This window comes from Dipodomys merriami, unplaced genomic scaffold (assembly GCF_024711535.1).
Source record: "Dipodomys merriami isolate MVZ:Mamm:240054 unplaced genomic scaffold, mDipMer1.0.p SCAF_36, whole genome shotgun sequence".
NCBI lineage: Eukaryota > Metazoa > Chordata > Mammalia > Rodentia > Heteromyidae > Dipodomys > Dipodomys merriami.
Genome location: NW_027205159.1, coordinates 4332501 through 4434823, shown reverse-complemented (window position 1 = coordinate 4434823; position 102323 = coordinate 4332501). Strand labels below are relative to the sequence as shown.

The 102323-nt window shown below is 39.1% G+C and overlaps 2 protein-coding genes across 2 annotated transcripts in view; both read right to left on the bottom strand.

The window, feature by feature from the left end:
* Positions 1 to 7456: 7456 nt before the first annotated feature.
* Slc9a4 (solute carrier family 9 member A4) lies at positions 7457 to 68231 on the bottom strand. The gene is made up of 12 exons (XM_069988610.1): positions 67408 to 68231; positions 60768 to 61231; positions 43842 to 44101; positions 42475 to 42692; positions 39711 to 39913; positions 38933 to 39019; positions 35288 to 35358; positions 32973 to 33134; positions 25640 to 25736; positions 19643 to 19774; positions 18890 to 18977; positions 7457 to 14735 (listed from the first exon to the last, which is right to left on the bottom strand). The coding sequence occupies exons 1-12, from the start codon at positions 67661 to 67663 to the stop codon at positions 14377 to 14379; spliced, it is 2397 nt and encodes a 798-aa protein (XP_069844711.1). The 5' UTR covers positions 67664 to 68231; the 3' UTR covers positions 7457 to 14376.
* Positions 68232 to 84962: 16731 nt separating this feature from the next.
* Il18rap (interleukin 18 receptor accessory protein) overlaps positions 84963 to 102323 on the bottom strand; it is a 24721-nt gene continuing 7360 nt past the window's right edge. The window contains exons 4-10 of the mRNA XM_069988433.1: positions 97282 to 97432; positions 95853 to 95918; positions 94179 to 94302; positions 91992 to 92143; positions 91137 to 91274; positions 86511 to 86684; positions 84963 to 85656 (exon numbers count right to left, since the gene is read on the bottom strand). Coding sequence (XP_069844534.1) covers positions 85208 to 85656; positions 86511 to 86684; positions 91137 to 91274; positions 91992 to 92143; positions 94179 to 94302; positions 95853 to 95918; positions 97282 to 97432 — 1254 coding nt within the window. The 3' untranslated portion in view covers positions 84963 to 85207. The remainder of the gene's footprint in view (positions 85657 to 86510; positions 86685 to 91136; positions 91275 to 91991; positions 92144 to 94178; positions 94303 to 95852; positions 95919 to 97281; positions 97433 to 102323) is intronic.

The following is a 102323-nucleotide window of genomic DNA, read 5'->3' as shown; positions in this document are numbered from 1 at the left end:
GTCTCATGGGGACTTTTCTGCCCAGGCTGGCTTTGAACAACGATCCTCAGATCTCAGCCTCCTGAGTAGCTAGGATTTCAGGCGTGAGCTACTGGTACCTGTCTTGAACATAATTTTATTTGATAACTTTGAGAAATTTACCATAAACCATGCCATTTAGCTTCTTATCATTCTATCTTACAAAATCAACATTAATATATTGTAAGAACCCATGTCTTGGAAGCAGATGACCATGGGTTGATGAATTAAAATATAACTTGATAAGAAACATAACTCTCTAATTTTAAATTAGAATTGAGAGGATGTGAATATGTGACTTTTTACATATTTAATGATCAGGCCTAAAATGATGGGGAGATTTTTGTCTATACAGTAACTACAGCTTGTCACATGAGAACTCTGAGATTCACAGAGAAAATTAGCCTTTTGTTGACCAAACTATAGCCATTCTACTCTCTGTATCACAAGATAAATTCCCTCCAAAAGATGGATAATTTAGAATAAAGAATAGGATTGCAATCTACAACACACAGAGCAGACCAGGGTAGCTTCTGGTTTGGCCTGGAAACAAGGGAAAATTGGAGGTGGGGGATTTTGTTAGGACAAAGAAATCCACACAAGCTGTTTGAGGGTGTTAGGAAGCTCTGATGGCCAGAGGCAATAGGTACTAGTTGGTCATAGTTGGCTGTTTCTTCAATAATTGCTAAGAATAAAAATGTCTAGGTTGTCTTCTTAGAACAAACAAGTGCCACTTGAGCATTTTCTTCCCATAGACTCTTGAAACAATTTTAGATGGTTATACGATAGGAAAAAAATATTTTGTTTGCATATTCATTATCCATATTACCTAGCTTAATGATTTATATATGGTCACTTGTTATTTTTAAGCATCAAGTAATGCCAAACACAAATTGTTTATTATTTCAACCTTCAAACTTCAAAAGAAATTTCTGGTCAAATTCTGGTCAGCTTTTATGTAAAATGATAACAAATTTTTACTTCAGTTTGGTCTTAAAAGTACCGTTGTTACTATTTCTTAGTGAAAATACTGAAATATTTATAGATAAATTAGTGTGATACATCAACATAATCTAAGAATGTGGCAAGTGTGGATACAAATGAAATAAAGACTGGGTGTGAGTCACTATTTATTGAAACTCATGTTAGTATATGAATGTATATCTCTCTGTTATTTTTGTACAAATTAAAATTTTCCCTAGAAGTATGTATTTTCTTGTCATCTCGATAATCACATGATAAACTTAACTAATCACAGAAAAACGATAGAGTAATTAAAACTTAGCAAGGCCAAGCTAGAAGTTTGTATGACCAAGACAGGAAAATATGTACAAGGGGCAGCTGACTGATAAACACAGCTCCATATATGCTCAGACAATGACCAATGCTTACCCTCTTAGGTGTGGTATTGAGTTTGAGTCCCTTGTGGGCTCAGCTAGAACATAGAGCCTAGGGCTTGGACTCTCTAGCTCTCTCTCTCTCTCTCTCTCTCTTCCTCTCTCTCTCTCTCACACACACACATGCACACACACACACACTCAAGCTTTTTAGAGAAATAAGAGCATTTACCTTTTAATTTAACTGTGTTCCAGTCTAATAGTGTTTTATATGTCTATATTATCTCATTTTCATCAGAGGTAATATTATTATACTTTATAGGTATACAAAATAAAGATCAATAAAGGTTCAACAGTTGTAGTAACTTTTCAAAGTTCCCATACCTTGTATATTATGAAGTTATAACTTGATATCATTCCAATAACCTCCCCAAGTCTATCCTAATTCTAAAGTATGAGAATGAATAAGGAAAATAATGAAAGAAACGGTATGTAAGATGATTTTAGTTCAACTTTGCCAATATTGGGAGTAGCTTACAAGTAAATATAAAAAAGCAATTCAGGGGATAAGAAAAGTATTTAAACAGACAGATGAAGTGAGTTCTATCACAAGACACTTACTGACAACATTAGTTACCATTACGTGACGGTCACACGTAAGTTTCACGTGGTTTAGTATACTTCAATGTGGATTCTTTAATGTCAAATCTATTGAAAGCACAAGACAAAGGAGACAAATTGAAATGAGAAGCTCCTATGAGTACCAGGATTGATGTGGTAGTGATTTAATTGGTTCTTTGTAAGAAAAAGTGGAGTGGAAGTATTTCCTATTAATTTTAGTAAAGATGAAATTTAAGTTCATAACAATTATTCACCTTGCTCAGTTTCTATATCAATTTTACTTTGCTCCAACTCCAGATTTTTAAGGTTGTCTTTGAGTTACTCATTGTCTTTAAGTTAGTTATAACTGTGGAAACTCATAAAAATAACTGAGAGAATTGCAAATAATATTTATCTAGAGAATTACAAATAGATTCTTTTCGGTAGAGAGTCAACTGTTTTTTCCTCCCACTAGGCAGGAAGCTTATTTTTCAATCTATTTTAAAGTTTATACGTATTCCTGTCTGCCTAAAAATGTATGATATTTTGACTTTTTTCTTCAAACTGGTTGAAATGTCAAATTAGTTTCCTTATTCATTTATGAGTTGGATGTGAACAAGTATTCATTTATATTTATGATTTTTATTTTTATCTTTGGGTATCATTTCACAAGGTCTAGGCAGCTTGGATTCCAAAGCCCACACAAAGAATCATTGCTTGACTAAACATGAGTCAGGCTACTGAAACTTCTCCTAGCCCATCTGTACACTTCCTTGTAAAATCTGTTTTAGCCAAGCCCTGCTAAGTGGGTTTAGCAGGAATCTCCCCCCACCCTGCCCCTGATAGCTAAGCGCCTTTCATATCTCATTGGGTTCTTCAGCCTCCATTATGAGATATCCAGTCACCCTTCAGCAAGGATCTTGTACAGTGAATTTAACCCTTGACTTCTGAAATTTCCTCTCAGTAATTTCCTATCCACTGACACTACCCCACTTCTTCCTCAGCTACAAAACTTGACTAGCTTATGATATACTCAGAGTGAAGCCAACCTCTCTTCCTTATTGTAACATTCCACTGAAGCCTATGATTGTGGTCCTGCATAAAAGTCGTCCTTATTATACTGTGATAGGTGTCATCGGATAACTTTATTCTTGAGCTCATCTTTAATCACAAAACTGTCTAAGACCATCACTATGGTAACAGTTCATGTTGACTGAGCAAGGAACCATATGCCAAGCTTTATTCTAACAGCTTGGAAAGGATGAACAAATTGCTTGAGTAAGTGTTTACAAAGCCACAGAACTAGGAGTCAAATTCAGGCCTATTTTACACTTGTTCTCTACCTCTGGGACCCTTGCAATGACTGTATACTTAAAAGGCTTGACTTGAGCTGAGTGCCAGAAGCTCACACCTGTAATCTAACTACTCAGGAGGCTGAGATCTGAGGATTTCTGTTCAAAGTCAACCTGAGGAAGGAAAGTCTGTAAGACTTTTATTTCCAATTAACCACCAAAAAGCCAGAAATGTAGCTGTGCTCAACTGGTAGAGTGCTAACCTTGAGCACAAAAACTCAGGACAGTGCTTAGGCCCTGAGTTCAAGTCTCAGGTCTGACACAAAAGATAAAAATAAAAAAAAATTTTTGGTTTGGATAGAATCCACAATTCCTTTTTGAGACAGGTAAAGTAGATGTTACTACCCCAGTAACTATAGGAGAGATCAATACCATACAGCTAGAAAATGATGAAGTTTGTATTGCCACCTATACCTTCTAATTCTCAAGTCATAAATCACTTTGTTAGAGGAGGAGATTATAGTATCTCTGCAGAAGGCTTGTTAACACCTAGAGGAAGGTATCTCCTGCAAGGTATACTACATTGTCTTCAATCTTGGACAGTTCAGAACTGACCCTGTATTGCTAAACCTAGACACATGTACTGCTCTAAGATACTGACATCTTAGGACACAATGCAGGAGCATTCTTTCTGAATGGCAGTCAAAGAGTTCACAGTCTAAATAAGAACATTGGTCTATATGCTGAACCTCAAATAACTTATTAAATGTAAATCTATCTTCCAATGTTTCAACGTCTCCTGAGCCTATCCTAAACACCAGGAAGAGCTTAGTTATGGATTTGTCCCAATGGTACCTTTTCTCCTCTAACATTTTTACCTTTCTCCTAAAAGTCCCTATGAAATTGGTCCTCTTAGGAAGTTCCCGCTTCCTGAATACCTTGTCTCTCTCATTTTCCTGGAAGAATTAACCACCTATAGTAGCTGGCTTTTCAGTTTTCTTGTAACAGTGTCCTTTATTTTTATTTTCTTCTTTTTCTTTTCTCTTCCTTTCTCCTCCCTTCCTTACTCTTTCTTCCTTTCTTTCTCTTTTTTCTGTCTCTCTCTTTCTCTCTCCTTCTTTCCTTCCTTCCTTTATTTTTTCCTTCCTCCCTTCCTTTTTCTCCTCCTTCCTTCCTTTTTTCCCTCCCTCCCTCCCTTCCTTCCCTCCTTCTTTTCTTTCTTTCTTTCTTTTTTCCTTTCTTTCTTCCTTCTTCCACAGAGAACCTGAAATTCCACAGGCTCTGGCATGAAACTACAGAAATATCAGTTGTGCTGTTTGCATTCAGAACTTGAACTTCAGCTCCAGGGCCATGGGTGGGTACAGCAAGCATTGTTTGCTAAACCCCAGGCTCTTAAGACTGCTGGTTTGTGCTGTTTGTTGCTGCGGCTCAGTGTGATCCTCCTATGAGTGTTTCTGTTGAGGATCTGTCCTTCTGCCTGTTCCCTATCCAAGAAGGCCTGTTTTGGAGGGCAGCATGTTTTACTCCTTTCCTCTTTCTGAATGGTTAACTTGTGCATTTAGTATTTTGCCTGCTGACACCCTCCTTCCCCTCTGCCACACAACTCCTTCAGAGATGGCATAGTTAGATAATGGAGCTGCCCCTTGAACCAGATCCAAGAGAAGCCCAAATTCAAAACAAGGGAGCCTTCCTGGTGAAACAGTACACCCATGAAACCCAGTCAGTTTCACTTGCTCTCTGTTATTCTGGAAGATTCCTGTAAGGAAACATGGTAAATGAAACACCAAGGGGCCTTCCTTCCCTCTTTGCTGTTCCAGGGCTGTGGTGCTTAATGACCTCTAACTTTAAAAGTTTCTAACTGGTTCTGTTTCTAGTATCTCCACTAGCTCTAATATAAAAGAGAAATAAGAATATTTACATTTAAAAAATAAATGAAATGATAACACATTCTTACTACTCTCTCCTTAAAAATGAATTATTTTGCCAGGCATCAGGGGCTCATACCTGTAATCCTAGCAACTCAGGAGGCTGAGATACAAGAATTACAGTTTGATGCTAACTAGGGAAGAGAAGTTCTAGACACTCCATTTCCAGTTAACCAGCAAAAAAGCTGGATATGGAGATGTAGCCTAAGTGGTAGAGGAACAGCCTTGAGCCAAAAGCCAAATTAAAATGTAATATATTGAGGTCCTGAATTCAAGCTCCAGAACTGGCACGCACGCACGCGCGCGCGCGCACACACACACACACACACACACACACACACACACAAAGATTTAGCTCTTATAAGTTTTAATATTATGTGCAAGGATAAAGGCTTTCGAGCACTGGCATCAATGGCTAACCTTGCCTTAAAATATCAATTTGCTAAAGTGATCTTTAGAACTTAATTGATGATGACCAAGTTCATGTGTTTTTTGTGAAATCTCAAAGTATTCTTAAAATTGCTGTACTAATAACTTCCATTGTAATAATAAATTTAATATAGGAACAGCTTTACTGTTTAAAAATAAGTACTTATAATGGGCGCCAGTAGCTCACATCTGTAATCCTAGCTACTCAGGAGGCTGAAATCTGAGGATGGGCCTTCAAAGCCAGCCTGAGCAAGAAAGTCTGTGAGTCTCTTATTTCCAATTAACCACCAAAAAGCCAGAAATAGAGCTATGGCTCCAGTGGTAGAGCATTAGCCTTGAGCAAAAAAGCCAAGGGACAGCACCAAGTAAGTAGTTTGAAATTGCATTGGCTAAAATTATAACACTGATCCTCACGTCCAAGAGAATTTGAAAGCAGAATACAAGTGTGGCATCTCTGGCTCCATTTTGCATCTGTACCCTTGACTCTGAGTCTCTCCCCACTCCTCTAACCATCTAAGATTCTAGGAAGGATAGAACTGGTCGGTAACATATTTACAAAGAAAACTGCTCTCCAAGAAAAGGAATAGCAGAGCTATCAGGATAGACCACAAACCTGGCAAGAATCAATTGTTTATTTAATAAGTCCCTGCCTGACCAACTCTGAGATAATAAACAACTGGGCTACCTCTCACCACTGGATGACACAGTTTAATAATTACACATATCTGTCCTTTGCCCCCAGTTATTTTTCTATTTAAACGTAAAGTTCGTGTTAGTTACCCTTAACAAAGTAGACGGAAGTGTTTGCTTTGCCTTTTCCCTTAGATGCCTGTGCCACGTAATAAATCTTCTTTCTCTTCCCTTCACTACTCTTTGTCTCTTTATTTGGTATCTTGTGGTAAGTGGCCAGACCTGACATATGGGATCCTGGAGAGTTGGGCCTGTTGCCTAGGAACTCTGGTTACAGCTTTGAGGGTATTATTATCTAGTGGATAGAGTTAGTGGCTTTCCAATCAAAGACCTCTAAATGACACTGCTACTGTACTTACTGTTTGATCCTGATGAAAACATTCCAATGACTCATCTGTAAAATGGACATAAAAATAATAATGCCACCGGAAGTGGTGCTGTAGCTCAAGTGGTAGAGTGCTCGCCTTGAGCTGAAGAGCTGAAGGACAACACCCAAGCCCAGAGTTCAAACCCCATGACCGACAAAATAATAATAATAATAATAATACCTACTTCATGAGAAATGTGTGTGTGTGTGTGTGTGTGTGTGTGTGTGTGTGTGTATTGTTAGTACTGGGGCTTGAACTCTAGGTCTGGATACAATCTCTTAGCTTTTTGTTGAAGGCTGATAATCTACTTGAACCACACTTATTTTTCCCCTTTGTTGGTGATTAATGGGAGACTTTCCTGGCTAGGCTAGAATTGAATCACAATCCTCAGATCTCAGCCTTCTGAATAGCTAGAATTACAGTGTGAATCACCAACACCCAGCAAGTATTTTATATATTAATATATATATATATATACATATATATGTATATATAAGAATAGATATAGATATAGATATAGATACATACATATGCTGTTGGTCATGGGACCTGAACTCTGGGCCTGAGCACTGTCCCTCAGCACTTCAGCTCAAGGCTAGCACTCTACCACTTGAGCCACAGTGCTACTTCTAGTTTTTTCTGCTTATGTGGTACTGAGGAGTCAAACCCAGGGCCTCATGTATGCAAGGCAAGCACTCTACCACTGAGTCACCTTCCCAGCCCCAAGAATTATATGTATATATATATATATATATATATATATATATATATATATATATATATAGTTGAATGGTAACTCCTTTATACAACTACTTAAAGATAATTTTTAAAAATGTAATTTTTATTATAATGGTTATATATAGAGGGGGGTTACAGTTATATAAGTCAGGTAAAGAGTACATTTCTTGTTGGGCAATGTCACCCCTTCCCTTGTACTCTCCCAGTTAAAGATAATTTTTTTAGGTGTAATTTTTTTCTTTTTTTTATTGTAAAGATACTATACAGGGGGTTACAGTTACCTGAGTAAGGTGATAAATACACTTCCTATTGAGCATTGTTACCCCCTCCATTGTTTTCCCCCTACCATCCCTTCCCTCCCTACCTTCCCGAAGGTTTTTGGTTTTTTTTTTTTATTGTGATTAAGTGATGACATAATTTCCCGAATTTCACAGTATTGTGGAATAATGATGCTCATTTAAAGTCACAAGTTCATTCTAACTTTCCTGGAGCAAATTGTCTATCACGGTCTATAACATCTAACGGTGTACACATATACACCATACATGTGATCAGCAGTATGGGGATATTTAGTAGTGGTTCCACCAGATGAGTGGAAGTTCTTTGTTTCTTGAGTCCTGTTAGTTTTGTCGTATCACCTAACATTTTGGATTTAGCATCCACCATGAAGAATTATATTTTTTAAAAGTATGTACTCCTGGATATTGTTGGCTTATGCTTAAAATTTTAACTATCTAGGAGGCTAAGACCTGGGAGGGTTGAGATTCAAAGCCAGCCCAGGCAAAAATGTCTGTGTAACTCCATCTTTAAAATAACCAACAAAAATCTGGGCTGGGGATATGACTAAAGTAGTAAAGTACCAGTCATAAGTTGAGAAAGCATGAGTCCCTGAGTTCAAATCCCAGTAACAGAAAAAGAAAAATAGAGAGAGCTTTTAAGTAAAATGCGGGGTGCATAGTATTGTTAAATAAGCTTACAGGAGTTCAGTGGTTTGGACTAAGCTCCCCAAATAGGACTAATGAACTAAACTACAAATGAGGTTCTGGTCCTAAAGTTCTACGCCCAAAACTAAGCTGTTTTGTGATTCAAAGACAGAAATAATAGCCAAGCTCCTAAAGAATCCAGTGTTATCTGGCAAGATAAGTGTTGAAAGCCAGGAGCCTGGTTGAGTTGCTTGAAAACAGCCCACGCTTATGGAGATGTCCTAGCCACAGATGCATGAGGAAACCAAGTAAAAGGTTATTTGAAAACATTATTAGTACAATTCAAAAGGAAACTCAATTTAAAATCAGACTCAAAAACACTTGAGTTACCCCTGAAAACGTAATGACTCTTGGACATGTAATTTTTAGGTTGAAAACTATATGGATTAAAGCACCCTTTCAAACTAACAGCATGTTTCATTGCATTTCTTTGCCTACATGTGGCAAAGTTCTTTGACGCAGGGTGGAGCTTCTCTATTTCTTCTGTGGATCTGTGGCACTTTCTCAATTCCCAGTTATATTCCAGAAAGAGCTTCCGCCTGCTGAGTATTCACCAAGACAGACACTGTATTGAAAGTTTTGTTCTTTTTTTTTCTGGGATTGAGGAAACCCTCGAGCCATTGCTTATATCCTCTCAGTCTTCTCTATCAGATATGACAGCAATCCTGGAACTTATGCACTGATTAAAAAACAATGTCTGGCCTTAGAAAGCCTCTACAAACATGTCAGCTATTACTATTCTATTCAAGATTGATCTCAGAGTACAGAGTGAATATCTTATCTTGATTTTAGGACCACTTTTTACTTGTGATCTAGATGACCGTGGCTGTCAATGTTGTGGTTGCTGTTTTGATTCAGTCCATACATGGTTTTAGTTACTTTGTTGAACACAGCCTTCCTTCAAGAAAGCTGGGAAATGAAAAGTTTGGTTTCTGATTTCTCATTCTTACTCATGCCTTTCCTTATATTCTCAGAAGGAAAATGAATTTATTAAATTACTTATTGGGCATAGATGAAAGGACATATCAATGGCTAATCCCCAGAGCAAGTTGCACTTTGCAGGCATCTTTTATTCCCCTTGGTTTATTATCTTATTAACAATTAGTAGTGACTGCTGGCCTAAGAGGAAGCTTTCTATCTGTATTGCTGGATTTTCTCAGAAGTTAGAGATAAGACAATTGACAGAGTTTACTCAGGGAAAAATATTAGTAATGACAAGAAACCACCTGTTATTTGAGAATAAAATATAGTCATAAAAACTTTAATCAATGCCTAGCATTCACCAACTTTACTTTTTTCTAATTTTTGCTTAATTTTAAAACATTATGAAGCTTATTTGAAAATATGTCTATGCTGAAATGCTTAACTACTTATCTCTACAGTTAATATTCATAAGTCAAGAGTAATTTCTGGGCATTAGTGACTGTGGCTTATAATCTTAGTTATTCAAGAGGCTGAGATCTGAGGATTGAGATCCAAAGCCAGTCTGGGCAGAAAAGTTCATAAGACAGTTGTCTCCAGTTAAACACTAAGAAACCAGAAGTAGAGATATGGCTCAAGTAGTAAAGCAACAAACCCAGTCAAAGTGCTCAGTAACAGCACCTAGGCTCTAAGTTCAAGACCTGGGACTGGCCTAATTTTTTTTGTAGGTCTTGGAGCCTGAACTCTGGGCCTAGATGCTGTCCCTCAGCTCTTCAGCTCAAGTTTAGCACTCTACCACTTGAGCCACAGTGCCACTTCCAGCTTTTTTTGCTTATGTGGTACTGAGGTGTCAAACACAGGGCCTCATGCATACAAGGCAAGTACTCTACCACTGAGCCACCTTCCCAGTGTTATGCACAATTTTTTTAAAAAGAAAAAGAATCACACTTTTGGAAGGATGATCTCTTCTAGAAATCCAAACTGGGGAATTAAATCCTATTGACTTTTTATTCCCAATAAAGTGAAACTTCATCTTTTATTTAATGGCTGTTCATCATGACATGCAGAAGTAGGACTATAAAATCATGGTCTTTTAAAAATGAAATTAGGATCATATTATACTAAAACTGCTGTCCCCAAAGCAAAAAGTGTAGTCATTTCAAGGAAGTGAAATGATAGGAAGCTATATAAGGTTGTGGCTTTGACTGTTTCTATCTGATTTTGTTCCTGATTCACGGGCTTCAACTTTATCCAAGTAGAGCTGTGAGTATGTTGCTCAGTGTTCTTAACTTCTGCCACATCCTTTCCCTAGGCTCCTCAAGAATCTTTTACCACTCAGAAAATATAGAAAGCTACTATTTATAATTTTTCATGTCATTAAATCAATGAGTATCTCTTCTCATAAGTACATATACTTTACCCTAAATAATGTGAGGCAATCTGATCAGGTCTTACTAGAAAAGCAAACACTAATCTATAAATCACATTTAATCTCTTTTAATCCTCAAGATCATTTTATAAGTTAGACAGAATTATTACCTTATTTTATTAATGGGTCAATTCCAGCTTAGAGACAGTAATTTCTTCAAGGTCCCAGGACTACAGTTTGAGCTCTGAATTCACTATACTGATTGACAGTGTAAATGGTCAATGTGGTGGAGGTCTAAGAAAGTAAATTTTCAGGGAATTTCCCTGTAGGCTAAAACCAGGATCTGGCTAAAGACTTGAGTTCTGCCTACATAGTTACCTCACTAAGCCACCTCTTATAAGAGATGGTAATTCTATGAATGGATTCAGGTGGTATCTTTACCCCTATTTCGTGATCTTTAACCTTTTTCCAAGAAGGGAATGTGAAAGTGAGTATACAGCCTTTGAAGGAAAAAAAAAAAAGAATGACAGAAGCCCAGCAAAGTAGAATTCAGAATCTTATTCTCCCTGTGTCATAGCAGACCTTCTATGCCAGTGTATCTTAATAGGTAAAGCCAGGAGAGGTAAGCAGGACATTTCATCAGCTTTGAAGAGGATTTACTGAATCCTTAACATCAGAAAATGTATGGAAAACCTTTCAGGTAATACTATTTAAGCACAGGATTTTAAAATAAAGGAAATAATAGTCTGGTCAACTTTAGAATTCATTGAAACCTAGACTCATTCATTCAGTCTGACAATAGGCATATTTTTCAGAAAGTTCAAAAAAAGATGTTCCTAGAGGAAAATTAGGGTTTTGTACATGGTGAGTCTCATTTTTTGACAAAATGTGGATTGTTCAAGGGACCTGAAGTGAGGCTTTGGATAGGACTTTAGATAATTTCCCTCCTTGGGGAGTTTCTTTCCCTCCCTTAGGAGGGAATAAGATCCAAGCCTTCCTCAACTCCACACCAGGAAGAAACTCTCCAATGATGTTCTTCCTGGAACCTGTGGACAAACCATTCCAATGAAACCTCTACCCATGTACACTTCTCAGATACTTGTTGCTAATCCTCAGCCAACCTACAGCATGGTCTGTCACAAAGGAGAACCTAGAGGGTGATTCAGTTGCTGTGTTTTGAAACAGTACTGGAAGTCCAAAGAGGCCATTTCACAACTGAACTCTCCATACCAGAGTCACCAGTACCACAGAGGGCATCAACCTGCCACACATTTAGGCTAGAGCTTTGGGATCATTTCTCAGGCCAGCCAGGGCCTAGAAGAACAATGGCTTCAGATAGACAGATAATTATGACTCCTGTTGTTAAAATGCAGTCTGGTGCAAGATTACTGAGTTAGAGGATGTGATGCCCATAAGGTCAAAGTCACTGCTACTGCCCCAAATGTCTTTCCTCTTGATGTGCTGGCCAGTTTTCAAGAACTGAACAATCCCCTAAGTGGGAAGTCAATTGTAAGCAGAGAATGTGTCATCTCAATGCTAACAGAGACTTTCCTTCCCACTTCCCTTTGCAGTTCACAGGACATTGGTCTTCTCTTATCCTCAATTCAACTGTTTCAAGTAGATACACCTGCAGTAGATCACTGTCCAAACTTATTAAATGGAAAATTACCAAAATAAATAATTCAGGTCTTAATGTTTTCACAGTTAGTATTCTCTTCTATTTATAATTATTGTCAATCTCTTACTTGAAAGTTAATCAGAGCTATGTATCTATAGGAGAAAACAAAGTATAGATAAGAGTTAGTATTATCTGCAGGACCAGGCACCTCCCAGGGTCTTGAAATGTGTCCTCCCTAGGTAATGGGGACAATAATCACTATACAAAACAGAAGATTACACATTCACACATTACAAATGCAGACTTCTACCTTGTCTTGCTGTCTTCAACTCTATTTCCTATGGAACTGTCCCCTGAATGCTTGCTACTTTCTTTGGTCTGAGTTTGTCTCTGCCTGCAGAGGCAGTTTTTTTATTTGAGCTGGAAGTTCTTCCAGCAGCTTCTACCAGTTAAATCGATCTCTAAGTACCACCACCCTTCTTCTGACTTCTGAGAGAAAACCAGGACACTTTCATTCATACCTTGCTTGCCACTTGAGGAAGGGAACCCTGAAATTTGGATTTCTGTTGCTCCTTGGATATAATTCACTAAAACATGCAAACTCTGTTCACCTTAGTTCAGTTTTATACGTAACTTTTCAATAGTAAATTCTAGTGAACCCCACCAGCCTCTACCAGAAGAGAGACGAGAAAGAGAGAGGAAGTATGGAAAAAAGATAAAGATAAAAGTTGAAGGGTTACGCTTTCACTATATTTGATGTCAGTATAACATGTGGAGGAGATGGGGACAAACAAGTCGTTTAAGGATTCAGGTGGACCTGTTGCAACAATGAGACGTACAAAATGTCATGTCAAAACCAGCTTTACAATGTCGGTGTGGGGGGGGAGGGGGGTATAATTGGGTGGGGGGAGGGGGGAGGCTGGGAAGGGAGGTGAAGGGTAAACAAAGGAGGAGGCTGCAATGCTTGGTAAGAAATGTATGCATTATCCTGCCCATGTAATTGTAGCCCCTCTGTACAGCATGTTCTCAAATAAAATAAAATTAAATTAAAAAAAAAAGTTGAAGGGTTAAACTGTGAGTTTCAGGATTAAGTCTGGGGATGATGAAGATAAATATTTAAATTGAAGAATATTCTTCCAACTCAAAGGAAAAATATCACATGAACACTTAATTAATATCTGTTATTTATAATAGCTATTAAACTGATGTGGTTGTTGTGTCTCCAATAGAATTGTTTTTCTAATTTTTTTTGGTCAGTTTTGGGGCCTGGACTCTAGGCCTGGGCCCTGTCTCTCAACTCTTAAGCTCAAGGCTAGCGCTCTACCACTTGAGCCACAGCGCCACTTCAGGCTTTTTCTGCTTATGGTGCTGAGGAATCAAACCAACACCTCATGCATGCAAGGCAAGCATTCTACCACTAGGCCACCTTTCCAGCCCTAGAATTGTTCTTAAAATCAATATTCTAATTATAAAATTGTTGAAAAAAATCATATAGCACATACCTCATGGTTATCATTATTACTTATTAAGTATAGTAATGTTATGAGAAATGTTACCTCTCCTTTGAGGTATGTTTGAGATTGAATATTATAAAAACCTAGGCCAAATATATTCACTTTAAAGGGAGGACAACTCACCTTAAGACCTTGGTCAAAGTGTCCTTTTCTTTGGACAGCTGAGCATCTCTAACTGAATGAAGCCTTCCTAGTTTTAATTTGATTATATTATACATGAAGTTACACATGAAGTCAATGTAGAAATTATTAACCAATCACACTTATATATCAGAACATAACATGGATCTAGTTTTGAACAGTTCTTAGGAATTCCTGGTGACTAATTCCAGAGGTGGTTAACTTCTCTCACTCACCAGGAATTCATCTGCCAAAGGGCCACCAGTTAAGAATAGAGCTCAGTCTTCAAGTTTGCTCCCAGTCCTATGAAAAATATCTTTCTTGATTCTTATATACACATGTCCAATAGCTTCATGAAACAAACTCAATAGCTCTTATTTTGAACTCTAGAAATTCTTCTAACCCAATAATAGAAAGACTCTTGAAAGATACAGAAGCAATCTAATGGACAGAATTATTTTCTTTGGAGCAAAGGACTGTGGGACTTGTGGTGTTGCCTGACGTGCCGGTACTCAGTTGTCCATCTGGAATGAATGGCTGAGGCCTCCTCCTCTCTGTCCCCTGCAGATTCATACTCTTCATCCACTGCATAGAACAGGGGCTTAGGCCTCAAAAACAGCCTCCTGCTTCTGCCATCATGCACTTCGTGGCTGCTGTTGCTTTGGTAGCCAAAATTATATGCCTTTCCTCCTCTGTGTAAGCTCTTCATTGGGATCATTTCTTGTGTCAGTCGTCTTTCCTGAAGGGATCCTGTTCGGGAGTGTGAACTAAACATAATGGATGGGTATCCTGGATCGCTGCCGTCATCATCATCTAGGAAAAGCATTGGAAGAAGAAGGGGGAACGAACAACATTTGAAATCAGGGTTAGGGATTTGAATACATATGGCAAACACTGAAGGGAAGCAAACCCTTCTGAGGTTCCAGTCATTACTCTAGAGGTTCAGGGGACATATTCTATATGCATATATACAGTGCTATACCTGCATGAAATGCTTGCACTCTGGGCATCAAAAGCCAGTCTCTGCAATGTGCGTAAGGTAGTATCCACTTACAAGATCAGGTTACTTGGCCAAGGACATAACTCATAAGACATAGCAAGCTAGTCTGTTGGGCACTAATGGTTCATGCCTATAATTCTAATGTCTCTGGAAGCTGATATCTGAGAATCGCAGTTCAAAGACAGCACAGGCAAGAAAGTCCATGAGACTCTTGTCTCTAATTAACCAACAAAAAGCCAGAATCAGAGCTATGGCTCAAGTGGTAGAACACCAACCTTGAACTTTTATATAAAAGTGAAGGGACACTTAGGCCCTAAGTTCTAACCTCAGTACAGTCATAGAACAAAATAAAATATAAAACTGCTACTTTGTCTTCTGAAAGGCCAACTGAAACTCAATGCTACCTGGGACTTCTATTTCTTTTTCTTTATTTTGTACTGATCCTAGGGCTTAAACTTGGTCATGGGTGCTGTCCATGAGCTTTTTAGCTTGTTAGCACTCCACAGTTTTTTTTGGGGGGGCGTTGATCATTAATTGGAGATAAAAGTCTCACAGAGTTTCCTGCCTGCTGGCTTTGAACCACCATCCTCAGATCTCAGCCTCCTGAGAAGCTATGGTGACAACTACCAGTGCCTGGCTTGCTTTCCTCCAGTGCCCCCCTTCCCCTCTTCTTCTTCCTCTTCTTCCTCCTTGCTGGAAAGTAGAGGGTAACTTGATCCTGCCTACATGTGAATTAAGAAGTCCAGGGCAGGAGCAGCAGATGTCTCTATCAACACTCCCTCCCCAGTGTCTGTTCTACACATTCTGGATGATTGACAGCCTTGACTTCTGAACCCGTGCACTGGGGGCTAAATCAAGACAGAGCTTCTACTCAGAGCAAGGCAGGGCTCCACCAGAGGAAAGTGACAACACACAGCATTCAGAGACTCAGATCTGAACAGCAGCACTTTCCTGTTACTCTTCACATTTAAAAATGTTGTGAAATATATGATAAATGTAATACCTTATCCATTAAAAAAATTGATCATTTAAGCCAGGCACCACTGGCTCAGGCTTGTAATCCTAGCTACTCAGGAGGCTGAGATCTGAGGACTGCAGTTTTAAACTAACCTGGGCAGGAAAGACCATGAGATTCTTATCTCCAGTTAACAATTCAAGCCCAGGAATAGGTCATGAGTATGAACATGCACACATGTGCTCTCTCTCTCTCTCTCTCTCTCTCTCTCTCTCTCTCTCTCTCTCTCTCTCTCTCTCTCCTTTCTGTCTGTCTCTCTCTCTCTATCTGTCTCTCTCTCTCTCTGTGTCTCTCCCACACACACACATACACACACACACTCACACACACACACACACACACATTTTAAAGGTACAATTCAATGGCACTAAAAGCATTTATACTTGTTAAATTGCCACCACTCATTTCTCCAGAGCTTTTTCTTTTTTTCATTTTTTATGTTTTTTTATCGTAAAAATAGTGGACAGAGGGGTTACAGTTACATGAGCAAGGTAATGAGTACATTTCTTATCCATCATTGTTACCTCCTCCTTTGTTTTTCCCCTACCATAGACCTCAGGCTGCATGGGTTTTTAGCCATCTCAGGACTTGCAAAGGGTTAAAAGATGCAGTCTTGCTAAGTACAACACAAGTGAGTCCCAAAGGCAAATAATGTTTTGGAAGATATGTGTGGGTCCTCCCAAAGCCATCATGGAGACCCTCCAGACATTCAGAGCAAAGCATGTCCTGAAACTGGAGAGCAAGGGAGTTGTTTCCTGAATCTCAGCCTAGATAACCAGCCACCGCCTGCTACAAGTGGAATCCTGTTCTGAAGTCTCCCCTCCAACTCCTTGGCTGTTTCCTGCCCTTCTCCTGGTGTAGAAAGACCTTAGTAGTGGGGAGAAGGTGGATCCCACTAACCAATTGTGTTGATTTGTGGTATATCAGCTTCACTACGCCAAAGGACTATCTCTGTCACCTACTGATCACTATTATAATTCCTTATTACTGGTAATGTAATTCTCTTAACCTAAATCCATTTCATTACTTTTTGTACTCAAGAGGATAATCTAACCACTCTTATCTATATGACATTTAGAATCAGTTGAACACATCTAAGTGAGTACAAAATTTAAAATGAATATGAAATCTGAAAAAGCTGGAAGTGGCACTGTGGCTCAATTGGTAGAGTACTAGCCTTGAGCTGAAGAGCTGAGGGACAGTGCCCCAGCCCAGAGTTCAGACCCCATAACTGCCAAAATAATATATCTATTAATATGAAACTTATACATGATCCTGTTGAAAGAATTAGGAAATTAATAAAAATTACAAAACAATGACTAACAATTTTTATTTATAATGCAATGCAGTGTTTTTGTGTTTTGCTTTTGTGTCAGGTGTGGGAAAGATAGGAATCAGAGTAGTACAGAGAGTTATAGGAGGGTACTAATCAAACTGGTCTATAGTGATATAACTGAATGTTGGGGGTCTCATATGGTTTTAACTTCCTTTATTATGTTTTCCTCCTACTCATTGATTTGTGTTGGGGAGGGCAGTCCTGGGGCTTAAACTTAGTGACTAGTTCAGTCTTTGAATTTTTTTGCTCATGATTAGTGTTCCACACTTGAGCCCCAGTTCCACTTTCAGCTTTTTTGGTGGTTATTCAGAGATAAAAGTCACACAGAACTTCTTTCCTGGGTTGGCTTCAAACCATGACCTTTAGATCTCAGCCTCCCAAGTAACTAGGATTACAGGCATGAGTCAGTGGGACCCAGTGCTCTTACTCATTGCTTTTACGGGAAACATGCTTTTAAACCAGAAGAACAATCACTTGAAAGAATAATTATATTTATTTTTAAATCCAGGTGCTGTGGCTTACACCGATATTCAGGAGCCTGAGCTCTGAGGATCAAGTTTCAAAGATAGACCAAGAAAAAAGTCCATGAGGATCATCTCCAGTTAACCAGCAAAAAGGCAGAAATGGAGATGTGGATCAAGAGGTACAGTGCAAGCCTTGAGTGAAAAAGCCATGAGGGAATACAAAGTCCTGAGTTCAAGTCCTAAGACTAGCATACATACATACTTACATACATACATACAATGTAATTCTAAATTTCTGCATGTATAGTTTTCTTGAATTTTCAATGTGATTTGAAAAAGGCTTAAAAATTCTCAATATTGAGAATATGTGATATTCTATATATTATATGCCATCTTTTGACAAAAATCAAACTTATTTTTACACACATTTAAAACATGGTAACTTTGCTTTTTATTAACAATAAGATGGGGGCTCGGAAGGTGGCTCAGTGGTAGAGTGCTTGCCTTGCATGCATGAGGGCCTGGGTTCAATTCCCCAGCACCATATAAGCAAAAAGAAAAAAAAAGCCGGAAGTGGCGCTATGGCTCATGTGGTAGAGCGCTAGCCTTGAGCTAAAGAGCTGAGGGACAGCGCCCAGGCCCAGAGTTCAGGCCCCACGACTGGACCCCCCCTCCCCCAAAAAGACACAAAAAACACAATAAGATGTTTCAGATATTTTAAGAATCTCACCTAAGTGTTAAATGGAACAGCTTTGAATAGGAAATTTATGAAGTCATTTCAGTGAAAGTTAACTAGCTCTACCTTTTATGTATCTTTCAAATACAGATCAACAAACTATGCCCCTGGGCTCTCTTTAACCTGATGCTTCTATTTGTATGAACTGGGAGCTATGAACCATTGTTACTTTTTAAAATGGCTGAAATAATTAAAAGAAGACAATAGGTCATGTGCAATGACAGTTGTATAAAATTTGAATTTGGGTGTCTATAAATAAAATTCTGAATTGCATCCCTAAAAGAAATTCTTTTCTTCTCGTTACTATTATAAGCCCCTATACCATATTCTTGTTCTTGCCTCTTGGCTAACAATCCCCCAAATGCTTACCCTCTGCCTCTATCAGGAAGAAACAGAACAGGTATATGTCAGCTTACCTGTGGATTCCTCTACCCTGGCTTCTCTCCTTGCTGGATGAGGATGGCTGTAGGGGAAGGAGAGGTAGCGAATGTTTTTGGTGCCAGCCTATGGGTAGAAATATAAAACAGAATGAGATACTACAATTAGAACCCTTAACATGGCAAATAAAGAACACAGACACATGCCATGGCATCTTGCTTGGATTACTGGTTTCTAGTTACTTTGATTGAAAGATAGCAGAATGCTTCAGACATTTGTGTATATTTCTCTTCCCTCTCATGTGAACCTTTCTCAGTTTCTCCCTAGTCCCTCTGAATGAGGATCAATATTAGGGTTCACTCTAGACCCAACCTCCATCCGGAAATCCCAGCATGATTGGTATGATATATCCTCCTTAAGAAGGAAGAGTTCAGGTGTATTTCAAATCACAGTAGGTGATCTGAAGACGAGGCCCATAAGTCCTGTCACAACCCTCTAAGAGGGCCAGAGGCTCTAATCCAAAAGAAATCTCAGGGCCACCATTAGGTCTGGCTCAGGACTCAACCTACACAAGAGGGCAGTACACTGCCATTTATTTCCTAGGCAGATGCCCAGAAGACCTGGACCCAGGGAGGGGAGATGGCCTTTGTGTCCTCTCTTGCCCAATCTTGCCTTTACAAATCTTTGGCAATAGACGGTAGCTGGTGACGGTTCACCCCACAAAGCCCAAGGTATCAGATGATAAACATCTGTAGATTGAAGAATGTTCCATGCCCACGGTATCCACATACCGGCTTTTCCCAAGGCAAGCTGTGGCCTTTCCTCATGCTCTCTCTCAAGGTGTTCTGGCGGCGGATCAGAATCTCTTTAGCCTGCTTGTCACTTGATTGGGGTTTGAGGTTGTATTTGTTGTAAGACAGGGTCTACAGAGAGAATGGATTGACAGGTAAGAAGAACGCTTGTAGTGTGGCATTCAACCCCAGGAGGTGTTGATACAGGGTGCACCTGAGATGGCCAGCACCTTTGCCGAGCAATGTTTGGAACACAGCTGCCTCTAACGCCCACCTGAGAAAAGGCTGTGAGCTGAATCAAAGTCTCCATGGCCTCATACACACTAAGGTACTTAGAGCTTGCTTGTGTCCCACCCTTCTTTCCCACACGGAGTTTTAATATCAGGCCAGTAGCTCTTAGGCATTTTGATTTGATGGATAAGAAGGATATAAAAACCACTCTGGAAATTTCCACAGGATTTCTATTTTTTTTTAAATTTTACTAATGAAGTAAACACATACATCCCTCACCCCCTAAAAAATCAACCCAATTTCTGAAAGGAAGAAACCTTGTATCAAACCAGTAGGATAAAGCAGAGATAAAAAATACTTTATCAAATTGAATGGATGATCAGCTTATGATGAATTTCTTCCTAGCCCTTATCATGGACCATGGGCTGACATGGATATTTTAACTAACCTGTAAGATTCTTAACTAGTGCTTCCTCCCTTGTGTATCACCCCAGGTTCATCAGCGAATGCCAAGCTTTCTTGGGGCTAGTGGGTAACATTATGTTAAACTACATAGTCCCATTGGATAAGAGGATTGAGACTGCAGGTGTTAATTTTATTCCAATTGCAATAGAATGAATAGTCTGTAGTGTGACAAGTGACAAAGCCAAAACACATGTTTTTTTTTTCAAACAAGTGAATCAGAATTCTCACCCCCAAAAATCTTTACAGTCTTCTGGAGTAGTCAGTGTGTAGGGACACAATATGTGCTCAGTGAGGATTAAATAGGCACTGTAGAGTAAAGGCCTTGGATGGGATGGGTTTATTTCACTGAAGTTAGTCTTGAAAGATCAGTGGATGTTATCCTGGGGATAAGTTACAGAAAGAAGCATAGAAGCAAAGAGTTGTTAACTTGCTTGAAGGGAAAGCAGAAGGAACACTGGGAAACACGCAGGAATGGTTTTGTTATCGTGAGAATGAAGTATATCACCTAAAGTGTAGTAAGAGATGGGAATGGAGGGACAAAGAACAATAAGAATGGGCCATGGACAACCCTCCCTGGAATGGAGAGTCTATCCTTAAAAGCCAGGTGTCCTCAGATATAGAGCATTCATTCCAAGATGCTATGGTATGAGCCTCGGGGTGAGAAAAGAAAATGTTGACTCTTAAGATGTTAAGCATCATTACTATGTGGATTTGTATTTGGCTCTCAGTTGGTCTGGGATGATATGAGCAAGTTTCTGGCTGCACAGATGGTATTCTTGAGAGAGATTAGGGGGCAGCCAGAGCCTTGAGGGTTTCATTGGGTTTTAGCTTATTGTTTAGTGAATGTGCATCCAATCAAGTAGATTTTTATGATTTTCATTATCCTACTGAATGCATTCTCATAAAACCAACAATTGCTTCAAAGTCATTCTACAAAGAAGGAATAAATTGAATGCGAAGAGAACATGGAGGAAGAAGCAAAGTTGCCTTTCCTAATAGAAACGTTTTTTTGAGGGTCTTGTGGCTGGAACTCTAGGCCTGGGCACTATCCCTCAGCCTTTTGACTCAAAGCTAGTGCTCTACCACTTGAGACACTGCATCACCCTGGGTTTTCTGATGGTGAACTGAAGATAAGAGTCTCCCAGATTTTCTCGAACAGGCTGGTTTGGAACTGTGATCCTAAGATCTCAGCCTCCTGAGTAGCTAGGATTATAGGCATGAGCCAGCACCTCCTGGCTAAAGAATGTCTTTTTTTGCCAGTCTTAGAGCTTGAACTCAGGGGATGGGCACTGTCACTGAGCTTCTTTCACCCAAGGCTAGCACTCTACCACTTGAGCCACAGCACCACTTCTGGCTTTTTCCGTTTATGTTGTACTGAGGAATCAAACTCAGGGCTTCATACATGCTAGGCAAGCACTCTACCATTCTATCACTCTACCACATTCCCAGCCCCTAATAGGAACTCTTTATCATCCCCCTTTTTGGTTTGTGTGGAAGTACTAGCAGAACAGAATTTGCTAGACAGGTGTCCCTCAGCTCTTCAGCTCAAGGCTAGCACTCTACCACTTAAGCCACAGCGCCACTTCTGGCTTTTTTCTTTTTGCTTATGTAGTGCTGAGGAATCGAACCCAGGGCCTCAGGCATGCAAGGCAAGCGCTCTACCACTGAGCCAGCTTCCCAGCCCCTGTACTGGAATATTTTAAAATAATATGACACTACCATTGAAATAGTTCATAAATAGATGGGTGCTGGTGCTGGTGGCTCACACTTCTCATCCTAACTACCCAGGAGCCTGAGATCTGACAATGGAGGTTCAAAGTCTACCCAGGAAGAGAAATATGTGAGACCATTATTTCCAATTATCCAGCAAAAAGTGGAAGTGGAGGTATGGTTGAAAGGCAGAGTGTCAATGTTGAGGAAAAAAAAGCCAAATGAGAACAAGATGCCCTTCGTATTGGCACAAAAATTAGTATTGAGTCAGAATATATAAACAAATTTTATAATTTTTCATCATTGCTAAAGTTATGTAAATCTGAATTTAGTGTGTGGGCATGCTTGTGTATGCGTATATGTGTGCAAGTGTATATGCATTTATTGCTAGAAGCTATTTCTTATTCCTAGATTTGGAAGGAGGATATATTTTAAGTAATATTTTGATACTTTGAGTTGTATTGTGCCTCAACAAATGATTGTTCTTTGCTATTTTGAACATTAGAAGAGAGCCTAAAATTTTCTATGCATGTAATATGTATGCTTGTTTTTTCCATCCCCTCCTCCAATTTTGGTCTCCGATAAAAGACCTGATGATTAGTTGAAGTCTATTTTTCCCCCATCAGAACCTTGAGTTCAATGGTAGAAAATGCTTTGCATTGCATTGTGCAGTGTTCCTAAAGCCTAGTGCAATCTTTGCTGAGGAGAACAAAAATTGAGCAAAATGAAATAAGTTGAATACATTGCTTTCTTTCTCTGGAAGTATATAGAAATTCTGGAAGCAATCTGATCATGTAACCTACTCCAGTAACTGTGTATAGTGTATGACTCTCCTTAGGCTTAGACTGAGAATGATTTGTTTTGTTGTGAGTGTAGTCTGTCCCACAGAACTTGCCCTACTGTTATCCCACTGACAATCTCCAGATATTAATCTTTCTCTACCTCTCACCCCCATGTATTCCATCTTGGACTGAGGGGAGGGGTTTCCCACAGTAATGGCTGGAAATCCAGTAGTACTGTTTGGTTTCATATTAACTGTGTCTTAGCATCTCCCAGAGTCAAACTCTGAAATAATCTTGGCTCTTCCCTGAAGTGGCTCCTGTCTCCAAAGTAAGATTCTTCCAAAGCATGGACAGTGACAAATGCCTAACTACCAGGCCTGTGCCCATTGCCTGGGCTTAAAGACTTCAGATGGCAATTTACCCATTCTTGTATCAAGTCTTAAAAATTTTAAGCCGGGCGCCAGTGGCTCCTGCCTGTAATCCTAGCTTCTCAGGGGGCTGAGATCTGAGGATCACAGTTCAAAGCCAGCCTGGGAAGGAAAGTCCATGAGACTCTTATCTCCAATAAACCACTAGAAAACCAGAAGTGGTACTGTAGCTCAAGCAGTAAAGCACTAGCCTTGAGCTGAAGAGCTGAGGAACAATGCCAGAGCCCAGAGTTCAAGCCCCACGACTGACAAAAAAAAAAAATTGATTGTCCTCTAAGAAAAGCAGATATACAGTTGTCTGGGGTTACATTTTCAGGATGGTTTTTCCTTCAAGAAAACAAAAGGACAGAACAGAAGAGAAGATTCTCATGGTCCTTAGAAAGCTGGAAACAAGAAAAAGAGCCAGTGAGTAGCAATATCAAAGTGCTGACAGTAGAAGCAAAAGGCCTCTCATGGGTTTTTGTTTTTTGTTTTGTTTTTGTTGGTTGTGGGGCTTGAACTCTGGGCTTGGGCGCTGTTCCTGTGCTCTTCAGCTCAAGGCTAGCCCCCTACCACGTGAGCCATAGCACCATTTCTGATTTTTTGGTGATTTATTGGAGATAAGAGTCTCACAGACTTTCCTGCCTTGGGCTGCCTTTGAACCGTGATCCTCAGATCTCACCCTCTTGAGTAGCTAGGATTATAGGTGTGAGCCACCAGTGCCCAGCTGCCTCTCATGTTTTATAACTTGAGTTCTATCCATTATCCACCTTCTCTTCATTTGACACCCCAGGGTGCTAAGTAGATAAATACATGAGGTTAGCAAATTCAAATTTGGGGACAACACAAAAGGGAAGTAATGGATAGCTTAGAAAGGAAAATTCTGGAGGATGGATAGAGGAGGAAATTCACCAAGGAAGGAGGGATTATTTGGGAATCCAAATTAGGGAAGAAGAAGAATGTGGGTGATGGACCATTTCAAACAGGATTAGAGTTTCAAGATCTCTGCCTCCATTGCAGACCCTTTCCCTTCATTCATCAAACTAGTGGAAAAGCTGAATATAGGAAACTTTGTGGTCCCTGACCCTATTAAACTGTCTACATTCTTGAAACCAGGAAGTACTGATCTATTTACTGAGGGCTGAATGTGATCCACTTACTGAAACAGTTTCACTTGGAATGATTTGAAGGCTGTGGAATTTACTCTACATATCATTGAACCTGACCTACATTCCTTCAGCTAGTGTCTTGAGTCTTTCTCTGACTCTGAACCCTTAGTCATTGAACTTTCTGAAAAAGGACACCACTGAACGCTTACTTACTTTCACTGGATTATGTAAGTCTGGAGTCATGGAAAGAATGGGTACATCTGTGTTTTGGACTGGGATTTATTGTGTGACGACCTTGAACAAGTTGAAACATCAGCTACACTAATCCCGGTATCTGCTACTTAAAAATGAAGAGTTTGATTAGTGTTTTAATCATTAATCACCATTAAAATGATGATCATAGTCACAATGAACATCTTATTAGAATGAATCCCAAGGATTAGGATTCACAACTGAGTCCTCAAAACTTGGAAAATGTATACACAAATGGCATCTAACTGCTCTTTGGTCAAAGTTTCTGAAGGTTGTACCCACTGTCCCCTAAGATATCTAATCTCTCTGTCTCTCTGTCTCTGTGTCTCTCTCCATCTCTCTCTGTCTCTCTCTTTCTCTTTCACTGTCTCTCTCTTTTTCTAGCAGTCCTGGGACTTAAACTCTGGGCTTGGGTGCTATCCCTGAGCTCTTCAGCTAATGGAAGCACCCTACCACTTGAGTCACAGCACCACTTCCAGTTTTCAGGTAGTTAATTGGAGGTAAAGTCTCACAGACTTTCCTGCCCAGGCTGGCTTTGAACTGTAATCCTCAGATCTCAGCCTCCTGAGTAGCTAAGATTACAGGCATGAGCCACTGGCGCCCAGCTATCTTTCTCTCTTATTCTGGCTTTCTTGATTGTAAAATCAGTATTCGCCCTTAAATGAACTCAACTTTCATCTTTTATTCCATTCATTAAATTGCACACCATTGAGGCAACTCAGAGGTCATTAGTGTCTTTGTGCCATCTTTTATTCTGAGCTGACTGTGTTCCTGACCCACAGGTTCTGGAAAGGGCCAAGCCCCAGGATTGGGGCAGGCTGACCCCTACAGACAGCAACTGGATTTGCATCTCTCCTTATGCCGCAGGTGCCAGGTTTTGAGGAGAAACCTAACAATTGCCTTTCTGTTCTCTAAAACCAAGCAGAGAGAACTGGTTCAGCAGAAAGCTGCTTTAGTGAGGACACTGTGAACAGGAACAGATTCCTGAAGGAACTGGTTCCAAGAACAGGTGCAGGGGCAAGGCGGAGAGCCCACACATACCCTTTGTCGAACTTGGTACATGTTGTGTGTCAGAATGTCTCTCATGGACTCCACATCTTCAGGGGAAAGACGCTTGATTCTCTGTATTCTCCGGGTCCTGGAAAGATCATTGGAGGAAAGCTGAGTGTTTTTCTTTCATATTGGCCAGAGGCACCAGAAACATGAACTGCTTTGGCCTTTTGTGACAAGAACTCTTAAGTGGAAGAACTGTATTTTTACATAACCATTTCTAATATTTTAGCAAACTCATTTGAGATGTCACAACCTGAGTTTTGACTTAAATTTTCAAAAAATGTTATTCCTTTATAGTATTTTTGTGGTAACTACTCTGACCTTTGTTTTAAACAAAGGGATTCATGATAATAATGGCTACTTTTTTACTCTAAAATGTCACAAATTGGAATATTTGCAGAATATATTAAAAATCAATTACCAGAAAATTTTATGAAAAAATGAAATCCCAATATTTTACAGTTACATTAAACAGAAATAAATTACTCAAAGATTAATTCTTTATTAATTATGTGCTTGATCTCATTGTGGTTAGGTGATTAACAGACCAATACCATCAACATAACATGCTTTCATTTATGAATAACACCTGTAGGGATTTTAATTTGTTTAAGACGATTTCAAAACTGGAAATCACATTTTATAAAGAGAATTAACAACTTAATCTATTAGAATTGGCCCAGCTCTGAAGGACTGGTACCATGCACCCCCAGAGAAGTTTAAAACTGAGGTCAGGCTTAGGTTAGCAATCAATGCACAATTGTCCTGAGAGGATTTTAAAGTCAGAGCATGGATACTGGAAGAATTTCCATGTGACAACTGTATTTGATTACAATCTAATGGCAGTACTTTTTTGTCAGTACTAGTATCTAAACTCATTGCGTCCAACTTGCTTGGCTTACTTGCTCAACTAGTGTGCTACCATTTAAGCCATGCCTTTATACCAGCTTTTGCTGATTATTTTGAACATAGAATCTTACAAGCTTTTCTGCCAAGGCTGGCTTCAAGCCATGATCTTCTAGATCTCAGACTCCTGAGCAATGAGTACTCAACTAATATATTGAAAACATTTTTATTACACTAGAACATGTAGAACATGAGAACAAAAAGAGAAAGCTATTCTCACCCTAGGGATAACTCATTCTATCAGATTGGATGAATTCCTTTGTGAATAAAATTTTCTAACATTTTCACAAAAAAGCAAGAAGAACTAAGGAAAATTAAGTCTTTCTTTTAATACCTTAATATCTTGAAGCATCTTGCACATGGCCTCATGGAGGGTTGTGTGTGTGTGTGTGTGTGTGTGTGTGTGTGTGTGTGTGTGTTCTTGCTTGTTTCCTCTAGCTGCAGTGATCTTGAGAGTTCTTATGACCTCAGCATCTGCTTAATACATGTTCTAAGGATAATGATCATATTTCAACAAGCAATTTCAACACAGGCCACCTTCAAGTATTTTTTCCCAAAACGTAGTAGCAATATGGCCAGAAACCTTTGAAAGTAATGAACAACTGATAATATATGTTTAAAGAGTTGGATACTGGATATCATAGTATGCTATGATTTTATTTAGAAATGCTATCTGTAGATTGTTCATCATACAAACTCAATGAAATCAGAGTTTCTCTATCTTACAGCTGCAAATGTCACCTGTATGGGTACTCAGTTACCTTCCTTGGTGATATAAACATTATTATCAGAGCATTTCAACCTAACTATATAAATGTCCTCCAAATAAAATTTATTCTGATTTAGGTGCTGTCACACGCTGTCACAATCTGAACACATTCTTTTGTTATAGAAGGTGTAATGTACTGCTAAACAGAAACACCAGCTAGTCAAACAGTTCCATTTTCTGTGTTCATAGTAAAACAAATAAGAAAAACCCACTGATAAAGGGAACCGCAGAGTGAAACTTGATATAGCAGTGGATCAAACTTGGCACTATTTCCAGCTTATAATTGACCACTTGGGGAAAGCCCAGACTAATTAAGTCTATGCAGGCTGCTGACTAGAATGAGTAATAGGGTGTCTCAAAGGCATCCCCTCATCCCGATCGACGTGATGGTACAATTACACAGAGACATGGTGAACTCGAGGGAGTCCATACATGGAGCTTTCTTCATGTCACTCATCCCGACATCCTCCAAATGCTTACATCACCAGCATGGGAAAACACAGTCCACAGAAAACTAAATGGGTGATGATGTTAAGATCAAACGATGCGAACAATAATCTTAAGCACTAGTCCCTGGAGCATTTATGTATTACCCACAAAGGAAATATTAGTCACCTTATAAAAAGGTCTATGGTTCTTTCATGGTAACTAAAATTAAACTAGGAAAATATGAATTTAAATGTATTTGAATACAAGTCCGTATTTCTATAACTTCCTCCTTTCCTCCTTCATTATTCCTTCCTTCCTTCCTCATTTCCTCCCTCTCCCTCTTTCTTTCTTTCTTTCTCTCTTTCTTCTTTCTTTCTCTCTTTCTTCTTTCTTTCTCTTTTTTCTCTCTTTCTTTCTCTTCTTTTTCTTCTTTCTCTCTCTCTCTTTCTCTCTTTCTCTCTCTCTCTCTTTCTTTCTTTCTTTCTTTTTTTCTGAGGTACTGTACAAATTTGAGAAGCTCTATAGCCAGGTACCAGTGGCTTATGGCTGTAATCTTAGCTCTCTGGAGGCTGAGATCTGAGGATCACAGTTTAAAGCCAACCCAGGCAGGAAGGAGGCTCTACTCTCACATGAGTTGTAGCTCAAGTAGTAGAATACTAGCCTTGAAAACAAAAAGCTCATGGACAGCACTCAGACTCTGAGTTCAAGCCCAGTGACTGACAAAACTAAATCTTAATTCAATGTTATGTTCATGCATAGTATAATTGCCAAAGATCAAATCACATAACCTGAGTCACTCAGAAGACTGCATGTTGGCATAGCTTAGCTATGAAGTCTGTGGATAGAACATGTGCAGATGACTGGAAATCTGCTAGCCCTCACCTGCAATGTTGCCTACCAGATACTCTGTGCATGTGTCTGCTTTGTGTCCTTTATAGAGGCCACCAGGATGACCTTAAATGAGTGCCATGGCTGAGAAAATGCACAATATTCAGCATCAGAAGATACATCTTAAAGTCAGCCTTGTAAGAACACAGAAATTTGAACTTATACCTATTGATTTATACATGATCAAGTAAAGAGCTTAAAAATTTTCAATAAATTATACTTAAATAAATTATATAGTAAAGTTATTTATGACTTTCAAAATATAATACATTGAAGATATATAAATTATAGTTTGTTATGCCTTTATATTTATAAATACTTTACTATATCTATACTATCAGCCAACATAATTTTTCAGATTGACTATTTTCAATTGTTTTAAGTTCCTGTCTTCTAATACTTTGTTGTATTTATTTTATTTTATTTTGTGTGACAGTACTGGGTCTTGAACTCAGATCCTGGGCACTGTCCTTAGCATTTTTGCTCAAGCTGTCACTCTATCACTTGAAAAACACCTCTACTTCCAACTTTGGTGGTGGCTAACTGGAGATGTAAGTCTCATAGCCTTTTCTGCCATTCATTCTGGCTTCAAACCACAATCTTCAGATGTCAGCCTCCTGGGTAGCTAGGATTACAGGCATGAACCACCAGCACCTTAGTATGCTCTAATAATTTCAACTAGCTTACCATTGTAGATGAGATGAGATGAGCAGATTTATATTTAAATAATATAATATATATGTATACTACATGTTCCAGAGGGTGAGACTGAATCGAAAATAACTTTAATTTATTTAAAATAATTGAAAATAATAATTATAAATAGTATGTTTAAAGTAACAGAGTTCCACAGGATCAACATGGTCCAACCCATGCCACAGACAACCCTGACAGTAGCTTTCTCTTGAAGGTCAAAGAATTTGGAAAGCTAAACCTTTGGTAGAACAATTGCTTAAACTTCTAAAGAAAAGAAATATCTGTGCATTTTACTGTTATCATCTCATGCAGAATAATGAAAAGCGAGCTGAGTACACACTTCATTTTCCTATTATTGTATGAAAGTTTGTTTTTTTTTCAGAATTTAGTCACTTTGATCTCAGGAGAGGAATTCCTTTCTCTTGACGTTACTGCAAGGTTTCTGATGAGATCAAATAAAAGAAATTTAAATATAATAAAGTTGTATTAAACATAAACTTTAAAATATCTCACCCAGTTAACTACCTAGATTGAGGTATAGGAAGTGCATAAAGTAAAATAAGAAAATATCTTATCCTTAATATCTTGAATCAAGCTCTGAAGCAATAATTAACTTGAAGGGAAAGGGAGGGACTCTTGGTTAGAAATTGAAGCAGTTGCTTATGGCCAATGCAATATAATACAAAGATTTCATACCCTGGTTTAGCATGATCCTCATTTGAGATAAGCACCTTTGCATTCCTAGACCAAGTGCTCACATAACTAGAGAGCAAACCCAACCAGGAAGTTCTTGAGCTGTCCAGCTCTCCAAGACCACTGCGTTAACTCTTCATCCTCCAGTGAACAGGTCACAGACCAGATGACCACAGAGGACATACCTCTCACACAGTTGCGCAACTTCCTATTTGTTAGGCTTTACATCATGCACCCCCCCCCTCTTTTACTTATCACCAATGTCCTGACCCTGCTGGAGTATGGTGTCATCTAGTGATCAGGACTGGAGCTAAAGTGCAAAGTTATAGGAGGAAATAAAAAGGCTCAATCATTAAGCAAGACTTTGACTATTTGAATACAGTATTTTAGAATGGAAAAATACAAAATATACAAAAAATACAAAAAGATCTTTGATGAATAAAATAGCAACACTCTGAATGTAAACAAGATTAACATTCCTGATTTTTTCCTGTTGCCCCTGGCTCCACTTATGGCTCAAGGTAGCTTGCCAATAAATATTTGTTAGCAACTTTCCCATTTTAGTACCAGAAGTTCCCTTCAAGCCATGTGATGAGCTGCACAACACAAACAAGCCACAGAAACAGGCTCACTGAAAAATAAGGCAGAAAGTGGCTTTTTATAAAACTGAGATAACCTTGGAGACACAAGTTTAGATTTCTTCCCAAAGCCCTATAAGAAAACAATGATGTTTCTGATTCATCAACAGGTAAGGGAGGAAAGTGTAATCTGAAATATAACACCCAGCAGTTTGTGACGATTTTATTGCTGCCTATTCTTAGCTCTGCTCTCAACTTGCTTTTCTAATGTGAGGACATCATTGAAGCTTGTGATCAAGAATCATTACTTGCTGAAGATGACAGCATGGAAGGGTGTTGGTGTTCCTTTCCCTAAATATATGTTCTGATTAATTTCCCCAATTTATAAACCATTCCTTGGAAGGCTATGGGGCATTTAGAGGAGTGAATTGATTCTTGTAATGTTGAAACAAGTCTTTAAGGAAATAATAACAACGTTAAGAAAATAATCTGGCCAGTTTTGAGGACAACTGATTAGCAGATAGTTGAAGAGACAGGCCATAGTTTAAAGAAAATGTCATGTAATGATGGAGTTCTATGCATGTCTTTCTATGCATCCTGTCTCCACCTCAACCCTCTCTTCTCACCAGGAAGTCAGTTAAATCTCTACTCCTAAGCTGGCCTCACGTAGACTCAAGGCAAATCTCACAATCTTAGACGGACTTTGCCCCTATATACAACTACAAATTCATTTTTAATCTTTAAACAACTCACCAGCTACCACACCTCTTACTACCAACACTTATCCCTTACTATGATTATGATGAGTGTCACTCAAAGGCTCATGTGTCATAGCTTCATCACCAGGGTGGCAGTGTTGGGAGGTCTAGTGGACCTTTAAGGGGTGGGGCCACTTGAGAGAATTTTAGATCACAGGTATAACTTAAGGGAATTGTGGAGCCCCAGTTTCTTTATTTCTCTTTCCGATTTCTAGCGTAAGGTGTGAATATTGGCTCCAACATGGATCCCTGATATCATGTACAACCAAAACCAGAGGCCTAAACAACTGGAACCATCTGATCTTGGATTTGAATCTCCCTGACTGCAAGCCAAGATAAACCATTCTACTTTATAAATATTCTGTGTCAGGCATTTTGTTATCATGATACACAGTTGACGGATACATCCCCAAATCCAACTTGGCATCTCAGAAATCAAACTTGTCAATATAAGAGAGGAAGAAAATTACTTATGGGAAAAATATTCTGAGTTAAATGAACAAGGTGAGAGGGTGGAGATTTCTCTTCAAGAGAATAAAGAAAATCTTATAAAATATGCCTCCACTAAGCTCATGCCTGTAATCCTAGCTACTCAGGAGGCTTAGAATCATGATTCAAGTCTGTGAAGCCAAGTCTATGAGACTCTTATCTCAATTAATCATCAAAAAAAGTCGGAAGTGGAAGTGTAGCTCAAGTGGTAGAAACCCAGGGATAGCACCCAGGCCCTGAATTCAAGCATGTGCTTGAACACAAATGCTTCCATTCTGTAAATACACACTCTCTCTTAAAGGAAGATGTTATATACTGCAAGAAGGCAAGTTTTGCCAAAAAAAATGTCCTATGAAACTCGATAAAACATTCTAATCAAATCACAAAAGGCCAGCATTTGGTTTTTAGTCGTTTTTTCTTTATGATTCCTTCCTCATTGTTATGGTTTGGATAAGTGTCAAATTCCTATCCATTCCAAGCTAGAATTTCTATTGGGAAATCATGGAACCTTTCAAGAGATGGTGCCTTACAGAGGGGAACCCTGTCAATTCACTAGAGATGGACTGTTGGGGGGCATATTGGGACCCCAAACCCTACTTCTTATTTTTTTTGGGGGGGTCCAGTCATGGGGCCTGAACTCTGGGCCTGGACACTGTCCCTCAGCTCTTGAGCTCAAGGCTAGCGCTCTACCACTTGAGCCACAGTGCCACTTCTGGCTTTTTTCTTTTTGCTTATGTGTTGCTGAGGAATTGAACCTAGGGCCTCATGTATGCAAGGCAAGTGCTCTACCACTGAGCCACCTTCCCAGCCCCAAAGACCCTACTTCTTCTATGTGAACAGTTTTGTCATGGATTGCTGCTAAAATGTGCCACCCCTCCACCAGTCCAAATGCAATTTGACCAACCAATTGTGACTGAAACCTCCAAAACTCTTAGCTAAAATAAATCTTTTCTCTTCCTAAAGCTATCATTTTGGATATCAGTTGTAGTAATAGGATGCTGATTAAAATACTCTATTTTTCTCTCCTCCCTGGTCCAACCCTTAAATGGAACCATGGTTAGTCCTCCTTGGAATTTTGACATTGAAAGTCAAGACCAAGAGCCGATAGGACTTACTGATGGGGTATGGAAAAAGCTGTTGAAGTTAGTATCCCAGTTTCTACCATCTCAATAGCTTGCTTCATTTCCAGCTTCTTATACAGAGAAACAATGCTTGATTTGGGCTGGTTCGTTCGAATTAGGATTTTCCGTAGATACCTATGATCAAATTTCTTAAACCTAAAATTGAAAACAACATTTTGGAAATCTTTAATCTCTTTATATATCATGTAAACATATTTTTTTCCCTTAAAAACAAGCTACGAGTGAACTTTACTCTGAAAAACATCAACATTGTAGTGGCCTGGAATTCTTAGCATTTGAATAGTCTCCAAAAAATGTATAGTACTTACACATTTATTTTAAAAAAGAAAGAAATAATGGCCTGCTTGCCTGAATACATTGAAAAATGAGTAACAGAAAAAAGGGACAAACTGCAATTAGGACCAAAAGTGTGCCTCAGTGTGAAGCAAGGGAGACTGAGGCTTGCTCAGAGCCAATTGTAAGAGAAGAAATGAAGGGGGCTTTTGAACAAGTGTTCCATTCTAATAGCTCATAACAACAGTGGTTGTACTTACAGTAATGTTGCCTATTCAAGCAGAACCCAGTAAGTTTAAATAGGCTGGTAGTTACAGTAGTTTTACTCCATTATGTTCAGATCACTTTGAATCTTGCCAATTAAGGAGTGAAAGAAAGCCCACATACATCCCAAAAGTCTGAATGATGGAAACTCTGAATAGGCTAAACACTGAAGGCCACTAACTATTGTAGCAAACTTCTGGTGAGCCCCTTAGTAGGAGCTGTGTGCATGCATGTGTCACCTGTTCAGAGTTGGACATTTGTTTGGAGTTGGAATTTTCAACATTTCTAATCATGTCGTATGGAAAGAGTAGTTTGTTTCCTGCATTATTTCCTGGAAAGAAACATGGCTTGCTGGGCTGTTGGTATTCTTATCTGGTATTTGGCTTCTTGGACTGTTAGGTGAACAGATTCTGTCTATTATGTCTTCTACAAGTGTGGCAGGCAGACCTCCTGACCTCCGTGATCTGTTGGGCTCAGATCATACCTAATACTTTTTTCAATTAGTAACCCCCCCCTTGGCCCTGGTGTTCCTCAGTCCACTCTGATCATCTCCCTCTTCTTCATAATATGTTAAACATTCTTCCTGCTGAGCATACTTTACCTTGTGCTGTTCAAGCCCAATGTCTGTCATTATCTGACCCTACACTCAATCTGTTATCCCTAAGTGCCTTCCACCTCTCCTCACTCCTGCTTCCCCCCCCCCAGCCTTCCTGACCCCCTTCTCTTGTCTTCTCTGCCCTCCCTCTGCCTGATCTATATGATTCAAAGCTTCTCAGAGTTCTGTATTTAGTCAGCATCTTCTCTTCAGATCCTTGTCATAATCTCACACATGCCCATGACAGTTGCTACCAACCACTTAGTAAGGACATGTCCTTTGTCACTAGATACCTCTTTCTCCATGAGTCTAAGTCCAGGAAAAAAACATTAGTTTAGAAATCTGAGATGTGGCAAAGAAGAGGGATTTGGATGTTTTAAAAAATGGTATCAGGGTTTGAACTCAGAGCTTTGTACTGAGTAGGCAGGCACTCTACCACCTGAATCACTCCTTCAGGTAGTTTTTACATTATTTATTTTATAGGCAGGATCTTACTTTATGTGCAGTCTGAGTTGTGATCCTCTTACTGTGTTTTCCTTTGTCTTTGGGGATGACATATATGAGCGGCTCTGCCCAGCCATTGTAGATCCTCTGTAGCTGGGATAACAGCTCACAGCTATTGGTTGATATAAGTCTTGTGGAGTTTATGCCCAGATTATCCTCAATCCCCTGATCTTTGCCTCCCCAAAAGTTAGGATTACAGGATTCATCCCCTGAACTAGGTGGATTTGAGGATTTTTGAAGAATACTGATATGAGAAGACCCTTACATCTTTCAAGGGTGTCCTCCACAGTAATGGAATTCCCACCCCAGTAATTCTGCATGAGTTACTGAACTCCCTTTGCAATCTCACAGAGCTATTCATCCCATGGTTGGTCTGCTTTTATGATGGAGAAACTAGTCCTGGTTTTAAACTTAAGTATGACTCTTCTATTTCCCTTCTATCCATCTTACTACTTTTCTCCAATGCAACTTTAACCATGACTATAAGCCTTCTCTGCCTGACAACTCTTGTTTTTCAGGTTAGGCATGTCTAAGACTAACTGCTTACTATATGGCATGGTTTAGGGGGCATTTTTTTCCTGACCTCCTTGGAAAGTTCACTATGCCACAAATATCCCTCAAAGGGGTAGTCATGAATCCCTGGTCCCCTTACTTGTCTCTCACTTGGTAGTGGCTCCATTGTCCACACACATCTTCAATTCCAGCCTTCAAATGATCCATCAACTGCCAAAATAAACATAAACAAATGGTTCCTGGTAAAATGCAAGCTCTAAAAACACAGAAGGAAAGTTAATATACTTTGGAAGCTAAAAAAAAGTCTCATTTACTTAAGCATATCTTCATTTCTATCTAGTCACATAACTAAAATATTGTATGCTTTTTAGAGTAATTCAACCTAGTTTCATTATTGATTCTTTAGATAATCCTCTTGATAGATCACATAGGGTGTAGTGAAGGCAGGGTATCTGGAAATGCTTTGAACAATACTTTTCTAGAATGGTCAAGAAAATTTCTCACTACAGATACTGTTGAATAGAAAGTCTAATCATTAACTGTTAATTTTAATTTCAGTTCCCAAACATACATGCCAGCAATCCAATTTTTACAGTTTCTTAAAATATAGTTCTGCAGATATTTTATTATAATAACATACAATAAGAAATTTTATTCTATTGCCAAAATTATTTGGTCTTGGTACTTAGAATTCAAGATTCAAGCCAATTATACTACAAATTTTATTCAAAATTGTTTCTAATATATAGGTTATATTAATATAGTATAATTATAATGTTAAATATAAGATTTCACATAATCTTAAAATAATTACAAATTATACTATAAACAACTTATATGAGAAATAATTGAAGTTTATATTGGCTTGTAAAATTTTTTGCAACTAGATTAAGACACAAAATTATTCTTTAAGTACTTAATTCATTGACTGTCTTCTACTTATGGTGTAACTTTTTAAGGAAAAGTTAAAGATAAAACATAATGGAGTGAAAAATTGAAGATGAACAGATTTTTCAAAATAATACAATTTTCAGAATAATTAACCTGAAGAGATATAGGCAATAATAGAGACAATAATCTACAACCAAATTGTTATATCTTTCAAAACAACTTATTCCTCATTCTAATCTGTTAAACATTTTCAAGTGACATTACATTAGAAAGGTGGCTTAGATCTTTTGGAATTTGAATTATTTTTTTACTCAGAATATTAGGGCTGAGTTAGGAAAATTCCATCAATTTCTTCAAGATTAGAATTATAAACCCCTAGGGACAGAAGAAACCTAAAAAATTACCTGGCTCAGTTACCCCCTCAGAAGTTGCATGGCAAAAATGCCAAGTGTTTGAGTCATTATTTGATGCATTCATTTCATCTTTGGGTGTGCCAATCAAGAAATAATGGAGAGAAAACATATGTTCTCTCTCTCTCTCTCTCTCATTCTCTCTCTCTCTCTCTCTCTCTCTCTCTCTCTCTCTCTCTCTCTCTCTCTCTCTCTCTCTCTCTCTCTCTCTCTCTCTCTCTCTCTCTCTCTCAAAAATTAATTCTATTCCTGGAAGCCATACAGATTGTCAATATTGTGTTCAAATCAGAAAAACAAGTAGAACCCATGCTCAATTTCATATTCAACTTTAGTTTTTCTTTTTGTTGTTGTTGTCTATATAAAAAACTGTCAGTAGGCCAGATCTATCGAAGTAATAACAGCTGTACACATTCTCTGTTAGAAACTCAGAAAGAAGCCAGGCACTGGTGGTTCACATCTGTAGTACTAGTTACTCAAGAAACTGAAGATCACAGTTTGAAGACAGTCCAGGTAGGAAAGACAATGACACTCATATTTCCAATTAACTACCAAAAGAAGCCAGAAGTAGAGCTCAAGTGGTAGAATATTAGCCTTGAGCACAAAAGCTCAAAAACAGTGCCCAGACCCTGAGTTCAAGTCCCAGGACTGGCACAAGACAAAAAAAGTTTGGAAAGAGCAAAGGACACCATATTCCCATAGAAAAATAATTTTAGAAGCTTAGAAAGTGGTTACTGTGACTTATTCTGAGCTATTCAGCCTAACTACAAATTTCCCCATTATTCAAACAAAAATCTAGAATATATGTGAATAGATAGAAATATATAACTATAGATCTAAATGAGTAGAGTCCATAATCATTATCTAAAATAAGGGAGCTTATCTGTATAAATGAGTGGCCCTTATTTGGTCACTTGAAAGTCTTTTCAGAACAGAGCCATGGTTTTGAGGGAAGCTTGTTTTAGCATACACCAGACAGGTCTAGCCCACCCTCCTTGCTAGTTTGTCCTAAAGATTTTAGACTTGCCAGCTTGCTTCCACAGGAGTCTAAAATCCCTCACACAAAACTCTTCATATATTTTCTATTGATTCTGCTTCCCTATTGAACCATTAGTGAAACACCACTATGTTGAAGTGAAAAGAGTCAGGGAATGACAGGATGAAATAAGACTGTTGGACCCCAATATTTTTAAAGCAAGAAAATGGCTAACATATAAGATATTGGGATATAGTGAATGTATTCTGCATATGTTACAGATATGAATCTCTGAGGAATAGAGGGAAAGACATGAAAGGAAGAATAAAGACTTCCCAAATATATTTACATTGAAATTTGAAGACCTGTAAACATACTGTGAGTATATGCCAACCAACATGAAGGTAACCAATGTACTTACAGTTGTTAATCAGCTAATTTTAAGAAAGAGAAAATATCCAGATTTACCTACGTGGACCCAAGTGCAATCACAAAGGCCATTGATGTAGAAGAAGAAGGCAGAAGAGCCTTTGTCATAGTGATACAGTGTTAGGGAGACCTGATCTATTATTATTTGCTTTGAGATGAAAAGGGACATAGGCTAAAGAATACAGAAACTGTAGAAGCTGGAAAGTGCAAAAGAAAGCAAGAAAGCAAGAAGGAAGGAGGGAAGGAAGGAAGGAAGGAAGGAAAGAAAGAAAGAAGGAAGAAAGAAAGAAAGAAAGAAAGAAAGATAGAAAGAAAGAAAGAAAGAAAGAAAGAAAGAAAGAAAGAAAGAAAGAAAGAAAGAAAGAAAGAAAGAAAGAAAGAAAGAAAAAGAAAGAAAGAAAGAAAGAATAGATACTTCCCTAAAGCCTCCAGGTAGGAATGCAGCCCTGCAAAATCTTGATTGAGCCAGGTGTTGGTGGCTCATGCCTGTAATCATAGCTACTCAGGAGGCTGAGATCTGAAGATCGAGGTTCAAAGCCAGCCTGGGCAGGAAAGTTCATGAAACTCTTATCTCCAATAAACCACCAGAAAACCGGAAGTGGTGTTATAGCTCAAGTGGTAGAGTGCTATCCTTAAGCTGAAGAGCTGAGGGACAGTACCCAGGCCAGAGTTCAAGCCCCACCACCAACAAAAAAAAAAAAAACTTGATTGATATCCATTTCAAACAGCTACTTTAAGAATATGAGATTATGGGAAGCAGTGCTGTAGCTCAAGTGGTAGAGCACTAGCCTTGAGCTGAAGAGCTGAGGGACAGTGCCCAGGCCCAGAGTTCAGGCCCCACGACTGACAAAAACAAACAAAAAAAAACAAAAACAAAAAAAGAATATGAGATTATGTATCTGTGCTGTTTGAAGCCACAATCATATGTTCATTCCCTCCATCAGCAATAGAAGACTAGTTCAGTAACTTAGTAGAGTCAAGGAATACCTATTTACCAGTCCTGTGACGTATACACAAGTTTTTTCAAGGCTCCGGAAGGTAACCAGAAACATGAATTCATTAATTATGATAAAGATCTTACCCGGATATGAAGTTCCTCATTGATGGATTCTTTTTTATTGGTCTTTCTGACATCCAGGTACCTGACCAGAGGGCCAATTGTGATTCCCTAGGCCATGAATGACAACAACAATAGTGATACTGAGGACAGGATAACACTATGGGGAGAGTATCTAGTATCAAACCCATTAGACCATCCAATTTGTATGTCATTGTTGCTACTGGCATAGTAACTCCTACTCCAAAATACTTCAATATTTACCTTAGTAATTATTTTTAATGCTACAATGATATATAGATCATGGTATATATAGTATATTTATATATTATATATATTTATGTATAATATATTTGTGTATCATCATATCTTATATATCATTAATATGTAATATATTCATGTATTATGATATATACATATATACCATGTTCTATATGTTCTATATATTAATAGAGAAACTTCTTTTCATCCATTAAAATAATCTTTTATTAGTTCACTAACAACTAACTCAAGCTAAAACAAAAAAATTGCTATCAGGTACCAAATAGCATCTTGTTTTCAAAGACAGACAGTAGCAATTACCTATCACCCAGAAATACTTTGATAAATATGCATTAGGAAAGATAACAACTTAGAAGTTAAACATTGACCATGAATATGACATACAAATATCTGAGAATTTTGTTTAAATATTCAACACAGTTCTAAAAACCAGATCAATAGATTCTAATTATATTCCCCTAATTTAATCCATCTTCCTGAAAGAACCTACTTATTATTAATATGAAACAAATCTACCAACCTGAAAAAACACAGTAAAGTAGATAACTACTAAAGTGGCAGTGACAAACAGTTTCTTCCTAGGGAAAAGAGGCAGAGGAAGCAAAAATGCAAGAGAAAAACTCCCAGCTCCTCGCACACCACTGTAGAAAATTATGAACTGGTCCTTCATGGAGAAGGGGAATGTCCGAAACTGGTTACTGACATAGAAGAGAGCAAATACACCTAGAAAGGGGAAATATGTATTAGAGCTGGGGGCAATAGATAGAGATTTTGTGCTAGTGAACCTCAGTCAAGAATACCTGCCAGACTAGACCATCTGACCAACCCAAGTTGACTCATCCCAGTAGGGAGTCTTTCTAGGCTCTTCATTTTGGCTGGTTGTGAGACAATAGTATCTCAATTTGGAAGTCATCTCTAGTAGTCTCCCAGAACATGCTTGTGTGTGTGTGTGTGTGTGTGTGTGTGTGTGTGTGTGTGTGTTTAAAGTTATACAATCTTTACTTTTTACAGAGATTTATATTTCTTATCTATATTCACGAAAACCACTTAAAGTGAAAATGTTTAGGGGGTATAAACATTCATATCCCTCAGCTACAGGATTATGGAATTAGGATTGGATAGTCACTTAAGTCAATGAAGTTGAAGAGTACATTGATTCCCTCCTAGACAATTTATTTTCTTGTTGGCTGGGATGAAGGTCTTTAATGTTACTTCTGTGTCTGTGTCTCTGTGTGTGTGCGCACACACACCTCTTTACTGTCTCTGAGATTTTTTGCTTAAGGCTAGCACTCTACCACTTGAACTACAGCTTCACTTCTGCCTTTTTGGTGTTTAATTGGAAATAAGAGCCTGTCAGACTTTCTTGCCTAGCTGGTTTTGTATTACAATACTCAGATCTCGACCTTGTGAGTGGGTAGGACTTCAGGTATGAACTACCATGCCTGACTGTTACTTCTTTTATTATATATTAACCTTATTTTCCTACAGGTATATAGAATTATATAATCAAAAAAATGTCTAAGTCTATTAGTTTTGGGTTGAGAAAGATGTCTCTGTGTGTGTGTGTGTGTGTGTGTGTGTGTGTGTGTGTGTGTGTGTGTGTGTGTGTGTGTGTGTATGTATGTGTTGTCATGGGGCTTGAACTCTGGGCCTGGGTGTGCTGTCCCTCAGCTCTTCAGATCAAGGCTAGTGCTCTGCCACTTGAGCCATAGTGCCACTACCAGTTTTCTGGTGGTTTACTGAAGAGTCTCACAGAGTTTCCTGCCTGGGCTGGCTTTGAGCCACTATCCTTAGATCTCAGCCTCCTGAGTAGCTAGGATTATAGGAGTGAGAAAGATTTTGAACAGATAAATTTTGAACAGATAAATTTTTGTCCAGGTTCACATAGCTAGCTCTCAGTAAGCATTGCCAGGATTTGATTTGATATTTTAAATTTATACCAGTGTCCTTAATTTTCTTTCCATAAGAGACAGTTATGTTTATGAGTATTTAAAAGTTGTTTTATATTCTATTTTTTCAACCTTAAAAGCCATTCCAAATTAATTTGGAGTTGATAGAGTCCACCTGAGTTCTCAGTCACTTCTAACTTCTTTTTGAGTAACTGGTTTAAAATTATTGGTCAAAGTCATTTAAAAACATTATGTCAGAGGTTCATTCCAGGAATCTTAGCTACACAGAGGCTGAGTCCAGGGGATCAAGGTTTGAAGTCAGCCTGGGCAGAAAAGTCTTCAAGATTCTAGCTCCAAAATAACCAGCAAATGTTGGGCTAGAGGTATGACCCAAGTTAGAGTTCCAGCCAAGCAAGCAAACTGAACAAGTCAGTATGCTGAACAAGTAAGAAGGCCTGATTTCAAACTCCATTATGGAAATAATAATATTAAAGAAGATTAACAAGAATAAATAATAGCTACCCATCAAAAGACAATATGTGCATTGTACTTCAATGCTTTTCTAGCTACTGAAACATAAATGTACAGGATAAAACAACAGCCTCATTTTAAAAAATTAAGCACAGATCTCACTTAAACATTAAGCATATTTTCCAAGACTGAGGTCAGTTACATTACATTTGCTTTTACCAACTAATATGATTATTAAGAGCAAAATATTTTAAAGATAATGATTCAATGCTTGGTCCTTTGTTTGATATATATATATATATATATGTATATACATATATACATACATATATATACATATGTATATGTATGTATATATGTATATACATGTATATGTATATGTATATATGTATACATATATATGTACATATATATATATGTACATATATATATATATATATATATATATATATATATATATACATCATGCATTTAGCCCTAAACCAGCTATGCTATTTAAGGAAATATATTCCAGCATGTGTGAGATCTCACTTATCTCTAATAAAAGTGTAAGTGCCCATGGTTTATAGTCTAAATCTGATTTAAGGTGTAAGAGGCTACAAATTGACAAGGAAGTGAAGAGCTAGGGATATGTTTACTGAGTTATATTTAGATGTGTAGATGTGAAAGTTCTCTCCTCAATTAAAGTAGTCAATACTCCTGTCCCAGCCCACATCAGACTAGCCAGCCACTGATCACTTTGAGTTGCCTGAGGATACAAATAGAGAACTGTTCCATTTTCTGATCACTACCTAGTACTAGAATTCCCTTATCTGTTAAACAATTTAGCATGAATCCCTCCTGAAGTTTTTCTGATGCCCTAGTGAATAAGCTACTGAAAAGAAGCCAAGCAAGTGAAGAGTCTAGGGGCACTGTGGCTCTTACTGATAGCTCTCCATATCTGGCAGAAGACCAGTGTGAAGCAGATGAAGGCCCAGTTCCACTCATGGTTCTTCCCAATGGTGGACACACCCATGAAGATGAAGATCAAGGTCTCGCTGACACTGCTCAGCATCTTCATGAAGTACTTGATGGTCGTGTAGGATGTTTGGGATACATTCTCTTCTACATACTTTTTCATTGTTACTGCACAGGCTGTGATCCTACAAAAGGAGGAGAGTATAAGTCTTCCCCAATGGCAGTGCCACAAATATATGATGAACGACTTTGTACGGTATCCGTGTCTCCTCCAGACTCCTTCTCTGACTTTGGTTTCCCATAGATTGTCTTTCTCTTTTTTTTATCCCCTAAGATCTCTACAAAGGAAAGTGAGTGTGGGAGGGAAAGAGGGTGTGGTATTCCTGTCACAGAATGAAACAAAACAAAAGCCAACCTGGACAAGAAGCATAAAGCTATCTACCTTTCCTCCTTTATAGAGGGCTTCCTCAGCCCCAAACCTCACTCTCTGCTTCACTCTGCCTTAAGCTAAATGAAACCCACTTCAGTTGGATACACAACATAATCCAGGCCTTTGCTTTCTCCAACCAAATAGTACTTCTTTCAACAAGCTTATGACATTTTTTTAAAAACTTCAAGCAAATATGGGATCAAGGAAATCTTTGTCTGGTCTTAGCAGTTTGGGTCTTTTTAAGGTTGGAAATAATAGATATTTATACTCCAAATTATTATATTTTAGTTGACATAAATAATCCTATACAATAAAATTAAACATTTGGCTCAGATAGCTAGAAATAAGGAAAGTGTCATAAAGAAACAATATAATCAGATATGATCAGCTAAACTGAGAAGCTTTGTTCTAAAAAAATAAAATCTCAACCATGCAAGGATAAAATCTAAATGAATACCTTCTTTAGAACAGAGAAACTTAGATTTATAGTCTTATCCCATCCACCTAGCTTTACTCTACATTGAAGACTCATGGACTGCATCTTCTCCCTTCTACTTGAAAATTAATTTTTTCCCCACAAATGTATTAAGATGGGTTCTGACCTTGATCTTCTCCTAGATTCTCTGAACCAGCTTTTCTGAGCAGTCTAAATTGACAGTATAATTGCTATGCATTTCTCCAGCACATCACACAAAAACAGCCAGCCCAAGTGTTGGAGAGAACATTTGTTTGGCAATAGGCCTGAATCAGATTTCACAAAAATTAAAAAGAGAAAAAAAATCCTAAATCCTTGCCAAGCCTCTGGTGATCAGCATCAGAAACCAGGCCCTTTCTAGAATCCTAGTTCACCTGATGTGTCCTACATTGTCCTTATCTTACTGTGTGTCTTGATTCTTGTACTCACGCCAGGATGCCAGAGAGATAGAGCGTTTCAGCTGCTAAGTAAGATAGATAGCTGAACATGAAGACGATGAGTGGTTCGATTGCAGAGATGTTCTGAGTGAAACGTGTGATAAATGCAGAAATAAATCCAAAAATGATGCCAAAAAATACTCCCCCACACCCCACGATGATGAATCGAGCACATCCAGCCAAAATGTCGACAGGTTCAATGTCTTCAAATTTATGCATCTTTGTGAAGGCGATTAAGATATTGTATAAGACCTATATATGCACAGAAAAAGAAGGAAATAAACTTAGAAATTTAAAATATTTTTCACACTCATTCTCAACTTTGGATCTGGTTAAATTTTACACAATTATAAATTACATGACAAATATCCATGTGGTAACTGAACTTTTCAATGCATGCCAAATAGTTTAGATATATTCAGATTCACTGAATAAAAAGAATAGTCAAAGCCTCCCAAAACTGAGCACATGATAAATGTTTAAGATAGAAACACAAATAACTCTGCTTTGATTATTACTATTATACATGTGTTCTGCATTGCCTTTGTACCTCATACATATTAGTGAAAATATTAATGATATAAATATGCTAGTATCTTTGCATAATTCCCTGTATCAGCTCACTGATTGCCTTGACAGTTCCAATGGACCCTTTCTTGTGTGCTGTATAATAAATATCGCACTTCCTTCAAGTATTTTTTCCTTTAGAGTGAATGCTGTGCTATGTTCTCTTAAGTAGAATGGACAGAAGGAACACTGAAATAGAAAGTGATTTCTTGGACTTTTCTAGGTCAGCCATGTGGGATGTGAGGATTCTGGTAGTAGGCTGCTACAAAGCCACAGACCCTTGAGACCAATTCCTTTGGAAACTTACAGCTTTGACTTAGTAATAATCTGCCCACTGATATGTAGCATGTCTGTGGCTTTGGGGTACATCTCAGTAGTGTTCTCTCTGCAAGCCATCATCTCCTCCCCTGCATGAAGATCTCTCCTCTGAAGACCCTCTGCCTCTCTGGAGCCCAGGATCCCACTGAACCAGGAATTGCTGATGTCCAGCCCCACCTGCCTTCCAGAAGGTAGTCTTTCATTTGTCCAGTAACTCCAGACCAGCTCTCATCTGGCTAACCTGGCCCCCTTCTCTGCCAGCCAGAGGTGATCACCTTCCTCAGTGGTATCTGTACCAATATAAGCCTATTTCTTTAAGGCCCTAAGAATCACAGAAATATCTCCATGTCTATTAATTGCTACCTTATTATAGTGAATAAATTGTATATTGGTTTTTCTCTCTAAATTATGATATTGTTTTTTCTTTCCGAATTAAACAACCTTGTTATAATCTCCACATATGGACAGTCCCTTGGGTGTGCATGTAGCTTAGTAGTAGTAGAGCAACTTGACCCTCAGTTCAATCCCTAGCCCTTCAGGAAAAAATTTTAAATTAATTAATCAATGTAATTTAATTCAAATTTTTAAAAGTCTATGTATTGGATTGTTATTTCATACTCTGTGCATGTGCATTTATGCTTTGGCTTTACCAAAACTAAAGATGATGTGGAAGATATCTACACTTTGTAGAGGCCATACTTTCATTTCTAATCCAAATCTTTTCCTGGGATAGTGATGTGCAAATTTTACAGTTCTGATCAGAGGTAGTGCCTAGGAATCCATGTAACATGAGGAAAAGCAGGTGACACCCCAGTGCCCTGTGGTATTGGGTTAGGATGGTCCGGGGTGATGTATAGTCACAGCCAATGATAGGCTTATCAGGAGGTCACATCACTGTAAGTCTAGGAACATCTCTGCATCAGCTCATTAAATGCATAACCCTAGTCCATGTAATAGACACAATTAATTTTCCTATTTCCATACTACTTTCAACATGCATATTGAAATTACAGAGATCTGTCTGTCATTGTTTTATGTCACTCTGTGGCCTGAAACTCAGTTCTAGCTTCTGGAAAGTAGAAGCAAACACAGATGACAAAACATGAAAAAGGGGCCAGGAATAGTAGCTCGTGTCTATAACCCTACCTGTTTTGGAAACATGGGAAGATTTCTAGTCCAGGGATGGTGGTAGGAAGATAATGAGACCCTTTCTCAAAATCTGAACATAGAAGTACCCTATGATCTAGCATTTCCACTCCTGGGAATTTATCCAAAAGATTACAAACCAGGATATAGTGAAGCCAACAGCACACCCATGTTCATTACAGTACTATTCATTATAACTAAGGTATAGAATCAGACTAGATGCCCCTCAATGAACAAATGAAAAAAAAATATGCTATATATACACAATGGATTTTTACTCACTCGTTAGAAAGAATAATATTGTATTATTTGTAAAAAAAAAAGTGGAATGTCTTGGAGAAAATTATATTAAGTGAAGTGAGTCGGGCTGAGAGAGACAAAAGTTGCATGCTTTCTCTCATATGTGGAAGCTAGATTTAGCCTATAAACTTATAAGTAAATTAGTTGGGTGATAGACAAGTATATACAAATGTATTAACTGAAATCTGGTAGATTCAAGGAAGAACTTTAATAGTATAATACAACAAAATTCAGAATTTAACAAAACTAAAAACTAGGAAGCAGGTACTTGAAAGGGTGAGGTCAGAACAAAAGGGATAGGAAAAATGCAGTCAAGAATTCAATTTATATATATCCTACAATTAATTTTGTGTGAAAGAGAGGATAAGATGGAAAGAATGTTGAAAGGAGTGACACTGATCAAGATATGTTCTATTCATAAACTGCTTTGTTAAATGGCAACTCCTTGATGAAACTATTTATAGATCATGAAATAAATTCATTAATAAAAAGAAAGCCAAACATGGTGGTACATACCTGTGATGTTAGTTACTGAAAGCTCAGAAGATTACATACTGAGCTAGTCTAGGCATTGCTGTGACATCCTATCTGAAAAATAAAACTGAAGTCAAGAGGGATGGGAGCCTGGCTCAAGTGGTAGTTCACTTACCTGGCAACTTCAAGGCCCTAAATTCAAGCCCCAGAAAACAAATCACAACAATATAACCAGATGAACCAAGACATCTACAGGAAAGAAAGTCTTTTGAGAATACCAGACCCTTAAGAATCCTGAAAAACCACCACATGTATGTGTTGGTCTTTGTTTACCCAGGAAAACTAAAAACATTAGAACAGAGGGCAAAAGATACAGAAAACAGTCAATTTGAGTGTGTTTTGAGTGTTACAAAGCTACAGGAAGACTACTGTGGACCCTCTGTGAGAGAATGGGTAGAGACCCCTCATTCCTTCACTGACTCCTGCTGTAGCAGCATGCCTCATCTGGCTCACAGTTCTAGAAGCTGAGAAATTCACTAGCATGGCATTTGCATCTGGTGAGGGCTCCATGCTGTGTAATAACACTACAGGAAGGGCAAGTGAGGGCATGAGACAGAGAGAGAGGGGAGGAGGTTCTCAAACTTACTACAACCCATTCCAGATAACTAACCCCGTCTTGTGATAATTGTGTTAGTCCACCTATGAGGTCAGATCCAGTCACTTCTTAAAGGTGATGGTATGTCTTAATATCATTAAATAATACTTAATGTTGTTAAATTTCTACATGAATTTTAAGGGGACATTCCAACCATAACACCCAACTTCAGATTTCAGTTAATACATTTGTATATACTTGCCTACCACCCAGCTTATTTACTTATACGTTTATAGGCTAAATCTAGCTTCTACATATGAGAAAAAGCATGTAACTTCTCTCTGTGTCTCTCTGTCTCTGTCTCTGTCTGTCTCTGTCTCTCTGTCTCCTTCTGTCTCTCTGTCTCTGTCTCTCTGTGTCTCTCTGTCTCTGTCTCTGTCTCTCTTTCTCTCTGTCTCTCTCTCTCCTCCTCCTCTCTTTCTCTCTCTCCCTGTCCATCTCCCTCTTCCTCTCTCTTTCTGCCCCCTGGATTCCCCAGGCCAGAGCCTTCTTCTCTACTCTTTATTCCTATTCTTCCTATGGTAATAGGAATTACTCAGGGCCACCTCTGTTCTTCCTTGTGGCTTGATAGCTTACGAGTTCTGCTTCAGCTTCACCTACATGGCTTTCCAGAAGTGCTTGCTATTTGTGCAGTACTCACTCTCTGACCATGGTCTACAGCCTGCAGACTGCCATGGCTATTTCTTCCCAGCTCTTTCCTGGTCCTAGCCCTTTATATCACCTTTTTGACAGAAGTGTTGATTTCTCACAGAGTGAGATTGACAACAATGATCTATCATCTGCAAGAGCCATGCCTAGACTGCTGTCTGAAGTACATTAAAATCACAGCTCCTTTCCATCTCATTTTTCCTTATTCTAGGGACGTCTCATATTTGTTTGAGAGCTGTTTTCTGTACTGACAGAAGCAGAAGAAGTAGATGGTCTAATGGAATAGGTCTCCTGCTGTAGAGGGCCCCTAGGTCACCATGCATAGTGTTTGTGGGTTTTGTTTTTGTCTATCCACATGCATCTACAACGTGAGTCCTGGCTTTATAATGTGAGTTGAGAGAGAGAGAGAAAGAGAGAGAGAGGAGAGAGAGAAGAGAGAAGAGAGAGAGGGAGGGAGGGAAAGAAATAGGAGAGAGAGTTATTCCTTAAGTAACTCAAGTGTCACCTGCCCTGATCTAATATATTTCACAGCTAAGGGACTCTGCTAGTAGAGAAGGGAGGACACAAATGGGTGCGTGTGGCACAGACTTTTGGGCCACAGGTGCCTCTGTGCTACAGCTTTGCCATCTTGACTGTTGTGCTTATTTTCTAGGGCTGTTGTAACAAAGTGCCACAAGCTTCATGGCTGCTATGATCAGAACTTCTTTCTCTCACTGTTCTGGAGACCAGAAGTCTAGAGTCAGCATGTTGTCAGGACTGCACTGCGCTCCTTCTGATGGTATAAGACAGAAGTCATCTTTCCCTCTTCCTACTTTCTGGTGGTTGTTGGTGTCTAGCCATGATGGATTACAGGTCTGAAGGCTTCTTTCTCTGCCCTTTCTGACCTGGCCTAGCTTTGCTGTTAAGGTAAAGTTGACTTTATGAAAGATTTGAAAGGTGATCCTACCTCTATAATCTAATATATAATATAATATAATAATATACTTGAAAGATGAGAAATAATCATAATTTCTTCCTTAAGATACATGATTTAGAATTGTTGTTATTCTTATTTACTATCATCCTTGCTATTGCCTTCCTTTTACATCCTTTGGCTAATTTACCTTGTTGTCTCAGCCAAAGATGTAGATCATTACTTTTAGTTTTTACAGATGTTTTAATGAAAGTATTTTAAAGCTATAAAATTTCCTCCAAGCTTATGTTTAACTGCATTCCTCCCCAAATTTAAATTTTGTATTTCTACCATTTTATTTAAAATAACATCTAAATTATCTTGTAATATATTTTGAATCATAAAATATTTAGAAATGTATTATGCCCAATATTGGCATTTTCCTAGATGTTTTACAGTCTAAACTACTTTTAATTTTATTCTGTTGAAGACAAAGAACATGCTCCAAATGGTTTCAAAGTTTCTAAATGTAATGAGTTTCTATTTATGGTTAAAGATTTGATCATGTTTGTAAGCATGCACATGCACTCAAGGGAATGTTTACTTTTTTGTAGTTGGGAATGGAGATTAAGACAAGGTCCCCGACAAGGTCCAAGCTCTCCACATTGCTTATTCTTTCATTCTTTAAGACAAAGATTAGAATAGACTACTCCGATAATACCATTATCATTTTCTCCCTTTAAAGCTGTCCATTTTTATTTCATGAATTTAGTCACATAAACATTAGGCACACACACACATACACACATGTATAATTTTGAGGTATCCTTGTAAATTAATGTCTCCATTATTATGAAGTATCTCTCTTCACCTTTAAAATCATTTTTGTTTGATTTCCATCTCAGCTAACAATAATGCAGTGCAACAGCATTCTTATGCTTTGGGGCTGAGAGGTCTTATTCATTCATTTGTTTTCATCTTAGCTATGTCTTTATAATTAAATTGTACCTCTTATAAGTAGGATTTATTTAGGTGTTGATTTATAAGAAGTTCTGGCAATCACTGGCTTTTAACTGGTGTATGTAGGCCATTAAGATTTAATAACGTTGTTATAGTAAGATTTAGATCTAGCATAGTATTACTTTTCTTTTTTTATTTTGTACTGCATTCATTTAACTCAAGAAATATAATTTTTACAATCCTCTATTATCTACTGTCCACACCACCTTGTCTATCTCTGCAATGTTCTAAAATAATGTTCTATAATAACTCTTCATAGAATACTTTGAATTATTTCACATGAAATAAAAAAATCGTATAATTATTTAAGCCATAATATGTGCATTTAGCCATTTTTTGTTTTATTATTTTTATTTGAAAATTCTAAAATCAGAGGAGTTACAGTTACATTTAGCCATTCTTAAGAACCAAAGTGAGAAATAATTTTTGCCATATCATATATTCTTTGGATTTGTTAACTGAAGCCTGAATTATATTTCGTGTGTGTGTGTGTGTGTGTGTGTGTGTGTGCGCGCGCGCGCGCACGCATGCTTATCAAATTTCTAGTCAGTATAGTTTTGTCCCTCACTATGTTCACAGATTCTTGTAAGTGTAACTTCTATGACATAGTATCTGAGGAATCAATATACCTAATAGGTATATTAATAATAAACACACTCTATTTAGACACTGGGAACTGTGAGGTAGACTGACGTCAAAGTGTCTCGGTGGTGGTGGGCTGTGGCAATTACCTTTTCTGAGAAGTTCAGAGACAATTGATCAGGAATAGATAAATAGAGATGAGATCAATTAAAGTATAAGTGGGGGCTATAAAGAACAATGCATTGTGATAATAAGGGAAACCATGGGACCTGTTTCTTTGGGCCTGGCTTACTTCACTTAATATAATTATTTCCAAGTCTTTCCATTTCCTAACAAATGGGGCAATGTCATTCTTTCTGATGGAGGCATAGAATTCCATTGTGTATATATACCACATTTTCTTGATCCATTCATCTACTGAGGGGCATCTGGGTTGGTTCCATATCTTAGCTATGGTAAATAGTGCTGCAATAAACATAGTTATGCTGGTAGCTTTAGTATGGCCTTGTTTGTGATCGTGTGGGTAAATGCCCAAAAGTGGGATTGCTGGGTCATAGGGGAGCATTATGTGGAGTCTTTTGAAGAACCTCCATACTGCTTTCCAAACTGGTTGAACAAGTTTACACTCCCAACAACAATGCAGTAGAGTTCCCTTCACATCCCCTCCAGCATCTGCTGTTATTAAGAGTTCTTGATTATAGCCATTCTAACTGGGGTGAAGTGGAATCTGTGTTGTTTTGCTTTGCATTTCTTTAATGGATAGATAGAGAAGTTGAGCATTTCTTGGGACAAACAGAAAAGGTCAGATAAGATGATGTTTAGCAAAATGAATCCCAAGATAGAGACACAAGTGATTTTTTTCTTTCTTGTTATTGTTTCTAACGAATTTGTAAGGTACCATATGATTTTTTTTTTGTTGCTCTACCACTGAACCACCTTCCCAGCCCAGTTTGTGAGATTCTTATCCCCAGTTAAGCACCAAAAAGCTAGAAATGGAGCTGTGGTTCAACTGATAGAGCACTAGCCATGAGGGGGGAAAAAATCTGAAAGATAGCTCCTAGGCTCTGAGTTCAAGCCCCAGGACTGGCATGCATTCATGCGCTTGTATATATATATACACACACACACACACACACACACACACACACACACACATACATGCCTAATGACTGACTTATATTCTATAGAAAGCATTGAATGTTCAAAGTCACAACAGCACTGTACAAATGATGACTAGTATATGTCAGCTACTAGAACGGTACAAAAGAATAGCATAAAGAAATACTCAACAACCTTACACAATAAATAAATTTTATCAAGTTTGTTTTTCAATATGTATAAAAGGGGCAATGAAAGATTATACTTTTATCAGGTGGTTTCTTGACACGCTGACTCCTATAAGAAGCTTACGAAGGCCAGGAATGACCTCCCAAGCACAGAGTAATGATATAAAAGACAGAAATAGGATGTGTTTATAAACCTTGCTCCTACAGAAAGAAAAATTAGATTTGCAGCCCAGGACAGAGAGCTCACAAACCACAATGGGTTGATATTCAGAAGTGTTTGTTGCTTATAAATTCAGAGAATAGAAGCCAACTTGATGAACTGAATAGATGTCAAAGAACTTAATAAAAAATTGTAAGTGATAAGATTTTGTCAACTTAGAACACAGTAAAGGAATTGTTTGTAATTAAAAACAAAGCTTTAAATTAAGTCAAGGGAAAATAGGGCAAGGATTGTCATACATCAGCTGCTGTTACCAAAGACCCAAATATGCACCTCTCTCCTAAATCTAGAGTCTTATTTCCAAACCTATTTCAGGGACTACAAGTATCTCAAAACTAAACTAACACTCAAACCTAAACTAACATTATCTCAACACTTGTTGCTCACCCCTGTTGCTGCCCAAGGAAAAGAATCTAACATCTCCCCTTCTATCTATACAAATCTTTCTCCTCCTTTGTTTCTACATCAACTTGGAGAAAACACCCATAGCACTGACTTTTGCTACCTAATATTAGTATACCTAAATGATACAAAAAGCAATTTAAGTTAACTTCAAAATTCAACTATGAAAGTAAGCATAAGTTGTAACCAGTAAATCTGTGATTTGCTTTTTCTTCAAAAGAGATTGCTTTGACATCACGAAAGGAGTATCATGGAAGGAGATAAAGAACTTCTCAGTAAAGGTTTTAGATGGGTGGGCACATTGGAAGAAAGGAAGGAAAGAAGGAAGGAAGAAGGAAGGAGGAAGGAAGAAAGGAAGGAAGGAAGAAGGAAGGAAGGAAGGAAGGAAGGAAGGAAGGAAGGAAGGAAGGAAGGAAGGAAGGAAGGAAGGAAGGAAGGGAAGGAGGAAGGAAGGAGGAAGGAAGGATTAGACCTAGAACATTTCTGGCTTTCCAAAACATGACAACTTTATTATAAAAACAAAAGGTTTCATGGTATCTCAGTTCTTTCCCATAGTAGTGAGTCTATTATTCACTGCTGTGTTTGGGGTATGGATTTTTCCCCCACAGTTTGAGTTGCTGGAGGCTTGATGCCCAGTGAAATGTGGGTGAAAGGTAGTATAATCTTTAAGAGCTGGGGCTAAGCAGAAGATGATAAGGTCCTAGGGTGCTACCATCAGAAGGGACCTGTGCTATTCTAGCAGGAGTGTTTGCTTATTTTCACTGGAAGTATTTCAAAATAAGGTTGTTGCAAGAAGTCCTGCATATAATAACCAGACTCAAGCATTTTGTTATACTAAGACAAGAAACAAAGATACCTGTCATTAACCAAAGATGATCCTGAGTGGTAAGAAGTAAGATGTGTCTTACCACAGCTTAGAGGCAGAATCAAGGGCTTCCTCTCCCACCATGGCCCGGATCTAAAGTTATAGAGCAGGCTATACAACAGTTTTTTCTAGATAGAGGCCATTTACATAATCATTGAGGAAGCTAGACAGAAACTGTTTGTTAACAAGTACCACACAAAAGCCAAATCATGGGATTTTTTTATTATGAGACTGAGCTTATTTTTTTTTTCATACTGCAGTCCAACATACTCTTGAGAACATATGCACAATGCTGCTGGTGGTGAGGCACCCACTGAAAACAACCAAAAACAAGGAAAGCCTCCAGGCTGTTTTGAGGACTAGGCTGTCCTCCATCATGCATTTCCATGAATGTGTTATATAGTTTTGTAGAAAAGCAAATCCTAAGCACAAGTGACTTGCTCATGGCTTACACTAGTCGAAGACCATTTTGTACAACTCCAATACATGCCTGGGACTCTGCCTTCTCCCAGCTCTGTCATCTTACCCCCTGCCTTAAGCTTCATATTCATGCCAGTTTGTCCTGCTACACACACACACACACACACACACACACACACACACACACACACACACACACACACACACACACACACACACACACACACACACACACACACAAACACACACTCTAACCTATCTTGTCAATGGTAGCTAGGGTCAAGGAAGAAGGAACTCACCAAGCAAATTTTCAAATATTTTGGCTGAGAGCAGATATGTGAAGGCAAGCACAGAGTCCCTGTGGGAGCCAGAAATCCTCCTCGCCATGGGTCAGAAGGATCCTGTGAAGAGATCTCCTTCCTCCCACACTTGGTGAGAATTTGCAGGGTGGTGATGTTCATTCCCCAGGATCGTGATGCTGATCAACCAAGATTTGTGGGTGCTCTTTGTCTTGTTTCTAAGCCTGACAGAAACCAAGCAGGTTGCTTTTCTTTCTTCTCTAGTATATAATAAGGGTAGAAGGATTTTTATTCATCATCTCCCATCTACCATACAGTTCTACTTGTGTGTGTGTGTGTGTGTGCGTGCGTGTGTGTGTGTGCGCGCGCTTGCTCACGCCAGAACTGGAATTTGAACTCATGGCTCTGTGTTCTTACTTAGCTTTACATTCAAGGTTGGCTCTCATTTGAGCCATACTTCTTCTTTTAGCTTTTTTCTGGTTAAATGGAGATAAAAAAAAAAAGTCTCTCAGATTTGTCTGCCTGGACTGGCTTCCAACTTCAATCCTCAAATCTTAGTCTTCTGAATAGCTAGGAGTATAGATGTGAGCCACTGTTATTCAGCCTGGGAATCCTATTTTATGGTCGCTTCTCAGTTATGAAATGGCTCCCATTTCAAACATGAGAAAACTTAAATGTTAAAGCTTAACTTAAACGCTTAAATGTTATAGTTTGTAAACATATATCCCCCTAGGCACCAAGCTCCCCAGATCTGTAGCCGGAGGAAACTATCCATGCATGCTCCTTGGCTTACGATGCTTCACATCATAAGAAATGCTTCATAAGCTGAAAAGACTGTGAGTTAAAGATGCATTGAGTCCCTCTAACCTACCTGACACCCCAGCTCAGTAGCCTAGCACACTACAAAACACCAGTCACTTCCTGGAGATAATAGCATCTTAAGAGGGGATCATCCTGAATATCTTAGTTCCAGAAGGCTCCAAATTCAAAATATCAGGTAGGTTCCTACCAGATGGGGATTGCTATCATACCATGGGAAAGCTGAAACAGAATCAAAATATCAGAGACCCTGTGGACTTGTAAAGTTTTCTCCTCTTCCCTCCTATCCTTAGAACCTGAATCAAATTAAAGGAAATAAGAAAATAAAAGGAAAGGCTGCCTACTCTGTCCTCAAGATTCTGTCCCAAGCTTGGGAACAGCTCTTTTCTAGGAATTGTTGAATCTGCAAAATCCAGAAAGAGAGACAAGATCGTGTACCATCATTCTGGGTGTGAGTCCTCTATGCTAAGAAGACCTCTGGTAAGTGTGCTTCCATTAACACCAAAAACACAAGGTTCACTTAGTGCATGCCGGGTGCTATTTGAAATGCTGTACGTATGCTGGTTCGTTTTAGCCTTCACATAACTTGATCTCTACTTTCCAGAAAGGAAAACTGAGGCTCTGAGGGATTGGGGCTTATGGCCATCTGCCAGGTATGGTCTTGACTGTAATTTATGCCTTTAGAATGGACAGCAATGAAGTCAGGATCCATTCTGAAGCAGAAAATATAAGCCCAGAAAGATTCATGTAGGAAAATCTAGCCTCCAATTCCCGTGAATACACGGTTATCTTAGAGGGCTCTGTGTTCCAAACAGCACAGGCGCAAGACACACACACCAGAGATATGAGAAATGAGGAGCTCAATGCTGACTCTTCACTCAGCCCCAGTTGCCCCAGTGTCCTCCGACCACTCATAGTTAGGCTCTGGAATAGATGCTGAAGCTTGGTGGCATCCATTTGTCTTAAGGAAAATATTGCCATTTACACACAACTTCCCAGACACATTCAAATTCAAAGGAAACCCTGCATTTAGAAAGCATGGATGGAGGCATCCAGTCACTGGAAAACACTCCCACTGTGTGCAGATGCTTCTCAGATGCATGTCCTCTCCCTTATTCATACAATCATTTTTTCCCCTATGTCATTTATTCCTGCAATGCAGTCATGCATTTTCTTGGAGCTATGGTAGAAGATACTAGGTGCTAAGGTACAGATGCTGGGAGTGATCAGCTAGGAGAGAAACAAAGAGAACTAGAAGGCAGCCTATCAGTAATGCTGATGTATGAATGGAAAAGAACCAAGTGATTCTAGCATGAGCAGAATTTAGGATCTAATACTGGCAACAAGAACCCATACAAAATTGAAGGGCCAACTGAAACTTGAGTGAGAAGATCTCGATTACAAATGCCACCAATGGCCCCAGCTGAAGGGATTTTGGCTAAACACTGCAAGAGGATTGACTGCTTTTCACTCTGTCCATTGGGTATTAGGCTATGTGAACTAAATTCCACACATATAACCCATAAATCATTTCACTTGGAGGCTAAGTCTTTGAAATAAAAATCATACTAAAGAAATTTAAGTACATAGAGCTCTCTGACAACTCATTCTAAGAAAGGACAGTCCAGAGATAAAAGCCTACACAGGTGGGCCAGGGGATCTGACCTTTATAACATACTTTCCCTTCACAAATTAGGGACAAGAATCCTTGCCTCATTAAGTCTCACGAGGCTTGAACAAGGAAAACAACATAAAGCACCCATCAACATAATTGCATCAAATTGAGATCAGAAGGTCACTTCCTTCACTCACAGCATTCTTAGAGTATTGAATAGAGAGGCCACTTATGAGAAATGAGTGACAAACAAGAGAAAAAAGGAAGAAGAGATGGAAAGAATGTGAAAGGATAGCATGGAAAGGCACTCAAAAGCAAAGATGTTCCGTGAGCAGGTATCCTGGGCTTCAGCCACAGCCCTGCTCTGCCTGGTCCTTCAAGCCTCTCAGATAAGACAGAGGAAGTAAAAGACAGGGCAACATGGGGCAGGCCAGAAACCTGGGTGCTATTAGATTGTTGTTCATCCAGAGAGACGAGGGAGGTCTCCCTGGTCTAAACACAATCTGCCCACAATCAATGTGGTGATTCCATTTTTAAAATCAGATGCCCACTGTGGACATCCTTCCACCAATCAGCGGCTATGAGCTGACACCAAATTTAACAACCAGCGTTCACTGAGTAACCATCCAGACCCGGCATTTGCTTCACTAAAATCGAATATGAACCTTTCAGCAACCTGCAGGAATATTGCCATCCTGATTTTCCAGCAAGAGGAGACACAAATCGACTAGAGTCTTGCCTAGAGTCACTCATACCAGCCACTTCTATATACTGCTGTCACTAGCCAGACCTGGGCCCACTCTTCTCAATAACAGTGGATTCTCTTGTGTCTCTATCAACTCAAAAGTTAAGAAGGACTTAAACTCAAAAGTTAAGAAGAAAAGACCAAAGGATTAGGAGTGAGCAGAGCCACCTACTCAGGTCTACCCTCATTTTGGCCAAGTGCTGTGTCTATGTTTAGTTTATTTTAACATGTTTTGCTTATTTTATTTCATCTTTAAGATGGTGGCTTCCATTCATGTTTCATAATACAGTCTACAATTAATAAAATACTAAATACAAAGGGACATAGACATGAGAGCTGCACCTCTCTCTGTTTTGTGTTGACAGAGATGATCTTTATATTGTAGCAATCTTCAAAGCATTTTTTATTTCTAAAATAAAATATTTTAAATATATACATAGTATATATAATACTACATACATGCATACATAAACAAATGTATATATGTATATGTAATATATAACTAAAAGGTAGTAATATATTTAAATTTATTTGTCTTAAAGCACTCTCTTTCAATGTATATGTCCTCATGACATGATTTCTATAGTCTAGGATACCTCTGTCTCTGCCTCTCTCTCTCTCCCTCTCTTTCTGTAAGAACAACTGAAATCTTTCAGCAACTTTGCTAGAATATATTTGGGGGATTTTTATCTCTGTTGCCTCTGCCTAAATCTCAGCAAGGGGGAGAAATCCATGAAGTAAGAACCATGGCGCTGGATGCATTGATATTTCAGTAATTCTGAGCCAAGCAGCTCCTTCTGATTGGTGAGGAAGAAGCACTTCATGGATAAAGATCTGCGAGTTGTCAGCATGTACCCACAACCACAGGCCCCCTTCTGGATGACTCAAACCTTCTGCTGAACAGGCAGGACCGGACTGCTGCTCCCTGCTCAATGAGAGGGTGAGTTCAAAGCCCTGAGCTCAAAATATCATTGGATGGCAGAAAGTAGGGGTTGCTTTCAAGCTGCTTTCTAAATCTGGTCTCTGGGTTTCTCTGGTTTCACTTAGAGACCCAACAGAGCCCTGGCACACACTTAATACTCACTGTGCTGTGTGTGACCCGATGACCACAGAGTGGCATGTGGGCAATCTCACTGGAGCAACAGCCGTGACCCCCTCCAGGGTCACAGAAGTGCCTCCAGAAGATAACTCTTTTCATTGGAGAATGGTAACTTTATTTTGGAAATGATCATTCTTTAGAAATATCTATGCGGAAGCAATTAAGCTTTGAGAAAGGCAAGCAAATGTCGCTGGCAATGAAACTGCAACCTGAAACCAAGCTGTGATTGGCTCTGGATGTGAGCTCTAGAGAAAACTCGGGCTGAGGTTGGATACTCCTTGAGCAGAGGGGCAGCTCAGAAAGGATTTGCATTGGTAATTCATAAACAGTTTGTTGGCAGGGATTTTTTTAGATCATATGATAATGTCCCTGATGGAGAAATAGTGTGTTCTGCAAAAAGTAAAGAAGTGACAGGCAATACTGTGCACATGGAAGCATAAGCTGGCAAAGACTTTGTGGAAAATCTTGGTGGCTATGCTGTCAAGTTCAAGGACATGTGCTACCTTGATGCTGGGCAAAATCAAGGAGGCCTGACTCTACATTGCTCTGGATCCACTGTCCTGTGGATATGATAACTGTTCCCCAGCCCTCCTTACCAAACACAGCTCCTGTTTCTCCCGGATTTGAGGGTTTCAGTTACCTGAAAGTTTGCAAAATTATCCAAACAACCCATTTGCAACCTCCTTGCAAACCAGAATCACCTTGTCATCTTATCTGCCACAGCCCTGGGTACTTTCCTCTGTTTCCAAGTGCAACCGTTGTGTGGTCCCATGAGCTTCACAGAGTTGTTTCACCTGGACTGTGAGTACATTCTCCATTCCTGTCAATTTCCTCTGTCTAGAGTCAGGTGTTGTATATTTGGCCGTCTCCATAACTCTAGGGTAGACTCTCTCATTTACCAGCAGCATGAGTAAGAGGTGATGAAAACAGTATATGTCCATTTTTATTTCTGATGGACAGGGTTTTGAAAGGCCTTGTGCTTGCTAGGCAAGCACTCTACTACTCAGCCACTCCCACAGCTAATTCGGCTTTAATTATTTTGAGGATAAGATCTTGTGTGTTTGGCTGTGGCAGTTTTGGACCATGATCCTTCTATTATACCCTTCCTGCATAGCAGGACCACAGATGCATACCACCATACTCAGTTACTCATTGAGATATGATCTCACTAACATTTTACCCAGGGTAGATTTGTTTCTGTCTTTCTAGTAAACAGAATTACAGATGTGCGTTCATTCTCCATCAAGTTTCTACATACATACTGTTTGATCTGAAAATTTCATTTCTAAGCAATTGCCCTGTATACAGTCCTGAAAAAAAGAGAAGCAGACAGAAACAAAACTATTCATCACAACATTATTTGTTTAGTGAAAACAATCTAAATAACCAGTCACCAAGAAAACTGTTAAATAAATTATACGTAAGCTTAGTCTTAAAGTACTACACAACAGCAGAAAAAGACATAGACATAACTGCAAAACTTGTTACATCTAAGCAATACCTATAATATAGTCTCCTAGTCACTGCAAGGACAATATATAAGTATGGCTGGGATAGGTAAGAGTGTACATGACAAATCAGGGAGAGAAGATATCTACATAGATAGAAGTGGGACTCTTGAATGAAGGGTAAGGAGAGGGTAAGTGGAAACTTTTGTGCTTTATGGTATTTAGTTTTGTACTGGTTGCCTTTTTTTTCAGTGAATCACATTCTTCTAGTTCATGTGGGGATATACATCTAAAAAATTAAAGTACATTAAAGTATACATAAATGTCTTAGAGACTAACAACTGATAAGTCATAGTTATTCACAGAGCTGTGCAGAATATGATTTTGTTGTGAGTATTTCAGCATCCTGGACTGTGGAGCTCTCCTAAGCTTTGGTGTTCAGTGTTGACCTGGCCTGTCTGATCTCAGCTTTTCTCCAGAGGTCTCTTGAGCAAAAGTTTTCACTCACCTTTTCTTATTCCTTTTGCACTGAATGACATAGAGGATAATACTTTTCTATATTCCTCCATCACCTCTTTCCTGACCTGTCTCTTTTACTTATCTTTATTTTATGCCGTGTCGTATCTATCTATCTGTCTATCTATTTATCTAGCTAGCTAGCTAGCTATCTATCTGTCTGTCTGTCTGTCTGTCTGTCTGTCTGTCTGTCTGTCTGTCTGTTTGTCTGTCTGTCTGTCTGTCTGTCTATATGAAGTGGGGGTGAAGTCTGGTAAATTAGAGGAAATCAAAACACCAGTTGTGAAAACTCAGAATGGTCTTTAGTCATTAGTTCTGTTAGCTAAGTGGAAAACAATTTAACTCAAAAAGGATATATGTTCTCTTCTCTTTCTATGAAGAAACTAGTGAGCCATTAAGTACACGATGCAGATCCTAAGGAAATACACCTTAACTTGGGCAACACCCCGCAGACTGAAGTCAACCATAACTTTGCATGAGCCAAATCGGACTTGCCTTCTCCAATACCCTAATGCCCATCTCTTGTACTCAGCCCAGCTCCAGCCCCCTGAGCCCCTTGAAGATGGGTGACTGACAGCTCACCACACTGATGCCATCATTGAGAAGGGCCTCTCCGAAGATCATCATGTAGAGTTGCTCGTTCACGCGGGCCTCCTCAAATACGGCCAGCACAGCCACAGGGTCCACAGCCGAGATCAGGCTGCCGAACAGCAGATTCTGCAGCAGGCTGATGTCACCGAGGCCAAAGGCCTGGATCCGGCAGACGAAGTAGAGGGAGAGGCCGATGCCGAAGGCGTTGATCAGAGCCCCAAGGCCTGCCCACCATAGGATGGAGCCGATGTTCTCAAAGAAGGGACGGGTGGGCATGAAGTAGCCGCTCTCCAGCACAATGGGTGGAAGGAGATACAAGAAGTAGATGCTCGAGTCCATAACCGGGGGTGACTTGTGGTCAGTGCCGAAGATGATGCTGCCCACCAGAGCCCCCACGATGATGAGGAGACAGCTCTCTGGCATGAGGCCTGGCAGCTTATGGTAAAGATGGAAGCCTGGGAAGAAAGCGGACTTTCAGTGTTTGCAGGTGTTCTGAAGTCTTCTTTGCATCCTAGGGATGGAAACTCAGTCTCACCGGTGCTAGGTAAGAGTTCCACCACTTGAGCCATGTCTCCCACCACCAGAAGTCTTTTTTTTAAATGTACTTCTATTGTTACTATTAAGGTGTTACTGTTTCATAAGTCAGGTTAGGAGCCTGTTTCTTTTTTGGACAATGTTGCTCCTTCCTTTTCTCTCCTCCAGTGATCCCCCAAGGGAGATCTTTGGAAGGAAAGCAGGAAGGACCTTTGGGCAAGCCGGCTGGGATCTGAGTCTCAGCATCCCATCTGTAGAAGGAACTGGAAGTGTTGTGGGGGCTGTAAGGAAGCACTTGCATGCAACACGCTGGGTTCCCAGCACTTTCTAGAACTATTCCCCAGCCTCTTGTCTCCTCTTCTTTCTGCTTTCCTGTTTTCCCTAGTTTGCATGGACCTGGGGGAGTGTATGAGGGTAGAGAAGAGTGAAAGTTCTGCTCTCAAACAAAACCCGAAATCTCCCAGATAGCTCCTGCGGAATCTAACAATGTCTCCTGTACCTCAACTTACCTCATTTCCCTCTTCACCAGGCAGATATATACCAAAGGTAAAGCTCCCTACTTAACCAATGCCATTGCTACCTGGTCAGTCACTGAAGGAAAGAAAAATGGGGTCAGATTCTCACAGACTTGCCATTCCTTTGCTCCTTCATGCAGTCAGCTACAGATGCCTTGGAGCTACCCCCAAATCCCAAACCTGCTCTCTACTGCTGTAGCTGCTGCCTTTTGTTTTTAGGGTCTCTTTATTTCTCATGCTGATTATTAGTTTGTCCTAATGACCTGCTACCGTTTGGGTTTTAAATGTGCCTCCAAAGCCCATATGTTAAAGGCTTGGATGGCTCCAGAATTAGTGGAACCCTTAAGAAGTGGAATCTGCCAATGGAGTAACTCCTTTGGACATTTAACTTAGAGCTTAATGAAAGCTGGAACATGCGTTGTCATGGGAGGGGTGAGTTCAAGAGGAAAGGAGCAGACAAATGGAGAAAGGGAAGGTGGGCAAATACAGGCATAATATTCAATCTAAGTTTATGAACAGATAACTTGAGGGGAGGGGTGGGGTTGGGAGAGATGGGGGAAAATGCTGAAAGGGTGATGTTGATATTCACAAACTAACATGGAGAATGGAAAACCCTATGTATCACTAAAGAATAATTTTTAAAAGTCTCCTCCGACAAAAATTATTTTTAACATCGAAACAGAAAAGAAATGGAATCGAGTGGGAGGTCTTTAAGTTATTCCTCTGTCTTCAGCTTCTCAGTAAGGAAGTGACAACTTTCTTGAACCCCATATTTCTGACATGGTGCATTGCTCAGCACTGGTCCAAAAGCAAGAGGGAGAGTCAGTCATGAACTGGAGCTTCCCAAACTGTGAAGCACAATTGTGCTAAGTTAATTACTTCTTTTTTAAAAAGTGTATTTTATTGTAAAGATGCTATACAGAGGGGTTACAGTTGCCTGAGTAAGGTAATGAGTGCATTTCTTGTCAAGCATTGTTACTCCTCCTTTGTTGTTCTCCCACTAAATCCCTTCCCTCCCCCCCCCTCACTCCTCTTTCCCCACTGAAATTGAAAAGTTCATTTCCAATATACTGTCTTGTGGGTATAATCATTGCAATTGGTCATCCTGTGTCCTTGTTTCAGTGTTTTGTTATTCCCCTTCCCCTCCCCAAATTAGATCAATGTATACATCTTGTATACAAGATGCAGGGTACCAAAATCAAGTACAGTGACAACAGGGGATATACCACAGGGGGAAGAATATACAAAGGAAATAAAAAAAATCACATGGTACATTAAAAACAACGACAAAGAAAGACCTCTTGTGATAAGTTAATTATTTCAAACATTTTGTTATAGTGGTGGAAGATGATTATTTTTCACCCTCAATGCCACAGGCCATTCTGTACAGCCAGATGAGTTTTCTGCATCATTTACATTGATTTTCACACTCCCCTCTTGGCATGAAAAGCATCTCATGGATTTTAAACTAAAACTACTTGCTTAGCCTCCCTCTGCAAGGACCAATCTTCTGTTATGTACTGGTAAAGTATGCCACTTCCAGTGTTGACACAGTTTTAGTAATAAGACCTACATAACAAGAGCTACAACATTACACATAAAGAAATAGTAGCATGCACATTGATATACTAATATACTGTAAGAGCTCAGGTCTTAGTGCATCCACCAGGAGGTTGTCTCCATGTCTGTCTTCCACACAATCTCCCTGATCTGTATACAGAGCCAATTAAATTCCTTTCCACTCAGGTCCCTTTTATTAATCTTCTTCTATTATCATTGCTTAAATTGTTCTTTTTCCTGGTCTTTAATTCTGATCAGACTTGGAGGCTAAACTTCATTCATCTTGTCCTATGGCAATAGTAAATGTTTCTCCAAAATACTAAGCAATTTAATTAGACAGTCACTCTGTAATAATAATGATATTTATCTACAATTTTTGAGCATGATTTACTTCTCCTATCAACCTATAATTTTCTCAGACTCAGACCAAATGATTTGAATTTTACATTTCTCCAAGTGCTTAGCCTAGTGTCTTATCTGCAAGAACCAAGTCTACTAAATATCTAGAATAATCTATAAGTGTGGAAATGAATGAGTGAATGGGTTAAATGTTCATTGGGGACATTTGACATGTGAGAAAAATGAAGGAATCGTTGGAAAATGATATCTACTTACATAGTTAGAACAGAATGAGAGACCTGTTAGATGACAACTTTAATGAGAAGACAGAACAGCTAGGTACCAGTGGATCACATCTGTACTCATTGCTATTCAGGAAGCTGAGATCGAAGGATCATGTCCTGGAGACTCAGGAGGCTGAGATCTAAGGAACATAGTTTGAAACCAGCCTGGGCAGGAAAGTTTATGAGACTCTTATGTCCAATTAACCAAGGTAAATGTGTAGCTCAAGTGGTCATGTGCCAGCCTTGAGCAAACAGTAAAAACAAAATACAAAACAAAATTTAAAAACACTAAGGAACAGTGCCCAGATCCTGAGTTCAAACCTCAGTATTGGCACAAAAAAACTTGTCCAGTTCTTGACAATCATTGAGGAAATTTACTTGGCTGAGCACTTTTTGAATTGGGAGAAGTATTAGAGAATGATTTCGATGATGATTTTTGTGCCAAATATTGCAGGATCCTAAATTCAAAATCAAGGAAAGTAGGCTTTCTCCCATAGGCCAAGAGAAGCCAGTGAATTTTTTTTTAAGGCTTCAGCATCCAAAGAGGATATTCATTTCCCTGACCACAATATTAAACATCTGTATTATATGCAGGCACATTAGTTCAGGGAATATAATTATCAACAAGGGACCTCCCTTCCCCACACATACACTCCTAACTTAATCTCATTGGCCTTCATGTCAATCTAAAGGTGGGAGAGCCCATACTGTAACTTTTCTCAGGCTCTATGGCTCTTCAGTGTGGTTCTAATTCCAGGAATCTGGGTTCCTGAAATGGACACATTGTTCTATTGCCTACAGTTGAAACTGTATAGTCGAAGCAGCAAAAGTGTCTCTCTTTTCCAAAGTATCTCTCTTTTCATGAGAGACACCTGAGTCAGCCACTTCAAGATGTTATAGATGGGACTGGGAAGGTGGCTCAGTGGTAGAGCGCTGGCCTTGCATGCATGAGGCCCTGGGTTCGATTCCTCAGCACCACATAAGCAAAAAAAAAAAGCCAGAAGTGGTGCTGTGGCTCTTCAGCCTTGAGCTGAAGAGCTGAGGGACAGCGCCCAGGCCCAGAGTTCAGGCCCTACGACCGGACCCCCCACCCCGAAAAAACAAAAGATGTTATAGTTTTAGTTATGCCTGAAATTGAAATGAATCTATATAATAAAGTTCTTAAAAAAATAAAAGCCAACCTACAATTCTATTCTTCCAAATAATTCCACAATGTCTCAAGAAATGAATCTAAAATTAAAGCTAGCCCACCAAGTGTGAAGTGACCTTTTATTACTTTGGTTGTATACCAGCATTATTTATAAATTCATAGGTGTTTTTAATGGATTCTAGAATATTTTGTTGTGTTTCTGTCAGAAGGCCTAGGTTCTAGGTTAACCCATCTTCTACACTGACCTAAGTCCTTTAAGGTCAGGCACCAGTTCATTTCCACATACATATGGGTATGTAGTAAATGTGCTTTGGTTGAAGGAGGAATAAAATAATGAATGATAATTGTTCATTGTGTCCTTATTCAGGTTTCATAATATAATCTAAAAAGAATATGCATTTCTTAAGCATTAAACATTGGAAGTTGTTATTGTTTTTATGTGCTTGGTGAATGAGCCACCATAAATAAAACCAGCCTAGTACTGAACACACACTGTGTACATATGCCTCTTTTTCTCCCCACTCCAACATTCCTATGGAATATAGTCGATATCTAGATTCCTAAAGCCTAGCAACTGTGAAATCATACCTGAATAAGCATGGTCCAGCTGGTAATTTATTTATGTATTTTTTCTTTCTAAAGTATGTTGAACTGTATCAATATGAAAATCAAAATCACTTTAAGCCAATGGTCCCATGAGCAACAATGCTCTTATAACTTCCTTCACTTTATATACACAGCACGTCAGAATCATGAGCTGTTTATGCTACTATAAAACCAAGATGAAATGGGCCATTTCTTCATTGAGAAAACTGCCAGTGGGTAGCCAATCAGTTACATCTAGTTTCCTGATCCCCAAATTAACTATCCAGCCAGTGCTAGAAAGGAAGGAAGGGAAGAGGGGGCAGGGACCATGGAGACAAATGTTTACAAAGGAACACCATCATACCACAGAAGACCACCTGGAATTTTTTCAGGATAAACATGGCTTCACAAGATGTTAAATTTCTGAACTGAGACAGTTTTCAACTTAGAAAGCCAGTTTTACTCCAGCACTTGTTTAAAATAATGTCAGATGCTTTGTACAACTTAATTGTTTTAAGAGTTGCAAGAGAGTTCTTCAAACTGACAATTCCTATTGAATCTTCACACTTCATTAGCTCAAAGTGAATAGCTGTTATAAATAAGCACTTAATGAGAACACCTTCACAGACAGATAAAAACCTACAGAAGTTAACCACACATGGCTCAACCCACATTTTACATTTATCCTAGTGTTCTCTGTGTCTATATGTTTCCAGCACCTATGCCCACAAAAGCTTTATTTGTATCTTATATATTGCATATAAATCATAAATTACATCTTTATAAAACTACATATATATGCATAAATATGCATACATACAACACACTAAGATAAATATATATACATATTCTAGCTATTCTACCTCAATAAATCAATCTACATACTCAAATAATGTCAAATTTAGAGGGATAATAAAGAATAAACTATGCTTAGTAATTTAGATAATTATGTAGATTTTTTTCACTTTGGAATAAGCTGACTTTAAGGAAACAGTAAGTTGCAATTGGGAATTAAATAATCACAGATTGTGAACCACCACTTTGGATTTAGGCATAAGGAACCCTGAGTTAGAAGTTAATCCATTGCCATGAACTCAACTTATTGCATAAGTAAACCAGAATTGCCCCATTAGCTCTACTCGAATTGGGTGTAAACTGTGTTGGAGGACCAGGACTGCAAGAGACCTGTGTTAGTCTTGTTCCTTGTTTTCTGTCCATTTGTAAAGGATAAACATTGATGAAATAAACATCGATGAATCCCATTACACAGCTAAGCATGCAGAATATTTTACAGAAGAAAATTATGAGGTTCCTGAAATTTCCATCCTGTACCACTCCAAGGTCTTTTGTGCCTCCCCCTTCATATTATTTTTCAAACAAAGAACCTAAAACTTGACATGTCAATGTCACATGGCTGTCATGCTGAAAGGACAAGAAATCAAAACAGCCCAGAAGTATGCTTTTAAATATCAAACCACAATCTCAAAGCATTAAATAGCTGTGACTTCCTATTGATTTAGGGGGATTTTTTTCATATCATAGTGGGAACAATGACAATCCATTTAGAGCATTGTTTATAAGAATTCTCACATATGTTACCCAATGTGAGGGTAACAACAACAACAACAACAACAACGTTCCAAACCAGGCATTGGAAGACTTACCGATTTTGGCAAGGGATGCTAAAAGTATCCAAAGGGTGACCTCATATGGAATTTGCACATGGTCATAATCCAGTTCAAAAACAGATATCCTTTCACCTGGCTCTGAGCTAGAAGCCGCGAACCAAGCACCAGGTACTTGCTGGCCAGAGGAATTTGTGGATTCATTCAAGTCGGAAGATACTTCAGAACATGCAAGGACCAGCAGCAATAGCAATGACTTCCAATAATGAAGAGGCACAAATACCTGGAGATCCATGACTTTGGGCTTCTCAGGCTGCACACCTGGCTTTTGTGTGTACCACACCTCTGAGCTGGAGAGGGCTTCTAATGACTGGCTGCATCACCTGGGTTACCAACAAAATACCTGCAGTTCCTGGGTCATTCGGAGAAGACACCAAGGTGTTACTAACTCTGCACAAAGGTGCTTTCTAATCATCTTTAAATCATTTGTGTTCAGGAGATTTGGCTTCTTGGTTCAAATGCAGTTCTGCAGTACATTTGTTACAGCCCAGTTAGTTATCTGTACAACCTTCATTGCCCTTCATCCGAATGTGACTTGAAGAACAATTTATCAAGAGGAAAATATCTCTCCATTCAAAGCTGTTTTCTCACTTCATTGCCAACTGGTTCCGTCTTGTGACTGAAAATTGGAAAGGACAATACAGTGATCGTTCCATGTATCTGTGGAGTCCTTTAGTGAAGAAAGAAATCCTGTCCCATTCTACTGGATTCCAGGAAGGAGCTACCTGTCCTGCATCTGTTTCTTTTTCTCTTGCCCCACACCCTGTTCTCTCACTAGATTTGAATGGTCAAGACTGCAGGTAGCTCCTAAACCACACTTAATTATTTGATTTGACTTGTAATGAAATGTTTGCTGAGGGTTCTCCACAGGTTACACTACTGACACCTAGTGGGAACCTGCAATACGACACCCTTGACATGTTCACTGATGAATAATTAAGTTGACCATGTAGACATCATCCAAACCATAGAGCTTTGAGAATGAACAAGTATTAATAATTATACCAGGGGCTGGGAAGGTGGCTCAGTGGTAGAGCGCTTGCCTTGCATGCATGAGGCCCTGGGTTCGATTCCTCAGCACCACATAAGCAAAAAGAAAAAAGCCGGAAGTGGCGCTGTGGCTCAAGTGGTAGAGCACTAGCCTTGAGCTGAAGAGCTGAGGGGCAGCGCCCAGGCCCAAAGTTCAGGCCCCATGACCGGACCCACCCCCAAAATAAATAATTATACCAGACCACAAGTATCAACCAGGATTGTCCTGGAAAGCTTTATCATACAAATCTCTATAAATGAAGAGGGCAGAGACAAGAGCAATAACAAGGAAGATAGCAAACACTTGGCATAGGACCTTGTAGGACTCCAAGAGGAGAAATTCCTAGAAGGAATTAGTGATTGCCGTCCATACATTTTAAAAGAATTTCTTTAAAAGCAGGAAACCAAATACCAGCTTCCTTAAATACATCTAAAAACACAAGTATAAGCTGGATACCAGTGATTCATGCCTATAATCTTAGTTACTCCAGAGTCAGAGATCAGAGCACCATGGTTCAAAACCACCCTGATTTCAAATCCAACAGACTCTTATCTGTAATTAAGCAGTTAAAATCTGGAAGTTGCAGTGTGGCTTAAGTGGTAGCATGCCAGCCTTGAGTAAAAAAGCAGAGTGAGAACACACCCTGAGTTCAGGCCTGAGTACTAGCACGAATACAAAACAATTATGAAAAACTCATTGGACAAAGGAGGAGAGGGGTAACAATGTTCGACAAAAATGTACTCATTAGCTAGGTAATGTAACTGTAACCCCTCTGGATGGCATCTTCACAATAAAATAAAATTTAAAAAAGAAAAACTCAATGGAATCCCAAGAAGGAGAAACACTTTCCAGTTTAAATAATTTTATTATTGCAGTCTATTTGTTCCAAAGAAGCAGCATCACTGGTATCACTGTGATACCAGTGGTAGAATTTTGAGATGAATTTTATGACTCTATTTCTAGTTCTTCAACATTTTAACTATGCGAAGTTACTTACCTGTCAACCAGTATGGTTTTATTCTTAGAAAGGAATAAGATAATAATATCCATGTCATCAAGTATCTAGGAGCATTAAATGAGATATAGGCAGCAGGGAATATAGAATATACTCAGTACATTATTGATATATTGTTTTAACTCTTATATCAAATTACAAACTAATCTGTGTTTTTTCTTCAGTTCTTATTAGTGAGTCCAGGCAGCATGCACACCTGTGCACATGCACAGAGAGAGAGAGAGAGAGAGAGAGAGAGAGAGAGAGAGAGAGAGAGAGAGAGAGAGAGAGAGAGAGAGAGAGAGAGAGAGAGAGAGAGAGAGAGAGAGAGAGAGAAAGAGAGAGAGAGAGAGAAAGCCATTGGGAAACAAGAAATAATTGCTGAGGTCCTTTAACTCCTAGACTTAAATTTACAGCAACAGAATTAAGAGTTTATATATAGAACCAGGCACCAGTGGCTCATGCCTATAATCCTAGCTACTCAGGAGGCTGAGATCTGAGGATCACAGTTCAAAGCCAGCCCAGGAAGGAAAGTCTATGAGACTCTTATCTTCAATTAACCACCAGAAACCTGGAAGTAGCGCTGTGACTCAAGTGGTAAAGTGCTCACCTTGAGCTGAGGAGCTTAGGGACAGTGCCCAGGCCCAGAGTTCAAGCCCCACTACTGACAAAAAAGAAAATGTTCCCTTGCCTTCACAGTTTAACTCCAAAATAGGGCCACTCACTAAAATGAGACATCTACTGAACTACCAGAAGAATAGCAAACTGAGTCAACTTATTTTTCCAGAAAGACTATATCATGCCAAGGGTAGTGGCTCATGCTTAAATCCTATCTACTTAGGTGGCAGAGATCAGAAGGATTATGATTCAAGAACAATCCAGGCAAAAGTGGGATACTCTACCTCAACCAATAAAAGGCTGGACATGATGGCAAAGATCTGTCATCCCATGTGGACAGAAAGGAACTTTACTTCATTGTTGGTGGGAATGTAAACTTGTTCAACCACTTTGGAAAGCAGTATGGAGGTTCCTCAAAAGACTTCACATAGAACTCCCCTATGACCCAGCAATCCCACTTTTGGGCATTTACCCAAATGTTCACAAATAAGACCACACTAAAGCTACCAGCACAACTATGTTTATTGCAGCATTATTTACCATAGCTAAGATATGGAACCAACCCAGATGCCCCTCAGTAGATGAATGGATCAAGAAAATGTGGTATATACACACAATGGAATTCTATGCCTCCATCAGAAAGAATGACATTGCCCCATTTGTTAGGAAATGGAAAAACTTGGAAAAAATTATATTAAGTGAAGTAAGCCAGGCCCAAAGAAACATAGGTCCCATGGTTTCCCTTATTTGTAATATCTAGTATATGTATGAGTCAAGCGGAAAAGGTCAGATAATGTGATGTCAAGAAAATGAACCCTTAGATGTGTATTTTAATGTTTTTTTCTTTCATGCATGTGTTTCTAACGCATTTATAAGATTATCTCTTTGTTGCTTTGTATGTCCCTCCCCCACAGTATAACCCCTGCTTTCACTATATTTGATGTCAGTATAACTTGTGGAGGAGATGGGGAAAAACCAGTTGTTTAAGGATTCAGGTGGACCTGTTGCAACAATGAGAAGCACAAGTTGTCATGTCCAAAACGAGCTTTACCACGTTGGTGCGGGGGGGGGGGGGGGGAAGGGGGAGAAGGAGAAGGATTGGGATGGGGGGGAGGGGGGAGGCTGGGAAGGGATGTGAAGGGTAAACAAAGGAGGAGGCTGCAATGCTTGGTAAGAAATGTACGCATTATCCTGCCCATGTAATTGTAACTCCTCTGTACAGTATGTTCACAAATAAAATTAAATTAAATTAAAAAAAAAAAGATCTGTCATCCCAGAAGTTGGGAAGTTGGCTCAGTGGTAGAGCACTTGCCTTGCATGCCTGAGGCCCTGGGTTCAATTCCTCAGTACCACATAAGCAAAAAGAAAAAAGCCAGAAGTGGTGCTGTGGCTCAAGTGGTAGAGCCCTAGCCTTGAGCTGAAGAGCTGAGCTGAGGGACAGCGCCCAGGCCCAGAGTTCAGGCCCCACGACTGGCCCCCCAAAAAAAGAGTCTCACAGAAATGTAGGCAGTGTAAATAGGATCATCACAGTACAAGCAAACTGGGCAAAGAGTGGGTAACCTAGAATGAGTAAATCTCAGTAATTCTCAGTAATAAATCCATTCTTTTTTTTTTTTAATTTTTTTATTATAAAGATTCTATACAGAGGGTTACAGTTACATGAGTGGGGTAATGAGTACACTTCCTCTTGAACATTGTTACCCCCTCCATTGTTTTCTCCCTACCATCCCCTCCCTCCCTCCCTTCCCCAAGGTTCTTTTTTTTTTTTTTTGATTGTGATTAAGTGATTACTTAATTTCCGGAAATTCACAGTATTGTGGAATAATGATGCTCATTTAAAGTCACACGTTCATTCTAACTTTCCTGGAGCAAATTGTCTATCACAGTCTGTAATATATAACGGTGTTCATATGTTATATACCATACACGTGATCAGCAGCATGGAGATATTTAGTAGTGGTTCAACCAGATGAGTGGGAGTTCTTTGTTTCTTAAGTCCTGTTAGTTTTGTCATATCACCTAACATTTTGGATTTATCATCCGCTTATCAGGGAGACCATGTACTGTTTGTCTCTTCGTTCTTGGCTTACCTCGCTCAACATGATTCCTTCTAGCTCCATCCATTTCCCTGCAAATGCCATTATTTTGTCATTTCTAATGGCTGCATAATATTCCATTGTGTATAGATACCACAATTTTTGGATCCATTCATCTGTGGTGGGGCATCTGGGTTGTTTCCATATCCTAGCTATTGTGAACAGTGCTGCAATAAACATGGAGGTGCACGTGTCCTTGTATATTGGTTCCTGTTGTTCAGGGTAGATGCCTAGAAGTGGTATGACTGGGTCGTAAGGGAGGTCAATCTTTAGCTTTCTAAGGACCCTCCAGACTGCTTTCCAAAGTGGTTGTATGAGTGTACATTCCCACCAGCAGTGTGATAGCGTTCCTCGTTCTCCACATCCCCTCCAGCATTTGTCGTTGGCTGATTTGTGGATGTGGGACATTCTGACTGGGGTAAGGTGGTATCTCAGGGTTGTCTTTATTTGCATTTCCTTCACCACCAGGGATGATGAACATTTCCTCATGTGTTTCTTTGCCATTTTTATTTCTTCATTTGAGAAGTCCCTCTTTAGTTCCCTTGCCCATTTAGTAATTGGTTTGTTAGGTTTGGGAGGGATTAGTTTCTTGAGTTCCCTGTATATACAGGATGTTAACCCCTTGTCTGATATATTGCTGGTAAATATTTTTTCCCAATTAGTTGGTTGTCTTTCTAGCTTGGTTGCGATAGCTTTATCTGTGCAGAAGCTTTTTATTTTAAGGTAGTCCCATTTGTCGAGTCTCTCTCCAATTTGTTGTGACCCTGGGACTCTGTTCAGGAAGTTCCTTCCTGTGCCTATTAGTTCAAGTGTCTCTCCTACTCTGTCCTGCAGTAGTTTCAGAGATTCAGGTTTAATGTTAAGGTCTTTAATCCATTTTGAGTTGATGTTGGTGCATGGTGATAGGCTGGGGTCCACTTTTAGTTTTCTGCATGTGGCTGCCCAGTTTTCCCAGCACCAGCGGTTGAAGAGGCTGTGTTTCTTCCATTGTATGTCTTTGGCTCCTTTGTCGAATATCAGCTGGCTGTAGGCCTGTGGATTTATTTCTGGATCTTCTATTCTGTTCCATTGGTCTTCGGGTCTGTTTTTGTGCCAGTACCATGCTGTCTTTGTTATTATAGCTCTGTAGTAGAGTTTGAAGTTCGGCATGGATAGCCCTCCCATATTGTCTTTATCCCCTAGAATTGTTTTGGCTATTCTAGGTCTTTTGTTGTTCCATATGAATTTTTGGACTGTTTTCTGTATTTCAGTGATGTATGTCATTGGGATTTTAATAGGAATTGCGTTGAATTTGTATATTAGTTTTGGAAGTATTACCATCTTTACTATATTAAGTCGGCCTATCCAGGAGCATGGGAGGTCTTTCCATTTCCTAGTGTCTTCTGCAATTTCTTTCTTTAACTTTTTATAGTTCTCATTAAATAGTTCTTTTACATCTTTGGTTAGGTTAATTCCTAAATATTTTATTTTTCGGGAGGTTATTGTGAATGGGGTTGCTCCCTTTATTTCCCTCTCTTCTTGTACATTATCAGTGTATAGGAAGGCAACTGATTTTTGTGGGTTTATTTTGTATCCTGCTATTTTGCCGAAGTGATTTATGATTTCTAAGAGTTTGGGGATGGAGTTTTTGGGATCGTGGAGGTATAGTATCATGTCGTCTGCAAAAAGGGATAGTTTAACTTCTTCTTTCCCTATGCGGATCCCTTTAATGTCTTTTTCTTGCCTTATTGCCCTGGCTAAGGGTTCTAGGACTATATTGAAGAGGAGTGGAGACAGTGGGCATCCTTGCCTTGTTCCTGATTTTAGGAGAATTGGTTGTAGCTTTTCCCCATTAAGTATAATATTGGCTATTGGTCTGTCATAAATGGCTTTATTGTTTTTAGAAATGTTCCTTCTATTCCTATTTTCTCCAGAGCTTTTAGCATGAATGAATGTTGAATTTTGTCAAAGGCCTTTTCTGCATCTGTGGCGATAATCATGTGATTCTTGACCTTGGCTCTGTTGATATGTTGGATTACATTTATTGACTTACGTATGTTAAACCATCCCTGTGTCTCTGGGATGAAGCCTACCTGGTCATAGTGAATTATTTTTTTTATGTGTTTCTGGATTCTGTTAGCTAGAATCTTGTTAAGGATCTTTGCATCTGTGTTCATCAAGGAGATTGGCCTGTAATTCTCCTTTTTGGTTGGGTCTTTGCCTGGTTTGGGGATGAGTGTGATATTGGCTTCGTAGAATGAGTTTGGGATAGCTCCTTCCTTCTCTGTTTCTCTGAAGAGCTTGAGGAGTATGGGTATTAGTTCTTGTTTAAAGGTCTTATAGAATTCTGCTGTGAATCCATCTGGTCCTGGGCTTTTTTTTTGTTGGAAGACTTTTGATAGCTTCCTGTATCTCATTATAGGATATTGGCTTATTTAATTGGTTAACTTCTTCTTTGCTCAGTTTGGGCAACTTGTATTTCTCTAAAAATGCATCCATTTCTGCCCAATTTTCTTCCTTTAGAGAGTATAGCTTTTGAAAGTAGTCTGTTAGAATTGTTTGGATATCTTGGGTACGTGTTGTGATGTTTCCCGTGGCATCCCTAATCCTATTAATATGGGTTTCCTCTCTTCTTTTTTTAATTAATCTAGCCAATGGGCCATCAATTTTGTTTATTTTTTCAAAGAACCAGCTTTTGTTTGGTTTATTTTGGTTATGGTTTTCTGATTTTCTAATTGGTTAATCTCTGCTTTTAATTTGGTTATCTGGCTTCGTCTAGTAGCTTTAGGTCCCATTTTTTCTTGTTTTTCTAGCTGTTTTAATTGCAACATGAGATTATTTACTTGGTCTGTCTCCATTCTCTTGATGTGGGCACTGAGGGCAATAAATTTGCCCCTCAGGACTGCTTTTGCTGTGTCCCACAAGTTTCTTTGTGAGGTGTTTTCATTTTCATTGAGTTGTAGGAAATGCTTTATTTCTTCTCTGATCTCTTCTGTTATCCAGGCATTGTTAAGGAGTGTGCTGTTCAATTTCCATGTATTAGAGAAATTTCTGCGGTATGCTTTGTTATTGAGAGCTAGCTTGATTCCACTGTGGTCAGATAGGATACAGGGGATTATGTCGATCCCTTTGTATTTGCTTAAGTTCCTTGCATGAACTATGATATGGTCTATTTTGGAGAAAGTTCTGTGAGCTGCTGAGAAGATTGTGTACTGTGTTGTTTTAGGGTGAAATACTCGGTAGATGTCAGTTAATTCCGCTTGAAGTATGGCCTCTCTTAATTCGGTAGCTTCTTTGCCAATCCTCTGGTTGGTAGACCTGTCCTTTGGAGAGAGTGGTGTGTTAAAGTCTCCTAGTATTATCGTATTGGGATCTATTTTATTCTGTAAGTTTGAGAGCATTTGTTTGACATATCTGGGTGCACCAATATAAATCCATTCTTAATGTATGTTCTCAATGCTTGTAAACTTCACAACATGACTAGGGATTCCATCTCCTCAATAAGGAAAATCATTTTGAGCCTTCTTTACACCATCACCTGTGGGTGAAGTGCAGGAATTCTTCTCTCCCTTTTCTGTGTCTCCCTCCTTTATTGTGTTTGACTAAAATGAATCTTTGCTGGACTTCTACCTTGTGAGACATTCCTTTTCTGAGATACCTTGAAATGTATTTTCATTGTGTTTTTGAAACTCCTGCATTTTGTGTGAAAAAATGATGACAAGTAACAAGATGACAAACCAAATGTTTACCTAAATGTCCAAAGATCTAGCTAAGTAAGTGCCCTCCTGAGCTCAGACCAACTCTCAAAGATGAGCCTTAAGGATAATCATTCAAAGGGACCTTGGCCCATTTTATGTTGTACAATTTTTTCTCACTGGAAACAAGGGATCTAGGCATGGAAGTTCAGGTCAATTGATAATCTAGAGCTTTAGAATTTAATTGCAACCAAATACATCTTGATGTATTTGGATAATGGCAATGTCTTGGGAGCATCCATTCGAGGATAAGATAAGATCCAAAACATAATGATAAGTTAACACAAATCCCTGAAAATAGACTCACTCACAAAGGCACCAGGAGATGTCTCCAGCATACTGGAGACGTGTCTACGTGTACTTAGATATATAAAGGGAAATTTCGAAGGCGAAAGGAAAAAAGAAAATGTGTACCTGCAAAGCAGAAGATTTAAAAGAATTGTCTGGTACTTGAGATAGGCAGCAAAGTATTCAATTATCTGAAGTCTTCATCTAAGCAATTGTATCGGCGGTAGAAACCTGCCTTTCTCTGACTTCTGTTTGTACCAGGCCCAATCATTGTGGTCATAAATTTCTTGGAACTGTTCACACATGGGACCTAGTAGGGGAGGAAAGACCTGACTTTTCCTTTCTGGGGAATCCTGTATACTTTAGTTCACCATATCCCACACTCATTGAGTGTGACCCATAATGTGAGGGAAACTTCCCATTGCCTGTAGACTCCACAGTGAAGAGTGAAGGCAGAACTGGAGAAGTATTTCCTGTTTACTCAGTCTCCCAGAATCATCATTTATAGATGTCTCTCTGTCTGTCTGTCTGTCTGTGTGCATGTATGTATGTATATATGTATGTGGTGCAGTATTGGGGCTTGAACTCTGAGCCTCATACTCTCATGCTTGTTTTTTCCTTTGTTTGTGTGTTTGTTTAAATTCAGTGGTGGTGCTTCACCACGTGAGCCACACCTCCATTTCTGGCTTGTTGTTGATTAATTGGAGATGAAAGTGTCCTAGATTTGTCTGCCCAAGCTGGCTTCAAATCTTGATCCTCAGACCTCAACCCCCTGAATAGTTAGGATCATAGAGGTAAGCCAACTGAACCTAGCCTGACTCTTGTGTTAGAGAAATACCAAAAGAAGCAAGAGCAGCCCTTATACTGAATGCTGTTTGCACATGATAGATTAGAAAGACTCTGCCTTCCCAGAACAGCCTTCATCAAAACAGTCAGCACACCTTTTCTAAGGTATTTGTGTGGAACTTTGGGTCAGAAGTACCTGTCAAATGATCCCTGAGCCCATGTTCATTTGTCAAGGCTGAAATTTCTATTCTTTTTTAGGAAGAAGAAAGGAAAAGAGTAGTGATAGAGAGCTGGTTGATGGTCTCCAGGAAAATGACTTGTTTTCCAAGCCCACAGCTAGCAATTATGCTCAGTGGCCTTGGATCGAGCTTTGTATAACAAGTTCCTAAATTGAAAGCCTGCATCTCAAGCTGGAGAGAAGTCAACAGCTTTGACCTTGCTTTCAGGACAGAAAAATCCAATCTCCACTGCTCAGAGAGAAACAGATGGCCTAGTGAGGGCTGTAAGCAACCCCGGGAGACCTCCTAATAGACGATGAGAGGAAAGGGTCCATGGTGGGTAGGATGGGCTTGGATGTGACCTTGGAAATGAATCACATCACATCAAAGCTCCAGCCTTCCCTTAAGGAAAGAATGTTTTTCAAGAAGGAGAAGCTTGGAGGTAGATGACCTCAGATACATCTTAAACTTCTTTTTCTTTTTGATTTATTTAGAATTTTATTTATATATTTTTATTGTGAAAATACCATACAGAGGGGTTACAATTACATGAGCAAGGTAATGAGTACATTTCCTATCAAGCACTGTTGCCTCCTCTGTTTCCCCTTACCATCCCTATCTTAAACTTCTTAAGACCGCAATGACATTCTCTCTCACAATGACGATGACAGTGATGATGTCTGTCTTTAAGATAGTATGACATCTAAGTGGCATGACATATAAGGGAAATGCTTGATATGTAGTATGTACTAGATGAGTGTCACATTCATTCATCTTACTTCAGAGATTATAAACTCAGTATTGGTAGATGTTTTATATCCCTGGTATATCACCTTAATGCACAGTGTACCCTAAATGGATGAGATGGTAAACTAATATAGCCAGCTATTTGAAAATCAAATATATCGACCATCTCACTCTACCTACTACATTATCACTAGTTGCCACTGTTCAGAAAATGAGTCACAATGCCAGTTGAGTAACTGTGCTGGCATGTGCAACTTCCTTATTCTTTCCCCTATTTCCAGGAACTGCCCTCTTCTCCGCTTCCTCTTACCCCTTCCACCAACATAATTCTATGTACAAGGGATGTCTAGCAAGCCTGTTCTTCTCCTATTTCTAAAATTATTCCCATTCTTCTTCATTTCTTATTTCTTTAAGGTGATGATGACACTGGATTTCAAGAAACACTGATTCTGAACTGAAGTGAGAAACATTGTATGCTGTATTGGATATCCAGGCACTTTAAACAAATAGGATATTCACTACAAGTAGATTAGTTCATTTTGTGATGCTGTAAAGAAATATCATCCATTAGTAAATTTTCAGTGAGCAGAAATGAATGGGCTCACAGTTCTACAGACTAGGAAGACCAAGAAAAAGATGCTAGAAGCATTATCTGGTGAGGGACTTCTTTTTTACATCATTATTATCTTTAGTTGTACAAAGGAGTAACCATTTAACAAAGTAGTTTATTAATGCAATGCATCTTGATTAATATCACCCCTTTCAACATTATCACCCATCCCTCCCAACCCACCCCATCCCTTACTTTGATTAATTTTGTAGGCTATGCATTGAATTCTTGGCTTCATTCTCCCAGCTTCTCCTCTACATTCATCTACTCCATCTGCCCCATCCCATCCCTCAAAAGTACTCATTTCCTGGTGCTGTGATGGCTTTGATGTTGCCTCTCTAAGGAAGGACACTATTTGAGTTCTCCCTTGAATCTGCCACATTTCAGTTCATATGTTTGGATATACTTGCCTACCACCCAATGTACTTACTTATAGGTTTATAGGCCAATTTTTGTCTCCATATGTAAGGGAAAACATGCGACATTTACAACCTTTGTCTCCCCGGACCTGATTACTTAATGTAATAAAATTTTCTATGTCTCTCTTTATTTCTTTACAAGTAGTACAATGTCATTCTTTGTAATGGATGAATGAAATTCTTTTTTTATACATATCACATTTTCATGATCCATTTGTTCATTGAAGGCATCTGGGCTGATTCCTTGTCTTGGCTATAGTTGATAGTGCTGCAATGAACATGGTTGTGCTGGTGTTTTTGTTTTTTTTAACTCTATCCTGGCTTATAATCTTTTGAATAAATATCTAGGAGTGAATTTGCTGCAAATAAACGTACAGAGCCTATAGCCATCTAATATTTGATTAGGGAGCCGAAAACGTAAGTTGGACTGGGAAAACTGAATATATATGTGCAGAAAACTGAAACTAGAGTCTTATATAACACTTCGCATTACTATCTATTCAAAATGGCTCCAAGACTTCAATGTAAGACCTGAAACTGTGAAACCCTTTCAAAAATGAGTAGGATAAAACTTAGAACTCCTTGACACAGCTAGAAACTTTCTGAGTAATGATAAAGAAGCACAGCAAATCAAAGAAAGACTTAATAAATGGGATTGTGGCAAAAGACATACCAGATAGGTAAAAATGACAACCTACAGAATGGAAGATTTTGCCAGCTGTACTTCTGACAGTGACCTAATATCCAAAATATATAGAGAGCTTAAAAATGTAAAACCTTGAAGAAACAACAACCCAATAACAAATGGGCTGATGAGCTCAAGAGAGATTTTTCAGAAGAACAAAAATGACCAATAGACATGTGAAGAAATACTAAACATCTCTGGCCATTAAGGAAATGTAATCAAAACAACACTGAGATTCCACCTCACCTCAGTTAGAATGGCCATTATCAAGAAAACAAGCAATAACAGATACTCGTGAAAATGTATCCAAAAGGGAATCCTCTATGCTGTTGGTAGGAATGTAAATTTATCCAAACACTCTGTAAAACAGTATGGAGGTTTCTCAAAAAACTCAACATAGAACTACTCAACAGTAAGGGCCTTCATGCTGCAACATAGCATAATGGAAAGTTTTAAGGAGGAAGAATAGAAGGATAATGAGAGATGAGAAATAAGAAGGGAAAATGAACTCTCACCTCAAAGGAGGTAAAGATCCCAGATTCTTGTCACCCAGAGCAAAGACTTGAATATAAGCACACAAAAAGTGGTAAAGCAAGGAATTTAATACAGAGAGAAAAGGTATACCAATAGGAGAAACAGCAGGCTCAAAGTAAGTAACTTACAAGAGAGCATAAAACATCAGCTTTCCAGAGCTAGGGGAGTTTGGGAGGAGTTCAGAAGAATGATAATGGGTTGATCTTGGGAAAATGAAGGATTATAAATTGGCAGATTTTCATCAAGGATCTCCACACATAGTTATAAGTATATGCATGAGATGCAACCCATATGCATGAAGCTTAAGGAAGGGTTTGTCCCCCAAAGGTCAGGCTAAGGACACATATGTTTCCATTGTACAGGTTCCTTAATTCAGTTAGAACTGGTCCTGAGTATTTCTATGTCTAGGGAGAAGTTCTAACCACAAACTGACCACTAATTACTCACAAGGACCAGAGGCTGTGGGAGGTACCAGAGAGGAGAGGCATGACAGGGGGAGGGGCCTGGTGTCAGCATTCTTTCCTATAGCTAACCACTCCACCATGATTGTCCCAGTCCATTCATAAGAGCTGAACCTTCATGACCTAAACATCTGTGAACAGTTCCTCCTCCCAGGACTGTCACAATGGTTTGTAAGGGATAAACAAAACATAGCATGGGTCAGAAGAGATTTCAAGTATCCTCTTCTAGTTGCATTTCAAGGACAAAGATGAGTGTAGAGAAAAGCAACATTCTTTTCCTCAATTTACTCTCAGTAAACAATTTATTTGTCAGAAGACCTGACAAAGTTATCGATGACTCAGTCCAGGTAAATCATTCCCTCCCTCAAGTCTTCTGCCTACTTCACATCATCTCTAACACTATGTACTAAGGTATTCACTCGGGTTGCTATATAACCAACTATCATGATCCATGTGGCTTGGGAGAGAATATTAACAGGGATGATGTTGATTAAGATGCAATGTATTAACTGCTTTGTTGAATGGCAAATCCTTTGTACAACTACTTAAAGATAGTTTTAAAAGCCACAGAACGTTTTTGTTTCATGTTTTTGCAGTTCTGGAAGCCACAAGTCTAAAAATCAAGGTGCCAGGCAATTAGGTGTCTAAGGAGGGCTCTCTTCCTGGCTTGTGAGTGGCTGCTTTCTTACTGTGTCCCCACTTGACCGTGTGCGTGTGCGTGTGTGTGTGTGTGTGTGTGTGTGTGTGTGTGTGTGTGTGTGTCAAAGGTAGAGAATCCATTTTGTTAGTCTTCTTCATAAAGGCACTAACTCTATAGTTAAAGACCTTATGTCTAAATAGATAGTCACATTGAAGATCAGAGATTTATCATATGAATTCAGAGGTGACACAGTTCATTCCACCCCAGAAACCATGCCGGAGCTTTGCCCCTGTCTCGCTCCTGACGTCCTGTGATGAAGCTTGAGGTACACAGAACCTGATTGTCATCTTTACTATCTCACTGGAAGTACCGGTATTTTCACTGGCATGGTATTAAAACAATATCCCTGATGCAGCAGGCTCCTTTTATGTGTAACTCATAACTCCTGAAGTCTGTGGCTTTGTTATAACAGAATTTTGTGTTGCTTAATGATGTGTGACATTCGTGACTCACATCTTTTAATATTTGAAGGACATTTTGTGATCAGTGGACACATTTTCCTAAGGTTCATCTGTATTAAGTCACTGGTGACCTAATCCCAGAATGCCCTGCCTTACAGCTAAAGACACTGCTTTACAGTTATCTGTCCTGGGCATCATTGACAGAATCCATCACACTCACCTGGACCAATCTGCTAAGGGAGGCTCAGAAGAACCAAGCTAGTTCCCCTACTTCTACGCTGAATTTTTCACAATGGTTTGAGAAAAGGGCCTATTGTAACAATGCGCAACTCCTCAACATGGGCTGGAAGTGCTACCCTTTCCTTAGGTGACTTGCTGCCTTTGTCCCAAAGTTCCACAGACAAAAAGACAATCCTTCCTTCCACTCAAAGGTGATCCCCTCAACTGGTCCCTGACAGACAGATAAGAACGGGCTCCTAAGCAACCCTGATAAAAGATGTTCAGCAGACATTGGGCAAGAAAAGCCTGGGTAACTAAGGCATTGTGTGATAGAACACTTTAAGCCTGAATTAGAAGAAGCAGGTTCTCAGGTATAAAAGAAGTAATATAGATGGTAAATATCAATATTAAAATATTGATGTGAAAATATAGCCAGATACCAGTGGCTCATATTCAAAGTCCTCACTAGTCAGGATGCTGAGATCTTAGGTTTGTAGTTCAAAGCCAGCCTAGGCAGGAAAAGTCCAAGAGACTCTTATTTCCAATTAACCATCAAAAAGCCAGAAGTAGAGATTTGACTTACATGGAAGAGCTTGATCCTTGAGTAATAAAGCTAAGGGACAGCACCAGGCCATGAATTCTAGCATCTAGTAGTGTATGTGTGTGTGTGTGTGTGTGTGTGTGTGTGTGTGTGTGTGTGTGTGTGTGTGTGTGTGTGTGTGTGTGTGTGTATACAGCCTGAGATAGTACAGGGTCACTGAGGAATGATTACCACTGTTGTTGGAGATAGGATACCATTATACAAATTAGGGCACTTTTTAGAGTTAAAGGAAGTACTATAATAATTATACTTGGACAATAAGTGGTTAAAACATAAGCTAACTTGTTTGAAAGTACAGTGGGAAAATGCTATTCTTTTCTATTGTATTGTACCTCATTTAATTGTTCAATTATACCTATGTGTAAATTGGTAGTACTCTTTGTTTTGGCTAATTTTCATGTAGAAAATGTAAATAGCCTTTTGTTTAAAGGTTGGTTTATCATTTTTAATGTACCTATGAAGTAGAACAGAATATATTCTGTAAACCCTAGAGTTACTTTTTTTTTCTTTTTGTGTGTTTGTGTGGATATCTGAGCTCTTTCTCTACCAGGACAGAACTTTAGACATCATGGAAGCTCAGTTCCAAAAGTCATCCATATGGGTGCACTGGCCCTAAGAGCTTCTGAATTTGACATTTCAGAGAGATCCTAGCAGGAAAACCAGGGACGCTGACCATTGCCAAACACCATAGTCTACTGACAGTCTGGGCTCCCCCTGCCCGACACCCTGCAATGAGCCTTCCCACAAGAAACTTCCTCCAGGCATAATTTATACCCTTCAGCTCCTCTTTAACTTTATCACTGAAATTTCCAACAAGGATGTTGTTTGGTACCAAAGCCACAGTGGTTTCTGTGATGTGGGAGCCCCTGTGAGGACAAATCCAAAGAGCAACTCACATGGATGCCAAGAAGCCAGATGACAATGACCTAGACAATCCGCATTCGCATCACATTCAGACCAGTGGATGTGACACAGTACTTGTGAATTCCTGTGCAAGCTGACTTCCTTTGTGACCCAAAGGATGAGTGATCTGATTCTACCTGGACACCCAGCATGTGAACCATAGTGATTCATCCACATAGAACCAGAGTGGTATTGTATTTTGATGTTCACAAACAATTAGAAAAATCAAACTAGCCTTGTTAATGAGGAACAATGAGAGATCCTTTCAAAATCACATCACTTGTTACTTAGGAGAACTTAAACTGACACCCTGAGATCGGGATGTGTATAGGGAAGTGGATCAGCCCCAGTGGGAAAGTGGTACCAACTAAAGCTCTATCCCAAACCTACCTTTGAACTAAGGTACACACTTCTCTGACTTCCTTCCTTCCTTTTTTTCCCTTCTCCTTTATTTTTGTGTTACTGGGTATTGAAATCAGTGTTTTAAGCTTACTAGGCAAACATTTGACCCCTCCCCCCACCCCAGTCCTTTGAGCTTGTGTTTCAAATAAAAGTCCTGCATGCTTTTACTAAGCTGCCCTTGGACCAGGATCCTCTTAACCCCGGAATTAGATATTGCTGAGATTACAGTTACGCACCACCAGACTCTTAGCTTGACCTTTACCTTTTGTCTCTGCCTTTCTAGTTTGTGCATAACTGCTAGCTAGTCCATTCCTTGCATCCTCATTAGTATAACAACTTTTCTCTGATTGGCCCCTACTTCCAGCGGCCCAAACTACTCTCTTCACAGCTTTCTCTTTCAACAAGACCAGGAGGAGCTAAAATTAGGTATTCTCTGCTTCCTAAGCCTATCTACATCCTGCTGGAGACTGCATGAACCCAAACCCAATGGAAAGAGCGCCTTCCTTTGTGGTCAGTCTCAGACTTATGATTTTCTTTGAACTGATATTGTGTTTAAAAAGAATCCACATTCTGCGGAGATTATTCTCTGAGTTTTGCATTGGGCTCATTTCTGGGGCTAGGGTTATATGGGGTTGACTCCCTTTTGAAATGGTACACCTGGAATATGGCTCCAGGTTGGCTCTGTGATCACCAGGGCAAACAACTGCAGAGCACTTTGTTGCTAAGCTAAGAAGTGTGCAAGGTTAATAGTTCTAAACATATTTTTTTCTACCATGTTTCTAACTTACAATGGGCTTCTCATGATGACACCTTGCACAAAATGAGGAGCAATTACAGGTCATGTGACCAGAAGGTCATTTCTTGCAATAACTCAGTAGGGTCTAACTACAGCCCTATCTATTCTAGGTCACATTAGTGTCCCCTTCTGTCCTCTACAGTTGATAGGTAGACCCGAAACAAAACAAGAATTATGCTCTTTACAGAAAAGTTTCAGGCAGAGTGTAAATCACATGTGTTAAAGAAAATAATATTTATTTGGTTGCAAATACATGCAAATGGAAATACACCGCATGCATTAGATGTCTGATAGTCTATAGCCTAAAAGCAGCAGTGGCTGTATCTGAGGATTCAACTCAGGGTACTTGGAAAATCTTGGGGTGTGTCAAGCTCCAAATGTATTTCAAATGAATCCATCTCTCTCTGTCCAGATCAGAAAATCAAAGGCTTAAGCCTCATCCTCAGTCTTGTTCAATTGCTTGTGGAGCTTGCTCAAGACTCCATTCGCTGTTATCCTGGTCCAAACAGGACCTTTGGCCTGCCAGAACCTCTCCCCTCAGGAGCTGGGGAGAAAGGGGATCCTGACTGGATCACCGTTTCCTGGGATGGGAGCTCCTCTCCTTGGTTCCTGGTTCACCCAGGCCTTTCCAGAGGAAACCCCCGTGAAAGAGTTCTGAGCTGGTTCTGCTTGACTCTTTCTCTTTTTCACAGGCATGTGGTAGTGCATTTGGGTCCAGAACCTGGAATTGGGACGAACTGATTTTAAGCCTCTCCAAGTGACTGTGGGTAAGACCCGGAGAGCTTTTTTGACAAGATAAGGTAGAGACTCTGGCTCTTGGAAAGAACAGAACTTAATTAAAATCAGTTTCAGGGTTTGATCATCCAAGGCAAGATTCACTGCTGCTTGTAGTTCAAAAGTTGTCGGTCCATTGATGTAGTTGGGGCTCAGGATAAATATCCCTCTTCTACTCTTCTTAATAATGCTCACGATGTCTTCTGTATACACTGGAATAAAGGAATGATTTGTGATGATATTGGCAAAGCTTTAGTTATAATCACCTTGACACTCCCAGATCTACCCAGGCATTCCCTGCAATGAACACTATTAGGTAAAGAAGAAAGGAGACATGGCTTTCCTATCACTGTTACTATGTCACCCCAGTCAATTGAGGACACATTCTAGAATCTAATGACCCTCAAATGTATGTGCCTGTCCTAAGTTGTCGTTTCCTCTAGGAGCAAAGCTCATTGGAAGTAGGTAGTCAAGGTTACTAGAGGTCATTGGATGTCCCAGACTCCTGTGGGAATGAGAGTGTCTGAGGAGGAGCAGATTTATGAGAGTTGGATGCCATGTAGTGGGGGAAACCTGGTTATCTTATGGGCACCTCCTAGCTTAAGCATCTGTTCGACGTAGTGCTAGGCAGAGTTACAAAAGCCATGAGGGCCACTGACTTCAGATGACACCTGTGAAGGAGCAGGAAAAGTCTCTTTGTTTTAGATGTCCTTCCTATGGCCCAATATTGAGGGGGAGGGTTGGATTTTTGTATTCTTCTGGAAAATATTGTTTGTAGTTGATGAGAGATTATGGCTTGAACATGGCTCTCTGCACTGATGTGTAAGATAATATAAGTCTTCCATGAAACCACCAACAAGACCAGAAAGCACTTGGAGAACTGGCCTTTTGGAACGATCTCTCTCTCTCTCTTTCTCTCTCTCTCTCTCTCTCTCTCTCTCTCTCTCTCTCTCTCTCTCTCTCTCTCTCTCTCTCTCTCTCTCTCTCTCTCTCTCTCTCTCTCTCTCTCTTCCTCCCTCCCTCCTCTTTTTGTCTGTCTGTCTCTCTGTTGGCATGCAGAACCTACCTCCACCTGGAGCCACATCTCGTTCAAGCAAACACAAAGTATATCCATATTTGTTTTCCAAAACTTCAGGAAACAGATTCAAAGCCAAGTGTTCCTCACTCAGATTAGAAGAGGCCTCATTCTCCAAAGAGTTCAATTTTGCATAGGACACAAAAGCATCAAATTCCTTCTTATCTGAAGAAAAGGAACAGTGAGAAGCTAACAACAACAACAACAACAACAAAAGCAAGCAGGTGCATTTCTTTACCTACACCATGGCACACCTACAGATGTTTGAAGCATATACTAAATGGGTTAGAAGTGAGATCTAGAATCCTTATAAAATGGATTTTTGAAAGGAAGAAGAGCAGGTGCGTCCACTCCCAAATCACACTGATGAGCAGCATCCATTGCCTGCTCCAAATTCAATTCTACTTTATGAAGTACTTCTGTGCCTCCACTGGAGTTGGATCAAACAGCCGGGGCCTCCTTTGATTCAATTGCATGTACTCAGGAGGGCCTCTGCATTTTCTTTGCAGCTGCTGTGTTTCTGTCTTGTTAGTTACAGATCAAAGAGGCATCAGCTCCATCAGAGCATGATAATCTCCAGTGAGCAAGGTACTGCTAAGCCTCAGCACAGAGCACCTTAGAGATGCAACAGTAAATATACAGTGAATCTAGTAACTCGTAGGTCAATAATGGACTGTATATGTGACAGTGGTTCCATGAGTTTAAAATAGCAATGGAAAATTCCCTCATCACTCAGTACTGCTGAGGTAATCAAAATGCCATAGTGCTATACACTCTCCATGTGTTTGTGGTCATACTGGTGAAAATACATTCATAAGTTAGCAATGGGTTATCAAATACACATCATATAACACATGACATAGAATATAGCATGTTATTATAATATATAGTATAGTATATAGTATGTAATATAATTTTATATTACTGTATATAACATATGTTATATATTGTACATATAGATTATAGATATAGATATACACACCAGATAGCCTATTCCCTAGGTGTGCAGTGACCTATGTGATCATGTAAACACACCTTATTATATTTACACAAAGACAAAACTGCCTAAGGATTCATTTCTCAGAATATACCTCTGTCCTTAACTGATGCATGACTCTACTTTTATTTTAATCACCATATTTAAGATTAGCACGTACTGGGTGTGGTGATACACACCTATAATCCCAGTTTCTCTGTAGGTGAAGGGAGGTGGATCCCAGTCCAAGGCCTACTCAGGCCAAATATGGAACCCTATTTGGAAAACGAACTAAATAAAAGAACTGGAGGAGGAGGCAACAATACTTGATAAGAAATATACTCATTACCTTGCTCATGTAACTGTAATCCCTCTGTATAGTATTTTCACAATAAAAACATAAATAAAAATAAAGGAATTACCTAACATAAAAAAGAACTAGAGGCCTAGTTCAAATGATAAAGTATTTGCCTAGCAAGCCTGAGTTCCTTAGTGCCATCAAAAATAAAAATAAAGCGAAGTAGTGATAGTTCATGCCTGCAATCCTAGCTTCTCAGGAGGCTGAAATCTTAGGATCCTGGTTCAAAGCCACCAGGGTAAGAAAGTCTGTGAGTTTCTTATTTCCAATTAACCACCAGAAATCCAGAAGTGGACCTGTGGCTCAAACTGGTAGAGTACTAGCCTGGAGCAGAAAAATTCAGGGATAGTGCCAAGGCCCTGAGTTCAAGCCCCATGACAGACAAAAATAAAAATCTGAGGAAAATAGCTCCTATGAAGGCTGCTAAGGGTTATATGCTTGGTGTCTGCATCATATCTAGTCCCCTCACTTCCAGATGGAAAACTAAATGTATAGGATGTGATTTTAGAACTTTGTTTTTAAAGTTTCATAAGACTGTTGATTATATTATTACAAAGGCTCAGTAATCACTGGGGCATGCTAAAGAATTAACTAGGAATGGACATTTGGGATGAAAAACTTCCCATAGCATTATTGTAAATAGTTGGAAGCTGAGGCTGTTAGGCAGTACAATTCCAACATTTAATGCCCTCTTGTGAATTAATTTCAGGTGCTCAGCATTAGCTTTAATGATTTTGTTGGAAAATATCATTTGGCCAGCAGAGGGTGGTGTAGCACCGTGCTTGAAAGACATCTGAGCTGAAGACATCTGTCTTCAGACCCTGTTGGCATGTACAAGTAAGAGAAAAGACTCATTTAAATGTTTCTCTTTTGAGCCACTCTTCTTCAACACAGCTTTAGAATCCTAAGAAAAATGACATGCTAGTAAAAGAAATATGAAGCAGCTTACAAAAACAATGAAGACATGGCTTAGCTAACTTGCTCCATTGAGGAAAGCTGCTTTTAAAAATACCCTTGCTCAATAGCTATGTGGATATTCATATAAAATAATATTAGCCAAAATGAACTCCAAGAAAAGTAAACAAGAGGCTTATCTGTCATTGGAAGGTTAAGGGGTCACAGAAATGGAGGGACAAAGAGTGAACAAATGCAGCAGTGTTACTCACTAGTCACTTACACAACTTGTGGGTGGAGATGAGAGGGAAAAACTGGGAGAGAGGGAGGGAAGGGGTGACATTGTTCAAAAAGAAATGTACTCATTACCTGACTTATGTAACTGTAACCCCTCTGTACATCACAAACACTTTTACCTTGATTTCTAAAGTGTTATTAATTTTTAGCTTAAAGACAGATGTAACTGCTTTCTTTTGTTTGCTTTTTGAGAAGGTTTGTGTTTGTTTATTTGTTTGGTGCTGCCGACTGAATGCTGGGCCCTGGCACATTTCTTGCTCCCTCTTTGCCCAGCAACCTCATTGGATTCTCCACTTGGGAAAGTTACTGGGGTTTGGGCAGATCTCCCAGCCACTTAGGTGGTTTGTTCCTGAATTTCAGTAGAAAGGGAATCTGCTACCTCCAAACCAACAGAATCATTCCGTAAAACTGCAAATCTTCTAGCCCAAGAATTCCAAGACTAGGAAAAACAACACAAATGCGGCTCTTCTGTTCTAAGGAAGCAAGCATTAATGTACATTATGACTGTAATACTCTAATAACAGTAATAGGACTTGAATTTTGCTCAACGTACAATTTATTGTATGTACAATTATGCTCAACGTACCATTCTAAAGCCCCTAGATTACAGATGAGTCTAACTGAGGAAACAGTTAAAGAAAATCTCTTCTTTCATCTTGTTAAAAAGGAATTTTATTTGGTGGACCTATGGTGAGCCCCCTAGCATTTTATATTTCTTGTCTCTTTTTTTTCTTCTTTTACAACTCTGTGTGTGTATGTGTGTGTGTGTGTGTGTGTGTGTGAGAGAGAGAGAGAGAGAGAGAGAGAGAGAGAGAGAGAGAGAGAGAGAGAGAGAGTATATTGGGGCTTGAACTCAGAACCTTGTTCTCTAACTCGAATCTTTTTCTCTCAAAGCTGGTATTCTACCACTCGAACCACAGTTTTGCTGTGCTTTATTGTGGTTAATTAGAAATAAGAGTCTCATGGGCTTCTCTGGCAGAATCATCAGCTCTTGCCTTCTGAGGACTGAAGCTGTAAGCCACCAGTGCTGGGCTCTTTTACAACTTCTAATGGGTTTCATTATCTTATTTTCATATATTCATACAGTGTTCTTTGGCCACATTCACCCTCATTACCCTCTCCTTTTGCCTTCTCCACTCTTCCTGTTTTTCAGACCAGTCCCTCTCAGCTAATAAGATCTCTTAAGCCAGACGGCCTGGGCCCAAAGATACACTCTAATGGCTCCCGAGGTTCAATTGGAAGTGTGGCCTCATCTTTATCTCCTTTCCTCATCTGCTTTTTCCCCTGACAGTTACCAATATATCCTAAATGCACTCCCGTCTCCAGGAAATAGTATTTGATGATATATTCCTGGTTTTCCTATACATGAAGGTACTATTCTAAATGCTTGGTTTTACCTCAATGATATCTCATAGTGCCTTTGTCAATTGATGCTAGTACAAGTCCTACTTTGGAAGGGAGATAAGGATACAGAGAAGTCATTTGCTATATTGTCTTAGGCTGGTCTATCTAAGAGAATATTCTTGAGTCTCACAAATACCATGGTAGCATCCTCTGCACAGTGCCTGGTAACTGTAATGAGCAAAAGCTTGTTTTCCTAGGCTTTTTTGGTATATGGCCACCATACTTAAAGAACATACTCAGAGTACTGTCTTTATCATTCAGGGAATATCCACCTCTTTCTTCTTTTCTTTTCATCTTTACATAATTATACAAAATGGTTTTGAGTCAACAAATCCATTTATAAATATAATGCATCTTGATCAATGTTATCCCTTTTATTATTCCTTTCCATTTTCCCCAACCTCACCCATAGCCTCAATTTCATGGTCCATTGTCACATATGTACATTGACTATGACTGAATTTGCTGGCCCTTCCTCTATCCATTTGTCTCTCCCCGCCCCCTTGAATGTCCATTTCTTGGGCTTCTCCCTCACTGTCTATCCTAGGTGGCAGGAAGCCAGTAAGACGTCCTATGGCAGATCCAAGGAAACGAAGACAATGGGTAGTGATGGCATGTCTGTTGTTCTGGTCTTACTAAGTAAGTGATGAGGGAAACAACAGAGGATGGCATGTTGGGCTGATCTTACCCCCAAGAGTCTCATCCTTGTTCTGGTAGGTTCGGCATAGAAGCACTATTTCAATCCAGTAGATGTAGAGGAGAGCACTTGCCACCAGTAAGCCCACCAGAGTGATGATGGTGACAAGCAGGATGTACACGAACACCACTAGGGGGAGACACAGGAACTGTGAGCCAGCACTGAGGCAATACTGCTGGGCAAGATCACACTGATGCCTACACTGAGGGTCTGTCTGCTCAGTACCAGTTCTTACTCCATCATCATCATTTGCACTACAGTTATCGATTTACTGAGTGGACGAATGATTGCATCATATTAACTTCTCTGAGCATCTTGCTGAAAAAATTTTTGAAAGCTATTGCTTCCTGGAAATTTCAATGATTTGTGACATACACATAAACTTTGGAACACTAAACAAGATGACTCCCTTCTTCCTCCCTCCCCCACTCATCAACATATGAATTCATCGTGATCTCTGAAAGCCGGGGAAGGAAACAAGGTCTGAGTATTATGCCTGCTACCTAAGGTCCCTGGGTGTATCTATAGGATAAATGGATGAATTAAGTTGAGTGAACGAGCGAATGAACTATGTGAATAAGTAAGAGTGAGTGATTGAATAAATGAATGAATAAATGGATGAAGGAATGAGGGCATGATATTCCTAGAGGATTAGCTAAGACAACTCGCTCTAGAACATACATTTTACTACTTGTATGACTTTGGCCAAGGTTTTACTTGGACTGACTCTTTGTCCAATAGGTAGGAAATATTTACCTATTATTATTGTCCCTATTTTTTGGAAAGCCATTTCCCCTTTTGGAGGAAGGCAGCTACATGCATTTTGGGATAATCACTCAGGCTCACCTCCCTTCTTTTCCTTCAGTTGGATGGTCTTGGTTGTGTTGCCAATGGAGTTCTGGGCAAAGCAAACAAACTTTCTGCTCAGATGTTTCTTCTTGACTTCTTTCAAGCAGATAACACCTTCAATTTCTTCTTCCTTGGGAGCCAGTTGAATTCTAGGAAAGAAGAGGAAATTCCACATCTATTCAACAACACAAACAGATGCCTTGGTAATGTTTTTTAGCACTTACAAGCAGATAACCATTTGGCTTTGAGAAGAACTGTGAAATAAATAATATAACATGATAGAGAAGACATAAAAAATAGAATAGAAATATCATTCTTGGTTAAGTTGTTAACTCTGATAAGCATTTGCACTATGATTGAACTTAATTGTAGCTCTTGTGTGAGTTCCTTATGCAAGAATCCTCCCCCCCAGGAAGCACAGAAATGGTGGGACAAAGGGTAAACTAATTCAGCAGTGAAACTCACTAGACACTGTGTTGAAAATACACTATATAATTTATGGGAGGGGGATCAGGAGGGAAACCTGGGAGAAAATGAGGGAAGGGGCCACACTTGAAAAAGAAATGTAATTGTTTCCTGACTTATGTAACTGTAAACCCTCTGTTCATCACCTTTATAATAAAAATTAAAATTAACCAAAAGAAGTCCCCTTGCTCTGATCATATGAAATAACATGTATCAAAATGAACTTCAGGAGATGGAACAAAAGGTTTTTTTCCTTTGTTGTTTTCGTTTTATTTTCTTTTTGTATTGTTTGTTGGTTTAGCTGACTTTGGGAGGGTAAATGAGGGCACAGAACTGGGGGGGAAACAAAGGTAGCAGTGTACTCACCAGACACTATGTTGAAAATGAGCTATACAATTTGTGGGTGGGGATGGGAGGGAAAAACTAAGAGAAAGCAAGGGAAAGAGAACTATTGTTATTACCTGACTTATGTAACTGTAATCCTTCTGTACATCACCTTTATAATAACAATAAAAATTTAAACAATTCCCCTTGGCAACAGTTAATAACAATAACTGAAGAATAACATAAAAATAACCCATGCTAAGGACCTAGCATATGTCAGATGTTCTTCTAATCAAGGAGTATGGACTGTTTCATTTCCCTTATTCTTCACCAAACCCTACAAAGTAATCATCTGAGCATCCTAACTTGGCCATGACATGGCTGGTCCAGAAGGTGAATGAGCAACCCTGGATCACTTTGCTGGGAAATGGCTGAATCTATGTCATCCTAGAGCATGTCACACAGAATGAGATCCAAAACTTCAGAGAATTGCACTTGCTTTGGGGGACCCTGGATGGCCCTGAATATCTAATATCCCTTTCTATTTACCTAACTATCCACCTGTGAACTTTGCCCACTGATTTGAGTTTCATACTACAGAGAACAAGAAGCAGAGTCTTGTTTCTCCTAAGAGATAATGTCTGTTCAGTATTTAAAGACAGGTAACTTACTTGAAACTCAACTCCCAGCTTAAAATGCTTTGGCTCATCTCTGCCATTTCCAGTGGAATGTTTACACTGTTAATGATTCTGAAACGTTGGATCCCTGAATTCACAACACATTGAGCTCACAACACTTGTACTAGTGCAAGTGAGGGTGATGTGCCTGGTAGAAACACCTTTCCTATTTGCTGGATGTGCTCCTTACATTCCAGCAGCTTGTGTCAGTATGTCTGTTAGTAGGATAGCTCAATTCTTAAAGCAACCACATGACACTGAGCTTTAAATCCACTTTAGGGCTCTGGGTATATAACTCACTGCTAGAGCACATGCTGAGCATGCTCTTAAAAATAACTGGAGCACCAAAACAGTACAATAGTTTTGGGGAAAAAAAAAAACTTCAATGTAGCCTGAGATGATCTCATGACACATAAACATCAGAGTGTGTTTATATCAAGTTAAGATGTTGTGATATCACGAAGTGGTACAATCTTATGAGATTGGACTTAAATGTTACATATGACTGTTATCCTATGGTCTCATGCTCCCCACCCCAGATTTAAAATTAGCATATTGCATTTTCAAATTTTTATGTTCACCACTAGTTGGTGCTAGAGGTAACCCTACTAAATCCACTGTGTAGGTATATTTTAGCCATATGTAAAGGTGGGCTACAAAGAGAAAAATTCCATAGTTTTTGTTCCATTTTCTTGTTTGTTTGTTTGTTTTTGCTTACCTTTTCTCCTCACATAGTGAGATTTCCCACTCCTGGGTGGAATCCCTGCTGTACCACCTTATGATAGGTCGAAAGTCCCTTTGGAAGCCAAATCGTACTTTGCAGGACAGGATGAAAGGCTTTCCTAACATGAAAAAGTCAGAGAAAACAGGAAGTATGTAAGAACACTGTCTTGTGACAGGAGGAAGAGGTAAGCACAGGATTTATAATGATACAGCCATGTCCATAGGTGACACGGAGGTGCTAGACATGACCACATAGCTACAAGTACCATGTAGGTGCATGTGACCATATGTACTCATCCCTTATGGAGATGCTTATATCTTAAACATGTAATGGAATGTTTTTAGCATGAAGATAAACAGGATCATATAACTAAGGGTCCTGAGGGTCCTGCAAAGAAACTAGGAACTAGGGAAATCACCAGAGAGAGAAAGGGAGAGAGGGAAAGGGAGAGGGAGAGGGAAAGGGGGGAGGAGGGAGGGAGACAGAATTTCAAGGCTGTTTCCTAGCCAAAGTTAATGCAAAAATCTATCCTAAAAATAAACCACAAAAAGCAATAAGTTGCTCACACCTATAATCTCAGGTACATGAGAAATGGAGATAGGAAAATCATAGTCTATGCCAAGAAATAAAGTAAATGACCTTGTCTGGAAACCAACTAAAACATAGTAAGTCTGGGCACATGGTCCTAGTGGTAGATCAGTTGTCTAACAAGTGAGAGGTCCTATGTTCACATCCCGGTCTCTCAAAAAATATATAGAAAATATAGCAGTATTAACTAATACTTGTAAATACAAAGAACATTGTGGCATTGGTAAAGTATGTTGTTTAAAGAAGAAATTATTAGATGCTCAGCTGTTTCTCTGAAAACGCACTATACATGTGCAAGCATCCTTTGAAACTATCCACTTTTCAATACCCTCATAAGGAATGTCCAGATATGCTGTGCTTCAAACTCAGAATCCATCCCTAAAATTACACGGATGAGTATCTTTTCACCTTATTGTATTCCCAACATTATTTAAAGTTCACTAATATTGTATGTTACTTACCAATATGTTTGGGGTTAGTTTTTTTTTTCTCTCTCTCTCTCTCCCTTCTTTCTTCCTTTTTCCATTCTTGTGGTTTTCTACTTCTACCCTCAAGACATACCACTACTGCCACCTAGCGACTTATTCCACAGCAGTAACATTTCTTGACAATAATACATCTTTTCTAGTATGGAAGGCACCACCTATTTTATTGAACCAATCACCCATTAATGTCTCAAACCCAACAATTCTTACCTGATTGTGTGAACACATAAGTGTTGCTGAACTTGACAAAATGAAAGGAGACAATGAGGAACATAATTTCTCCTCTACCCCAAAGAGGACAGACACTATTTTAGAATATGCTGTTGCAGGGTTGGTAATATTCCACTTCTCTTAAGGACCACACCAAATAACATATTCATAGTCAATTTTACTTAAGTTGGTAAATTTATAGGCATAACAAATGGACTTAACTAATCTTAATAACCACTTGTTCCTGGGAAGAATCTAAACCTTATTGATGCACCAGCACCAACCCTCATTGGCCCATTCTTGTTCAGTGCAACTCTGTATAGAACAGGTACACCAGCTACTTGAGCAGAATGTCATTCAGGAGTGATGGTACAACCCAACTTACCAAGGTCTACTTCCAAGATGTTTTTGATGGGATTCACAATATCTGGTTTCTTCTTGGTGTCTTCAACTAAAAGACGAAAAAAAAACTCATTATTTGCACTGAAAAAAATCTGAAGGCTTGTTAGTTGAAGAGATGGAACCAAAAACATTGAGATCAAAGTATTGACCTAAGATTCCAAATCTTCAGGACTGGGACATTAGTTTGTGGCTTCTAGTGCCATACTAGTTTTTCCTTAACCCATATCTGCCTGTGTACATTGTCATCCATACAAATTTGCTCACCCAGTGTAGACTTGATCCCCATCTCTGTTTTCTACTACAAGATTTCATTCCGATGCCAACTGGCTGAGTAACCCAATAGAAGAGAAAACCCACCCATGAAATGACACACATCAATCAGGACTGAGCCCACCCTCGCCATTCCTAAACTCACAGTTTGGGTCAGAATAGTCCAGCCTTTAATTATTGTATCCTTCTCTTTCCTCTTATAAACTTCCAACTGTGCTTCCACAGTTAAACTTCTTCCTGAAGGTGTTCTATTTTATTTTCTTTTTTTAATCAAAGTCATCCACTCTTAGAACATTCTCACAGACATTCTTCTTCATTTACACCACACAGATCTTACATCTATAATTTTACAATACCTTTCTCTCTGTCTGTCTGTATCAGTACTTATCCTTGCCTAGCTAGTTTCTCTTAGCAAAAGAGAAACGATGGTGACATTGCCCAAGATACATTTTACTCATAAACTCCTTTGTTCAACAATAACAAGTTTTGTAAAATAAAAGTTAAAAAATAAAAAGAGAAAAGACTTCATTGTACATCCTGCCTCATACATTTTCCTTCCTTCTCAGACATATTCCTGAGTTTTTGTTTTTTGTCTGTTTGTTGTTGCTGTTCAGTACAACAACAATGATCTGGAGCTCAAACTCAGAACCTGTGTTTGCTAGGCATGTACTTTGCTGTTTAAGCCACACTGGCTCTCTCTTTTGCACATAGGGTCTCATACTTTTGCCTGGGGCTGGCATCAGACTATAATCATCCTACCACTCCATCCTCAGTATCTGAAATTTCAGGTGTGCACACAGACCACAATGCCAGGTCCAGTGAAAGAGTTTCAGGTGTTCATTTCCCCCGACCTCTCACTCCTATGGTGTCTGATTTCTTTCCTCACCACACCACTGAAACTTGTTTGCACAAAGTGGCCAGTGAAACCTTTAAAAATTAACAATAACAAAACTAAAGCAAAAATCCCAAACCAAACAAAAACCCTCCAAACTTCTTGGGAGGTAGGATTATTGATGTTTTCTACTTCAAGCGAACCATGGTCACTTTTTCTCCCTAAACGGACATATTGCTAAACTGAAAGGATATAATTGTAATTGATCAATTAGAGCTTAGATAAATATTGAGACAAAAATCTCACTTACCAATGGTTCTGACTTGAACAACAGCTCTAACTGTCCATGAACTTGCATTATCTGACTGAGTATAGTCACACACATACATGCCCTGGTGATAGACATATGTTTCCTTCACTTTGATCCAATTTTTCTTTTCTTCAGAGAGGAGTTTTCCATTCTAATGTAAGGAGTGAAAAGTAAATACTATTCTTTAACCAGAGAATTTTTTATAAATATTAATCAAACCTATGAAAAACTTCATACATGTGAACCAGGTAGGAGATGTTCTGTTTTAAATAATGAAATCCCACAGTTCTGAAGACATGGTGTTCAACACTGTTTGTGTAAGTTTTGTATGTTTCTCAGTAAGTGGCCCTGTGTGAATTAGGCATCTCCTTATCGGTAGCTTTTGAAAGTAACCTTTTGTTTCTTGACATCTAGTTTGTCTTGGACAAAATGAGGATCCCTTCTCTCAGCAAGCAGTCTAAGACTCTTCCCTCTTAGTAATAAGGCATTCTGTGGTACCATCCTCAGGGAACACTCAGAAAGTTCTGGCTTAGCTCACACCTGAGTCTATTCAGAGCCTTGAAGGATACATAGGAATCCACCAATGACAGACAAGCATCACTTTAGGAGCATTTCATGCAAAGCACAGTTGTGGAAAGCAAGGCCAAGGTGCGAGGCTTAATGAACTATGAAAATAGGTGTGTTTGTTCTTTGTCTCTGTCAAAAGTAGTGAAGCAGGATGGTCACTGTACTCATTGTAAAGCATGTGTGAATAAATGAAAGTATAAGTAACACGATTTTCAAGGTGAGTCACATGATCAGACAGTTTTAAAAAAAACGACTGATGGCTAAGAATGGAAATGCTTAGAAGTTTAAGCAGAGTGATACTGATACATGAACAGACCTGAGGAATGGAATATAACAGAAGACCCAGAAATGATCCCACAGATCTATGGCCATCTCATCTTTGATAGGGGAGCCAAAATCATCAGATGGGAGAAAGACAACCTCTTCAATAAATGGTGCTAGCAAAATTGGCTATTCACGTATAGAAAACTGAAGTTAGATCCTTATATTTCACCCTGCACCAGAATCAACTACAAATGGATCAAAGACCTCGAGGTAAGAGCAGACACCCTAAAAATATTACAGGTAGGGATAGGGGATACACTAGGACTTCTTGGCACATATCAAAACTTCCTAAATAAAAATCCAGAAACACAGCAAATCACAGAAAGTCAGTATACAGGGGATCACATTAAACTGCAGAGCTTCTGTATGGCAAAGAACATAGATAGCAAGATAAATAGAAAGCCCACAGATTGGGAGATCTTCACTAACTATACAACAGACAAAGGCCTCAATCAAAAATATACCTAGAAGTCAAAAAATTAAGCCCCCAGTAAAAAAAAAATCTACAAAGAAACAAACACCTCATTAATAAGTGGGCTTAAAAACTTAAAAAGAGACTTCTCTGGGGAGGAAATAAGAATAGTTAATTGATACATGAAGAATTCCAGTAAAAAGAAAAGGGGGAATCCACAAACCAATAAAATGAAAAGATGCTGATTGCAATTTTTTTTCCTTGTATTTTCACATGCAATTTTCCACAGGATTTTCTGACTTGGTTTTACACATTTTAATCGCACCTATTTTATAAATGAGAAAACAGAGGTTCTGGAGATGAAACAAATGAGAGTCTACTAATGAGAGAAATCTGAAGTAGCCAAAAAGTGTCTGATTCTTATATGTCATGTGCTTAGTGGGGAATTTCACTTCTATGTTGCCCCTGACTGAGAGACTGGGGACTTCACTATCAGTGTCTGCTATAGTTCCTGTAACCCAAAGAAGAGTTTCTAGTAGGTTGGCAGGAGGGCCAGATAGGTCAAAGATGAGAAATGGGGACAGACAAGGTTCACAAACACCTAAAAAAATGAGAATGGGAGCACTCATAAATTAAACTTTAGAAAACAGTGGTAACATACAAAGGACAGAATTTAGAGTGGATTTGTGCAAAAATACCAAGAGAAAATAACAGAGAGAAGGTACAGAGCTGCCGCCAAGATCTCCCTAGTGGCTACCTCAGGTAGACCCACTAGGGAGAAGGGGTAATGACAAAATGCACTTGGTTTTTGTTTTCTAACCATGAAAATATGGCTTAAGGTGTATCATTAAGACTTTACGAGACAGAATTGAAAGGGAATATTGAAGGAAAGGAATTGAAAAATTAACTTTATAGCCAGGATGGGAAAATTCTCAAATAATATAATCACAGTAGGACAGCCAGAGACTGAGCCAGCCATGTGGATGTGAAATGACCATGGGACAAAATAGGAAAGGAGAAACATCCTTTGTGTGAACCTGGGTCAAATGTGATGATGGGCCAGAATTGTACTGTGTGTGAACAGTGTCAGTCATAGCAAGAGGCAAGAAAAGAAGACCAACAAAACCCTGGAGAACCTAGAAAAGGATTAAAAATGAGCCAAGGGTGGTTACTGTTTTGTCTAATAAGAGCAGTTCTTACAGTCCTATTCTATTCCTCACCAAGCTTTACTGCCAGGCAGTACAGCACTAGGAGCTTCAGGCATATTATACTGTTCTCTAGGAATGGTTCTACCTGGAATCTAGCCAAAGGAGGTTTTCTGCTTGTACTTGTACCACCTACCCTGATGGAACTCCCAGGATTTGCAACGTTCCCATTGTGATCTTCAAGTCTTCATTTCCACTTTAACATTCTCTATCATAGACTCATTGTGTTCAAATCGGTATACCTCCCTTCTCTGCCACTTCTGATTGGTACCCATCTCTTTCTACAACTTGACAAATACTGTGAACTATTTTGAGCCATAAATACCCCAAATATCATAGCCATTTCCTTCCCTGCCTCAGTTGAAATGTTTATTCTTTTATTTTCTTCCATGAATGTATCATTGGCATCAGTCACCTTCATTCTGTTCCCACTGCTAGGCCTGTGGATCAAAACGCACTTGTATACCTCAAACACAGCAACAAGATCCCAATGACCATATTGTACAAGCCATCCACAGTCCTTATTGCCAGTCGAGTCTTAATTACACCACTTAAGAACTCTTCATTCCTACAAGAATGAGCTGCTCATCACTCACTGAATATACCTTTTGGTTTTTCTGCTTCTGAAATTTAATTTGTTCGTTCTTGATAAATATAGCTCTTGCTCCAATCATCTGACATTCTACTTTCCTATAAATTATGTAGTAGTGTTTACCTCTTAATAGAAAATGATTAATTATGAAAAGTTTTTGGTAAGGGACCAGACTTCAATCCCAAGGGAAAAATCATGAGTAAGTTATGAAACAGATGGTTTATGAATACTTGGGAAAGAAAGTGGCAGATAATATCAGTTGGCTTGAATTCTCTAACAATCATCTCTGTCATTTCATTTATCTCCATAATTGAACTATGAGATCAGAGGAGCATCATGGACCTTCACTGTACACGTAATTGAGAACATATTTTCATGATCTCCCTGTTAAATAAAGATACTTGTCAGCTGAATGATTGATAGGCTATCTGGATGCCTTCTTTACTAAATCTAGCAATACTGTCTGTAGTGGATTAAGGTCCATATGTATGTAGAAGAATCACACTGAGGTCATCAGCTGAGAACTGTATCATCCATCAGTGCTCAGGGTGATATACAGATGGGTTACAGTTACATAAGTAAGGTAATGAGTAAATTTCTTGTCTAAAAGTATTAGCCCCTCCCTTGTTTGCTCCTACATTCATTCCCTAGTAACCTGAGAGGCTGAGATTGGAAGATCATGGTTCACAGTCAGCCAAAGAAAAATTACACAAAACCTCTTCTCAACCCACAGGTTCTCATTATAGTATCTGTATGTCATCATGAAGTTGAAACTGAGAGGATCCAGATTCTAGCCCATAAAAAAGCCCATAAAACTCCAACTCAATAAAAGAAGTTAGATACAGTGGTGTATGGATACCTGTTATCCCAGCTATGATGAGAAGAATAAAATAGGTAGATATGTGCCTTGACAGGAAGTAACCCTATCTCAAAAGTAATGCATGCACCAAAGGACTAGAAGCATGACCCAGACATAGCCTGAGGCCCTGAGTTCACAACTCACTACTCCCCCCAACAAAAATGTGTATGCATCAAAATTCGAATTCCAATGTCACAGGGATAGGAGAAGACATGTAAAAGAATGAAATTGGATCAGTCTCTCACACCATATATAAATAAGAAGCTCAAAACAGATTAAATATAAGAGCTACTGTTATCAAGCTGCTAAAAGAAAACAGAGGAAAAGCTCCTCCTTTTCTCCGTTTCTCTGGGAAGCCTTTATTTAGGTTAAGCCTCAAAGTATAGGTGGCCAAAGCAAAAAATAGACAAATGGGTTTGCACCCAACTAAAATGTGTCTGCACAGAAAAGGAAACAACTGGCAATCAGAATAGGCAACCACAGAATGGGAGAAGAAAATATTTGTGAATAAGGGAAACCATGGGACCTATGTTTCTTTGGGCCTGGCTTATTTCACTTAATATTTTTTTCCAAGTCTTTCCATTTCCTAACAAATGGGGCAATGTCATTCTTTCTGATGGACGCATAGAATTCCATTGTGTGTGTGTATATATATATATATATATATATATATATATATATATATATATATATATATATATATATATATATATATATATACATTTTCTTGATCCATTCATCCACTGAGGGACGTCTGGGTTGGTTCCATATCTTAACTATGGTAAATAATGCTGCAATAAGCATAGTTGTTCTGGTAGCTTTAGTATGGTCTTGTTTGTGATCATTCAGGTAAATGCCCAAAAGTGGGATTGCTGGGTCATAGGGGAACTCTATGGGGAGTCTTTTGAGGAATCTCCATACTACTTTCCAAAGTGGCTGAACAAGTTTACACTCCCACCAACAATGCAGTAGGCTTCCCTTCTGTCCACATCCCCTCCAGCATGTGTTGTTATTAGAGTTCTTGATTACAGCCACTCTAACTGGGAGGGAAGTGGTATCTCAGTGTTGTTTTGATTTGCATTT

Excerpts from the sequence above, each read along its gene's own strand:
- Slc9a4 (XM_069988610.1), bottom strand. The coding sequence starts at position 67,663 with ATGGATCTCCAGGTATTTGTGCCTCTTCATTATTGGAAGTCATTGCTA. Across the intron at positions 44,102-60,767 it reads TCAATGATGGCATCAGTGTG|GTCTTATACAATATCTTAAT; the intron begins GTGAGCTGTCAG and ends GTGCATATATAG. Across the intron at positions 39,914-42,474 it reads CCAGATATGGAGAGCTATCA|GTGTATTTGCTCTCTTCTAT; the intron begins GTAAGAGCCACA and ends TCCCCTTTCTAG.